This window comes from Coloeus monedula (assembly GCF_965178545.1).
Source record: "Coloeus monedula genome assembly, chromosome: 19".
NCBI lineage: Eukaryota > Metazoa > Chordata > Aves > Passeriformes > Corvidae > Coloeus > Coloeus monedula.
This window is the reverse complement of record NC_138799.1, coordinates 8,886,105-9,008,000: the sequence shown is the minus strand read 5'-3', so window position 1 is coordinate 9,008,000 and position 121,896 is coordinate 8,886,105. Positions and strand designations below refer to the sequence as shown.

General features: G+C 40.6%; 3 protein-coding genes across 14 annotated transcripts in view; all 3 read left to right on the top strand.

The window, feature by feature from the left end:
• The first annotated feature begins 1,078 nt into the window (after positions 1 to 1,078).
• Positions 1,079 to 85,631, top strand: PITPNC1 (phosphatidylinositol transfer protein cytoplasmic 1). Of its 2 annotated transcripts, XM_082294162.1 has the most exons (10): positions 1,079 to 1,795; positions 37,916 to 38,064; positions 41,689 to 41,777; positions 42,221 to 42,228; positions 51,339 to 51,410; positions 60,475 to 60,570; positions 74,212 to 74,367; positions 75,059 to 75,122; positions 78,422 to 78,540; positions 81,381 to 81,519. In XM_082294162.1, exons 1-10 carry the CDS (start codon positions 1,748 to 1,750, stop codon positions 81,384 to 81,386), a joined length of 807 nt encoding a protein of 268 aa, XP_082150288.1. In that variant the 5' UTR covers positions 1,079 to 1,747; the 3' UTR covers positions 81,387 to 81,519. The 2 variants fall into 2 exon arrangements, with proteins under 2 accessions (XP_082150288.1, XP_082150287.1); XM_082294161.1 differs by lacking the exon at positions 78,422 to 78,540 and having other exon boundaries at positions 1,080 to 1,795; positions 81,381 to 85,631.
• Positions 85,632 to 87,074: 1,443 nt separating this feature from the next.
• Positions 87,075 to 98,581, top strand: NOL11 (nucleolar protein 11). The gene is made up of 18 exons (XM_082293809.1): positions 87,075 to 87,328; positions 88,822 to 88,935; positions 89,637 to 89,693; positions 90,262 to 90,407; positions 90,663 to 90,720; positions 91,250 to 91,388; positions 91,815 to 92,009; positions 92,315 to 92,391; positions 93,097 to 93,220; positions 93,893 to 93,996; positions 94,248 to 94,325; positions 95,118 to 95,302; positions 95,551 to 95,676; positions 95,823 to 96,044; positions 96,537 to 96,615; positions 97,470 to 97,562; positions 97,875 to 97,982; positions 98,286 to 98,581. The coding sequence occupies exons 1-18, from the start codon at positions 87,191 to 87,193 to the stop codon at positions 98,397 to 98,399; spliced, it is 2,157 nt and encodes a 718-aa protein (XP_082149935.1). The 5' UTR covers positions 87,075 to 87,190; the 3' UTR covers positions 98,400 to 98,581.
• Positions 98,582 to 102,031: 3,450 nt separating this feature from the next.
• The window catches only part of BPTF (bromodomain PHD finger transcription factor), a 53,052-nt gene continuing 33,187 nt past the window's right edge, over positions 102,032 to 121,896 (top strand). For 4 of the 11 annotated variants that reach the window (XM_082294113.1, XM_082294109.1, XM_082294110.1 and 1 more), the window contains exons 1-3: positions 102,034 to 102,914; positions 114,347 to 115,169; positions 121,727 to 121,896. The exon at positions 121,727 to 121,896 is cut by the window's right edge and continues 54 nt beyond it. In XM_082294113.1, the coding sequence (XP_082150239.1) occupies positions 102,278 to 102,914; positions 114,347 to 115,169; positions 121,727 to 121,896 (1,630 nt within the window). In that variant the 5' untranslated portion in view covers positions 102,034 to 102,277. Of the gene's footprint in view, positions 102,915 to 114,346; positions 115,170 to 121,726 lie in introns of those variants that run through there. The other 7 variants (XM_082294111.1, XM_082294112.1, XM_082294104.1 and 4 more) reach the window with 4 other exon arrangements.

Below are 121,896 nucleotides of genomic sequence, written 5' to 3'. Positions count from 1 at the left end.
TTGCAAGGGGCTGGCAAACGGACGTTGGTGGCTCCAGGAGATGGCACTGTGTCCTCTGGGCTAAGAATTATACTCACAGCTCTGAAATGTACATCCAGAACCAATGAAATTCTGAGGGGCTTTTGCTCTTTCCTGTTATGAAACGCACATTTTATTGTAGACCTAAATTCCTCTTTAACTGTCCCAAATACGGTATTTCATCGCTTTTATTTTTTTGCAAATAAGGGGTATGTAAGTGCAGATGTATATTTTACCAGTATCTTTGCAGTGCCTTGTATTGTGCTCTTACAGAGCTTCTCTGCAATCCAGTGAATGTTTTATAGCCACTGGGAGCACAGGAGAAACAGCAGGATGAGCATTTTAAGCATGAAATGCTGAGGGTTCCCAAGTAGTTTCAGAATTGGGTTCCTGTGCATTTCAAGTTGTAACTTAATGATGGGAAAATTTCTCTGAAAAACGCAACCCCAAGCATATTAAAAATCGATTTCGCTAACAAATTGCTCACTAAAGGAGGGGGGGGAGACCTCCTAAAACGGTTCTGGCTTTATAGTTCAACTGGGAAGGAGGCGTTTTCTCACTGAACTTTCTGCGTGCCATTTGAAAGCAAAAAAACGATATGAAAAAAGGGGTTTATTTGTGCTGAAAAATGTGATGGCTGATAGCTGAGGGCTGACCAGAAGGGAAATGGGTGAGGCCTCCACATCCTGTGTATGTCCGCACCGAGCGCACGCTGTCTTTTCCTTTCCTTTTGTAGCGGGAGGTGGGTGCGAGCCCCCAGGCTCACCGGCTCGCTTCTCCTGCACCGGGGTGTAAATGCTCTGCAAGGTGCCTTGTCACACGTAGGGCAATAAACTTCAAAACCCGAGAAGTCTTCATGGCAGAATTAACTGAAATCGCGAATCCTTGGGGCTCAGCGTTGCCGGTGTCCCCTTGCTGGGAGGCGCCGGCGGGCGCTGCCCGGAGCCCCGCGGCCCGGCCCCGCTGAGCCCGCCCGAGCGGTGGCGACCGCTGCCCCCCTGCCGGCCCCCTCCCTCCTTCCTGCTGCCCCGCTGATGTCAGCCGAGCCCCGCCGGGGCCGCCGCCGCTGCAGCCGCTCCGCGCCCGCCCGTGAGCACCCGCGGCTGCGCCGGGGAATCCGCGGCCGCTCGCCCGAGCACCGCGCTGCCCCCCCGTTCCCGCCTCGAGCCCAGCGGGAGCCGCGGCGGCCGCAACCGCGTTGCGGCGGGGAGGTGGGAGCCGCGTTTGGCAGTCGGGAAGGCAACGGTATAAAAAGTCTTTGTCTTGGGAATCAGCATCGCATCTCTCCTGCCGCCCGACGTGCTGCCGGCGGGGGCGAAAGCCACATTTTCGGCTCGTTTGTTCTTTTCACCGCCCCAGGCATGTCTTGACACAGCCGCGAGAGAGCCCGGCGTTTCCATGCACTTCCGACGGATGTCTTCGGCTGGGGCGAGAGCGGGGGGGGGGGGGTTGAGACTTTGTAGCGTATCTCGGTGAGAGCGTCTGTGAGACACCCATGATCGCAGTGTGAAGGAGGAAGAACTGGGAGAAAGAAGCGGTTGTGGTGGTTTCTCTTCTTGCAGGGTCAGCCTTCCTGGATGGTTGCATTACTGTCTTGTGGACACATTGTCAAGGGCGCACAGAGAAAGAGGCTTGATTATTTTCCTCTGTGTTTGGTTTCCGTCGTGATCTCTGCGTAGAAATCACCACTTTTCTCCCAGTTCGCCGGTCCGCACTGAGCCGCAGGAATATGCTCATGAAGGAGTACCGGATCTGTATGCCTCTGACAGTTGAAGAGGTAAGATCCGCGCTCGTACCGGAGAGGCTGTTCATTATCGAGGCTTTTCTCTTGCAAGGCGAATTGAGGTTATATTTATTTTGGTGAATATTTTTTCTTCGTGTAAGGAACTTAGTCGGAGATGATTGGTTAGAGAGGAATGCTTTTATTGGGAAAATATAAGAATCCTGAAGGAATGAAGGTAACTTAAGTGTATCAAAAGCATTGTGTCGTCAAAATATTGATTATAAAGATTTTTCCAACCAAACTTTCAGAGGAATTTCATGCATGTTTGCAAGGGAATGCTTTGTGCTGGAATTTCTATCTGATAAGGCGTTTGTCCAAAACCCAGATTCTAAATATATTTCACCTTTGCTTAAAATAACCTCGCAGATGAACGTGGCCTGAAACTCCAACACAGGTAGGTAAGAGAGGTGATCATTTATTAGTAAAATTTTGTTGTCATTTAAAGAAATGATTGAAAGTCAAACAGCTCTTTGTCGGTGTTCTGAACTGTGTTAGGAACATTATGTTTTTATTTATCTGCAACATCCCACCTGCTCACTGTTTTAATTAAGACAGTAATACCTGCATGGAGTACACGTGCTCTGGAGTTATTGGTGCTCATGAAGTGTTTGTGGGTGCAATTAGGTGGCCAAAGGCCTGATGGCATTTGGAAAGGAGATGGTGCTTTATGGTTTAGTGTCCGGCAAGTACAGAAAAGCTCGGTGTTTTCTTATTTGGCCATTTCTACTCTGGATTTGGCGTCGCGGAGGGAACGAGCCCACTCTGAGCGCGCGTTTTGCGCCGAGCTGCGCGCAAAGTTCCGCTGGTCCCGCGAGCGGCGGCGGGGCCGCCAGGGGGCGCCCCGCCACGGCCCCGCCGGAGGGTCCCGGCCGAGGGTCCCGGGCGGAGCGCCCCAATTCGCTCGTTAATCCGATAATTAATGTACACATTTGTTCTTTGGGTCCATCCAGGCGAGCGTTTTGCCGCACAGTTTTATTTTTTGCAATATGTGTGGAGAAGTCCTCGCGGGTATGACAGAGTAGTCGTCTCAATGGTCTTTTTGTCCATATTTTCAGATTTGGCAAATTAACAGTTCTCTAAAACTCGGAATTGGAACTGCCAAATATTTACTTCAGGCTGCTCAGGAAATTCCTTCTGCTGGGAGCAGGAGCCAAAACCACCACATACATAAAGTTAAATAGGCATAGGTTTAATTCTAGTATGTTTCCATCCAAGTTATACTGTATGATGTGATATCGGATGGCATTTTTCTTTTAATACATCATTTTCTTTGTTTATTGCATTACCCTAATGTAGACAACATTTTATCCAAGCCAGTTCCTGATGCCCTTAGACTACCACACTTAGTTAATAACAGTTCATTACATTATCAGAAGGGAGCAGATCTAATTTATTTTGAAAAATTATTGTTAAACAAGATTTCCAGATGCAGAAAAGTTCAAAAAATCTTCCAAAACAGGAATGGTTGGTTCATGATGAGGCAGAAGGCAATGCTGGATGTTACTTGTTCTCTAGAATGTTAACAGAATTAGTAAAGATACTAGATTTTGTAGCTTCTCTCATGTTGAATCATCCATTATTTAATCAAAGCACTGAAGCTGAGATGCCTTAATGAGGAACCTAGAACATGTCTGATGTTTAGCATTAATTTAATTATTATTATAAAATGAATTAGGACAAAATTGTGAAATCAGCAAATACCTTATTTTTCTTACGGTATTTGCATACTAAAGAAGTCCCACACTGTATTTCTCATAGTGGTTCATCTTTGTGACATTTCTTATAGTCTTAGGAAGGTGGTGTTACCTTATTTTTACCCTCAGTTGCACATTAACTACCAACACTGTGTGATATTTTTTGCCATCTGTGTAGAACAAGGTGCTACATTGTGCAGTTGTCAGGAGAACATCATGAGGCAATGCTCACCCTTCAAAAGCCAAGAGCATTTTGGTTCTAAGAGGTCCAAACTGCCTTCTGCAGGGTGCAGAGTCACTCTGAAGTTCAATGGGCTTTGAGGGAAAGGCAGTTTCCAAAGGACCTGCAATTTCCCGCAGGTCTGGGATGCTGGGCTCTGATGTGCACTGGTACTAGGGTATGTGACTCTTATGGACACCACTGGCAATTAAGCACCCAAGGATTTTTGAAGTCCTGTCTCAAGAGGTGTGGGAAAAATGCAGTTCTTATGAAACAGCATGGATTCCATTTTTGTGCTGTTTTTCTTATGTAGACTTAATAAACCCTGTTTTTTCTATTGTTCAGACGTTCTGCCTTTCAGCCTGTGCACTTTATACATATATCCAAAAGCACTTCCTTGAGCAGTTTTCTTTTTTTAGCACTGCCATCCATAGAAGTCTCACAACATGAATGAGAAAGAACTATGTCCTTAATTTGTGGTGGTGGTGGTGGCACCAGCACCAGAGTCATTTCCATATCATTCCTGTAATGATAAAAATAATCTGGCACAGGCAGCAAAATGAAGTGTTAGCTCTGTCAGCCAAGCATCTGTATCCAATCTTCTGTAGTCAGATTTTATGTGTAATGTGAAAAAATGTGCAGTAAAGTGTTGTGTAATGTCCAGGCAAGTAACTGGAAGTCGTGACCTTGAATGTAAAATACCTGTGCATGCAGCAGTGTAGGAGTTAGTGCTGCTCTGGCTGTCTATTATGACCTAAATTTATCTCTGGAGAAGAGTAAAAAACTGATAGATGTCAGTGTAACAGCAGCACTGTCTCCAGGTTTAAAGAGTTTCTGGCATTGTTGTGGATAGGAAATTCCTTCATTAGCTACTGCAAATCCTGTTCCTGAGACATTCTTTCCTTGATGCCCTTATTAGATAAGATACCCAAATATTTATAGGAGGTTTGTTTATCTACCTGTCTGCTTGAAGGCCAAATGCTTTCTTGTAAAGAAAACATTTCCTAAGAAATGCTGTTTGCTATAGACTGAGCTGTTGTGGTTGTATTTTGAGCCAGGATACAGGAGTTGGAGATGTGTATTTGTTCCTTGTCCGTAAGCACCAGGAAAGATGGGCTGTTCCAAGAGTTCTTGCTGAGATGCAGTGGCACCACACTACAGTTCTCATTGAAGGCTGAGGCTTCCTCAGTAAATGGAATTTTTGACAGCTGTTTAGGTCTGTTACATGTGCATAGTCACAAGCTGCCTGATCAGATTTAAAATAATTTGAGAAAGGAAGCACTGTGTTAACTGCTAAGCAAAATAATAACTGCTGTAAGAACTTTGCAAATAAGGTCAGGATGGAACTGTTGGTTGACAAAACCAATATGATTGCCAATGGGAAGTCATTCTTTACTTCATTTGTGGTACTTCTGGCAAATTCAATCTTTCTGTTAACACCAAGTCCTTATAAATTAGAAAAAGCCAGTTCTTTGCATTAGTATATAAAGCAAATAAAATCTGTTCCAGTAGTTCCATAGGATGTTACCACTCTTCATTCCAGCTGCAATTAATAAATGAGCCTGCTGCTTGGTTATTTTTCCCCTGGCATTTTCATGTGTTAGTTCATTCTTACAAATAGCTTGTTACATCGTATGGGAGAATATTATAAGGGACTGCATTGTGGGTTTTAAATATCATCAGTTTAAAAAATACATTCCTAAGCAAGTGACAGGAACACCAAACAATTGAAAAGAGCAGAGATGCTAAAAAATTCTCAGGCTTAGAACTCATTGCAAATCAGAATTCCACAATTTTTCACAGGAAGGATTACATGGTTTTGTGCTTTTGAGATACCTTTATCTGAAAATGGAAACCAAATGTGATAGGTTAACGTGGTACTGAACTCTTCTAGAAAAGGCAAAGTATAGTGAAATTCCTGACTTGTGTGGAAAGTGATTATTCTTTAGGGAAATAGATGGAAAGATATTTTTGCTGGATCCTGTTGAAAATGGAGTTGTTACTGCTGTAAAATGCTATGAGTGATGTGAAGCTGGGTTGTGTAAATTTGAAAGCTGAACATCAAATAAACAATGGGAGTCATAGGGTTTTTTCCTTGAAAGTAGGGATGACCATTAAGGTTTCTATTAGTTCTGAACTGTACATGCATGGCCAGTACCTAAAGTCCTAACAGGTTTTTCTTTCCTTTGGTCTTTATTTCAACCAAGATTATCTCTGCTGAGGCTGGTGGAATTATTCCCACTCTGTGTTTTAAATAAAAGCCAGGTTGGATCTGTGGGGAGCTCTGCCTGCATGAGGTGTGGAGGAACAGCTGTATTATCATGAATACAAACAAGCAGAGACCTGCAAAATGTCTGTAAATGTAGATCATGGTTTTTCAACAAAAAGTCCTTTCAGCATTAATAAATTCTGATTTTAGAGGTGTTACCCTTGCTCCTTTATAAAAATGTCCATTGTTTAGTTCTTGTTTCAAACATTATGAATTCTCCCAGTGTGGATTATTTCCATAAAATTATTTCAACAATATCTGTGTAAACACTATTTAGATTCTCTGAATCTTGTGTACACTTCTTCTTTAAAAAATTTTGTAGTCTCCAGTTTTGTGTACAAAGAGTACATGTTTTATTCAGACAGATTTAAAGCTCATTGAAAGCATTTGAGAACATACTGTTACGGCCTGAGAGTCAGCAGGTGTTACAATATTTGTACATAACTATATGTATGTAGCACAGCAAAGCCTTTAGTAGGGCATAAAGTGTAAAATAATTTTTTTCTAAAGTACAGTGATCTGCTGCAGGGCAAACTACATCTACTCATCCTGCATTTAATACAGCTAGATTAAATAATGGTCAGCTATGGGCATTTCCTTCATTTCTCAACTGTAGCCACAGAACATATTTTCAGGAATATATAAATGTATGTAACACTTGTAAAAGCAGTATGTTGGTCATAAGCAAGAGGACTATAAACAAACTTAAGGTGAAGTCATCTTATCAAAATTAATTTATTTTAATTACTTGTAAATGAAATCATAGTTGGACCATGTCATGTCCATGACCTCTGCAGAAAATGTTTATCTGGCATTTTTGAGCTGAGGTTGTCCAGCAAAAACAGAGGCTTATTGTGCAATTTTAATTTGAGCTATCAACAGCCCTAACGCATCTTACACCAGTTCCTTTACAAGATAGTGAATTGCTCTGAAACATAAAGAGCCTTTTGCTGTGGTTAATCATTCTGTCAGGAGATGCCTTCTAAGAATGTCACCAGCCTCACCTGCCTTTTGCAGTTAATACAGTGGAGGCACTGACACGTTTGTCTGAGGAGGCTTCAGAGGTAATTATTGAGCTAGAAAGCCTCTTTACACTATTCTGAGTATCTTTACCCTTCAAAATAATTCCTTGTGTAAGTCTCTTGTCAGCAAAGGGATTGGATGTGGTCTTTGGTGGGTGGTCATATGTACTCTCCTCACAAGGCCTTTGCTACATGCAGTGTGACCTTAAAATCACCTTAAATCTTATGGCCTGGGAAGAATCATTGTAACAGATAAAACTCATGAGAGAAATCAACAGAAGTTAGCTATTAGTACCAAGGAAGAGTACCTATTGAATTTTCTTTTGCTGCGCAATCGAGTTGCAAGAAGGAACAGATGAAAGTGAGAGCTGGCTTTTAGCATGGGAAAAAATAAACACCTTGCTTTAGTTTGGCCTTCTTAAATTAGTTGTGGTCAGCTGTAAAAGTATGGCAGTGCAGAGCAGATGTCAAATCATCACTGATCTCCACTGCAAATAGAAATTCAAAAATATGCAATTTTCTCCCTTTCTCCTGTTTGCACATTTCAGTATAACTCTGTGAAAGAAACAAGACAATCTTTGTTCTGCAGACTTCAGTGTAAATCATTAAAAAAATCTTTCAGTGGAAAGGATTAGATATTACCCAAGGAACACCAGACTCTAACATACATCTCTCTTTATCTCTCTTGTTCTGTCTTTCCATGTCAACACTTATTTTCTCCAAGGGGTGTGTGTGTGTATGTATATATATATAGATGTATATATACATATAGCAAATAATGCCACACATTTGATTTGAGGGCTTTGTTAGCAAAATACGGGCCCAGTTTTCCATTTCCCATAAAAGAAAATGCAGCCTGTTGGTGGTTTAGGATATTTTCTAGCTAAAGCACTTTACAGAGCCTTGATGCTATCAAGAACTCCATGAGCTGTGTTTGTGTTTGAACATAATATAGGTTTGGAAACAAAAGAACAGGGAGAGAAAAACACAGAATGTCAATACTGGCTTTTAAAACAGAGCTTTCTGGTTTTTTTATTTTTGGGATGAACTTTGTCTTGCTGAGAACATGAAGTTCTTGTAAGAGTTGATGTTAATGTTGAATGATCAGCACTTTTGAAATTCTGACAACTTCCGTTGATGTACCTAATAATGAATGTAGATGTCTATATTGGCATCTTGAAGTTTGATAGCTCTGATATGTCAAATACATTTTACCGTAGTCCAGTCTGTTTAATTTCTTCATTCTTCATACTTTTAAGGTAAGAAATAATATAATGATACCAGTTTTCATGTGCTTGACTGCATATGTTATAAAAAAGTTAGATGATTTATAGCTTTTAAGTCTATAAAGCCCTTTAGATGAGAGAAAGCCAAAGGTTTCTGTAATAACTAGGAAAGGTTATAAATTATATTTTCCTTCATGAGTATTCACTTGAGTCTGATAGGCATTTGCATTGTTAAAATCTGTTAGAGATCATGTTCTTGGGTACAAAAGGCTGCCTAGTTAGATAATGGAAAACCCATAGTTTATAACAATGATTCATTCACTAAATTCTTCTGTGTGGCTAGTGAGCTGACAAATGTGTTCCCCAGGCTGTTCTTGTAGAAGCGAGTCAGTTGTGGATGTTAAATCCATGCAGGCTTTCCATCTTGGCTGTCCAACGTAACACACAAGCAATCATTACATACTCTGAGGATGGGGATGGATAATACACACATGCAAACCCTTGAAATATTCTCAGTCGTTGTGGGTAAGGAATAATCCTTTGTATCCTTATTCATGGAAAACTTACTTGGAATCTTTTTTTCTCCCAATAGTTATAATTTTCCTTATATTCTGTTTTATCTTCCATGGTTCATAGAGCATTTATCAGCAGCAGCAGTAGATTTTGTGAGACTTTATAACAAAATAAAGCAAAGAGTGACATTTCATGCAAATTTGCTCTGAAAGCCCTCCAGTGCAGCCTGAAGAACTCTGTGTAGGCATATTGTGCACATATTTAAGTGTAATTGCCAATGTCTGCAGGCATCTAAAATGCAAGGAGAAAGGTGGTCCCCAGGATTTTTGACTGTGTTTAAAAAGAAGTGAAGAAAAGCTAATTTAGATATCAAGCTGGGTTAACAGATGGATTTACAGTCTGTAGGTGGGAGAAACCAGACTTGAACTTCACCTGTGTTTATATATAATGCTTTTAGTCTAGGCTTAGTCTTGTTTATCTCCTTCTAAGTTCATCATTTCTTTCCAATTTTGGTTATAAGTGATCAGCCAATTTTGAATCCTTGGATATGTATCAAAATGCTATTTTTAATTTTCTAAAGTACAATGCAGGGTGCTAAATTGTAGGAATGACATTTTAATGGCTCTTCTTGGGAAAAAAAAATCTTCCATCTTTTGGATTTTTGTTTGTGGTTAGAAGATGCTGAAGCAGTTTTGGGTTCTATTAGTTTTGTACTTTTGCAGTTCCAAAGCTGGTTTTGCAGTGCACCCTCCAAGCTCCAGCACATCCATAACTTGCAGACACACTTAATTTAAAGCACCAGGAGTCATGTGAATCACACGCATGAATGTTTGTGGATTTAGGAAAAGACTTGTTCGTATGCTCTCCAGAAAAATCATGGTCTTTATTTGGGAGTTTTTACGTGTCTGTTCTAAGATTAGTCTTGCCCAAGTGATTTAGGAATACTTAGGCTCTGTGAGAATTGTTTTCTGTGAGCATGCTGAGAATGCCTTATTTTCCATTTCATCGCACTAAATGTCATCTTAGGTTTAATGTGTTGACCAATTAATGACTGTGTTCAGGGTTTTTTCTGTAAAAGTATTACTACAATGCATGACAAAATAATTGTGTGATGATGACACTCCAGTGTGACACACACAGCTGCTCAATTGCTTGATTAACAATCAGCCACTGATGACAAACACAACTAATTTTTTAATATATTTTCAGGTTTTTGCTCTCATTTTATATGAAAGTTATTGAAATAAGTGTTTGTGCTAGTGTCACCATCTTACTTGAAAGTCTCCCAAAATACAGAAGTCTACCATGAACCAAAAAATTGTATTTATCAGAAAGGTAAAGACAATGATAATTCTATTGAAGTTCTTACCCATGCCAAGCTTGAATCTCTCCTGGTCATACTGAGACAATTTTAAATAGTCTCACTTGTTAGGCCCATTGAAACCTTGGTCTTAGTATGTATAATCTTATCTTCTGAAAGATGTTTGACGAATTTATCCAGCTACTTCTCTGATTTTGTCAGGTTTTCTTTGAAAGTGCAAATTAGCAGACCTCTAACTCATATTTTCATTTAATAAATTAATTGTACAATGACTTGCAATAAACCAAATTAAGCGCATGAAATATACTTACAATTACAATCTTACATAACCTGCCTGCTTCTTTTATCCCATAGACTTGATATAAAATTGATTTAAATCTTCCGTCAGTGGGGCAGTTTTTGTTTTGCTTCACTCTGCATGAATGGAAAATCACTCCATGGAAATTAGTCCATAATAATACCAATGAGTACCATTGCTGTCACTGATATCAGAGAGGCCAAGATTTCACCAAATATGTGTGATAAAACACAACATATTTTTAGAACAGAAATGTTGAGAATTTAAATTCCATTTTAGTTGCATGGTGCAAATCTGAAATAATTCCACTGATCTCAGGAGATCCATTACAGATTTTTGTCAGTCTGATCAAAAGTGGACCTTAACCAATGGCTGTAAAAGAAAAGAAAATGTAAATTTCTCAGAGCTGTTGTTCACAACAAGAAAGAGACAAAGCTGATGTCTCTAAATCTTTATTATTCTTGCCTAACCTAAATGACATTTTCACATGTTTAGATTAAGGCACCAGATTTGTATCAAACCTCTGTATAATGTCTGTGAGCCTACATCAAATGAAATTCTTGCTGTCCTGACACCACAGACTTCTCTGTTACCTCTTTGCTCCCAATTTTCAGTCCTAGTTTTATAGAGCCTTTGATTTCCTTTCCTTTCTCCCGTTTTTGAGCCCTTGGTCACTGAAGTAAGGAAGCCTCTCCAACCCCAGCAGGCATGTGGCCAGCTGGCAAAAAGCTGCTGCTCTTGCTTGGCCTGGGCTTTGCAGGGAATAAGGAACTGCAGAGCAGACTTGAACAATTGATAATTCAGCTCCCTCCTGAATAGTCGGCTTGGGCTTGAATCCCTGTATTCCTGCAGTTACCATGGATCTTTCTCCCAGAATGAAGCTAAAGAGAGCACCAAGTTCCAGTATCTCTCCAATGTCTTAGAGGGTTGCTAAGTTTATTCGTATTTCTAAACTGTTTGCTACTCAGCCCAATTTTTTCGGTTTTTCTTTTTTTCTTTTTTCCTTTTTTCTCCTCAGGGATGATTCGGTATAAAAACATGTTTGTCTATATTAAGGGGACTTTGTTACACGTTTGGGATATGTTGGGATTTTTTTTCCCCATTAACTTTAGTGGAAACAGAATAAAGCCTAAATGGGGATTTTTTTGTTGTTGTTGTTGTTAATTTGTTCTCCACTCTTCTGCTATAGCTTATTTTCTCCCCTATCTCTGATTTTTTTCATGTCTGAACTTGAACTCACTTGGAGTCAAGTGATGCTGAACTTCGAAATCTGTTCTGAGGGAGTTTGAGATGAGGCAAACAGCATTTGAGTGGAAATGTTATGTCATAGTAACAAATGCCTATGGATTAGTTAGTTTATTTCCACGACCTCATGGGCTATATATTACTATTTATAATTTAACTTTCTCAAGCAGCCACGACTGTGTTTATGTTGCCATGGTGTTCCTTGCCATACTTGAGGGTGGATAGTAAATGCTATAATTGAAAATAGATACTCCCACTGAATTAAGGGTAACAGGTGGTTATGTTTTTATTTAACCATGCTGCAAGCATATTACAAGTTAAATGTAGATACCTCTACCCGTGCCTCTTTGCCAAGACATTTTCAGACATGCCAGTTTGTCTTCAGTGGCCAGGACTGCAGTAAACAACGAGTGATTTGTCTTGTGACAGGCCAAGGAATGTCAGTGGCCATCAATGACCGTCCTCCACTTCAGAAGCAAATGTTCTCATGCAGGAGAGCTGCTCTGATGTGTAGGGGGAGGTCTGTGTCTCATCCTTCCTCTGGGAACTGAAGTTGGGGTAAAGCTCTGATTCCTGACCAGCATTTGAGGAGCAGCGATTGCTGTTCGCTTGTGATTTCCACGTATCAGCCCTTTACCTCATCTCAACTCTGTATTTCCTTCAGTTTTCCACTGAAGTTTTCCAGATTTTCCATGTGGGCAAGATACATCCTACTAGCCTTTTACAACTATTCAAAGCATTCCCCTCTCAAGACCATAAGAGTAGCTTTTGATTAAATTTTGTCAACTCCAATAGAGTCAGTTAAATATTATATCTATAATATAGCATACATAAATCACATAATATATAAATATATGTTTTCCCATGTATATATTTTTTCCATACTTCAGAGTAAAAAGGCAGAAGGATGCAGATACTATCCTACATTATCCTTAACATTTAGGTTGGGGGAATAAAAGTGTTGTAGATTTTTCTCTCCAGAATATTCTAAGACGTGAAAATTAAATAATTCAAAATAATTTCACACTCTCTATTTACTGCAAAAAGCCATATGCCCAGGAGTATTAAGTAACCAGGTGCAAATACTTCAGTCAGGATATTGTGGTTATTATCAAAGGCATTTATAAAATACATGTTAATAGAACCATACTAAGGATGCCTAATTGGTGCAGTTGTGTGAGCAGTGAAGTGCAGAGTGGAGCTTGTGGCCTGAGTTCTGCACAGCAGTCTCCTGCTAAGGATTTTTGTACCTTTTTTAGAAGCAGCTGTCAGACTTCAGTCTTCACTAAGTTTGGCTAATTGGGTCCTCCAATTTTTCCTATAGCTATAGGATATAAAATGAATTTTCAGGAGCAGGAGATGTGTGCATACACAGAGTTTTCTCTTTAACTCAGTTCAGGGTTGTTTCTCAATTTTCCTTTCACATTTTACCATTTTGTAAAGTAAAGCCAAACAAAATAGCGTTTCATGGATGGTAAGATTTGTCATAATTTGGTTTTAAGCTGGTTTACATTGGCTGGAGATGTTCGTGTTGTTTAAACCAGTGTCACTTGCTTTATACACAAGACCAAGAGTCAGAGAATGTCTTAAAGCTTTGCAAGGAGGTCCTTAAGGCCTTTTACAAGCTCCCAGCAATTGCATTCCTTTCCACGGGTTGTTATACTTAACATCTTTGTTTGCAGGCCTTTTCCACAATTTTGGAAGTTAGACTTGCAAATTAAGTGAGCTACTTTAGTTCTCTAGGCTTATGTTATAGGTAGCACTTGATTGAGTTTATTGTTACAGGAAAGCTGAGGACATTCCCTAGGGCCACTCACAAACTTTCATGTAACAGTAAGTATGCAGTAAAGCATGAGGCTTTGAAGTATTCATGCATATTAAATGGTAAGGGAAGAAGAGAATTCAGCATTGTAGCCAATCCAATCCAAACCTTTGACAAGAACAGTGAGTTAAGGGAAAAAAATTGAGTTTGCAAGATGTTTTTGATCAAAGGAAATAAAGTGCTGAAGGTGATTAATGTAGATTAGTGTATCATGTGTATTAAGAACAATGTCATGGATTCACAGATCTAATGGAAATTCAGTCTCAAGCTTGGGTTTTTAATGGCCTTTCTGAGTTCTCCCTGCTCAGCTGTCCTTTCACCTGGCCTTTTTAGAGATGTAGGACCTCTGCTTTGTTTTGGTGCTGGTGGCAAGTCTGAAAGTCCCAGAGTCCTTGTGCAAACCTGTGGTGCCCTGGAGCTACCTAAATCTCATCTAAATAGATATTGACCTGGGAAATCACTAACTCACTCTTCTAGCGAGTGTGACCTGTGTGGGCACAAGAGCAAGAGTCCAGAGTCAAGCTGCTGCTTCAGCAAGGTCTTCATCAGCCACAAACTAGAATTTAGTCTTGAAGTTTATGAAAGCTTTACCACTCTGCTTTGCCAGGCTTCATTTCGTTGAGTTTATATCAGGTTATTCCACACTTTTCTTAAGCAGTTATCTATGAATATTCATTCTTAACAGTCACGATTCTCTGTGTGAAATTGTAGCATGAATTTTTATCTTAGTGTTGATGGGTGGTTCCTGATACTCCCCCCTCCTGCACTGGGTGTTCATTTCTCTGGTACCTTGCTTCTTAAATCCAGGTTACACTGCAGTGAAAATGACCCATGACTCTTGGTCTAAAACATTTTTACTCCTTTTGTCAATTTAAAGAAAACAAGTGAAAAGTAAGGGAACAAGGAAGGATACAGAAGGCATTTTTCCGAGAAAAGAATTGAAGAAGTAAAGGTTTATAGCAATAGAATTCACTTGCTCCATCAGGTGACATTTAAAAGGATTTTCCATTTTTTTGGAAACTGGAATTATAATGAAACCATGTAGGAAAAGAAATAGACTTGCTGATTAAATATTTTATAATGCAACCACTGACATAAAAATATGACAGAGCTGTTGAGGTACATTTTTGCCTGTCTTATCTTGCAAACCCTTCTTTTACTTTTGGACTTTGGACACCTTCCAGTTAAGAGTTTCAAAGAAAAAGGATTTTTAACTCCATCAACATTTCATCACCCCACTGATATATGTGTGCAAATTGTTTGCATGTGTCAGATTTAAACAAAAACTGTTTTGGAGGCACAGCAAACTTTGTAAGTTGACACATAAAGTTCACCTCAGTAAGTCAGCTGAAGATTTGGTCCCATGTGTCCTTTCTGTAGCAAATTAGTGCACTGCATCTGCTTATGATATTCTAGAAAACAGAGAAAGAAAAATTGTATTATCAAAGCCTAAAATGTGTAGAGCATCAGTAGACCTTTTTTTACTGTTTTGCATACCTGCATATTGATGCTAGTTTAAAACAGTTTCTTAGGCTTCAAAGCGATTCTTTCTTGATATTTTGCATTTATACTGGTGAAATAAAGAGTTACTGGGTTTGTTTCTGTTTAATCTTTAGCATTTTTTATAAATTCAAAAAATACACAAACTCTTCTGTGAAAGGTTTCTTGACAGAAGCCAGTGTTTCAGCGTATCTGTCTAATGAAGCTGCTCGGGGAATGGCTGTCATGAAAATGCAAAGACCTGTGGGTGACATAAAGCCATTCTGACATCCTGAGTATGGGATCCTTTTCAGGCAGACTCTGGACAACTGCACAAATTAATCATTACCTTAAGATAGGATGGCACTGGGATTTGCCTTGCATTTTCATAAGAACAAGAAATAACTTGCCCAGGATTGAAGGCTCATGTCCTGTATTCCCTATATTCTGCACTGCTGATAGGGGAGGTCTGGTTTCCTCTCAGCTGACCTTCTGAGATGTTTCTCTGTAATTCCACACCTTTCAGCCATGTGGCCCAGCTGTACCTCTCTGTGTTGCAGAGATAGAAGCAGTACCAGAGCTGTGTGACACAGTCTAACCAGCATGAAACAGGGGGCTCTTTGGTTCCTCTGTGTGTAGAAGACCATGGTGAAGCCTAAGTTTTCATCCCTGAACTCTTCCATCTGTAGTGCTGAGGTGACCCTGTGGTGAATTTGGGCTAAAGAATTTTAAGCTGGTGTCCCAGGTGTTCATTCCCACAAGGAGATAAAGTTACGGAGCTTTTCATCTAATCAAGAGCTGCTCTCTGAGCCTTGCAGGCTGCAAGTGATCGCTGTAACTGTATCCTCTGTGTTCTCTCCCTTTTTCTCTTTGTACTCTCTGTAATATGCCTCCCACTCCCTCTTTTTAATCCTTTTCGTAGGAGGCTAATTACAAAAATGTAGCTTTCCATCCTTGTTGGATTCAAGTTTTCTTAAGTTGCCACAACCATCGTTAATGACGTGTGGAACACTTTCAGACCCAGCACAAATTCCTCTGGGACTTAACTGTCCAGTGTTGCCCTCTCTCCAGTGTTAAAAATTATTTGTCTATTTATTTTACTTTTTTATTGCAACTTGTAAATGATTATTTGTCCATGCAAGGACTTTTCCTATGGCAGATTTGTTTCTTTCAGAACATGGGGCAATGTGCTCTCAGGTACATGATGTGACTCTTGGGGTTGTCCTGTGCAGGGCAAAGAGTTGGACTTGATGATCCTGATGGGTCCCTTCCAACTCAGCATATTCTGTGATTCTTTGGCCTTGGCAAAATGGGCTTTTGATATTAAATTGCCCCTATCAGGTGGGTCTGCTCTGGCTGTGTACCCGTTGACCACTTCAGACACAGATTAACATATGACTTCTCCTCACTAAAGCTATCTTATCTTTCACTCTGTATTTATGCATCCAAGCTGTGCTATTCACACACTTTTAAAAATTTTTCTTGAGTAATAGGAACCACTCTCATATGCTCTTTCTCAATTTTCTGTTCAATATTGAATAGATGGTAGCAAATGAGAAGCATATGAAAAGCAAATTAATACAAGTCCTGTCGTACTTGGTGGAAGTATAGAATTATAATTTAATGCCAACACAACATACTGAATTAATTGTAAATGCAATGATGCAATCTTTAGAATACCGAGTTTTTTTTTACCGTGGCTATCTGCTTTACTGCATGTAAGCACAAAACTTCAGGAGAGGATTTTTGATGATGGGTCTTTTAATTCTTATTCTTTTACATCATTGACTATTTGGGGACTGTTTCTTAAAGAGAATCACAGAGGTAGCAATAATGCTAGTAGTTAGGGTTTCAGGCAGTTTATTAATATTTTTTGCAAGTAATATTTGTCAGTGCACCAGTATTTGCATATTATATTAGAAGTCGTTTTGCCAAGTGCTGGTTGGCAGGATGTCATGTTCCCTGCTTTCCATTTGGAGCTGTGATTGTTTTATCTCTGAAAGGAGTTAACATTTGCTTTATTTTAGATCCTTGCTCTTGCAGGATGCACAGCATCTAAACTAACAGGGTCCTGTGCTCTAGGAGTGATTCCTCACTTTGTCACTGCCAGGAGCAAACACTGTTGTGCTGTTGTTTCATCACCACAGCCCTGGTTCATGCCTAACACACAGAGAACTGTCCATCTTGGAAACAGAGATGAATTTCCATGTCCGTGTTTAACTTTGATTTGTAGTTACATTTTCGCTCTGACCTCCTCCCACTGACTGTAAATCAGTAAGTGAAAAGCACACCATGTACACGATCTGCAGTCAAGGATTTGATACACTTGTAATTAATTTACAGCATTCCTATATATGCTGGTAAGAAAGATTAATGCCCTTCTCAGGTCCACTTCCACACAGCCAGTGGGAGTTTCTCTTCTTTTGCATTAAGAATGCAAAAATATGAACCTAAGAGAGAATTCATTGAATGAGGAGCTGTGTGTGACATGCAAGACAATTCTGTCCTGAACTGCACTCTGTAGAACTCTGCTGGCTTTAGGTAAAGTGCTTTGTTTTACTCTCCCACAAGTCATTTTTGCATATGACATTCACATTTATATGTCCTTTAACTGTGCTACCAGAGGACCAAATTATGTTAGAAAATTTAAACTGTTTCCTAGGGACTTCTAATAAAATTGTAAATCTGATGATTTGCTAAATGATATATAATATGGACAAAATGGCACAAGATGAAGCAAGGTTTTTCTGGTCAGTAGATATCTAGGAGGGATGAGCCTGGCTTTGTAAGCCAGTACATTTTTCTGTTCTGGCATTTGTTGCTTTGCTGCCTCATCTTCTTCAGCAAGTGAATTAATAGTCAAAATTCTTCATGTGGCCCGTGTTCTGGAACGACAAAATTACATTGTCCTCTGTTGATATCTGAAATCCTGTCCACCTTGGGAGAAAATGTGTTTTCCTCATCAGAAAATTAAAACATCCCATGACTACAAGTGAAAGAATCCTGGCAGTTGTGCTCCACATTCAATTAGGAATGACATCAGTAGATGTTGGGACCTTTTTGTTTTGCTGCTCATGCTCTCCTGTAGTGGCTGCATGCCTGGAATTGATGGCTCTTGGAAGGTTTTGCTGCGAGGAATGGGGGAAATATGCAAATATAATAATCTTCTGAATCATCTTGTAGAAGGCATTGCTGTAGTCTGAGGCAGAAATACAAGCCATCAAAACATGCAAATCACGTTTGTGTGAGTGACACAGTGAGGGTGTCCCTGTGCTTAAGTAGGGCATTACTCAAAATAGTACTATTCCAGCTTTCCATGGGAAAGTACTTTCTGTTCAGTGAGATGTTTTCTTTCTCTACCTAGTCATCAAAAACGTCATCAATCCCATTTCCAGTGAGGCAAGCTTCTGTGGAATGTGACATTTGTTATTTCCCTTACCTGATAAGAGCTGTAGACCTAGATTTATACAGAATGCAACACATACCTTTTTTTCTTTATTATTTATTTATGCTTGTGAAAGGGTTTGTTCAGAAGAACTCGGCCCCAAAAATTTGATTTTCTGGCTAGATGCAAGAGAGGTAAATTCACCCCTTCTGTAGTTTTCATGCACCTTAATGCAGAGAAGGAAATAAGAGTGAGTTTGTTGGAGTCATGATACAGAGTATATGGTTGGAAATAATTCAGAGGTAACCTCCTGCTGCTCTTTCTGTGTCTGTTGAAGAAAAGAACGTTGTTACAGCAGACAACTGTCAGATGAAGTTTCAGAATTGATATATTACAGAAATAAAATATACTGTGCACATTATGATCATGCTACGAAGTTAGTGAATGTTTTTGGTGGAAGTAACAACATAAATTAAAATCTACACAGGCTATAAGCGTGTTATTCACCCAACTGCCTTTGTGGACCTCCAGGCTTGATCTTCTTTCCTTTGCATGCATGGAATTTGTGCAGACATCAAGAATTTCATGCCAGTATATGAGGTGGCTGTCAAACAAGATCCAGTGAACAGAGGTGATGGCACTTTTCCCCCCTCAGTATCCAAAAGTGGAATTGCACACAAATATGTCATCGCTTATCAGGATATAAAGACAAGCTTTAAAATCTCATAGAACACAGGAACTAATGTGTCATTTTTATGTTACTTCACATGGCTTCAGTTTGTGACCTGTAAAGTAAAATATTCTGATCCTTGCCATTTATTTTTTCAGTTTCTATGAGCTTAACCATTTAGGATGATCCACCAGTTCAGTCTAAAGCACAGAATGGGGTGTATTCATGCAAGTATTAGTCCTGGTGTATGTATCCCTCTGAACATCAAATTAATAGTTTGAGTCATGGAAGTTAAAAGGAATTTCAAGTGCTGCTTTAATGAGGACAGACAGGAACATCTTTTGATACCTTGTACTGAATTTAAGCAGTTGCCTATCTGATATACTTCATAGTGGTGCCCGCTCCGCTTCCATAATTATGGGCCTGTCAGCATTTCCATTACTAACCCCTATATATATGAAAATATCACTCCAGGATGAAGTTTTGTACAAAGCCTTTCAGCTGTGAACGAAGAAGCTTTCAAAATTAATTTTGCTGCTTCTCCAATTTAAAAAATGAAGTTTTGCTGTTGCTTGCTCTACCCTGTATTAATGTCTTGTTTTCAGAAAAAAAACCCCACAGGGTCAAAATACTGATATTTGTTTCCTGTAGCGTGACTATAACACATTGAAAAGATAAGAACTGAAAGCGGAATGCTTTTTTTTAACCACAAAATAAAAGCACAAGCAGGAAAAAGTACATCTGCAAGCTGCCACTGAGCTCAGAGCCACCTCACTTCATTTTCACTTGTCTGCAAAGATGTCAGTAGCCTGTACCCTTTTGCATAGATTCCAGAACATCAGGGAATTATAATTTTGGTATCAACGTAGACAGATTTAAAAATCGTGATTTAAAAGTTGAAGGGCACTTAGAATTAGGAGGTGCCAAATTATTGTTGCCCATACAGTTTTGGTTTGCCTGCCTTTTGAATATATTTTCCATAAACTGGTTCCTGGAAAGGCTGGGTGAGGCTGGTGTGAACACCAGTTTTCATGATATAATTTTTTTGTCTTTTTCTCGGGTAACATACTACCCATCTCTGAAGCTGGAACCAGTGTCTACCATGGTTTTGAGTGATGCTTATCACTAAAATGTCTGAATGTTTACTAAATATTAATCAATTTATTTTCATTACATTTTTGTAAATGAACAAATTCTATAATTTTGCAGGTGACAAAAGTCTGTATTGAGACATAATAGTTGAAAATATTCACTTTTTCTTTGAGTATTTAACATTTGGAGCTTGGTTTTCCAGGGTGGAATTGGAAATACAGTTCTCATTGACTTTACCACTGGCAATCTGGTAATTATTTAGCATTTCTCTGAATCAGATCTTGTGTCGAGTGGGGTACCCAGATGACGAGGAACAAGGGAATAGCAATTGCTTGTGAAGAATTTGGGATTAAGTGATTTCCTTTGTGTTACCTACACTGCTTAAATTCCTCATCCTTCTGCATCATGACTGGGCCCTCGTACTGGTGATGCCCAAAGGACACGTGCTGATGAAGTCTTCACTTCACATGACCTTGAGCTGGCACTGTTTTCCCTTCCCAGAATGTTTTCCAGCACTTCAGCAAATGGAGCAGAAGCCCTATGTAAAATCATCCCCATTGGAATGCAACTGCCTCGAATAGGGAGAAAAAGTGGTATGTGATTATTTAATTGTGCCAGTGTTTAGGTACCCAAGTGCATTTATATCCAATCAGACGCGCATCCCTTTCCGTAGCTCCTGACTGCCTGGATTTACAAGCTGAGTAAGATTTCCTTAAGCATAGTTTTTGTTTGTAATTATTTTGGGAGATTTTGCAAACTTCAGTGAAAAAAAGAGCTTGACTATCATAGAATCATAGAATGGTTTGGGTTGGAAAGGACTTTTAAAGGTCATCTGGTCCCACCCCCTGCCATGGGCAGGGCCATCATGTGATGTGTGATCATCTGGCCTCATGTGAGCTGCTGGCTCTTATCACCATTGCTGGAACCTTGGGATGCACTGCACAGGCTGCTGCACTTGAGATAATGGAGACTAATGGATAAAATGAGCATTTAGAATGTACACAGTGCCATATGATAGAAGAGAATAAGCAATAGAAAAAAATCTGTGATAAAGAACATGAAAAACATATCCTAAATATAGTAGGATCTGTGAGAGTGTGCAGTAAGAAGAGAGTATTTTGATGATTCTTCTGGAAAGCCCTAAAAAGCTTCTTTGGGAATATGGAGCTGTATTTGCAAAGACTTAAATTTAAAGGTTTATATTTAGCCAAGGGATTTTCATGCATAAGTATTTATGCAAAGATTACATGTCTGTTGAATTTCAAGTCCCTTTTCTAGCTCCCTGTAGGCATAAGAGCCTTCCAAAGGAAAAAATTCTGACGTTTATTTCCAATACAATGAATCATTTTTATTTAATAATTGCTATTATTTTTACCAGCAACTGAAACTTTCCTGAGCCATTTTCATTGTATTTTTCTGAGCCTAAAGTAGACACAGTAAAACATCATGCAACTAAAATTCAGTGGAGCTTTTACCAGCAAGAGAACAATCTCTTGTAATGGTAGTTGTTAGCCAGTTAATGACTGGTCATCTGTTACTTTCTCTGCTCATACTTTAGATACAAATCTCTTCAATGTAAGTGGTTCATTTTCATATTACTGTTACTGATAGCATGAATTTTAAATACAATTCTGTTAACAGAAAAATGCCACTATGTATTTACACAATACACTGCCTATGTCAGTGTTAAAATAAATAGTTGATGGTAACATAAACTTGTGTTTTACTTAACTGGTAATGACCTGCTGCAGTATCAACATCATTGTTAACAATAACAGACAGCTAGTAAATACACAACACATGCACTAAAGTGCCTTCATTGGAATTATTTTCAGAGCAGGATTAAGTCAAACTACCAGCTGCTTTTGATATTTTAGGCCAGATTCATCAATACAGTGGCTGTCTTCAAGTCAGATACAGATCAGCAGGAGATGAGAGTGGTTATTTGGCTTCAGTTATAAGCTCCTTTATCTTTTGTTCCAAAAAAAATAGCAATAAAACTAAAGTTATAGTTAGCAGAAGCTAAGAGGGAGCTAAGAGAATAAGGACAGTCCTGAGGGTAGTATTGGATTGCTTATCTCCACCTGGATTACCTGCAAGGGCTGAGTGTTGGAAACAATCTCACCATGGAAGCACAGAGCAGTTCAGCCAAATGAGTCAGCCCACGCCGAGCTCACACTGAAGTCCGTATCCATTTTGTAAAGGTTGAGATATGAATCTCACCAATAGATAGGGTAGGATAGGGAAGGGAAAGGGAAAGGGAAAGGGAAAGGGAAAGGGAAAGGGAAAGGGAAAGGGAAAGGGAAAGGGAAAGGGAAAGGGAAAGGGAAAGGGAAAGGGAAAGGGAAAGGGAAAGGGAAAGGGAAAGGGAAAGGGAAAGGAAAGGAAAGGAAAGGAAAGGAAAGGAAAGGAAAGGAAAGGAAAGGAAAGGAAAGGAAAGGAAAGGAAAGGAAAGGAAAGGAAAGGAAAGGAAAGGAACTAAAAATGGAATGGCAAGGAATAGTTTAGTATTTCAGCCCTGCAGGACTGCCTTTATTAGTAAGTGGAAAACCAATGCTAATTTGATCTTCCTGTTGTAATGAAATTACTGAATTATGCTTTCATGTCCACAGATCAAAAAAAAAAAAAAAAAGAGAAACTTGATCGTTCATAGGCATTTATTCATATGAATGACCTTTAGCCATTCTGGCTGTCTGTGTCAGGGAAGTCAGTTGTTGAATAGTTGGGGCTGTCAGGGCTTTGTGGCACAGTCGAGGACTGGAATAACTATATAAATAGCCAGCCTCAAATTCAAACCTTCTGGCTGTAGAAGAGCATGTTGTGTCTCTGTAGCACACATCAGGGCTGAGAGGAAAAATGGAAGGTCTTTTTTTAGGAAAATTAAGGCAGCTACAGCAAGTTTTGGGTCTCCAGTTTGTGAGTTCAGGCACCAAAAACAAAGTGACTTTCAGGGTGACCTGCAGTCAGTGTGTTCTGTACCAGTCTTGTGCTCGGTGCTGCTCAAGCAATAACTTTTGTTAGGAGGCCACCAAGAGCCATCAGATCCATAATGCTGCATAGTGGTCCTTGTTCTCTCTACCCTATTTTGCCCATAAAAAAATAAATAGAGGAAGGTGGAAGACTGCCATGAGAGTTGTATCTGCTAGATTTGTACCTTTGGGGGGAACTGTGATGCATAATGCTACATGAGGAATTTCTGACTTTCATTAAGGCAGCATCGACAGGTAATACAGGAAATACCATATGAACCCAAGGCTAAAACTCACACTTCATTTTCTCTCTTCCATGTGCTGTAATTCAGGTGCTAGAATGCAAATCTTCTATTTGTTCTCTGTAACTCAGGAAGAACTGGGGAATGGGAATCCTCTGAGTTGTGAAAGAAGAGCCCTGACCTCTCACTAAATCCAATTGAATTAAACGCACAGTTTGCCTTTTTGGGAGGCCTGTATGTTTGTCAGAGCTAAGCTTTTGTATTCTCTGTTGATGGTCATGATGTGTTTGTGTGTTAGAAATTATTGGAAGAATGAGAAAATAAAGAAATAATCAGTCATGCTTGCCAGACTCTGTAGTTTTAATGTCACTAAGTGCCATGGGAAAATGACGTGAAAACACTTGTCATCCAGCAGCCCTGAATACAGCCTTCCATCTTTCCTTGCCCTAAAAGAACTTTGTTTACAACATTAACTTCTCTTCTGTGTTTAGGCCTCACTTTAAACATCTTAAATTTTTTTTTCAGTAGTAATTATTGATTTTGCAATTTGAATTTAAAGAAACAAGTTGGAATAAAAAGTTTCTTTGGATTTTTTCATTTCCCTCCCTTTTTGGCATAAAATATTATTTTTAAGACCACTGCATTATCTGTTCTTTTTTATTATATACCTGGGGTGCTTTTTCTTTTCTAAGATAACTTCATTTATGTGTGTTATTTGTTTATTTGGTGTGAGTTATTGGTGATCCAGATTATATCAGGTGGCTGTGAAGCTAACTCAGAGTCATGACAAGAGAATAGGCACACGACAGGTTTAGTATGGTCAACTAGAGTATACAGTGTATAAAGCATATAGTATATAGTAGAATATATTCAGTACATCAACCTTGTGTGCGTGGATGAATCCCCCTGGAAATGCCAGAACTCTTCCCACGTATTGCCCTACTTGTCAGCATTTGTGCTCACAGCAAGATGACCATTTGGCTTCAACAGAAGTAACATTGTGAGCTTCCCACAGAGCCAAACTGGTGGCTGCCTCTTAGTGACAGTTGTGACCAGCTGAGACAGCAAATTGCTCATTCCCATCCTTTCAATCAAAGAGTAGAATTAGATGCATTAATTTATTTTGGTTTAACTAATTGCCTGCAGCCTGGATAGGAGAAAATATTAAAGAAGCACTGCTTAGGCTGGCTGTCTGTGGTGGCTTTGCTAATCCAAGATTGGGAATTACATGTATCAGATGCTGCAGATCAAGGAAGGTGCAGCTGAGGAATACCCCTGCTCTGCTGCTCCACCGTGTAGCTTCAATTTGTGTGTCTGAGGTGCTGGAGACAGTTCAGCCATGGCAGTGAGGAAGTCAGAGTGCCCAGATGGTTATCTGCTTCTCAGGAGAATCCTGCAGTCCATACAGAGCACAAGGCAAAACAACCGCAAAAAAAAAAAGAGAAATAGAGAATTTAGGTTTCCAGGTTGGATAATTAACCATTAACATTCCTTGTATGTATTCATTCTGTGAATGAATGTGAGAGACAGAGGAATGAAATACTCTAAAGGTTAACAAGTGGCTGGAAAGTGACAGTGTGGATCTTGCAGGAACAGTTTGCCATGAGCTCCCACTAAAGCTGTTCCCTGAACTACTCAGATAAAATCTTCCTAGTCAAGCTCCCAGGCCCTGCATAAAATATGTTAGAGGTTTCTCTGTTTTGGGAACATGTATCAGGTAGTGTGACATCCCCTCCCTCCCTTCACACCCTAAAAGTTTTCAAATAAGGGAGAGAGATTTAAAACAAATCTGAGAAACTGTCCACAAGAGCACTTGGTTTGTTACTGAGGAAATTCTTCAAAAGGCATTTGCCCAGCCTTTGAGCTGGAGAAATCCCTGAGTACTCCCATTAAAGCATAGCATTATCTGGTTAACAACACTGAGAGTTCATAAAATTTTTAGAATAAAAAATTTTGTCATAAAAATGTTTCACTGTCACAAGCCTGTAGAAATAGTAGAAACTATCTAAATCACTATAAAAGCAATGTTTTAATTTAAAAGTAATGCAAATATGTACTGGTATATATGTTTGACTGAACCACATGCATTCAAAAGTATGTTAGACTAAAATTAGATTACTGACCAACCTGTGAGACCTGTTTGGGGATGGACATTTTTAGTGAGTTTCATTCATGCTTTAATATTTTCTTCCATCTTTTTCCTTAATTATACCTTTTTGTGTTTCCCAAGGAGTGATTTACAGGCACATGACATATGTCAAAGAATTCTCTAAGTTTGTCTGAATTCTTTACTTTTATGAAAAGTAATAAAGAAGGTCAAGCTGTGTTGCCACGCAACACATTTGTGGTCTTGCTGTCTGCTCTTTCTGCTTGCTATAAAAAAATCAAAAATATAGGAGATAAAGAGCGTTCATTGGGTTGCCATTGCTGCAGCAACCACTTCCTCTCTGAGTCTGAGCCAATGACAGGAGTGTTTGGGGAGTAGAAAGCCCTCGGTGGCAGGAAAGGAAGCAATGATCTCTTTGTAACTGTATTTTTAGACTCTGGTGAGGAGGGTTTTTTTGTTCAGCTTATGAGTGTGTGGTTTTTGTTTGGGGTTTTGTCAATTATTGAGCTCTACAGCAGAATGCTTTAGATTAATTCTCTGACTTTTTCCAAACCCAGCTTTTTACAGGGTGTGTGCATTTCAAGTCTTTGAGCTACATGTTTTCCATTTCAAACATGTGTCTTAGATAGCAAATTCCAGCCTGGAGTATGCACGTACATGGTGCTTGCATGACTGTCTCAGAGCACTGTGCTGTACAGAGGGACTGCAGGAAGAAAACAAAGTTGTCTATACAGAATTCTTATCTATTTATACATTTTGTTGTTACGGTTTTCAGCTCTATTCCCTGGTGCTACTGTACACCATGAACTCTTATACCCAAAGGATATGTTCCAAGTGACGCAGCTGGCTCTAACTAATGAGGAAGTGGTTAACTGGAGTAGGGAGTGCAGGAAAGCTGTTTGTTCACTTACGTACAAAGCTCTCCGGAGTCAACAGGAGAGGCTTTCCATTGGACTTAACAGGATCTGTTCCAGCTGAAGTGGCCTTTTGGAAACTTCTTTGTACTTGAAAGTTTTCCAAAAGGCCACAACACGAAACAAAATTCTCATGGTGGCAAGAAAGCTATTCCCACTTAGATGTATTGAGGAATTGATTTATCTGTTACTGGTGGTATACAAGCTACTTCAGAAGGATGCGCAGTCCAGCATAGAACTAGGAGCTGCTAATTTTTCTGCTGTTCCTGGTAGTCATTACTGCCGGTTTTGGTAACCAAAGGGGTAAGGCAAGGATATCTGTCCTAAAAGAGTTTTATAGTTTCCTGGTGCATGGTCAAGGCTCCACTAGTGCCACTGGATTCTCTGAGATGCTGATATCTGCACTGATAAATTGCCAGCTGTGAGTTACAGCCCCTCCATAGTCAGACTGTAGGTAGCTCTGCGGAATATAGCGATATGTATTTGTTGTATAAGCTTGAGAAGCTATATCCCATTTCACCCAAACATTATCACCCTCTCTAATCTTCCTAAGTATGATGAACCCACGTAATTCTTCTGCATTGGTTAAAATCTGCAGGTTGTAGTTTCCTGCACCTCCCTCTCCACTGTTTCCAGGTTCTGTCCCAGAGGAGATGCTGGTTGTGTTTGTGTAATGTTCTAGACTTCCCTTACAGAACACTAAAACCAGACAAGCACTGGTGGAATGCCTAACATTGGGACCCCGTCTCTCTAAAATATCCGGAGACCATATAGCTTCACATTCCTGGCTCATGATAAAATTGAATTAAGCCTATAGAGTCCCCGGTCAGGAATTCTTTGCCTTCATCCTCCCTTTAGTGTACATGTGGTATTGAAGGAATGTCAGCTCTGGAAGCTTTGTAGCCTGTCAGTCAGTCAGGAATGTGGTCCTTCCTGGAAATTTTGCTTATACTTACGCAAGAGCTTCTGTTCTGTGTAGTGCTGGAAGGCAGCAATTCTGCTCATCTGTACCTCGTCAAAGAACTTGCACCTTCAAGGTGGAGCAGTTTGAAATGAAAGGTGGTGTGCTCTAACTCTAGAGAAAGATATGAGCACCCTGACTCCTCCAGCGTGTGCACCCCCAGGTGTCACAGCTGCTTTTTGTTCTGCAGCAAAACCCAGATTTCCTGCCTGAGAGTTTATTTGGCTGCAGTTTTGATTTTCCATAAGTCAGGAACAGGCAAACAGATTTCTCCCGTAAATGTGCTCCCAACATTTATTACAGATTTGTGCATGTAAAAAATGTTCATGCATAGGTACAAAAGTAGTAAGTTCCTACGGTAGTGATTCATTTCAACATGGGGGGATTTTGTCACAGATGTATAGAATAGGTACTTAAATTGCAAACGTTTGTTCTAACTAAAATGGAAAAATTGTATCTTCTTTCAGTACTAGTTTTGAGACTTCAGTGTATCTCAAAAATCTCGGGAGGAAAGTATGTCTTCATTTCCTTCTTATGCAATTGCTCTAGTGTGCTTACTTCCATCAAATGACTTCAGATAACCTTAATATTTTCATTATCCTGATCCCTGGGTTAGATGCAGAGATGCAGGAGTGACCTCCACTATTTACAGACCCAGGATTCTTTATAACATTATTTTTATCTACAGGATGCAGGAATACAACAAGTGCATTTTAAAAATTAAATTGAAGTCAGTTTTATTTTAGAAGATCAGAAAGTCGGATGAAGTATTTGTGATAATCAAATGAAATATTCTGGACTGTGAATATATTTTTATTTCATTGTAAGTAGCAAACAAAATTTCACTTTCTTCTGAATAAATTTGCAGAAGGCAGACTGGATTTGTCTTGTTCAGCTTGTTACTGCTAAGTACTAAATTCTGATGCTGTTTTATTCATTGTAGATTGTGCATACTAAGATAGTTCTCATTTTTTCATATTTGTAAGCAGAATTATATTGCCTAAAACACGTTGTAAGGAACTTGCTTGCCAAAAAATGTAATTGCAGAATTATTCCCTGCTGTGGTTCTGACAAGGTTTATGGAATCCTTTGTAGTCTCTTTGGTGCTTCTAAACTCAAAGTTGACTCAAATTTTTTTCTGAAAGCATTGAATTCTCTGCACTTGAAAGTTGATGGTGTTGGTGTGAGAGAGATTTTCCTAAGTCATAAAAATGAGTAATTACTGAAGAAGAGTAATTAGAGAAAAAGGAGCCTGAGGGGAAAGAAGTTCTACTTAAGCATTAGGCAAATACCATTAGCCATGCAAAAAGAGAAAATAATTTCTAAAAGCATGAATAGATGCACGTGTGTTTGGTCCATTTATAGTTAAAGATAAACCTAACTCTCAAGTCTGTTTCTGCACTTCATTGAATTTTGAAAGGGTCAAAGGATGTATGAAACTCTGAATACTCCCAGCTTAAACTGAACTGAATTAAAATAACTAAATTTAAATTTTAAATTTTTAAATAACTGAATCCTGCACTTCACGGAAGTCAACCTTCCTGTTCAAAGCCAGCTTTTCAGCCCAGCCCTTTGACACATTGTGTGGCTGGCTGGCCACAGCACATCCCAGCTCTGGCCAACTAAAATGTGTTTAATATGCGTGGCACATGAGTTAGTTTCTTCTCTTCCTCCCCCTTCCCCACCTCCCCCCTCCCCCCAGTCCTGTTTGTTTTAATGGAAAAACAGGTAACAGATTTTGCTGTCAGGTTTAATAGAGCAAGCTTCTCCCTCATCATCACTGGTCCATGGAGAATGTTACATTTCACTGTGAGTGAAATAGAGTCTTGTGTCACCCCATGTGCAGGGCTTGTGCCTGCTGCTGGAAAGAGATTGGTGACAGGGATCAAGAAGAATGCCCACACTTTTCCATTTTGACTTTTCTTGGAATGTCTAAAATGGAAATAGTGTTTTCTTGGAATGTCAGGAAAAGAGTTCATGTCACTGAAAAGCCTTTAGGAACCTCTACAAATATTATGTTACAGTTTTAGTTCATTTTACTGCATTCTAAGTTAAAATTTAAAGATATTTACTGAACAGCTCCTTGAGCTTCAGGCTTTAAATTAACAACGATCTCATGAATGAATTGTGGCAAACAAATAAAATATGCTTTTGCCTTAGAAAAAGCTTCAATAATGTTGGATAGTTATCAAACTGATTGTGCACTGTAAAGCAGAGTGAACTGTGCATGAAAAGCAGGAAGCTGGAATCAAGGCAGGGCATGCTTGCAGACAATCAGAGCAGGTACTCAGAAACAGGGCTGAGAAGATGTGGAGAGTGGTCAGTGTGCAGTACTGACAGACTGCTCAAGAGACAGAGTAAGTTCTTTTAGCCGTTTTTTATGTGCACAGAGGACTTTTGAGACAGCCTTTGGAAATGTATCTGCATTCCTTGCAGGAAATACATGGATAAATCTACATAATAGAATATTATCGGTATTTATGTACAAAGCACATAGTGTACATGGTTGAAAAATGCAACCAGCTGACTCACTGTAAAATATTGTTAATAAAAACTGATTCTTAAAAATTGTATGAGCTTGTACACTCCAGATAAACAGCTGGCTTTTTTCAATAGCACAGCTGGTGTAGAAGAATAAAATGACTACAATTTGAACAGGACATGAGCTATGTTTGGCAAACCATTTGCATGAAAACAGAACATTTGCAACTTAATTTTCATTTATTTTAATTTTCATTGTACACCTATTAACCAGAGATCTGGACCTGCTCTTGTTGGTTTCAGTATCACTGGTTTAGTTGTAAGCCATTATGTGTCAGGGTATTGTAAATTTAGAGTAGGCCATGTTTCTTTAGCTGGAAATACCAGAGGAGGATACTGACTTTCAACATCCAGTGTGTCATTGCTGAACTGAAATTCACGGGAATTTAGGCAGATAAAATACCTTAAGGATGTAATTTCTTCCTTGAAAAGGCAAAGCAAACATGAAAGCAGTAAGAATGGCACTTCACAGCATGCAAAAGTCAACTGTTCCCACTGCAACTGTTTGTTTGTGAGGCTACAAAAGCATGTTCCCATGAATTTGGGCAACAGTAAAGAATACTGCTGATGCAAGTCAGCAGATGTGTAGTGCTTTGTGATTCACAGATGCATGCAGGAATTAGTTGAAAGAAAAATTTCAAGCTCAACTCTAAACTCTGACTGGTTGGATTCTTTATATATTACTGCAGGAAGCAACATTTATATCACCAAATAATTTGCATTATTTTCTGGGGCCTCAAATCACAACAGTGAATCATACTAACATTTAGATTTTAGGACCTAGATGTTTGGTGTTATTCCTTGATTGATCTTTTGTATCGATAAAAACAGATTTCCCTTTGAGGACAGTAATTTAGAAGTCTACCTTTGCTCCTGGAGCTACTTTCTCATATTTGTTCCTCGGGGACAGCCATTTCAAATACCAGTTCATAAGAACTTCTTTGCACTTAGGATGTTTCTGCATGACAAGGAGAATGCAGTGCAAAGGTACCTGGTTTGCTCTAAGCATCTTACCTTAGGAACAAGAAGTCAAACAGTATGTTAGTGCCCACTCCACACTGCTGTTTGGCCAGGCTAAAGGAGATTTAGGGTCAGGTCAGCAGGCTGGGGATCTCTGCATAGCACTCCTCTGGGCTGGAAGAACAACACCCCCGTTCTGCCTTCTCTGTTTACTTTTCATGCTTTCCTTGCAGAATTTCCCAAGCAGTCAAACCCAGCAGTCCTCTTTATACAGGATTCTAGCGTACAATGTCATTATTTTACCAGGAAAATCACTATTTTAGAAATATAAACCACTACTTTCACACTGGTAAGTTCTGCTACATAAGAGAGACTTCCAAGTTCAAACTTACAGTGAGTTTATTTTCCTCCTGCTTTCTTTCCTGCATTTCTAAGAAAAAAGAAGGATTATTTCAGTGGCAAGTTTTCTTACTCTGCAGTGGTTTCAAGTTTGACTGATCTCCCTCTATAGCAGTGTCCTTCAGTAAAACCTTGAGCTGGTGGTTATCAAGAGATACCCATTTCCATTGCTTGCAAAGTAGTGCCCCAAAAGAAACCAATTCAAACCAAATTCCTAATTCCAAAAGCAGGCAAGGAGGAGCCAATACAAACCCACCCATACACAAAAAATCAAATACCAGCACACTGCACATTCCTCTATTCTTGTTAAAACCAATCTAGGAATGTTAATAATAAAGAAAACTAATCACTTTGTCAGAACCTGGAACTTCTGTCATGGAAAAGATTTCCTTAAATTATTGTTAATAGCTATGAATCATCACCTGCAGTGGTTTGGGGATCAGAGGGCATAACCTCGGTGCTCCATCAGCCGGGGCTCTAATTGCCCACACGTGAAGGCTCTGCTCCCACATCCACACAAGTGTGAGGATGCATCAGGATTCACCCATTCCGGATGAAATGATGTCTAATAATACTAACATGAAGGATTTATGGTTAGTGGGGGAGATAAGAGAAAACACTTCTCTTTAAATAATTATCATTTAGAGTGAAAAAGAAATTACAGGTGTGTCTTGTGGTAACAGCACTGAACTGGAATCGCTAGACTGAGGCTAAATTCTGTGTTCTACCACAGACATCTTTTTTGAAGTTGATGTATTAATTTCTGTTTCAATTAGTCAAATATAAAATAAGGTTAATACTTTCTTTGCCTCTCTTCAGTGTGTAACTGTAAGCTTTTCGTATCTGTACCAGTGTAGGGCTTAAGTCTTGATCAAGACCTGAAAATAATGCCCTCAACATCAAAACAAACACAATAGGAAACCTCTGTGTATCCTCCTAAACAAAGATATTTAGTCAAGCAAGTACATTTCCAAACAATTTATTCCATATTGTAAAATATTGTCTTGATTTGAAAGACAGGTATCTGCTAAGGAAGGCAGAAGCCTCCCTTGGAATGGCAGATGCAACCCCTTCCCTCCGAGTTATTATAATTTTGAAATCAAGGGGCTTTTAGGCAAAGATGTGGGAAATAGGAATAACAGTTCTTTACTGTTATATATCTATATGTGTATAACCAGTCAAACAAACAACAATAACTATGGCAGTAACAGCAAACAATCACAAACCCAGTCCCAGCCTTCTCGGCTGTCGGGCCCTTTCCCCTCGGGTGCAGTTCCGCTCGCAGCCGGCAGGGGCGCTGGCGGCTCCCGGTGAGCAGGGCAGGTGCGATGGTTCCCCCGCGGCTGCAGGGGGCGCTCCGGAGCGAGCTCGGGGAGCACGCGGCACTGGTGGCCTGGGATCCCGGGAAGGGATGGAACAAAGGCTTCACAAACCCCTGGGCAGCCGATCCCGGACTCTCGGGAACAGCAGGCTGGAACGGCAGGCTGGAACGGCAGGCTGGAATGGCAGGGACGAGCACAAATCCCGGGTGGCAGACACGATGTATCCAAACAGGGAACCCCCCCGGAGGTCTGGGCAGGCAGGGAGAGCACGGCTACAGCGTAGCGAAGGCTCGATGCAACGGCGGGGCAGGGGGGCCACAGCCCGGCTCCTAGCGGGGCAGGGAAGGCAGGCTTGGGATCCCAGGGCTTCTCCAGCAGAAGGAAAAGCAGCTGAAGAAGGCAGACTCCTCTCTGTCCGAACGCACTCAGGTGAAAACAAAAGAGTAGCCACATGCGCCCCAATCTGTAGCCAGGTCTTTTGTTTTTCTTAAATACCCAGCCGTTTGCTCCCCTAGCAACATGTATGGGCAAAAATTCCTTTAACGGAAGAAAAACCAGGAGAGCTCCTAAAAGCCCAACAAATATCTCTGTTAAACTGCTGGGAAGAGATTGCTGGGAGTGACAGGCTGGGCATGTTTGGACAAGTAACTTAGCTGGGGATCACCATGTTTGTCTCATGGTGATCCTTTGAGGAATAATCAGAAATTGTTTTAAATAATTCGAAATGTAGACAAGTGATGAATAATGTTCCTATTAATCTTTTAATTAAAAAAATAAAATTAAGTCCTGGAACACATTCACAAGGAGCACACAGAGTATCTTGCAAAGACTAAGACTTGAAAATAGATCAGAAATGTATCAATCAATTTTAAGATTGTTTTATGTGGATGAGACAGCATTCTATAAATCAGAATTCCTTAATAAAATTGCTACTCTTTTGCCATAATCAATGCCCTTGGATTCAGTGTAGCTGGACCGATATAACTGATGATGAAGCTGATTCATTGTATTTTCTTGCTAGAAATAAATCTTAACTAAATTGAGGTCAATGACAAAACAACTATTGCCATCAGTGGAGGCAGAGTTGTACCCTTAGAGCTGCCTTTGTGCATAAGGACAGATCTGCTTCAGTTTAGTCGTTGCTGGTTTTCTTCTTTTTTTCTATTTTACCTTTGCAGTTTTCTGCGAACAGGACTAGACACCACTGGCATGTTTTAGCATGAACCTCTGTGAGCAATACTTTCCGGTGTTGAAATGCAGCTCACCAAACAATCATTACCTTGAGCAGGCACAAAAGACACTCATTGTCTTCTGGACTCCAGCTCCTCTCTGCAGGAAGGGATCTCCCTACTGATTTAGAACAAAAAATTGCACAAATTGAAATGGCAGCACTATCCCTGATGGTTTAGTCTAGTTACAGAAAAATAAAAGTAGATTAAAGGGTTCAACTATTCTTTTGAATATGAGAATTATGTGTAAGACAGAGCCAGTGATAAATCTGTTACATTTTCTGTGAGCATTCAGATAAGAACTTCAAGGAGTGGTATGAAAATTTCAGATACAAGATCATTTTGGCATAATTTCTCCTTTGATTGAGTTTTGTTTCTTATATTCCACCTGAAGTTTGAAAGTTTGTACTCTAAGACTTGTATTAAATCAAAACCTGAGCAATAGGCAGTCAGGCTGGAAAAAATTCAGACATGTTTGAACAAAGATTTCTTGTGCAGCTCTTGCTGGAGATGGTGGGAGCTCTGCATAAGAAAGATGGGTGGGGTGGACCCCATTTAAAATATTTTAATTTTTTCCTTTATTTATTTTTTCCCTCCTATCTGAGGGATAAAAATGCTTCTGGTCTCACTTACCATTTTAAACAAAATCAGCTTGACCATCCTTATGCTGTTGCTAACATGAACCTTGTTTCTTGTATGACTAAATCCCAACAGCAAACACCATCTGCCTGTTGAAGGAGCAGGCAAGTCACCACCGAGACAGTCTCACTCCTTAGGACTTGGGAAACATCAGAGCTACTACAAAAGCTAAACAGCAATACCCTTAGAAATGTCTAATTCCACATTCTGTGCATTTGTTTATTGAAGTTCTTCCTCTGATATTGAATAAATTTTCACCTATTAAACTGAAGCATTTACAAAGAGTTTTGCTCCAGATCCAAATTCACGTCAGGTGCCATTGTGTGAAATTTTACTGAATTCCTTCAAACAGTAGATGGTCTTGGAAAATCATCTTACAGCTAAGAACACAGAAATTCAGATTGTGATAGAGCAACATAAACAGTCATGGCACATCAGTTTACCCTTGCAGGAATAATGTGTATCAATTACTGTTGTTAAATGATTCTTAAGTGCTGTTTCTCCACAATATCCATAGGAACTAAGAAAAAGCTGTGACTTATTATTCAGGCATTTAAATTCCAGCAAGTTCTAAAAGACACATCTTTGCCTTGGATTTTTTTCATGTAAATAGAAACATACACTTGAAAAAATGCTATTTTATCTGAAATAATAGTTGTGCACTCTCTGATTTAGTAAAGTACTATTATTTTGGAAGTTAACATTTTCCATCCTGCTCTAGAATGATTTTAACATTTTGTACAGCAGCTAGAAGCAAATGAATAGTACACAAAAGAGCTAAGTTAGCTACTTTAAAGTACATGTACAAATATGTTTCCTTTGCAGAATACAGCTGCTTTCCAGCAGGACTGCCCAGCCACTTCAGTAGTTATGAAAGGTTGTAGAATGGTCAAGGTTGGAAGGAACCTCAAAGCTCATCTCATTCCAGCCCCGTGCCACGGGCAGGGATGTCACTCACTGGATCAGGCTGCTCAAGGCCCCATCCAAGCTGGCTTTGGAGGTGGTTATTTCTACTCGACTGGTGTCCGATCCATAGCTATGGAAAGTCATCGCCTGTGGAAGGCGAAGAGCAGTAGGATTCCTGCAGGAGAGCTGTCCAGCCATGGTGCCTTCTGTTTCCTTCAACATCTTCCAAATGGGAGGCACCATGCTGAGCTGCCTTGGATGCCTTTTGTGAGATCATGGCTTTGATTGGAATGTGTGTGATTTTGAGCCTCATCAGAGGAGAACCTTCCTTTAAGCACTGACTGTGCAGCATCTGGAAACCAGTTGCTGTTTGACAGCACTGACCCTCATCTGCAGAGGGCAGTGGGCAACAAGACTTAGCCCCCTTAAACTTCTGCTCAGATTAATTTACAGTCTTTGGGATTTGATATCTTGCAAGCATTTTATAGTGAGGTGGGTCCAGGAAAGAACAACAACCTCTGTTAATAAAACGTGGTGTTGCAAGGGTATCTCTGGTTCATGATGCTGGAGCAAATGAAGGCATCAGTACAACCCCACAGTTGGTTGTCAGGGTGAATGTACACTCATCTGGATGTTTCTGAGCCAGCATTTCCAGCAGAAACTGAGGTGTTTGACCATTAAAACTGAGAGCAAAACTGCAAAGGACTACATGGACATAGGAAATTGGTATGTGCAATTATGAAACACTTTCCAGAGGTGTCCATGGCAACTAAAATTCATAACTTTGTTGGATAACAAAAATCCCAACAGAGATCGTGATTGAAATATTGACTTTATGTCAAGATGTAATTCCTCTCTCTACTCATCTGACCTTTTCATATTTCACAGGATATAAATTACTGACCTCTTCCTTTCCATTAGAAGATAAGGACCTTATCACCTTTCCTCTTTTCTGCCATCCTTATCACTCCACAGGCAGTAAGTCTGTGCTCCCAGGTGGTGTAATTGATACTTATCTAATTAAAGGCAAAGCGTTTTTTCTCAACTTGTATTCAGCTTTGAAGTGTGTTGCTTTGATTTCAGACCTGAAGAACAGCTTTGTGTGCCTGAAAGTTACTCTTTTTTAAACTGTACTAATTGATCAAATCAAATGTGCTACCAACTTTGCCTTCCCTGTGCACCAATGCATTCATTTTTTTTAGAGAAAAAGAGAAGACAATTTGTTATGGATCTAGTTAAAAGCTATGTGTGAGGTTTGCAGCTCTTCAGAGCCTTTGAGATTAGAAACAAAATGAGATAAAGGATTCAGTAGAGACAAAGGTAGGTAAGTGGATTAGCAAGTAAAACAGTGTTAGGACTTTCTTAAATGAGCGTTCAAGATGCAAGTTCCAAATTTCTTACCTTCTTGTGGCCTGTTGCTGTAGGGGAATAAATTTGGATTATGTAGAATTGAGGAACTAGATATAGTATTCCTTATGATTTTGTTTAGTGAGACTGTCTTGTTGCCAGTTACTAATAAGGTTTGTGATGGTTTGGGGATTTTTTTCTGAGCTAATTGCTCTTTTGAGTTGGGCTTTTTAAAGTATGTGATAGGATTGCTGTTTATAATATGCAATAGCTGCAAGAATCTCATAGAGTTTTCTGAGGTCAGACTGTCACGATGCTTTTGTTTGCTTATGCTGAGCTAGTACTTGGCAGCTTGTGTGGTAGCTCAGCCACTCTCTAAATTAACAGGTTGTTCTTTGTATTTGAAGGGGGATCGATGTGGTTGAAGTGATTAGCATGTACATGCCTAAACAAATTGCTCTGGGGGAGAGAGAGATCCATTTGAGAAAACTGGATAGGTCCAAAGACTGTTGTAAGAACCCTAGTATGCTCAAGAGTGTGCAAAGGACTTGAGAATAAAATTTCAGACCAGAAAATGACTGGTAAAGTACAATTTTACTCTAAAATCTTTGTTAATGAAAGTTCAAGGATGTACTTTTTGTTAAATTTCTTTGGAGGCAAAAGCCCTGGTGTAGATACGAGACACAGTGAGAAAAAAAATCAAGTGCAACAATTTATTTTTCTGTGATAACAAAGTTAGGCCAATCCTCACAGTGTTTGGCTTCCTAAGTAACTTGGGAGTAAATGATCATTAAAGTGCTTAAATGCATTTTAATAATATTGCGAAGTCACTCAAACTTCTTTTTTCAAAGGACTTGGAGTCTACGTGGTTTTTTCTTAAGAACTGGAGCTCCTGTCTCTGTGGACCAGCAACAGTTACCCTGAATGTTTTTGCGGGGCCTCATTGTGTTGTCAGGGCAGGAGAATCCTGTGTTCCACAGAACTTTTAGAGTTCACCTGATGGTTAAAGTCCCTTTACATTTCAGCATGTGGAAGCACTAGATTAATTGTTTACTTATTCTTAACTGAAATACTTACAAATACAAAGTCTAATAATAGAGGACTGGCCTAATTCTTTACATTTGTATGCACACAGGTTTTGGTATTTTTTCCACAAATGATGCCATGGACTTAATAACATAATGGGAGGACCCCAAAAATACTGGTTTTCACCTTCAACTACCTTTTATTTACACACTGCAGTATATCATTGACTAAGACTGGCTTTTGAATACGTGTATAACATAAAACTAATATACTTTGTTCTTGGTTTTGCCTTGCAGTACAGAATTGGACAGCTGTACATGATCAGCAAGCACAGCCATGAGCAGAGTGACCGAGGGGAGGGTGTGGAAGTGGTGCAGAATGAACCCTATGAAGATCCCAACCATGGCAATGGTCAGCTAACAGAAAAACGTGTCTATCTCAACAGGCAAGTGCACTGAAACTGTTTCTCTCAGCATGGACTTAATAAAAATTTGCAAGGAATGCAGGCAACAGCCTTTCTGTTTCAAAAGAATATGTTCCCATGAATACATGCTGCTTCCTGGTAGCCATGGGGAGGTGGGGTAGATCAGTGGCTTGAAATAGAGGGATTAGTTGTTATTCCTTCTAGAGTGTCTTCTGCATGAGAAGGAATTATAACTTGAAGTTAAGGATATAATGAAAATCAGAGTTTTTGTTTTCTTTTACACTTAATTGTTTGTCATTTTGTTCTCCAAAATTGTTGGGGAGGGGGGGCCAAAAAACTAAACAACAAAGCCAGCAAAGTCCCACCCTCCAAAAAAACCAAAACCAAACCGTTAAAAGGCTTAATTTTTCTCACCTCATAGTCATGTCTCAAAGCCAGCTGTATTTTGCCTCAGCAAAGTTAATTGACATTATGAATGACCATTAGGCTTGTACATTTATTGTATGAATGACAGCCTTCTGGACCATTGGGCTTAAAGATATGGTAGAAAATTTGGGGGTTTTCTCCCTGAAGTTTTATCATTTCTTAGAGTGAAATGTTTGTCTTCTTATGCTGAAATGATGCTGCTGAGGATCGATGTCTCCACACTCACAGGCCAGAGATGTTTAGATATATATATATTTGTGCAATATGAGATATATTTCTCAATCTGTTCCCATTTTTACTACTGCTGATCTAATTGAATACCACTGCTTTTTCTGAAGTTCTTCTTTTCCCCTGGGCCTGTTTCATTTTATTAAACTTATGCTCTGCAGCATTTTGGAGTGTGCATACAAACACTACAGCTATTGCTTCCACATTGCAAGTTCCTCCTGCACTGCAAACCAGACATATCTAACCTTAATTCAGGCCAAATTGAATCACCAGTGATGTTACACACACACACAAGAGTTCAATAATATATATCTTGCCAACATTTAATATTATTTTTATTGTAAGTGTTCTCTCACAGGCTATATAGGACTTGGGAAAAAATCAATAAATATATTCCCATTGTAGAGCTCCCACAAGTTGTGGGGCTTTTTAAAATGTTTCTGGATATTTCTTTCCTGCATGTTAAAAATAAGGCTTTAAGCACCAAAGAGCATATTCAGAATTGCCACTTCAGGGCGATTCAGAATGACCACAAGAACCTAGAAGCTATGTACTAACCATACTTGGGAAGCACTTGATTCCTGATAGTGCAGGCAATGAAACACGGGATCTTTTAGCCAAAGATGGGTACAAACATTGACAAAGTAAATCTTTGTCCCTATAACAACTCAGAAGAGTTACCTAAAGCTATGGTGGATGTTTGAAGTCAGGTTCACTGAGTTTAATGATAATTCTGAATCCTCCATCACCAGATTTGCTGTTTGAATCTGGGTGTGGCGTCACAATGCCACCTGATATTGCAGCACTGTTGAAGCTTTGTGGAAAGGATGAGGAGGTTTTCTGGCCACTGTGGGTTTTGCTGGGAGGCTAGGATGTCTCTGGAAGATTTCACTGTAGGAGACATGCTTCCATACAAGATGTGCTGGAAACTTCTCCTCTGCCTGCCTTCCTGAGGAACAGGACTTCCACCAGCACTGTTCTCTCCCTCCGTTTTTTTCTTCTTGGGTCCACTGCCCTAAAAAAAACTTTGTTTTGCTCTATTTTGATCTGAACTTATATCTCTTAAAGAAATTTGAGACTGAGCTTCATCTGGACAGGGTAGAAATAAGGAAATAAGGAAAAAAGAAAAGATAATGTGACCCACAGATACCTGTGCTGCTGAAATAGAGATATTATCTTTTCGTTGAGTGGACCTTGGAAAAATTAATCTGTGTCTGTGACTGGGATTTGCTGGCAATTCTGAGTATAATCTGTATTTTGCTCATGAAGTTATTTTTTTCAGGATGTGCTGTACTGGTGAAGATAGGCAGACAGGCAAATATGCTAAAAACAACAATAACCAAAAAAAGTACAAAATGAGTGTATGTTTTCTAGTGTCAGTGTAACCTTAGTCATATTTAGAATTATTCACTGCCTCTTCTCTCCTGCTGGAGCAATGTTTTCAGAAGCTGAAAATCTGCATCCTCTGGTATTTATAATTTAGGCACCAGAGTAAAGTTTAGCAGGGGTAAGGGAGGCAGTCATAAAAACACTGACAGAGGCTGACAAAATAAACAGATCTGATACAGGGAAGTCTATTATGCAGGATGTAAAATGCTGCTTAAAAGTCTGTACACAAGAAAGGTTTATGTAAAGAAAAGAATCTGGTTTTGAGCAATGTCATCAAAGAGCAAAAGTCAATGCACTTGGCTTTCAATCTGTAGATAATGTACTAACGTCTGCATTTTGCCTCTGGACAAATAAAATATTTATATGTAGCTAGATAATGGTTAAATAAGCCTTAATGATCCAAAATGTATTTTCTTCAGAAATTTGCTAATATGGAAAGTTAATTTACTTTCTGCACACAGTTATCTAAACAGAACTATTTCAAACATTTACACTCGGGAAATAGAGATTTGGAAGCATCTCCTGCACTTCAGTACAGATTCAGTCTTGGCCTGGGTGATCTGCTCAATGCTTTGCCAGACCAACATCATTTGAACTGAGTCGCCCATGTACAGGGATATTTGTGGCATCCAAGGCCTGCTGTCCTTGGAATGACTAGTCCTGCATCTTTGTTCCTGGCAGCCTCAGTGCTTCTAACTGAAGTCATTAAGAGTGGGTTGAAAGATGAATTATAGGGAACTTGCCTTTTTAAATATTTGTTTGTTCATCAGTTTTTGGTACCCTCTGTGACCAGACTGCTGGAAATGAAACCCAAGAGCCATGGTAAAAAAATGCTCCCACTCTTCCATAGTATTATTCAATTACCCTTTAATGGTCCTTCCATATGGTGTATCCATGTCTTTGTTTTCTGATTCTGCTGCTGTTGTACCACTGCATTGGTGAGTTCTCTTGACAGAATGAGCTCTGAGCTGTAACATCAGTTCCATTAATTCTCTTCACTTTTGTTATTTACTTTTCCCATCAGCAAAATGGGACTAATGCTGCCTACCAGCCTCACGAGGTGTTTTGAGTGATCTGTTAATTTTAATATAAAAGCTTCCTACTCAGTATTGGTAATGTGGGAACAGCTGAGTACCAGGTGAGCTGAGCATGAGGGCTTCAGTGCTGGCAGAGAATATGGAGGAAGAAAAAAGAGTCTGTAAGAAGTAATGGATTCGGGATCGAAGTGGACTCAAAGCCCACATTTCCTCCTGACCTCTTGTTAGAGAGTGCCTCCCTGTGGCTGAGGACAAGGTGCCACAGTTACACCTTGTTTGGACTCACCTGTTGAGTTCAGCCCTGGCCAAAGGTTTGGGGCCATGAATTCTCAAAATGAGCAGCCTCAGCTCAGCCCACTCAGAGGTTGTTGCACTGGCACTGATCTGCTCCCTCTGCGAGGGCAGCACAGCTGAGGCAGAAAATGAAAATACTCTTGAGAAGTCTGGGTGTTGCTGTGTCCCCCAAACACCTCACAAATGATGAGCACATCTGGAAGTATCTTTATTTCTACAATACACATAAGTCATAATATATTCTAATTTTATATTTTCTTTTAACTTTCAGCAAACTGCCTAGCTGGGCTAGAGCAGTTGTTCCCAAAATATTTTACGTTACAGAGAAGGCCTGGAATTATTATCCTTATACAATCACAGGTAAGGAATGTAGCAGAAATTATTGCTGCTTTGTGGTGTGGGGGTAGTTTAGTTTATCTTCAGAAGCTCCAAGTTATACATTGAATTACAAGCACCAAGTCTCTTTAACATCTTCTGTTGAACTGCATATTTTTCACCTTATATGTACTGGTATCAGGAACTGAAGATTATAGACTAAGGATAGGTAAAAACTGGAATGCTGTATCTATGAAGTTTCTTGCTGGCAAAGAAAACATCAGGTGATTGGATTCTGTCTGACTTGTGTCCTTTATTGTCCCCTAGACTTAATTCAAGTAGAAATCAGCAGCCTATCTGACACAATAATTTTTATTATTAATGTGTGTTTACTGTAAGGATCTCGCATCATTGTTTTATTTCACATTTCTTTTTTTTTTCTTTTCCCTCTTATTTCGTTTTTTTACAAATGGACAATTGGAAATCAGAATACACAGTAAGTTTTTCTTCCTCTTTTTATTCTAAAATAGAAAAGTTATGTAAACTATAGTAGTGGAATCCAATCTGATTCCTTCTTAATATAAATAATTCATAATACATTCAATAGTGAAACTTTATTTTAGTTATTTGTTTAAGCAATTTAAAGGGAAATTTGACATAATTCTAAAGGGATCCTATAAATTCTTTTTTATCGCTTCAAAAAAATTTGATATGTTTTTACTTACTGACTGTAAGAAAGAGAAGGTTCTATAAAACAGGGTGAGGCTTTTAAGGTTCCAGTTATTACCTGGAGACATGAGAACAGATTTTATTTTATTTATTGTTTTATTAACTTATAAAATGCTCATCTCTGGTATGGTATCTGGGAAACTGTACAATCTGTAGACAAAATTAAACATAATCCGGGCATGGTGCCCAGAAAAATCAGCTATTCCCTCTTGCAGAGCTAAGGCAAAATATAGCACATAAATCATGAGAAAAATTGTTTTAAATGTGCTGGTCTCAATAATACACAATAAGTCTTCAGTCTTCAGTCTTGGAAGGTGAGGAGGGGATGGTGAGGAGGTTCCAGGTGAAGGAACCTTTCAGAAGCTCCTGCTTTGATTTAGTTTGAACTTCTGACTGCAGATAAAACATAATCCAGATGTTTCTCTTAATTCTGCAGTGCTCAAAATATTTGTGTAGATTTTTTAAAAACTCATAAAGCATAAAAAGAAAAAAAAAGATATTTCAGTGTGATAAAAAGAAAAAAATTAAGGGATTTAAAGTCTCATATTTGAAAACTGGAGACCAAGAGTTGAAACTGTGATGACCAGGTTTGAAAACCCAAAGCAACAAACTGTGCTTTTCAATATGTGCTATAGGTACTTAGAATATTCATTTGATTGTCAGAGAAAACCCAAATGTACCAAAATGGACAGTAGTGATGAGGGAGAGATTCTTAGCTGGTTTTGCCAGAAGACACTTTCAGTAGGATCTGTCACAGTTCACATTAATTAAGGTTTACCTTTGATACCACATTTAGTTTTAGGCTGGGAAGTTGACATTTGCTGTGTTGCACTGATATCTCCCCATGGTAAATTTTTTCTTTAACTGAAAGTAAATTTCAATCTTTTCATGTGATTTTTTTTTTCTTTAACTGAAAGAGACAAGTGGGGATGATGCAAAGGGTGGTGGCAGACAGAAATATGTATCTAAATTTGAAATGCGACACATTATTAAAACCAAACAGCAGTGCTGTACTCAGAGCATCTGAATCAGGAGGTGATCTCTGTCTGGTCTGTGAAACAACACCTGGTGCAGATCGGAGGAAGGTACAGCTACAGAAATGTTCAAGAGCATCAGCAGAAATGATTGCAGCATTGAAGAGACATGTAAAGAAAAATTAAATCAGTCCAGAAATGTAGAAGGTAGGCAAAGCAATCACTGAGTGACAGAGTAACTGCCTAGGGGAGCTGGGGACTAGTTACTCACCATGGTGCAAGGAAACAGAACTAGAAATACTGGGAGGAGATCAGGGAAACTGTACTTCAGACAAAAATCTAAAATATGCATTAATGGAGCTGATAGGCTGTGAATTTATCTTCATGGAAAACAGAGATAGTGCCTGTGCCTCAAACTATTGAATCTAGAACAAAAATGTTTAATATACCACTGGGAATAATTGCTATCCTTGTCTGGAATACTTCTCTAAATTTGATCTTCTATATTCATTAGAGAATTCTGAAAGAAAGAATAAGCCCACAGACATTGCCCAAAATATATAAGATAGCTTGGAAATCCTTTTCTTAAAGATCATAAATTCACTCTGAAGGGTCTGTGGGACATGGTGAGATTCAAATTGAGCCTCATTTCGAGGGAAACTGATTCTAAAGGCAGGCCAATAACTGGATAAATAAAGCATAATCTTATCAAGTACATACTGGTCTGTGGTATGTTCACACCTTATTAACCTTGTAAGCTCCACTCTAAATAAAGAGAAGGACCTTAAAGGCTCAGCATGTTATTTCAGTGTGTGTTAGTGATTTGGAAGAGGATGTGAACAGCAGACTGAACCTTACTGATAGTCTTAAGGTTTTTCAGTTGTAAAATACGAAGGCTGTTGAGAAATTGCATTCAAGCCTGTACTCTGACATTCAGAAATGCAGTATGGAATAATTTCATCAATCTGGTCCTCCTGTGAATATTATGGAATTCATAAACATGACTTCTTAAGGATCTGAAATTAGGACACCTAAGAAAAAATGCTCATCAGGCATTGAAAAATAATTTTCAGAATGTTGTTCTGTGCAATGGTTGTGTAAAAAGCCAAGAGTGATTGGATGCATGAAAACAGGAATGGAAATTATACTGTCATGATGTTAGTCCTCTGTAATCTGGATCCAGTTATGATGGCATCTGCTTTAAGCAATGGTATTTGTTACGCAGCAAACCCCTAAATTTGACAGCAAACAGCACATCTGCTACTGGGTATTGGCAACATTATTAACAGCATGTAAAGCAACTGACAGGCTCGAGATAATGAGTTTAACAGAACTATTGCACAAGAGATGCTTTTGTGGGGTGGTATATGTGCCATAGTGTCATGTCAGGAGAGCATTTGCGAATGTACCTTGTTAAAGCTGCCGTACAAAAGACTTCCTATCAGGAAGATGATACATGGGTGCTGCCCCTAGAAGTGCTGTATCAGAGCTGGAGCTAATCCTTGAAAGCTTCCTGCTGGCATTGAGAGGGAGGAGAAAGTCGAAAAAATACTTTCAAAGCTGAAGCCAAAGGAAGTAATCCAGATTTGGGGGTACTGTTTAGGGAATAAGATATTCCTGTAAAGTTTGAAGTTATAGTGGCTGGGGTGTTACTTCAGAACCATATGTGAGAAAGTCTCTTCAAGTTAGACAGGAGCTGCTTTGGTTTTGATCTTGTCATTAGAAACCTGACAAGATGTCTTGCTAAAATATTTGTTTGAGGTTTATATATAAATCCATTTAATATTGTGATTAGGTTGATGTTAAGATCATACATCTGGGGTACTGTATTTAGGATGCAGCAGAAAGGGAGCCCTACAGGGGTAACTCCAATGGATTCCACTCCATAAGCAATTTCAGGACTTGGTGTGGTCAAGTGCCTCCTGCCCAGCTACACCTGCTCCTGGGGAATGGGTGCTGCTAGCTGCTGGCTTTGGAAAGAATTCCTTTGCTGGACAAGGGCTGGGGCCTTTTTCACTTGGAGGATGAAGAAAAGATGCCTCTCAACAAAAGATGCAGCTCTCAACAACCCCTGTGTGCCAGCTTACCACAGCCTTTGCAAATACGTATCTTTAGTGGAAAATATTTATGCTATTCACGGTGGCAAGAACAACTGAACTTTCAGGAGGCTTTGTTATTTTTCTTTCTGAGGTTGCTCAGCCAGATTAGAAATAATTAACTAGAAAGCAAACTTGTGTCTATTGCAAACCAAATGAAAAAATAATTGCATAGAACTAGGTTTCTTTACCTGCATTGGGATACTGTTAGAAAATAAACAGCACAGAGCAAATATCCATTCGACCTACTCAAGTGACAGTGGAGATTCTGGACAAAAAAAGAGAGGAGCCTCAAGCAAACAAATACTCAGATCACGAATGTTTGGTGACTAAACCATGGTACAAAATCTTCATGTGATCGAAGTACACTGAAAATGAGCCACACAAAGTTTAGCCCTCAAGTTGGAGAACAAAGGGTTTAGGAAAAATACAAAGAGAATTTAAGCAAACTCTTCTGAATTTGAAGGTACAGTTCAAGTGTTTACCAGGGATCAGTTCAAATAGATTTGCCACCTGACCTGAACAACTTTGGTGTTGTTAGCAATATTTCAGGTCTGGGGCTGAAATTTGAAAACAGCTGGATAAATTTTTTGCGCCTAATTTATGGACAAATGTTAGTTTCACAATTATATAAACAAAACAAACATTAAAATGGCATTGTTTGCTCTGTGCAAAGGAGGAGGAGCATTCCTTCAACATGCCAGTGTCTCAAATTAACTTCTGAATACAATATAAATTCAGAATATTTATGGAAAACAGTTATGGAACAGAAAGCAGGAGACAACAATTCCTTTGATGATTTATCACAATGACATTTATTCTTCTACAGCAAATGACTGAGGAAAATAAAATTATGTCATCTGGTATGTGTCAAGGCCCCAGAGTGAGAGCTGCTAAATGGTCCATTGCTGACCTGCTGGTTTCTGATTACTTTTGAGAACAGGCATGTTTTGTGCTTCACTTAGCTGCTGGTTTATCCATGAAGTAAATTATCTGGAAGAAATGTTTTTGTATTGTTATTTTTATAATGAGATGACTTGAGAAGGAAAACAGTTGTTTCAGATGAACATTGCTGTAGAGATTTTCCTGTGTTCTCTTTATCTGATTACCAGCCCTTGAAATTTGGATGTAACCCCTCACTCTTCAGTGCAGAAACTTTTCTGCAGTTTGAGGATATGAAGAGTCTGCATCAAAAATGCAGCAGAATCTGTACCGCAGGATTAGAGCCTAATGCCAAGTTACTATCAGCATCCTCCCATCTTTCTCCCCGACTCAAAAAACAGGCTAACTGCTGCCATTGTCCTAGGAGAACACAGATTTTTTTTCCTTAGGGGTTCTAGCAAAAGGAAGGACCTCTGTAGAATTTATAAGAAGCAAATAATATATATTTTTAGAGAGCTGCAAACCTGTATTCTCATTTAATAGCTTGATCCCATTGAAATGAGTAACTCAAACTGCTTGAGAGAATTCCCTTTTTCCAGCACTGGCTTATTCCAAAGAAATCCATCCCCCTATCTGATGGATGGGACTGTCATTTCCACTTGTGCATGCTGCTTTTCACTTCCCTTCTTCCTCAATAAGCAGGTTACTGTTCCCATGTATCAAAGAAAGAGATCCTAAGGGAAGGCAAAGCCAGAGATAAGAGTTTTATAGTGGTTGGAGGCAACTTGTTAGTCATCGTTCCATCTTCAAGTTATTGTATGCAATACAAACAGTGGTTTTCTTTCTTGGCTTGTTTATGAGAGTTTTGCTCCTTTGTTTATTTTCAAGCCCTGTTTTTGCATTGTTCTTTTCCTTTCCACTCAACAGCACTTTTGTTTTGCTGTTTGCCACCTTCCTGTGCTTATCTTGCTTTCCAAATTTTCCTCCCTCTCACTGAGTCACATCTTCCAAATGCTGCCATGACCCTGCCCAGCCCTTTCCGTCTATTCTCTTCCAACCTTGTCACCCTGATTGATGCTGGTTTGTGCCATGGGTGACCTGATCACACAGCAGCTCTAGGAGCTCACATGCAGAGCTGTCTGGAGGAGTCTGAGGGGAGGCAGTAACATGGTAGCCATTTTCCAAAAACCATTGAATATTCCACCTTCCATCACCCCATAGTCCCACATCCCCTTTGTTTGTTACAGCAAAGTTGGGACTCCATTTCTCTTTCCCAGGTTCTTGATCTTCAATAAAGAAATTTTGTTGTTACCCCCTGAGTACCAAAATAGTGCCCAAAATTTTTGAATTTAAAGGATGTGATATCTGGAATTTACCCTACCAAAAAGATTTCATTTGCTTGAACACTCTCCCCTCATTGTAGTAGTCATGGTGTTCTTTGTCTGTAGGCTCCATGGAGATTGCTGTCTGAAGAATCTGGTTCCACCTGTGTTGTCAAAATAATGCATGTGTGACCATATGAAAAAAAAGTCATCAGTCTGAAAAGTGGTGGAAGATGAGAGGGAACATTTACATGAAATGTCTGCCTTGCTGGGCTTCTATGTTAAGATTTAGGGGAATATGCTTCTGCTGTTTAAAAAAAAAAAAAAAAAAAGGGATTAATTTTTACTCTACAGAAACAAGTGCCAAGGATTGTGGATTAATATTCACAAGGAGCAGGAGAGGTGAAGAGCAAGGCTGAAGTTTCTAGCAGGTCTTTGAACATTCTGCAGGCAGAAACCACATGGAAAATGAAACCAACTGCAACAGTATTGATGAACTGGCATCACTCGCACAAAGCAGGTTCCAGAGGGTGAAGAAACCTCTCTCAGACAAACATATTTGCTGAAAACTCCAGTAATTCCCACAGCCACCTCAGGTGTAATTACTGTGCAAAGGTTAATTTGACAGTCATGTCCATTAAACGATTGTCACACACCGTGTGTTTGACTGTCTCTTTAAGACTTTGGCAAGTGTTTTGGCACACTTCGGTTCTACCCTGTTCTTGTAAGTGTTGCTTATTGCTATGGCAACACTAATCAATCATCATGCTAAAAATAGGCCTTTCGTTTTTCAAGAGGTTATATGAAGGGAATTGCAAATGCAACTGCAGGCTGTACTTTCCATATGCTGCTTTCATTCCTTTCATTCTAACATGGAAATACTCCTGCTCACGGCTGGTAATTACTGTTACAGACTCCTGTTACTGCACTGGGTGCTCTCTTGAGCCTTAAACCTCTCCTGGTTCTTCCAAAATTGAGGTTCCAAATATAGAAAGTTTAGGAAAATAAACAAAAAACCTGGAATGTTTCCCTTTACTTGTTTTTTACAGGTGTGCTGGGGTATAACAATTTTTAAAGGAGTTTATAAGATGCCTAAAAAATCTGGAGGTGACAATACCTAAGATGCCTCCTTTGAGAGCTTTACACAAAGAAACCTTATCATTGAAGACACTGTGACTGAAGATTTTGTATTATTCTGTAGAACTTAAGTTTAATTTCAAGTTAAAGATTAAATTTGCCACTATTTTATTCCCAAGAGGAACCTTGCAAGCTGTAGAGGTAGTGAAATGGAGAGCCGGAAACAGTGCCCTGTGCATTCCTGTGTGTGCTTGGGATCGATCGCCTCCAGGTCAGTGACGGAAGAACACAGGCCCCAGAGGAGGCAGAGCAGAAAGGGAGTGGTGCTCAGAAGAAAAGAAGAATCAACTAAAAGGTTTATTACCTACTATTCACTCCCCAGTTTGATTCTGACTGTTACATAACAATTTTAATCCCCAGTTAAGTAAATTTGTGGCCACTTGAGGGGAAAAACACCCAACTTTTTGCATGATGAATAATAGTCTTTTGAATGATGCATAAACAGTTTTCTGGTTCTGCCAGAGCCCTCTGCCAGTTAGTCAGAGTGCAGCTGATGAATCATGAGACACATTCTGTGAAATGTTCGAAAATTTGGACCCTGCTAAGTGTTCCTGTAAGGCAGAGAGACCCCCCACAGCTGCTGGAGCAGTGGTTGCCAGTCAGTTGAGTTTCTGAGAGAGATTTTTGCGGTGGAGGACTTTCTGGTGAATTTGAATTTTCATTTGGGGTAAACCCATGTTACCATTTATAATCTCAAATTAGATTGTTACAGTTCTCTCCTTCATACTAAACACACAGGGAGGCTGACTGTGGGTGGCTTTACAGAAAGTGGCTCTCTAATAAGGTGGCTTGAGGTAAATGGCACTTACCATTCCTCTATGCTATTCTAAGGATCCTTGGTCTTTTCTTAATGCTTCTTTTTTGAAATACAAGGTTAAAGGGTCTCTTGTTTTAATTAGAGTTTAGATTCCGGATCACAAGAATCAACAACTAGATTCAAGCAGTGGCTTGCTGAGCTGCTACAGGCAGCCCAATGCAGCCTCATGTTCAATACATGGAACAGTGACATTTCGGTGTCATGACCTGACTCATTGCTGACAACCTCTAGACAGTGATTGAAAATAGCAGGCATTTCTTTAATACCAAGGTAAAAGGGAAATCTGGCATTTGGCTTTACTCATAATTTCCTCTGAAACTTCAGCTGTGCTTCAGATCAACAGTATGAAGGGGGTTTTGCCTTCCATGGCACCAGAACCTTATTTTGAGGAAACTCTCTCACTTGTTTTTTCAACAAGGATTGATTCTAGATGAGCTTATTGAATACTGGATATACTGTGACCAGAAGAAAACTGAACAATGACCTGTTGGGTGATATCCATTGAACGAGGAATGTATTTGCTGCAGTCTCCAACGAGTTGCGTTCTCATTTCAATTGTTGCACTACACCTGGCCTCCTAAATCCCTTCTTCCCTTACTCACCAGCCCCTCCCTTTGAAAAACTCTCCAAATGTTTTCAAGCCTGAACTTGGACCAACAGCAGTGTGAACAGTGAGGCATCCAAACATCCTCATTGTATATCCTGTATGTACAGCCCATGAAGGAGTAATTTGCCATAGGGGATTAGTGATGCATCATACAAGGAACTGGCAGTTAATGCAAGGAAAGGCTTGGTGACTAATAGGAAAGATGCTGAACTAGTGTCCTTTAGAGCTGGTTAGACAGCTGCTCTATCTGCCTGTCTGAAAACATGCTTTGAAAGAAGAACTGTGAAATGATAAATAAAATATATTTGAAATATTTATTCTGTTGGAATTATGTTGTGTACTATTACAAATTCTAGTCTTCATAAGCCAACTAAGCTAAGCAATGCTCAGAAAAATAAGTTTATTCCCATGTAAATACAGAATATTAATCTTTAACAGAAAAATATTCGTGCTTTTTTTTTTTTTTGGCATTATTATCTAAAGATTTGTTTGGATTTAGTATAAAGGAATTTTCACAGGGGCTCATAATCCATCTTAATTTCACTAATAGGAAATTGTGCTAAAATTCATTTCTCACTGAAAATTAAGGAAAGCCCTCACACATGAAAGCATTGCTGTCTGTTTGGTCAGGACCTGCATCTGGTGAAGTGTCATTGTGTTATTTTATATGAGGGATAGACTGGTCTATGATGAGGGATATCGAGTTGCTCTCAAGATCTTATTGAATTGAATTTCTAACAAGACATTCAGGACATTCATACTCCTGGGCATACTGAGCATGAAAACCATTGCATCTCATTACTCCAGAGTGCTTATACTGATTTATTTATACCTTCATTTTGTTTTCAGCTTTTAGATAGAATCTCTGCATCCCTCCAGAATCATCAAACCTTTCAGGTTTACATTCTGTGAACATTTACTCTTTTTCTTGAAGTAATCTGAAAAAAATAAGAAAGCTGATACCAAAACGGATGTACTGAATATGTCAGCTGATGAAGCAAGGCGTATTTTTTGTGTTAAACATACTTTTCTTTTGTTGCAGTGTTCATTTTTGCCTAAATTCTCCATTCATATAGAGACAAAATATGAGGACAACAAAGGAAGCAATGACAGTGTAAGTATGACACCTTGTGCAAAATTTGATTTAATCCTCTTTGTTAACCACAGTCTGTGTCTGGGGCCTCTAGGTCTCTCAGTTTGGGAAAAAGGCCCCATCAGACTTGTGCCTGTGCCCCTCCCTGGGTGTTCTGGCCTTGAGCAGCTGCAGAGGAGTTACCTCTGAACCACCAGGAGATGAAAGATCTGTGTACACACCTTCCTTTCTGCCTCTCCTATTCTATTTGTTCCTTCTCTAAACACAACATAATTTACATATGTGAATTTAGTCCTGATAAACATATATGGAAAGTAAAGAAAAGATGACTCTTTTTTTTTTTTTTTGGTGTAATTGTATTCCACTTTATGTGTTTTACATTATTATCTCTGAATAAAGGGGGTTGAAATCCAAGGAGGTGTCAGGAAGGACAAACGGGAAACTGAACAATGGTCAGAGTTGAGAGAAACAGCTTCAGGAACAATGGCTGTGCACTTAAGTGATGCTTTTGGCAGTCACTTACCTGAAGTTAAAAAGTTTTCAGAGTTAGAGCTTAGAGATGAGAGGGACAACTAACTATGTAAAATCCTCCCTAGTGGAAGGGCAGGAGTGAGTTGCCATCAGCTGCTGCTCAGAGAGGCTCAGGAGCAGAAGGCAGGAGGTCAGTCAGACTTTGCTGTCCAGACAGAGAGCAAAGCAGAGTCAAACACCTTGCAAAAAAAAAAAAAAAAAAAGAATAACTTTCAATAAAGCCCAGCACGTAAAGCTTGAACCTTTGGGTTCATATACTAATATGTTTCTCCCTCTTTCATTTTGGTATGCATTGGCTGCAGACTTATGGGAGGAAGTTTCTTTGTAGGCATGAAATAAAGTTTAACTGTCTGGAACTTTGATCTGTAATACAGAGACCCAATGAAGGGGTGTTTGAACTTATTCTTGAGAAGGAAAAGGCAGTAAAGCAGATTTTAAGGGGTCTGAGCACAGGCTTCCAGTGTCCTGGGGTGTCCCTCCAGCAGCCTTGGTAAGAGGAAGATGTTCTCTTTTCCAGGTGGGAGGTACATTTCCCTCAGCCTGCTGGGCCTGCCTGTTCATGAGGCTGACAGCTTTTGTGCTACTTATGGCAGAATAATTACATGTACAAGAACCAGGTGGAATTTGGAATAATGCTTTTGGCATGCATTTTCCCACTGGGAACATGACAGAGATCATCTATTAGCTACCGGATACCAACCACTCACAGTCACTGCTACTCTAAGCCAGATCAGTGAGTGAGTTAAAAAGAAGTTTATTACATTACCAGCTAGATGAACATTGTGTAATTAATGCACTTTTTAATGTTCACTCCTGCTTTTTTGGCAGCACTTTAATTCAGAACAAGCCCACACCTTAGGTTTTGGGAGGGTGCAGACATTTTCTGGTGCATTATAATGTCAGCAGTGAGCAGATATTATCTGGGCTGCTGTCTGACAGAGGAAGAACTGAAGCTATTTAAGCAGAGTGAATTCTTCCAGTGTGTCAGCTTGTGGCTAAAATACTGTGAATCAAGCCCTGAACAGTATCCAACCAGGGAATTTAAGATGGCACAGAGTGGGATACTCCAGTGATGTAAATCAAAGAAACTCTATTCTGCTTGAATCCAGCTCTTCCAATGTCATTTTTACCAGAGTGCCAGTGGGATAATATCATATTACCTTTCTCTTGCAGCACCTGAGTCACAGACTAAGCCAGTGTTTACCTAGATTAAGAGATTTCACTGACCCTTACTTGAACTGAGGAGGAGAAAGAGCAGCTGAATTAGAGGGCTGCACTCCAGTCCTAATTTCCCTGATCTTGTAATTCTGAGAGCTATGCTGTTCACTGGTGTGAACACAATAAACCAATGGAAGATCTACGTTTTTGTGCTCCCGTGACCTTGACATGGGACCACAGACATGACTGGAACAGCACTGAAATGCTGGAAGGTTCGTAAACATGAAAAGGCTTCTATTAGTCCAGACACCTTGGAACTAGGAGTCAACCTCATTTCCATTAGTCAGTGGGCAGGCTTAAACTTCCCTTAAGAACTGGCAAAGTGTGTTTCTCCTTTGTGTCAGATGAGTTTAGATTAAATGTCACTGTTTGTCTGCTTAGAAAACAACAGGAAGCATAGCATCCATTCCTATAGATTTCTATACATACACTTTATTTTCCTTCATTGCAACTATCAGCCTTGTCTGATGAAGAAATAATTAAACCAAAAAATACTTTGTAAATTTTGCAGTTGTAATGCAAAATAGACTGAATGAATGTTAATGTTACAGTAATGAGGGCGATAATACAAGTCTGATTTTAACCCAGCAATTTCTCAATAATTTTTTTTAGATCATACAGGTTTTCTGAAATCTTTGCACTCTGATCTATTCTTCGTTTCCATACTGTCTGATAAAGTAGATATTGATTGTGAAATATACTTAGATATAAGGATATTAAAACTAATTCCATGGAAGAAAGCAATATAAATCGTCTTGGGTTCCTGTCATTTGGTAGGCTGGTATGTTATTAGAATTATTTTATGTAACATGTTGCATTGTCTCATATAATTCTACCGAATTATTGCAATATATCTTGATGCAAAGTTCCTACTGATTTTTCTTCCCATTTGGCATGATAGAAGATACTAGTGATACTAATGAAAGACAGTATCTGCTCTGGAACCTGATTTTTCTATGTCTTAGACTTCATTATCATTTTAACCTATTTTAAATGTGTTGAAGCACTCTTGTTCCAATCTGTTAAAGTCTGCAGTTGATTTGCACAAACACTGACAGAAAGAACAACGGACAATAAATGCCCTTATTTAGGTAACCTTGCTTAGTAGTGCAGAGCCATAAATCCATTCAGCTGTGATTTCAGTGCTCAGCTGATTTTGATGTATCCCATGTAGATGTTCCATGGCAACTCTGTCCTTAGAAAAACAGAGCCAGTATTGGATGAACATGTTAGTACATCAAATATTGTCCCTGCTACCTTGCAGCTTTACAGTTTCATTAATGCTGTCAGAAACTGGACCAGTGAGTCAGTCCAGTCAGTGTTTCCTCTTGCAGGTCTTTTTTAAAAAGTCAGCTTCTTAAAGAGAAATTTTATTTTGATTTTACTTCTATTTTAAATTATGAAATGGAATTTCTAAAAATTAGAATGTTTTGTGAGATGTAAATGACACAGGAAGTGGCATTTGTAGAGTACATGAAAATATTGCTTCCCTTTGCATCCTGAGCTGCTTCCATTGGTCAGGGTCACAGTGGGCAGTGCTGGGCAGGGGGAAGTGCAGGTGCCTCCAGCCAACAACCTCGGTGAGCACAGACAAGTGTAAAAGAACACAGCAATCGCACGCTTCTCCCATAAGGAAAATTAGTACTTTAGGAATTTGAATATAGATATGCAAAGTCTGTATTCTGAATATTAAACACATAAGGTACATCCAAGAGAATTCTTACGGTTATCTATTGAATGAAATGGTAGAAATCCGGGCAGAAGGGTGTGAGTTACTTCTTGTGTGTCAATAAATGGGGTGTGTGCTTTCCATGAGAAGACTTCCTTAAGCTCTTTTTGTATTTGCACAGGTATTTTCTTTCAACAGTCCATTGAGTGGTCAGTATTTGTGTCACAAAGGGCTAATTTAGTCAAACTGTCATCCTGCTCTCATTTCTCTCCCATCTCTTCTTCTTACTATTTCAGTGTACATTACAGACACACACTTTGGGTTTTTTTCCTTTTAGTGGGGAATACACCAACTGTGCATTACAATCAACTGTTGATTTCAGAGGATCCACTGTATGGCTCCAGTGGCTGCTGTAATCAATGCCCAGCCATGTCACACACGGCAGCGCCGTGCTGTCCCTGCATGTCGCACTCTGATACGGGGGAAAATGTCTGCAAAGCAGCTGAAGGTACAGGAAAGGCAGAGTGCGGACAGACACTGCTCAAGTAAATCACTGAATCACAGATACATTCAATTTTCCTATTTGTTGCACAAGGACCATTATGTTTGACTGATTTCTGTTGGTTTGTTTTATTTTGGTTTTTAGTCACAGAATTAATTGCTGCTGATATTTGGGCAGTGATTTTTTGCCATCTGATGGTGACTGGGGAAAGCAAAACAAGTACAGCTTGTCAAATAGTTCAGAGGTTGTCAATAATGAAGATTCACTGTATGTAAAACTTCCAGTGCCTTACTCTTTGTAGCATAACATTTTTCTCTGGAAAACTCAGTGGCTAGATCTTGATTATGAAACTAAAGTCAAATAAATTTTAGGTATGGCAGCTAACAAGAAAATCCATTTCTAGTTTGGTTGAGTTTAGAGTGGTTTTTTTCTCTATTTTTGTCTCCTATCTTAGTAATGTGGAACTAGGTTGTAACAAAATTGAATATAGCACATGGAAATTAAATGTAAATTCACTATTTAAGGCAACTGCCTTGAAACACTGATTTCAGCTGAAAAGGATTCAGCTGTGCCCTGGTTTAGCCTCACTGCACCGCAGGATCTCATTCTGGAAACCATCAAAAGGATTGCTGGGCATCATTCAAAATACAGCAAAGTCAAAGCAAGGGACACTTTTAGGGTGATTTTATTTGCACCTGGACTTTTCCTGTGTGATGATATTGAGCATCCCACAATTTGCAATAAAAAATTCATGATTTTATGAAGCTTTTCCCCCTCTAAGAAGTCTCAAAAAATAAAGGCAAACAAGTGGAAAGGTTAGGCTGAAATTCCTCCTGAGTGAAGAGTTCTCTTTGTTGAACTGCAGATCATATGTCCCAAGAACATATGGCTATCGCAGAACATATGACAAGGCCCACACTGACAGACTGTGAACAAGTGATATGGTTGTGCCTCTACTTTTTGATTTTTCTAAATGAACTACTGAAGTTAGTCAGTAAATCTGGCACTTGAACTAGATGTGACTTAAAAAAACTAATCCCAGTAAATATTATAGTCTATTACAGTCTTGGAAGCATAACTTCTTTGACATTATTACATAAAAATCCATTTCTCTGTCCAGAAAGTACAAATCTTAATGAGATATTTTATAAGAGATGGAATAATAGGGAAGTCGTGACATGGAGATCAAAAGGAGCAGGGAGCAAGGCTGCAGATAAATGTGTAACTGCCTCTCCAACTCTGTGGCACACAGGGATATTCCCAGCCAGTTCAGGGAGCCAAATTCCCTGTTCTCAAAGAGAGATTCAATCTTTTTCCATAGAAAAATTGCTCCCAATTATGTGTGTCCACATAAATATTTTTATCCAGTGAACAGGTTTTAAATTGGTCAATTCCTGTAATCTCCGCCCAAATAAACCTCAAAAGGAAATTAAGGGAATTTGGAAGTAGCTGAGGTTGGAGCATGACTTACTGAAAAGTTACACACTGAATAAACTCCATTGATTGAATTCTGAGTCAGAGTTTTCCTTCAGAAAAATGAGAGCTGCAGTGGAGCAGGTGACACAACCTGCTCAAGGTGTGTGGCAACACACTGGGCAGTAGCCAGTGGTTCTGGCCGTGGCAGTCTGCAGAGATGAGAATTTCAAGGTGGAGAGTGCCTATTTTGTGCCTTTTTTTAATGGAAGAAAAGGATTATTCTTGCAATATTTACCACAATTACAACCCTACCATGAATTAGTTGTCTCTTTACAGCCTTCTGATCACAAACTCCTCATGTTTAGGCTAGGAAAAAAAAACCATTTTGTAATAATGACAGAGCCAAACACCTTCCAGCTGGTAATCCCTTGGATGGCTCCTTTGCTCTTGAAGACGGAAAAAAACATCACAAGAGAGAATAATGTATTATGAAATAAAGCCAAGCCAGAGGCACAGATGTGACCCTCGGCATCCTGGTTGTGCAGATGAGTGAGGAGTTTGCCAGTGTGGATGGAATCAATGCATTCAGCAGAAGCTGGCTTTATACTGTTTATATCCAGTCCAGGTTAGCTCTGGGGATTGGCCATAAAAGTTAAATTTTAGATAAATGACATTTGAATAAAATTGAAGCCAACAACTTAGCCTGAAAATAAAAGAAAATGGAAAAAAATAGAAAAAAAACGCTTATAGGAAAGAGGATATTAAATTTCCCGTCATCTCCTAACCTGACTTTCTGTTCTATTCCTGTAGCTACCAGGAAAAGGGAAGTCACTAGCAAAGGATGTGCCAGGACATGTCCTTGTAGGGCAGGAGGGAAACAAGGGAATGAAATTGAAGCTCACCAGGACTTAGTTTTCTGCAGCCTCCTGTATGAGCTGTCTTTCTTGAGGTTCTGGAATCACTTGCCTGGGGGGGAGGGGAGTTGTGTGCTTTTCTTTTGGTTGGTTGGTTGGTTGATTGGTTTGGGGGGGGTTGGTTGTTTTGGGGGTTTTGTTTGGTTTTTTGGCTTTTTTAATTTTCACCAGAACAAACCATTGACGGTCATAAAGAAGACCCAGTTGAAACTTTTCTCCCATTTTCTGTCATTCTGTGGGTGATGTAGTCTAAATCATGCTGAGTTTTCATCCCTCTTAGGAAGAGGAAGTAATAAATGTTTGTTGTAAAAAAGCTGTCATGTTAACCTCCCAAAAGTAAAACCAAAGCCCACAGCAAAAAGGCCACTTCAGTCTGAATGTTGCTCTTTGTTTTCCATTTGATTGTGTATTTTAATCTCAATTAATTACTTGGTTTCCAAATGTAAAGCCTGTCCAGTTCTTTCCAATATAATATTTAATAGTCTGTCTTTCTACATCATCTTCTTAAGGATACAGATTGTTCTCACCATTCAGTTTCCACACATTTGCAAATACAGTTGCACAGATTGGGAGCCTTATGCTTCTTTTTGTGGCCTTTAATCTTTTCCTTTAAAACTTTCAAGTTTCTCTAGTCTTTTTGATCCCAACCACAATAAACCCATCCTCCCTACAGGGTTTCAGACAATCCAAGATTCTGTGGCTAGGAGAGGAAACAAGAGAATTAGAGCTAAGAAAGAAATCAGTCTTGTTCTCTAATGACTTCTTATTTTCAACTGCTGATAGAATGAGAAGATTAAATCTCTAGCTGCAAATCTTGTGAGGACAATCTGAGAAAGGGAGAAGCATAAATGATTAGACTACAAGTTCTGCTGGCAAAGGGAAGTGAGAATGCCATACAGCAAACTTCTGGAATAGAGGAAATGGTCAGAGACAGCCTCGGCAGCAAATAAGGCATCGTTGAAATGGTTGAAAAATTCCTCCTGGTTTTGACATATTGGCAAAGGCATCTGTCATCCCCACTTCCATCACAGCATTTTAAAGAGAGAAAAGGAATTTAGAACTATTTTCACATGAGGTGAAATATGTGGATCAAGCCTGGGACAGACCACGGCACATTTCTTTGGATAAGATACTAGGTAATAATGTCCATTTAGGTCCTTGCAAATGGGCAGAGATTTGCATGTGCTTGAATTTATGGGGCTTGTACCTAAACCATGGACAGATTCAGAGCCTCAGCTGACCTGGTAAGGTCCATTTAAGAGCAATTTCCATTATTTTATAGAGATTATGGTGAAATACATCTTGTTCCAGAAATAGTTCAACTGATTTCATCAGGGGCTGCCCTGTATTTCTGAACTTGTTTAGGCAAAAAGCAAGTGAGGAAGCTTATAAAAGGTGACCTATATTATATATATAAACACAGAAGTGATTTACATCAACATACCCAATTCAGAGAAGGAGCACTACGGGGGAAGGGCTGCCCAGCACCAATTTGTTCAAATAATCAACATAATTTTTTTGCAAAACAACGACTGGAGAAGGATAATAATACAAATAAAACCAGGATGGAGTTTCTCTTTCTCAGTTCTTCTGCAGTGTCAGATGTGTGAACATGTTACATCCAGCTCAGTGAGCCTCCAGTGTTGCCTGTTTTATTCACTACCAAGACAAGTTAAAATTGTAGTCAAACTTCAGCTTTTCCTGTATTTGAAGGATGATTTCCTGAGCCGTGTTCTTCCTACCAGCTGGTTCCTGTGTTCACTGGAGTCCATTGCTCTTTTTGAATGCTTTAAATGGGCAACCCCAATGCTTTCAAAAGTAATGAAGTAGCATTTCCGTTACTAAAGAGTTGCTGGCATTTTGTATTTTTAACTGTTCCTCTAGAATTAAATTAAATCAACAGAACATTCACTGCATTTATTAAAAAAAAAAAAAAAAAAGAAAGAAAGAAAACAAAAATATTTTTGCTTCCTGGAAATTTCAGCTATAGAACATTGTGCCCCAAAGGAAAAAGCACATTGTGAGCTTGCTACTGATCCTGACAGTGGATGCACAACTTCCCTGAATTTCATGGCACTAATTCATGGTAGACTTTTAACTTGGTGCTGTTTCTAAGTCTCAGAATCATGAGGGAAATGTATTCCAGACGCAGTGTAAGTCACATGGGTCACTGAGATGCCTAAATAATTAAATTATGGACACAGGCACAGAAGGATACTGTGCTGCAGCTGCAAATGACCTGGATTTTCAAAATATCCCCATCGTTTGCCTTGCATAGAACAGGAGACTTGCTGTTCCAAACGAGGTCCTAAAGAATTGAAATATGTGTGCACAGATAGATGGGGGAAGCTTGCAGCTTCTGCTGAGGCAGTTCAACCAAAATTTTGATTCTCAATGTAAGAACAGCTTAGACTGAGTGTTCCCAGCAAATACCTGTACATTGCTGTAGTCCTTAGAGGGAAAAGGGTGAAAACACCCCGAGTCCAGAGAGTTGGGGTTTTTTCACAGTGACAGATTCTAGTACAAAGATTGGAGAATACAGTAAAACCAATCCAAATTGTTGACTTTACTGTTTGTAATCAAGGTCTCCATTTCAAAAAATCCAAGAAAGAACAGCAGTGGGAGCAGGAAGTGCTGAACACAATGTGTGCAGTAGGGTAGAGAATGTGACCATGTTCCTGCAAAAACTCAAGTATCTTACACAAAGCTGTTCAGGCACAAGCCTAAAATACATTCTGTTGCACAAGTCATTGAAACTGCTTGTAACAGTTATTCCAGGTGGATTTTGTGAGGGTGTTGTTCTGTAACAGCTTTGAATTTCTTTAACTCTTGCAGATTTTTGACAAAGAAGCTAAAGATCTGGAGCGAGAAGTCTGCTTTATTGATATTGCCAGTGATGAGATTCCCGAGCGCTATTACAAGGAATCAGAGGTAAGAGGCAACTTGGCTGTGAACTGGTGAGGAAGGGAAGGTAAGAGGCTTTAGAAGAGACTTGATAGGAATCAAAACCGTTTTATTTTTGTATAAAATCTTGCTGGTCAGTAATATTTCAAAAGTGTTTGGTCAGAGGAGAAGCAGACAGCAGGCTCTCTGTCTAGATTGCCTGACACTTTCTTTTGCAGATGATTCTTTGAAATGCTTTCCTATCCTTATCAGAACACATCCTGTACCAGACCTTTGATATTCAGCTGAATTATTCCAAACTAGAAAAGGCCTTTTCTTTGCATTATGAAGCTCAGTGAAGAGTTTGCAGATCTGAGCAGTTTTAAACATCTCTTACTTGCATCCCTCCCTGAACAGTAGGTCCTGCAAAGTGCCCAGGCCCAGCAAAGGACAGATGTGCTGCAGTGACAACAGGGCTGATGCACAATTGCTTGAGGGGAACAATGACACAAGACCAAGAGGGACTGAAGCACACTGCAGAGTGCAGCAGATCTGCCAAAAAGCATCAATGGCAGCAGGCACAGTCACTCTCCGAAAATTCCCTCAGAAATTGCTCCCATGTATATTTGATGGAGCACACCTTTGAAGAGCATGTTTCTTCGAGGTCAATGCAATTCACTGCTTGAAATCAGCAGCCACCATGCAAATGAGGATGAGGTCTCAATGTTTTAATCTCAGAGTTGAAAAATGATGGTTCACAACAAACAGCTAGAGAGGAATGATCAGATCTATGCTCACATTTAATTTTGGAGATACGATTTGCCTCTGGAGCCAAGTCTATATTCATAGCTGGCAGTGAGTATGGCAGCTGTTTAACTATCTAAAATGAGACTACATAATCATTTTTAGGATAGAAAGTGAAGACTTGCCAAGGAATATATTTCTATACTATAGGAGACATGATTTTCAGACTAGAAAAGTCAAGTACTTGTTATCTTCCGTTTATATAGATCCTACTTTGAATGTTATGTACGGGTCATAAACCAAAACTGAGTCTACAGCAGAATGAAAAGTAATTTTATTACTTTCCTTAGATAATGAAACCCATCTGTTTAGTACCAAAAATTATATAATACTCCTGAAACAGCTTTTTGGTCCCATCATCTTATCTGAACTCCACGGATTCTGGCTCCATTTAGGAATGAGCTGCTAATGGAATGGGTCAGCATTTGACTGTACTTTAAAGAAATCCTGTGAGATTTTTCATCCCAGTCTCTGCACTTCAGAAATTGTAAACACAAAGGTAACGTCCAGTTTTGCAACTTTCCTGCTCATTTTTAATATCCAACTATTAAGCATAATTTCCCTATTATTAATCTCCTGATACAGAAAACCAGGCTCATCTTAAAGGAGAAAAGCATTTCAGAGTCTTTGTGTTGCTATTTCAAGGACAAATCCAAAGACCTGATTCCAAGCAAAATGGAATTTTATAGGGGTTTAAACAACAAAAATAGCCCAGCATGATTTTTCTGTTGACTATCAAACTCTGTTTCAGAATTCATACAGAGCAGTAAGAACATGTTTAGCATTTAACTGTGCACATGCTGTAATTGATAGTGAATTAATAATAGTTGAAAACAGTGGATCTTCCACAGTTTACAAACTATGGGGGTTTTATGCTACCATATGATGAACATGAAGCCAAATTCCCATTTCTGATGAGGCCTCTTACATAATTTAGAGACTATAAAAATTTTTTAATGTTCGTAAATGTAAATTTCCGTCTGTTTTCAATCAGAACAGTAATTCTATGCAAATGATAAAGAGTTTGTGTTTCCCAAATAGCACCTTCAGAGATAGCTAAACCTGCTTAGTGTAAGCTTTTGAGAGGTATTTTAGTTGCACTAATAACAACAATTTGGCTGCTTTTAGATCATATAATCTGAACTGATACTAAGTTTAAAGATTAAAAGTGAAGTGCAATCCTCAGGATTTAACAATTAGATCCCACAGGATAAATGTCCTGACTCCCATCCAGAAAGACCAGTGAGAACAATTTTAACTTCAGGCATGTCAGTAATCTCTCCATTTCAGTGGCTCTTTCACAGGCTGAAAATAAAGCAAGTTCTTTATCAGGGTCAGCGTGTTTGGCAGCTTCTAGAAATGAGCTTTAATTTTCTTTACATCCTGATGAAAGCACATTCCTCTTCAATTAAAAATATACTTCAGATTTAACACCAAATGTCATTATTTAGCTGTAATATTTCATACTAGAGAGTGGCTTAAATAATTTAAACCCTTTGCACACTACTTCCACTGCTTGCTCAGTGCTGGTGCTTATGAGCCTGATGGTAGAGGGACAAAGCCAGTGCGTCCTGCCACCTATGATGTAAAAAGAAGTTTTTCAGTTGTCCTGACATGAATCATATAAATAGATTCCATTTTCATTTACATAATAGTGATTCCCACATAAAAAGACAAAATGTATAAACCATCCTTGTATATATAATATTCCATTTGAATTGAACAGCTCATTCTCACCGGTGCTGAGAGAGGAAATGTGTTCCATGAAAATGTCCTGGCTGAAGGGAAAAGGATTGAATTCAACTTCATGCATATTTGCTTTTCTCTCCTTCTAAATATTAACTAAAATTGAAAAGTGAAGCATCCAGTTAGCTGGAGGCTTAATGAGAGCTGTTGCTTCATGGCAGGACACTTTAAGGGAGCCTCTGCCAGTAATACTGAGGGATCTCTTGACAGAATCATCCAAGTGATTGGGATTCCCTTAAGGATGAAGGGCTTATCTGGAAGTGTGCACAGGAGGACTGAAAATCACCAAGTCAATAGTGAATCAGAAGACAGTTTTGTGAGCTGTTACAAACACTTACAGAGTCCAGTTCTGTCTTTTGTGGGGGTGAGCTGATGTCTGCCCTTGTAGAAGGCTGGAGGAGGTGGAACTGCAGCAATTCAGGTATCCCAAAGCAGGTGACCTCCCTTTAACTTCATGACCATCTACAAACTCCATCGTGAAGTAGCCACATCTTAAATATAGGGCTTTTTTACAAGCATGGGCCTAATCCTTTAAGTTTTAAGAAGTTTAAATGTGAGGTTTCAAATGGAGAAAGGTTGATTCTAGATCCCAGCTAACAGGTTTGCCTGTTTGTAAGGAGCCACGTGTTTCCAAATCTGGATGTACATATGGTGTCAAATACAGAATTTTGTATTTCTGTACAGAGAATGTACCAGCCAGGTAAGAGTAGTTGTACATTTTGTGAAGTCATTTCCTTGTGACTTTACCATCGATGAATATGTATCACCAGCTATATAGACAGATATATTTGTCTGAAATATAGAAAAGAACAAAGCTGAGCTATGCTGAGAAGTGAGGGCCTCCAGTGAATCATTCATGAAATGAAACATTTACCGTGGATATGAGCTACTGAGCAAAATGTTCTGTGCAAACATATTCAAGTTCTCAGAATTAACAATGTTTCATTTCCTGCTTATAACAAAGCAACAGAGAGCTGAACAAATGGAATAAACTTTTCAGGCTGCTTCTAAACAGATTCCATGCAGCTGCTGCAGTTTTCTTTTTCCATTGCTGGCTTTTCTCCTTTAGCACAGCTGCTCTGTGATAGGTCCACCTTACCTCTGTCCAGGTGCTTTCAGAGAAACAAAACCTCTGTCACATCACTAAACGATGGTAGCTGAAATAATCCAGCTGCCTCAGCCCCCCAGTGAGTGTGGGCACTTTGTCAGCACAGGAGTTCAGTGCAGGATATGCCAAAATTATGAACATTTCCTTTTCCTTACTCATTTAGTATGTGAGTTTACATAAAGGCTGGCTGGATTATCATATTTTAGCACCTCAGAACAGTCCCAATATTTACAGTTCTTAAGTATTTAGCTGGATCATCCAGAAAATACCATGTAATGGAAATTTTTTTTTAAGTCCTTAAAAAATGACTCCACATAAATGTTTATAGTAGCATCTTTACATCAAGAAATCTTTCCTGAGCCCTGGCTATAAGAGCTGAAATCCAAAACCTAGCAACTACTGCTAATGCTGAAATGCCAGATGACAGGTATTAAACCCGTGATTGGTTCTGAAATTCAAGATCAAACAAAATGGTCTTCAGCTTAAAGAGGGAAAAAATGATTGCACTTCAAAAGCACCATGATATTGCCATAGGAGTCAGAAAAAATTAATCCAGGCATTAAAAGGAAGGAAGGATCTGTTTCAGGGACATCTGGGTACTTCCAGGGAGAGAACAGGATGCGTGGCACAAGCAGGGTGCAGTTTCACCTCTGGGAGCAGGTTCAGCCTGGGGACCTTTGCCCATGCTGGAATGGCCACACAAGCAGCAAGGGGAAACAGAAGGATGGCAAGGCTGCCAAGGTGTCCCATGCAGGCTCCCAGCACACACAAGGAGGTGCTGCCAGCTCCAGGGTGGAGTGGCAGCTTCCAGCCAGGCCTGATACCATAGCAGAACTGAGGGCAAGTGTGCCATGCAGATTTGGAGATCTTCTGTAAACAACAAATGCATTTCATTATTTAACTCCAAGTACAAAGTAACAGCTCAGAATTAATTGTGAAAAGGCATTGCAACAACCCTGTGCTATGTTGGTGTTTGCTTACTGGAAAGGCTGTTACCATTCCATGTCTGATGCTCGTGACGTCCATGAGGAAAGTTAAGTGAATAAATGCTAAGTGATAAATAATATACTCCAACAATAACCATGTTGAGCCAGGACTCGTGGTCTAAGTAATAAACGCTGGGAGAGTGCTATGTTTGAAACCATATCCCATATGCAGGGGCTTTTATTTCATTGTAATTTTACATTTTATTCTCAACTAAGCCCAGCTCATGGGTTATTATGTTTCTGCTCTGTTGGCAGAAGTGCTATTTTAAAATCACTCTGCACCTGGCAATAATGTATTGCAAATACAGAGTAGGTTTTGCTCCTCTAGCAAAAGGATTTGCCAGATGGGCTTTCCTAATAAATTGTGTCTGATAAAAGGACGAGAAGGTTATTTAAACAAGAAGATTTTAGCTATGCCATTACATTTAAAAGATTGAGGATTTTACCAGTAGATAAATCAAGGGGAAAATAGTGCATAGACCCAGTATTCTTTGGATGATGCCTTCTCTAGGAAGAAAGGCATGGGTGTCTAAAAGCAAAAATAAGGAACACACAAAATTAATTATCTAAATAATAACATAAAAATGGGGTCAGAGCAAAGTTCAGCTTGCCCAGTTTCTAGTCATAGGAAGAAAAGCTTCAAGTATGTGTGCTGTGAGAGAAGCAGTGCTGGGTGCCACTGTAATTTCTAGTTGCTTTTAATGGAAAATTATCAGCCGTGCTTCATTTTTTGTTATAGAAGGACCTTATATGCCTAATTGCAGAAAGAATTCCAGGTTGTGAGTCTTAATCTGGCAATTTGAACCCACGAGTTAGGCACATAAAATCATTCTTGTCCAAGTTCTCATTAATTTCAATGGGCTTTGGAGCAGGCATTGAAGAGCAAAAGATGAGCAGTCCTGGTCCCACCAAAGTCCCTCTGGCAAAGCCTGCTGCCAATGGCTGTGGTAAATAACAGAGGCCAAGGAAAGGTGTAATTACATGCAAAATATAGAGGTGAATGTACAGGTTCTTCCCCTAAAGGCTTCCTTGTATGTACCATAGCACAAGTGCTGAGACAGGATTTGTTCTAAAACAGTCAAGATGTTGTTAAACACATAATTTTTTAGCAGCTGGGTTAAAGCCCAGGGATATTAGTTTTCCTTACAACAGCTCACCTCTGTCAAACACTTGTGCCCTTTGAATTGATGGCCCAGACATCGAATTCTCAAGTTGACTTTGCCCAATGTCACTGTGTGCCTTACATCCCCCTGCTTGACTCTTGTGCATCTTTGAGTCTCAGCTCCCTGAGCAAGCACTCAGTAAAGTCTTTAACACCTTGATCTTTCATACAGCAGGCTTGAAATCTGTTCCTCTGAGGTCTGGCTTCCATTCATCAGTCTGCAGTTTTATAGTACCAATATGTTAATGTTTTCAGAGAAGCAGGAATTTCCTAAGAGCTGTTTGATGTGAGTTGCCTGTACTGTTCGTCATCATCTGGCTCTTCCTGTGGAGCTGTCCAGACAATTTGTGACTAATCCTCATGTCCTTCAAGAAAAAGAGACAGGATTAAGGGATGCAGAGGTGCCATCCCTGGGTGCTGTTAAGGGAATTTGCACCTGGGAGTTATGTCATGGATGAGTTGCATTGCAGTTGGTGGGTGATTCAGGGACCAAGTTCAGAGTGATTCACTCTGTGTCCCCTTGTCTGATGGGTTAAACTCCCCAAACCAAACCAGACCCAACTCATAAAACTTGGGACCGAACAGTGATGCAAGGCCATTATTCATTATTTCATTTTTAGGAATTCTCAATATTTGATACTGATTCAAGTTGATTACATTAAATCCCTTTGGACTACACTGAAGTTATTCCATTATAGATCTGGTTATCTCTGAAGGGTGTTGGGAGCTCTCCTGGTTTTTTGGGGTTTTTTTGCTGTTAAAGGAATTTCTCCCCCCCCCCCCCCCCCCCCCCCCCCTACATGTTGCTAGGAGAACAAATACCTGGGTGCTTAAGAAAACCAAAAGAGCTGGCTGCTCCTTTTGTTTCACCTGGGTGTGTGGGCAGTTGGGTCTTTGGCGTTCGGACAGAGAGGAGTCTGCTTTCTTCAGCTGCTTTTCCTTGTGCTAGAAAGCCCCGGGATCCCAAAGCCGCCTTCCCTGCCCCGCTAGGAGCCGGGCTGTGGCCCCCCTGCCCCGCCGTTGCATCGAGCCTTCGCTACGCTGTAGCCGTGCTCTCCCTGCCTGCCCAGACCTCCGGGGGGGTTCCCCGTTTGGATACATCGTGTCTGCCACCCGGGATTTGTGCTCGTCCCTGCCATTCCAGCCTGCCGTTCCAGCCTGCCGTTCCAGCCTGCTGTTCCCGAGGGTCCGGTTGGACACCGGGATCGGCTGCCCAGGGGTTTGTGAAGCCTTTGTTCCATCCCTTCCCGGGATCCCAGGCCACCAGTGCCGCGTGCTCCCCGAGCTCGCTCCGGAGCGCCCCCTGCAGCCGCGGGGGAACCATCGCACCTGCCCTGCTCACCGGGAGCCGCCAGCGCCCCTGCCGGCTGCGAGCGGAACTGCACCCGAGGGGAAAGGGCCCGACAGCCGAGAAGGCTGGCACTGGGTTTGTGTTTGCTGTTACTGCCATAGTTATTGTTGTTTGTTTGACTGGTTATACACATATAGATATATAACAGTAAAGAACTGTTATTCCTATTTCCCACATCTTTGCCTAAAAGCCCCTTGATTTCAAAATTATAATAACTCGGAGGAAAAGGGGTTGCATCTGCCATTCCAAGGGAGGCTTCTGCCTTCCTTAGCAGATACCTGTCTTTCAAACCCAGGCAGATCTTGGTGCCCAATGTGGGGCCTGAAGGCATTAAGAGAGAGAGGTGAAAAAGGAATAACAGTTCCCGGATAACTGAATTTTGTGTGCTAGCTATTGGAACCTCGTTAGGCAGCACTATGTGGTCTAGTTTACCCTGGTTCGGGTGGCAGGTGGTCGTGACTATATTCTTCCCCTTTGCAGCTCCTTACCTAATACATGGGTCCTCTGACTAAGGCTACCATTGCTGTTATCCAGTTTGCACTATGGGTCGAGAAGGTGAGGAATTCATGGGCTTTTAACTTCCTCCGGAATGTGGGCACGTGGATAAATGGCTATCACACACTGAGCACATGTTTTTGGGGTTATGTTAAAAATGGTACCTTCTGTGATGAAATGACACCAGGGGAAGTTTTCTCCCAACCCCTCAACCAGTTCTTTGGGCCCACCCCACCAATTTTCAAAGGGTTTAGATACCCTCTGAGTACTAACCAACTGGTGCTGGTAGGCCTACTCTATTTAGGACTCAGGGATAAGTTGATATTGGCTTGGATAACTACCCAGACACCGGCCCAGAGACTAGAGATCCTACCCCAGAGCCTGATCCTGCCCCAGAACCTGACACAGCCCCAGACACTAGAGACCCTGCCCCACAGCCTGACCCTGCCCCACAGCCTGATACCGCCCAACAGCCCACCTCAGAAATGGACTACCCGAACTGGGTGGGGGTACTGGTGAAGGGGATCCAGGAGATGTGCCAGGAGATGGGCCAGGTACGACAGGAGATATGCCAAGTGCTAAGGGAATACACCTCCTCAGCTAGTGGAAAAACCCTCTCCCTGCCCCAAAGAGGGTGAGTCCAATGGTGTACCAGTGGAACCCACAGATGTTACAACCATCCAGGTGTCAGCTGAACCACAAGGACAACCACAGCCAGCAGCAGTCACCCCTGTGCAAAGGAGGAAGTGTAAGACCAAATCAGTACGACCAGTTAATGATGATGGGCAACCAAGGCCCTCACAACCAGCAGGAGAGCCAGAGCCAGAAATCATCACTGAGTCCCTGTCGTACGACAGTCTCCATAGTACGCGAAAAGACATTGTGCGGTGGGGGCGTGAGCCTTATACCACCTGGCTGCTTCGGGTTTGGGACCTTATGGGCACAGGTGTGCAACTGGATAGTGGTGAGGCAAGGTATTTGGGTTCCTTGACCCAAGACCCGGGTGTGGACCAGATATTTGTGAGGGAGCCAGGGCCCCTTTCTCTCTGGGAGCGGCTCTTAATGAGCGTGAGAGAAAGGTTCGTTCACAAAGACAGAATGCAGGAGTATCATCATAGAATGCAGTGGAAGACACTTGAGGAAGGGATCCAGCAGCTAAGAGAGGTGGCAGTATTAGAGATACTCTTTGGGAGGGATGGACAGCATGATAATGACCCCGATAAGGTCAGATGCACAGGACAGATGATGTGGAACCTGGGCAAAGCTAGGGCCACCGCAATACACCACCTTCATTGCAATGATTTCCACTGGGGCCCTGAACAGCAGCAAGCCTTCACCCAGATCAAGCAAGAAATCGCTCACACCGTAGCCGTTGGCCCAGTCAGGACAGGACCAGAGGTGAAGAACGTGCTCTACTCTGCAGCCGGGAACAATGGTCTGTCCTGGAGCCTTTGGCAGAAGCTGCCTGGTGAGACTCGGAGCCGACCACTGGGATTCTGGAGCCGAAGCTACAGAGGGTCCGAAGCCAACTATACTCCCACAGAGAAAGAGATCTTGGCAGCTTATGAAGGAGTCCAGGCTGTCTCAGAGGTAATCGGCACAGAGGCACAACTCCTCCTGGCACCCCGACTACCGGTGCTGGGGTGGATGTTCAAAGGAAAGGTTCCCTCCACGCATCACGCCACCGATGCTACTTGGAGCAAATGGATCGCCCTCATCACGCAGCGCGCCCGAATTAGAAACCCAAGTCACCCCGGGATCTTGGAAATAATTACAAACTGGCTGGAAGGTGAGACTTTTGGGTTATCTTCTGAAGAAGAAGAGGAGCAGGTGACATGTGCCGAAGAAGCCCCACCATATAACGAGCTACCCAAGAGTGAAAGACAATACGCCCTCTTCACTGATGGTTCCTGCCGAATTGTAGGCGCTAGCTGGAAATGGAAAGCCGCGGTATGGAGCCCCACACGACAAGTTGCACAGGCTACTGAAGGACAAGGTGGATCGAGCCAATTTGCCAAACTCAAAGCCATCCAATTAGCTCTAGACATAGCTGAAAGAGAGAAGTGGCCAAAGCTCTACCTCTACACTGATTCATGGATGGTAGCCAATGCTCTGTGGGGATGGCTGGAAAGGTGGAAGAAGGCCAACTGGCAGCAGAGAGGAAAACCAATCTGGGCTGCTGAAGAGTGGAAAGGCATTGCCACTTGGGTAGAGAAGCTATCCGTGAAGGTCCGTCATGTAGATGCTCACATCCCCAAGAGCCGGGCTAATGAAGAACATCGTAACAACAAACAGGTAGATCAGGCTGCAAAAATAGAGGTGTCCCAGATAGACTTAGATTGGCAACATAAAAGAGAGTTGTTCCTAGCTCGATGGGCCCATGATGCCTCAGGTCATCAGGACAGAGATGCCACCTATAAGTAGGCACGAGACCAAGGGGTGGATCTGACCATGGACAGTATCTCCCAGTGATCCATGATTGTGAGACATGCGCTGCGATCAAGCAGGCCAAGCGGGTGAAGCCCCTGTGGTATGGTGGGCGATGGTCCAAATACAAGTATGGGGAGGCCTGGCAGATTGATTACGTCACACTGCCTCAAACCCGCCAAGGTAAGCGCTGTGTGCTCACAATGGTAGAAGCCACCACTGGATGGCTGGAGACCTATCCTGTGCCTCACACTACAGCCCATAACACCATCCTGGGCCTGGAAAAGCAAGTCCTTTGGAGGCATGGCACCCCTGAGAGAATCTAGTCTAATAATGGGACTCATTTCAAGAACGGCCTTATAAACACCTGGGCTAGAGAACATGGCATAGAGGGGGTGTACCACATCCCTTACCATGCACCAGCAGCTGGGAAGGTTGAGCGGTGTAATGGATTGCTTAAAACCACCTTGAAGGCACTGGGTGGGGGGACTTTCAAAAACTGGGAGGTGCATTTAGCAAGAGCCACCTGGTTAGATAGCACCTGAGGCTCCACTAGCCGAGCAGGCCCTGCCCAATCTGAACCCCTACAAACAACAGACAGGGATAAGGTTCCAGTGGTGCACAAGAGGTATGCTTGGAAAAACTGTTTGGGTTAATTCTGCCTCGAGTAAAGACAAACCCATCTGTGGGGTTGTCTTTGCTCAGGGACCAGGTTGTACCTGGTGGGTGATGCAAAAGGCTGGAGAGACCCTATGCATACCTCAAGGGTGTTTTAGGGTGAACTACCCATGGCTCTGTACTTGTATCAGTATCAGCATGTATATATGTATATAATTCGGGCAATGCATGTATTCATATGGTTAAAAGGGTTAAGTTTCATGTAACATGTTAGTATGGGAAAAATTCGGGGTGGATAATGTTGGGGTTTTAGGAGCTCTCCTGGTTTTTTGGGGGCTTTTTTCCTGTTAAAGGAATTCCCCCCAGCCCCCCCCCCCCCCCCATACATGTTGCTAGGAGAACAAATACCTGGGTGCTTAAGAAAACCAAAAGAGCTGGCTGCTCCTTTTGTTTCACCTGGGTGTGTGGGCAGTTGGGTCTCTGGCATTCGGACAGAGAGGAGTCTGCTTTCTTCAGCTGCTTTTCCTTGTGCTAGAAAGCCCCGGGATCCCAAAGCCGCCTTCCCTGCCCCGCTAGGAGCCGGGCTGTGGCCCCCCTGCCCCGCCGTTGCATCGAGCCTTCGCTACGCTGTAGCCGTGCTCTCCCTGCCTGCCCAGACCTCCGGGGGGGTTCCCCGTTTGGATACACCTCGTCTGCCACCCAGGATTTGTGCTCGTCCCTGCCATTCCAGCCTGCCGTTCCAGCCTGCCGTTCCAGCCTGCTGTTCCCGAGGGTCCGGTTGGACACCGGGATCGGCTGCCCAGGGGTTTGTGAAGCCTTTGTTCCATCCCTTCCCGGGATCCCAGGCCACCAGTGCCGCGTGCTCCCCGAGCTCGCTCCGGAGCGCCCCCTGCAGCCGCGGGGGAACCATCGCACCTGCCCTGCTCACCGGGAGCCGCCAGCGCCCCTGCCGGCTGCGAGCGGAACTGCACCCGAGGGGAAAGGGCCCGACAGCCGAGAAGGCTGGCACTGGGTTTGTGATTGTTTGCTGTTACTGCCATAGTTGTTGTTTTGTTTGACTGGGTTTACATATATATATATATATATATATATATATATATATATATAACAGTAAAGAACTGTTATTCCTATTTCCCACATCTTTGCCTAAAAGCCCCTTGATTTCAAAATTATAATAACTCGGAGGAAAAGGGGTTGCATCTGCCATTCCAAGGGAGGCTTCTGCCTTCCTTAGCAGACACCTGTCTTTCAAACCAAGACAAAGGGTTATAAAGTACAACACTGAATTAAAGTGTGTATCTGAAATGCTGAATCAATGCAATGGCTCCATCACACCAGCACTGTATGTGAGTGTAAGAAAGAGCAGACCCTGACTTACAGGAAACTATTTTCCTTTTTAGAGATTCTTGTTTCACACAGGAATATTTTGCAGGTATATTTGAAATCATATTTTCTGCAATTATTTCTTTTTTCAAGGAACCTCCTACTAGAATGTTACACCTTTCTGAATATTATGCCTTCTTCCCTTTTTTCTTTTTATTAGTATTATTATTATATTGATTGCTCCAGGCAATGATCAATTATTAAACAACTCTTTCAACCAGAAAATGTGTAGCTCCATCTGTGGTTGAGCTTTGTTGGGTGAGAAGATTGGCAGCAGCCTGTGACCATGAGGTGTGCTGTACAGGGGGATGTTGCTCTGATAAATGATGTTGCTGAATTGTTTTTACGGTGATTTAACATTGAAACCTTATTATTCTGTGAGCTCAAAGTCTCCCCTTTGCAAAGCCTGTGTCAGCAATAAAAGCAGTGACTTTCACAGGGAGGAAAGACTATCACCTTATTAGAGCTTTGTAGAGAAGCTTTAATGGCAGAGCTTCAGTTTATGATAAAACCAGAAGTCAAGAGATAACTAAACAGTAGGAAACAGGAATGCTGGATGATGCATGAGCTCACACTGAATGAAACAAAATTATGATCAGAGTAGTTATCAAAATGTGTTAGTTTTTCTCCTGATTGTCATCCATTTAAGCACTGTTTGTTAAGTTATAACAAAGGATCTTCCCAGACCTCAGCACTGGGGAAAGAACACAGCTGAGTACTGGTGGTTACTTTTTAGGACAGATTTTAGAAGCTCCACTATGAATTTTCTGAAATGACAAAATTTTCAAGTTCTGACAATCAGTGCTTAACTGTAAATTATTTCTATTTACAAGGTATAATTAGCATGATTGGGCATAAAGGGAAATAGAATTATACCAATATGGAAAATAACACTTTCATAGATAAAACTCTATCTTGTACAGATGAAAGTAAACTTTAAAAAGATGAACTAATGCCTTTAATGGTTTTATGAAATTACATTGTAATTTCAATGTTGTCGTTTCTTTGATTTCCCAGTTTCTGAAAGAGAAATAGAGTTGGGATTACTCAGTGATTGCTCATAGCTCATATATAACCAGAGATGGCTGAACTGCAGGAGTTTCCTACCTAGCTTAGGATGTACAAGTTCATTTACAACTGAAAATGGCATTGTCAGGATCGGTGTTGAAGTGTCAAAGCTCCAACTGGACATGATTTCAGGAAGACAGGCATGGATAGAAAGTATGAGCAATTCACACCAAGGGACAGTGGAAAAGCAGGCCCTGAAGAAGCCACTTTTTTTTTTTTTTCCCCCCTACCAAAGGCGATAAATAACCCTTGGAGTGTGCTGCACTGTAATGACTTGTAATAACAGGTTTTCTTATAGCAGAATACATCCTGGATGATATGATTGTCAATGCATCTCCAAGAATATGCTGCCATCAATTCACTGCCAGTATTGGATTTTAGGATATCCTAGTGCATGTTAAAAATCAATTTCTTATTATTTTTTCATAATGTTTATTAGCATGTTTTAATATTTTATGTCTTATCAAAACTTTGACTTTAGCAAACTGACAAACACGACTTCCCCTCCTGCATGTCCCTGTATGTTTTCTTTGTTTTGCAGGATCCCAAATATTTCAAGTCACAGAAAACTGGGAGAGGCCAATTGAAAGAAGGCTGGAGAGAGACACATCAGCCAATTATGTGTTCCTACAAACTTGTGACTGTGAAATTTGAAGTCTGGGGACTTCAAACCAGAGTAGAGCAATTTGTACACAAGGTCAGTGAAACAGGACCTGTTTCTTATCCTTCACATAAGCAGAACTCAAGCACTCACAGGAATGTGACTATGGCTGTAGAGAAGCCTGGGAGCTCGAGCAAGTCTGTTCAGACCTCTCACGAGGTCTGAAAGATCTGAAGCAGAGCCCAGGACTTCAGTCTGGGTACAAACTTGACAAAGCCTGGAGCTGCTCAGGCCTAAGGTTGAGAGAAACTATCAATAACATTTTCAGTGCTGTGACCAATATATGAGCTGAAGTATTTCCCATACACATAGCAATGAGGTGCAGAATTCCTTAGAAACAGATAGTGGGAAAGCTTTCCAATCAGTCTACTAAAAAAATCAATTAATGAATAGCATAACTGCCAAGTGATAAAATTTTTCACAGTATTAACCTTCTACATGTTTGAAAAACTGAGAAAGGAATAGAAGAGATCCAGAATGTCTAATTGGCCAAAGAGTAGTGGATTCTGTACACATTCCCAAATGGATTCCCATGCTAGTCAAAGCCATGATTCAGTGTTGGCAACAGATCTACTTCCAGTGGGAAGCTGGACTAGGAGCCCTTGAGAGCCAGCATGTCTTTTTAGACACAAAACTGTCAGAGGGTTTCTCACTTTCCATCCTGTTGAAAGACATGGGTGAGATGTTTTGTTGCTGCTGAGGCCTTTAACTCTTTCCTTGTTTACAGGTGGTCAGAGACATCCTCCTGATCGGTCACCGGCAGGCATTTGCCTGGGTGGATGAGTGGTATGGTAAGTGTCCTCCAGAGTCAGCCCCTTTCAAAGGGGACAGTTAACAGCAGGTTTCCATTAACTTTCATGGATCATCAGGTCCCAGTGTGAGTTATTAATGGAGGAGGTGGAACCATATTAAAGATCATCTCCTTCCACCCTTCTGCCATGGGCAGGGACACCTTCCACTAGACCAGGTTGCTCCAAGCCCATCTGACCTGGCCTTGGACACTTCCAGGGATGCTGGATTTAGGCAGTAGGCAGCATCCAGGGATGCCTTTCCATCCCAGCATCTCGGTGTACCTGCACCAGTGCCCTCACCCTGCACTGCAGGCAGGCAGGAGTCATCTGTATGGAAAACCTCGTGCAGGTTTGAATAAAGCTTCTTCTTAAGGCTGCCTTAACTTGCAGTCATTTCCATGCTGCAAACTCCTAAGACCTCTGATCCAACACATTTCCAGCTTTTTAGGAAAGTTTTAAGCTATTGATATGGATTGCAACAAAGAAAAGATGGGGCTTTTCTGAAAAAGATGTACATAAGCATAAATCCTACGGGGTCTGATTCAGCAGCAGCTGCATGCAAAAAGTGTTGGGAATCCATGAGTCAGCTGTAGGGATATGGGCACTTCCAGTAGGACAAAGTAATCTGAATATCAAACCAGCCAATTACATTGTATAAAATGAGCTCACTGGGTTTGTTCCTTTTACATGTATTTTCTGTAAGACATATCCATATCACAGATACTGTTAAAACAGGTTCTGAGACAGTCCTGTAACATGTAATAGGAATTTGGCAATAGGAATTTGGCAATATATTTAGAATGTTTATCTAGACCCTCCTCGAGCTTCAGTAAACACCAATTTGGGCATTTCATGGGTGAGTGACACCCCTCTCATCAGAGCTCAGAACCACTGTGCATTGCTCAGGAACAGTCACTGCTGCAAACACATTTCAGAGGTGTCAGAGCCCTGCACTGGGATTTAACCACGAACTCAGTGGGCCCATTGTTTGGAAATAGAGAAAAAATTGCTTTTGAAATCACAGTGTTCTTATAAATTTAATACTGCATGAAAATCTTGTGCTGTAATGGTCATAAAAATACTGAAACTGCTAAAAATATCTATTCTTCTGGAATAGCTGTAAACTAGTAAGAGAATTTTATATCCAGTCAAAGAGAGATCTTCAGAGGTTTTTTTTTTTTTAATTTTAGATTTGTTTCTTTTTTTCCCTGAAATAGAACAATACGTTCTTTTTCATGTACCAAGTCGGGAAAACCGGTAGCTTTAAATGAAACATCCTGACTTCATGTAAAAATTGAGCCCATAAATTTGCTCCCAGTCTACCCAAAATATCTATACAGTGAGAGATGGAGAATGTTACTGAGGAGCAAAGTGTCAGCTGCAGTTTAGCAGATTCATTGATAATGATGACAAAGGAGTAGCCATGAAGTTAAACATACCAAACAGGTTTAGCCCAAAAACATTCCACAATAGGTTTTCTCCTCCTAAGTCTGAAATCACCCTGTCAAAAATACTCTTTCCACAAATGAAATATTGTGATACAGTTATCTTGTGGATTTTTCCTGTCAGAGTAAGAATTTTTTCTAACCAATATAGTGTACTTTTAAAAGCTCAATTTTCAGCCTAAGTACAAAACCTAAAAAATCTGGGCTTAATAAAATAGATATAAATAATGACTCAATATATAGCATCAAAAATATCCTTTTTAAGTGTCTACTAACACCTTTTAAAATGAAAGTTTGAGAGACCTGGAAATGATGGTAGTCAGCTAAACTGAATCAATCAGTGTAACAAAAAATGTGTTATGTTAATGACTGGTTGCTGTTACTGACCCTGTAAGTATGAATGTGTTTTGTCATTTAATTTACTAAACTGTATTTAGCTTTATTATTAAGAAATTCTATTTTCTCAGTGTTACTTACTAATAAAGAGCATGTTCTCTGCTTGGCAAAGTGCATCCCAGCATGTTACTGACACGGCTTCTGAGCTTATTTCTCATTCCAGATAACAGTGAAAGACTGAAAGAGTACGAGTTAGTGGTATTCCATGTGTCCTTTTGATCAAAATTTTAGACTGCGTTTCTTTTTACTGATGAATTACGACATTGTGCTGCCACTGACCAAAATTTTAGACTGCATTTCTTTTTACTAATAAATTACAACATTGTGCTGCCACTGTAACAGCTGAAGTATCTTGCCTTAAAAGCTGCCTTGTAAAATGCAGCAGGCATCTCATAGCACAGAACAAGGAGTGGTGTGATACAAGAATTCCCAAATCCCAGTGGCACATCATAAACTTGAGAACAATGGGAGTCTCAAGAGCAGATCACAGTGCATGATCAAAGGGGCACCCATTTGCAAGCAGACTGTGCTAATAAAATGCTCTTTAAGTGTTTTGAGTAAAAAGTTGATGGCTGTTTTTACAAGGCTCTGAAGTTCCCAAAGCATCATAAAGAACAGACCAAACTCTGACAACGCTCCCATTCTGACTCCTTACTCCCCAGTGGATTTATGGAAAGCATGGGAATACTCAGAAGAGTAAGGTCACAAGTCAATTGGATTCTTTATGTTGTTGCTGGAGCTGTGGTTGATGACAAATCCTGTTAAATGTGTAACCATTGCCTGGTGTTCCACAGCACCTTGCAGATTGTGCTGGGTGGCCACCCCCAGCCAGGCTGGGCAGTGCTCAGTGACCCTGCTGGTAGGATCAGCCTGATTTGTGGGATATTTCTAATTCTTATAATTAATTCAATTGCTTGAGGCTACACAACCATTAACATAGTCACTATTAATTTACTTATCAGTATAAGTTTTAGTTTCTGAATCTAAACTGGTGTGGGCTCTAACACTGAGAGTTTTGCTGGTTATGAGATGCGCAATGCAAAGTTAACAAAAACTCTTTTTACAAGCGCTGGAAAGGTAAGTAAATATTTATAATATTTCAGTATCTATTTTCTATTCCAAAGGATCTTCTAAAATCTCTTTAGAAGATCTTGGCCTTTGCCAAGGCCTGCATTTCAGTACTTCCTGCCTACCTTACATTACACGGATACTCCTAAACAATTTCCACTCCTTCCTGTTCTCTGACTCCCTTTGACTTAACCTCGCACCTTCCTTAGCTGACACAACTACCTTTATGAGGCAATTTTCATAAAGCTAGTTGCTCCTTGCTTTTTAAAAAATCCTTTGTTGGCTTCTGCTGAAAGATTTTGTGCTCCTAGAACCTTCTCCTTAGAAAAGAAAAAAATGAAGTTTGCACTGAATCAATGGAAAATGCCAACAATTTTGAACTTTTTACAGATATGACTATGGATGATGTTCGAGAATACGAGAAAAATATGCATGAAAAAACCAACATTAAAGTTTGCAACCAACATTCATCTACTGTGGATGAAATAGAGAGCCATGCCAAAGCAAGAGTATGTCAATTTTTAAAATGTATTGCCCATCCTCAGTCAATACATCTGCACAGACTAGAGAAGAGCAACCAATTGCTGATCAGTCAGTGGAATTTTGGGGAGGTTTTGCTTCAATAAGAACAGAATCTTTCTCCATGAAGTGTGATCTTGCCTTTCGTTTGCATTGTAAACCTGTCAGTTATGTAAGGGAGGGTGGGGTTGGGCTCATATACAGCTCCCTGGCTTCCAGAAAAACATAATGCTCAAATTTCAGTTGGATGCATAAAGAGGAAGTTAAAGAGGATTTTTACTTTCTATTCTTTGAATAGTTAAAAAATGCAGGAGTTCGCAGTGGTCCAGTCAAAAAGCCAAGAACATGGGGAGTGGAAAACTTCTATGGGACTCAGAAAATACTTTGTTTCACCAGGAAAAAAAAAATCTAATTAATTATTCACTCTTTTCAAGGTAACTTTAATGTCACCATCATCAGCTACCAACAAGGTGGAAGTATTTTCAGAAGTATGTAACAGTGGTTTGGAGAGAAGACCAGGTTTCTGTGTAGGTTCTTTGATTCAAAGTCTGGAGATTTCATAAAGTACTTAATTACCTAAGTTGGGCCCCACAAGTAGCGACCTAAAATTAGAGATTGATACTCTCTGCAAATAGAGAAGTTGCAGTGGCCTTTGCTCCTGAAATGTTCATTTCTGCTAATGGTGCTGTGGAACTTAGTGCTGGGTTTAGTCACGTAACCAGTGTGGGGCAAGGCCTGAACGGCTCCAAGTCTTTCCTTGGTTCTTGCTCAGTGTCAGTTGTCACCAGCCTGAGGAGGGCGTAGTCTCCAGGAAGGTAATTCCTGTGTTTGTAACACAGCAGCTTCACTGACATCAAGGTTATTCCTTAGTAGAGAATTAGTTCAGATTTTGGCTCTACACTTCAGGATTTGGTTCTGAATGAAGTCTGCCACCTGTAGTTTCCATGTGGAAAAATTGTCATTGAGGTCAGAACAGAAGTTGTTATTACCAAAAAAAAAAGTGAATCTGAGTCTTCCTAGTTCAGTGTAAGGACTGTTCTACTTGACTGTGTATCAGACCAGAAGGAAATTAGAGCAAATATAAGCTAAAAAGCAAAAATCAATTGAAGCATTTCATCTCTGAATTGAAAATGAAGAGTCTTGGAGGTTCCATTCAGCAAGACTTCACTTAAAAGGACAGTGCACTGAGAAACCTTCCTGTCCCCTTCATTTGTCCAAGGCAGCTTTTGGGTCACGTCATACAGAATTCCTCAATCAAAATCCCTGTCATTTCGGGGGGATTTGGGACCCTTTGAGTGCAGAAGCATTCATACACTGTTACATGGTGTGAAATGAAATGTAAACCAGCAAAACAGGTTCGAACCTCTCTCCAACACAAGTAGGTACAGTTCCTCTGGGACCATCTGTTTATTGCCAGCACTTCTGTCAGATCTGAAATAGGCAGCATTCTCACTCCTAATAACTGGCAGTGTGGGCTGGAAAGGTCCCTGGAATGTGGTGCAGGGGGGAGTGAAGGCAGCTGGCACCATGCTCGCTTTTGTTTATTTAATATGATGCTGGAACACAACATAAAGCTGCTTCAACAGCCAAGGTTGCACGTCTGCAGCTGTGTAGTGGTAAAAAGCATCAATGCCCTGGAAGGACAGGATTTTTTCACACACTTGGTAATCCCCACTGCCAGCCCTGTGCTTCAGACACTCAGATATGTGAGACTTCTTAATTGATTAAAAGACTACTGGTTTTATTTCTAGGTTTTTGAGCTTTCGTGTCTCAAAGAATTTATAAATGGTCTAATGAGATACTTCAAATTTATGAATTTAACTTGACATTCAGCAAAAATCTTAACATTGCTTTCAGTTGGCTCGGTGGGCGTCTTGCAGGCACTGCAGACATGGAGCAGCAGGTTCCAGAAGAGCCTTGCTGATTTTCTGCTCAACTTCCCAGTTTGTAGCAGATGTCTTTCCCTTGGGATTTTATCCGAAGTTTTGCTCGGCTCGGCTCCCGGCAGAGCCCGTCCATGCTGGGATCGCGCTGCCCTCTTGTGGGGTTCGGCAACACCGGGACGCCTCTGGCACCTCAGGACATGTCCTGGGCACCCGACTTTGCATTCTGAAGTGGCTTTAATCTCTCATCTCATTTTGCCTACATTTTGCAGGGAATTGAGCCGTGGATTTGTCACTTGCCCACCGATATTTAAGTGCAGTTTCTGGATGGAAAGTTGGGAAGCACGGCTTTGAAAGTTGTGCCTTTGTCGGGGGAGATGGAATTCTTTAGGCTTTATTAGTGAAAAAGCAAAACAGGCTCGGTCCTGTGCATGAAGCTGCAGCTACAAGTCAATGGAAGGAGAGAGAATTTTTCATCCCTTGATAATTACAGCAGATGAACAAACCATGACAACCCTTTGCCCATTTGGGCTCATAATCCAAATGAAAAATTTTAAATCCCTTTCAGTTATATTTTGTTTGAAGTTCCGAAAAATTCTACCTGCTGACCGTATATCCAAATGTACTCTTTACTTGCCTGTGGAATAGCTGGATTTTCCCAGCAATTAAAGAGGCAGCAATCTTTATTCAGCTCAGACCCAGGTAGAAGAACCACTAGTACGTGATTAATGTACTTAAAACTTTGTTTCCTTTACATTGTGCTTATTGTGCTCCATTCAGCTCGTTACAATGGGGAGGCATTCATGTGGAGAATCACTTAATGAGATGCATGATAAGCAATCATTCCCTGATTTAGGATTTGGATGGAAGTAGTTTAACTGAGTTAATGAAATTATTATTTGAAATTATTCTAACGTGCCTTTGTCTTTCATTCCTTCTCGTTGAAGACATGACAATGGATGAAGTCCGAGAGTTTGAACGAGCCACTCAGGAAGCTACCAACAAGAAGATTGGGATTTTCCCACCGGCAATATCTATCTCTAATATTTCCATGCCTTCCTCAACCCGCAGTGCTCCATCTAGTGCTCCATCAACTCCTCTCTCCACAGATGCTCCTGATTTCTTAACAGTTCCCAAAGATCGGCCTCGGAAAAAGTCTGCTCCAGAAACTCTCACTCTTCCAGATCCATCGAAAAAAAAATTTTAAATTAACCCTGCATGTTTCCTCCTGATAAGCCATGTCTGCCACAGCAAGAGTGACATAACTCAATTGCTACAAAGGTCATGGTGGTTTGTTGATTGTTTGGTTGTTTTGGGGTTTTTTTTGCTTCAAATGATCTTTCTGGTGTGGAAAGATGACTCCTTTCCTCAGACTTGATCCTTAAAACCTTCTGAAAAGTGCATGCAAGAGAAAGTAGTTTATATATTCCTAAAGTAGTGTTTCAAGCCATATGGTGCATCTTACTGACATCAATGGAACAGTCTGAGGGGATGCTATAAATGAAAATCAATCTTTCTGTAGCAGTATTCTGCCTGCAAACCCTCATCTAGGTCACAGCATTTATAATTAGGAGTAGGTATTAAGTAAATCTGCCAAGGACTTCTGAGGCAAATTAGTGCCAATTAGAATGCAGGGTTAACAGAAAAAAACCTCCCATTTTCTTCTTTTATAACCAATTTTAAAACCTTACCCACTCTCAGGCTTCTCCTGTGTGTTCATAAACCTTTGACCTGTAACTCATTGTACTTGAACACCAACAGATCCACATTTCGTTTAATACAACTCAGGATTTGGGGCCTAAAATATAAAACACAAATCTTTTCAAACCTAAAATATCACTGTATCAAAGCCCCAGCTGTAATTAACTATACTGACTTTGAGGTCATTGAACTATTTCTACCTTGCACAGAATTTGTAAAAGAAACCACCTATTTCATGTAGATAATGTATTTTACTAGCTCTTCCCCATCCTTTTGTGAACTCAGAGTGTTGGTGTTCATCAATGGTGTTCTGTGACATTGAAAAAAGGAGCTGAATTGTGTCAGTTAAGAAGCAAAAGCAATGAATTCTGTCTTTTCCTCGCTGGAAGAAGAGTGGTAGTCAGGCCGGGAGACCTTGAATGTAAAGGGAAGAAAACAAGACTCCTTTTGCTTTCCTGCCTCACATCTTTGCTAAACAGAACAATCTGCTGACAGACAGCTGAGTCCAGGCACTGCCTCGTCTGGAGAAGGGGGACAAAATCAGTCACTTTAAAAAGCAAACAAATCGTGGGTGATGTTGAGCAGCCAGAAGTGCTCTTCCTGGTCTGTGTGTGAAATCACTCTTAAATCTCAGGAATTAAACTGTAGACAAGGATGTTTCTCAGAGGGAAGCGTAGATTGTGGAAGAAGGAGAAAAATAGATGGCAGGAGTGGTCTCTTCCTTCCTTCCTGTTCAATGCATAAACTGAGCGAGACCCTTTTCCCGCTGCCCCCGCTTTGGGGCACTTTGCTCTCTTCCACACAAGTTACTATTTGAGGGCTGCTGCAGTTCCTGTCTCTTGGTGACATTCAATGGGCCACTGTTCAATTCCCAGGGAATGACAGCTCTTACCTGAATCATGATCCAAGTGGGTGATACTTTGTACCACCACTGACATGGTTCATGGATTGAGAAAAAAAGAGACTTCTCCAGAACTGAGCTATCACTGAATATTGAACACTCAGTTTGGGGGTGCCCAAACCTGGGGCACAGTGGCTGAAATGTACTGAGCTCCTCACTGGCTGCAGCTGCAGTACAAGTTTTGTGGAATGTGTGGTATTTAGCAGGAAGTTTTAGGGGCAGAAGTAATTCCACTGCCAACCTGCACTGAAACAAGTGTTCATTTGTCTGATAGTGAAAATCCTGCAGCCAGCAAAATCCAGGAGCTCTCTGTAGGTTTGCTGTGGTCTGACTTCCTGCATTCTCCCATGTCTTGTCTATGCTTGGCTTTGCTTTTCTTCCCAGAGCTGGTAATTCCAAGTGATTGGTGACTTGATGGGTGATGTTCTGTTTAAAAAGAAGTCGCTGTAATACTGAAAACAAAACTTTCCTACATTGGTTTATGATTTCAGCTTAACAAGGGTGCACATTATCGAATCATAGGATCATGTGTAATCTTTTTATTGTTAATATTGATTTAGTATCAAGATTGGAACATTAGCAGCAAAGGGAAGCCTTTGAAAACATAAAGCTTTGTTTGGTTGTTTTCTCATTGCCTGACTTTGGCCCATACAGAAATAGTTCAGGTCTGCTCCACCTGAACGTCTGTTTTAATGGATTTTTAATTTGTCCAATACAAATTTACTCAGCTCTATTCACAGTGTCCTTGTGCTCACACGTGGCTGTTTCTATTCACATTTTGGTATCTGGGTTTGACACAGATTATTAGATCACAGCAGTCCCACCTTTACTCATGTTTAACTGATTGATTTCCAATCCTGGGTGGATAATTGATTATGATATTAAGTAGGTTTGGGGATAAGACATTTGTGAAAATTATTAGCTTACTTGAACAGGACAGATTTGAGTATCTGCCTGGCAGAGATGTGCTCAGCTTTAGTGTCCCCACAGCTCGATTCACCACTGGCAGGGTCAGGAACAGCCACTCTGCCTCCATGCTGCTGCCTAATCAAGGCCAATTAAAAGATCTGTAATGTGTCCCTGCTTTGGATAAGAGTACCCCAGGCTTTCACTGTCTGTGGAAGTACCCAATGCTGAGTTCTGCCTTGCTCTCTCCACCAGTCACCACTCATTTGGTCAATACAATCTTTAAATGTCTTTTTCTGTTTGGTTGGTTGCTATTTAGGGTAAGATAGAATATTCCCAGCAAGTACACAAACCCACATGAAATGAAATGAGAAGGAAGGTCTGAGTATTTCAGTGTAACACCTTGAGGAGAAGGGGTTGTTTTCAGTACTGATTTTTCCCAGTGCTTTCTATTGTATTTTCAAACATGTTTATTGGGATTAAAATAGAGAGTTTGGCAGGTGTTCCTCACTTTGTTTGCAAAAATAAAAGCTGTGGTTATTTACTGGGTACAGCTTCAGAGCATGGTGCCCTGCAGCAGAGCCGAGCAGGCACCACAGTCGTGTTCCTCTTCTGTGCCACAGTGACAAGAATTTCGTGATGCAGCTCTGCTAGGACTTGGCAAGGAATTTTTTATCAAGGAGAATACAGTTTAGAGCAAAAAATGTGATGAGTTTGTTCAGGTTTCTATGAAAAGCTCCAAGCTTTGCTTGTACTTGTGTGTATTTTGGATAGAGCAATCATTACAAAACAACTGGCAATTCAGTGCAGCTTCAGAAGGGTCGACCTCCTAAAAACTCAAAAAGGGAGGGACCCATAAAAGTTGTAAGGAGCAGCACATTCCTGAAACACGTACTTAATGGGATTTCTTATGAATGTAATGGTTAATTTTGTAAAGGACTGGATAAATCCTATGGGAAGAAACGATTTGACCTTGTTCTTTGGCTTTTTTGATTATTCTGGAAGGTGATTTTGTGACATCTAGTAGCAAACTTGCATTAATTGCTGCTGTAGAGACTTTGAAACTGAAACATTTGTTCCTTGGATTTCAGTTTGTAACAAGACTGCTATACTTTGTTAAAACTGCTTTGAAGCTTGCTGCACTACAACTTCAAAATAATGTGTTATCCTTTGAAACAAGCCAGATGTATATGCTTTTTATGAATTAGTGAGTGCAGTAAGAGACAATTCAAGATCTTGTCAATAGGAGACTTTCTGTTGCCATCGTTTGGACTTGGTTTTCTATGTGTAAGTTAAAATTGCTAAATAAGTCTAACAATGTTTTGCTTTAAATGAACAGCATGGTCATTGAATTACTATCTCCTGTAGTTTTGTGGTGTCACTAAAACAGGTTTTATTGGTTCATTTCATTACTGTGATAATTCCACGTGATTCTGTATGTCCAGTAATTAATTTTTTTTATCTAGAGCACTGATGGCAACATCAGGCAATACATCACCACCATCAAAGAAGGACCAAGTCTTGATTTGCTCTGCACGTTAAATAATGCAAGGCTCAGCACGAGAATTTGACTGTCATTTTTCTCATATCACTTAGTTTCTGGGTTTTTTCCAAGTTATTTATTATTTTTAATATTGTATTTTTCCTTGCATTTTGTTGTAAATAAACTACCAACAACTATTCTTTACAATGGTGGCTGTTTTCTCTTCCTGGGTCTCCTGTAGGCAGGAGCCTCCTCATTAACATGTACCATTGACATTTCTACCCCAGCGCTGCAAGTCACTTCCTCAAAATTAAATAGAACGAAGAATTAGCTTTGTGAGGAAAATTTAAAGCACTTACAACTTCTCCTGGGTTCTGTTGTGCCTCAGCTCTGTAAAAGTTTTATCGGGGCAGGTGCCCCATTAGTCTGGCATTAGCCCATTCACTTGCAAATGTCAACCATTTGGTTGACAAGGAAGTTTTTCAGTGGGGAATCTAATTCTTTATGCAGGGTTTGGCAGCTCAGTGTTGTACCAAGTAACTGGAAAATACTGGAAAAGAGACCACTCGAATCCTCTCAGGCTTGTCTCCAAGTCAGTTAATTTTAGTCAACAGAAATTTCCCTTGTACAACGATTCTTCATAAGCTTTTACACAGAGACTTTCTCCATAGAAACGAAGCTTTCCCTGCTCCAGAGGAACGGCAGCACTCATTCAGGAGGGAAACGCTTCAGAGCAGCGTGGGACAGGGCAGAGGAAACAAAGAGGGGACTGGAAATGTTTTAGATTGGAAATCACACGGCGCAAAGGGGACAGAGCCCGCGTACGCCGGGGACATCTCGGCAGCCCTGCTGGGGTCACTGTGCGCGGCCCTGCCACCAGAGCCAGGCGTGGCTGAGCAGATGGGGCAGTGCCCAGTCCCAAAGTGACCCCCAGGGACCCGGCCTGCCCTGTTGCTGTTGGTTGTTGGTTTGATTTGATGTCTTTTACAGCTTGAGCTCCTATTCCTGGGTAGGGCTGCACTGAAATCTGCACACACTCAAAATCCTACACAAGAAAATACAAAGTGGTGAAATCCTGACGGGGACCCTCCGGCTGCGCGGTCGGCGGGGCCAGGCTGTGCTGCGGCAGAGGGGACAACCCCACCTTGTGCCTTACAGGGCACCTCGCACAGGGCGGGGCCGCATCCCGGCGCAGCCCTAAATCCAGCGGGGCTTGCGCGCACATTAAACCCCACAGAAGCCTTTACCTCCACTCCTCATGCAAATTAGCGTACACGTGACCTCTCATTAACATAGACGAGAGCCCTCTCATTGGCGTGCACGTGATCCATCATTAGCATAAATCTGACCTCTCATTAGCATACGCTCGGCACTGCGGGACCAACCGTGGGAATCGGTGCAGGAGCGATGGACAGAGTGCGCGAAATGCCCCGGCAACGCCTGAATAAGGGCAGTGCCCATGGATCCCTGACTGTCCCGCTTTCTGACGATGTTCTGAGGATAATAATCATCGTCTTTCCTTAGGTTTTGTATCTAACACATTCGGAACGCAGCGTCATCGCAGACCCTCTGCCGAAGCCCGCTGCAGAGCCGCCCTGCACGCTCGGGGGAAGGCGCAGGCCCGGCCGGGCAGGGCCGCACGACAGCAGCGCTCACTCCCTGTCGCGACAGCGCCGGCCCTGTCCCGACCCCGGCCGGCCCCGCCCCCGGGTCACGCTGGGGCGCGCGCGTCGCGCCAGCTCTCGCGAGAGCCCGGCGTGGCCAAGATGGCGGCGCTGTGCGAGAGCTTCACGCTGCGCGGGCCTGGCCCCGGCGGCGGCGGCCCCGGGTTGTGCCTGGAACCGGGCCCGGGCCGCGACCTCGTGCTGCTCACCGAGCGCGGCCGGGCCGCCACGCTCTTCAAGGTACCGCCCGCGCGTCCTCGGGGGCGGCACCGCCGCCCCGGGCAGCCCCGGCCTAGGTGGGGGTTCTCCCGGGCAGGGCCGGGGCCGCGGTGCCTCCCGTATTCCCTTTCACCCTGCCTGTCGGGACCAGACCTCGCTGTCTGTCCCCGGGCCCCGCTGTCTGTCCCCGGGCGCCCCCGCCTGCAGCCGCCATCCCCGGCGGGAGGCGGGGCGGGGAACGGCCCCGGCCCAGGAGCGGCTCCAGCCCGGCCCGGCCATGCTCTGCCCCCTGCGCTCCCCGCTGCCCCCGCTCCCTCTGCCCGGGAACATGGGGCGGCTCGGGCGCTTGTCCGAGTATTTTTCCTTTTGCTGATGTTCTCTGTCCATTCCCCGTCCCAAAAAACACTTCCGTCGCGAAGCCACAGGTACGTGTTACCTGCAGTTCAAGGTTCTGGGCTGTCAGCTCAGTGTCAGGTGCTGTCCTGCTGGCTGCAGTACGGAAGATTTTGGTTTGCAGCACCTGAAACGAAAAGTGTGTTGTGGTCTCTGTTATTCAGTAGACCATAATAAGAAACTTTAAGGCAAATATTTGAGTTTGTCTTTAGCTGACTATCACATCCATGCGGTTGGGGATTGTAGTGACAGGACAAGCAGGAATGGGCTTAAACTGAAAGAGAGTAGGTTTCGATTGGATATTGGGAAGAAATTCTTCCCTGTGGGGGTGGAGAGGCCCTGGCACAGGTTCCCAGAGAAGCTGTGGCTGCCCCATCCCTGGAAGTGTCCAAGGCCAGATTGGATGGGGCTTGGAGCAACCTGGGATAGTGGAAGGTGTCCCTGACCATGGCAGGGGGTGGGACTTGGTGATCTAAAGTCCCTTCCAACTCAGACCATTCCATGATCTTAGTGGGTTGATGATGCAACCTCCTTTGGGTTCCTTATTCCCACTGCCAAGACCATATGTGAGCACATAACTGTGTTATAAATATGCCCAGTGTACTCTGGAGTGAGGAGAGGGGGTTGAGTGCCCTCAGAGCAGTTGGGTGTGAATCAAACAGAACAGGAGTTCAGACAGCAAAATCCACTGCTCTTGGTCTCAATAACTCACCTTGAAATAGAAAGAGAAAAAGCACAGGTCCGTGTATGATTGTATTAGTGACTAAAAGCAAATTACACTAGCAATTAAAATTAGTATCTGCCCTTCGAAAAAGTGGTGCCTTGTATCTGTGCTTCATGGCATAAGCCCTTCAGACTGTTACAGGTCAAAGTTATTTCTTACATGAAAAGAAATCTAATTAATGTAGAGTTCTTTCCTGTTGTTCTGAAACTATTGGTGTTAAAGGTGGAAACAGGAATGCTCAAGAGGAATTTTTGAGTATAGCGGTTTCCATATTTTAATATTCTAATTCAGATCCGATGTGGCTGCCTTGCATTTCCTTTTTGTCATGAGAGAAGTCCCCAAAATGATCTTTCATATGTTGTATTTTAATTGCAGTGTCTTTGTTCTGACTCTGTAGATTTCGGATCAGAAGCCCCTGGGCTGTTGGTCAGTTAAACACGGGCAGATTCTCACCTGTCCTGTTGTGTGCAACTTTGAAACCCACGAGTACATCGCAGTTCATGACGACAAGGTGAGAGCCTTCATCCTTCTTTAGAGGAAAAAAGGATGTCGTGGGTTTTCCTGAGGGAATGTAAGTAGGGACAAAATCAGCAGTGTGACATTTCTGGTTGAACATGTGGGGGACCCTCAGCATGTTGGTGGCATGAGCATCTTCAGTCTGTTGGTCCTTTAAACACAGGAGATTCTCAGTGCCTCATGCACACACTCCCTAAGGATAAGTTATTTTTCCTGTTGCAACCTGGGTGACATTTACAACTGCATGGTCATGGTACTGGAGTGGTTACAGTAGTTCAGACCCCATCCTTGTTCTTCTGCTCTTGTTTCACAGTTAAAAGTTTCTGTGTGTATGTGTAGCATTTGCTTAGATCATGCTGGGTCTTTGGCTTTTCACTGTTGTTGATGAAATACCACTCCTAGCCTTGCATTGCTTGTGGAAATCAGGCCAACTCTATCTCACTGTCTCCATCACTCTGATCTACTTTCATTTACAGTTCTGCTGTGCCTTTTTCCTTACTCTTTCCTGTCCTTTCCAATTCAGGATTTCTGAGCTTGGTTTCAGTTCCTGCTGTCTCTGCCCCTCCTGGGCCAGTTCCCACTCAAGTCACTGTGAATACTCCCTGTGTGTTTCCCTCCTGTTGCAATTGCTGGTGTTTTGAGTGCTGACAAGTCTGTGTGTTACTGTTTTACCTAAAAATGATGCTTGTCTTAAAGGTTTTAAGAATATGGAAGAATGAAGACATTAACTTGGACAAAGCCTTTAAAGCAACAGTAAGTCTCCTTCATGTGTTCTCTTCTATGTGTTTTGGATCCCAGTGGAGGGAAGAAATGCTCTAATTTTCATAGTGTTGGCCATATTACATTTTAGCTTAACTTGTGCTTTGTGATGTTCTGGAGTATTGCAAGGAATCCACTTGCATTGACTTTATCATCAGAATATTTGTCTTAAAATGATTGGACTTTCTTTAAAGATGATGAATTGTGTTCAATTACAGATCTTTGTGTTCTGCTGCTTGATGTGTTAAACAACACTTTGTGTGTCGCTGTAGAGCGGTTGTGTGATCTCCTGACCCTGTTATGGTTTTTATGATGTGATTCAGGAATATGATGCTCATCAGGACATTTTCCTGGCTTTTTTTTTTTTTTTTTTTTTGGGTAGTGATTTGCATTATTTGTGGCATTTCAACAAATCAGCAGCTACTAGATCTATATTATTAAGGATCTTATAGGTTCATCATTCTTCTGTTAAATTTTATTGGAAAAAGTTATAATAATGAATAAAGCACTCACTTTTCAGGGTAATGTAGCAGAGAACAGAGATTTGTTTTTGTTCTTGCAGCTCTCAGCAGATGTGTACAGGATCCATTCCCTGCCCAATGGGGGGCCAGTGGTGCTGTTCAGGGGAGGTGGGGTTCGGACGCTGGATGTGCTTTTGGAAGCCCCACAACAGGAGATTGAAAACATTATCTCAGATGAAGTCATCAGGTAAGTGATGCCACTTTGTGATGACTCAGAGGAATTAACTGCGATGATGAAAGCTTTTCCCTTTTTTGAGGAGATGGGGGGAAATCAAAGACCAAGATCTTGGGGTTGGGTGTTTTGTTCCAACACATTGTTTTTAAAATGTTAGAATTATTTTTACAGATTTCCTAAAAATTGAAAGGTGCCTAAGGAATAGTGGTACGACTTTTTGTATAAACCTAGAGTTTGAAGGATGTTCATCCAGCTTTCTGGTTTTAGGTGGAGTGGAGCTTTTATGGAAGGCCAACAACCTGTCTTAATTTTCACTACTGAGAAAGTGAGTTAAATACTTTTTATTTTAAAATCATAGCAGGAGACCTGAATGGCTTTTTTCAAAATCCATCACCTGATTTATTTGATTTTAAGAGCTTTTAGTGGACTCATTATCCTGATTTAATCAATACAGCAGTTAAATGGAAGTTGTGTTGCTTTCAGGGCTGAGTAACAGGGCTCTTAGAACTGCAGAGAACAATTAATAAGATGAAATACAGTAGACATTGTGTGACTCTTCATTGCTCATTGAGAAGAACTGTTGAATAGGATGTATGTTTTTAAAAAAGGAATTATGCGTAAATCTGTCTTCATGCAAATGCTTCTTCCTGTGAGTCCATTTGTTGCATCAAATAAGAATATTCTTTACTTGTAGAGTCTCTGTGGATTCTCTGAATTAGGCTGATGCCCTATAGAAAACACAATTTCCTAATTTTGCACAACATCCAAAGTTAAGCAGTACTAATATCTGAATTTCTGTTATATTTTCTTTGTGTAAATTAAAGGAAAGCTTTATTTTCTTTTTTTTGTTTTAGGATGGGGATTTTTTTGTCTATGTACAGAAACCTAAGCTGAGTAGTCTACACAAATACAAGCTTGAACAACAGGAAGCATTCAAGCCACTGTGTTTCACAGCACATATAACAAACCAAACTGTCACACTTCTGTGTTTGTGTAAGTTATATTTTCTAATGGGATGGGATAATGAAGGAAAGAATTGTATGGAAGGACATAAAATGTTGATATTTATGCATTGCTGTTTAATATTTTTAGTTTTTTAAACTTCTTAAAACAGCTACAAGTAGTAATTAAACCTTCCTGATACTTTAATCGCTGCAAAGGTGAACTGTTCCTACCTGTGATCACTTGTACCCTGCAGCTCTCACTATACCCTTATTGCTATACCTTTATTTTGCTGCTTTGGATCATAGTGAGTGCTTTAAATATCCTGTATTAATTCTTCTTTCAGCATTCACTGGATTTTGTCTTTTTAGATGTTCTTTTGCTATATCATATCAAACAGGTTTTTTTTCCACAAAAACCAATTGTAAAAGAGTGATTTGATTTTTTTTTCTTTTTTCTTTTTTTTTTTCTTTACAGATTCCAATGACTCTGTGTACCAGGTTCTGATACCTCTGCAGCAAGATACTGAGGAAGAAGAAATTTTGTCCAAGTCACTACTACTAAACTTTTCAGTCCCGGGAACTGTTCTGAAAGGAACATCTTTAGTTGTCCTGGACAAAGACCACATTGCAGTGTTGGGCAGTCTGGCTGTACCTGGGAAAGAACCCAGAGGTAACTTGAAAAATCATATGAAGATGTTGTAAGGTCTAAAATTTCCTTGGGCAAAGCACTAGGCAGGAAAATTGTGCTGTCCCTCTTGTCCCAGCTTCTGGTTTAAAGCTCTTCATTGGAAAACCAACTCATCTTTAAATTGAGATGTAACCTGAGTGATGTAATTCCTGATGCTAAATACTGGCCGAGGTATTTTGAAACAGTTATTTCTGTTTCCCACAGCGTTTGTAACTGAAAGTAGTAAAGGCAAATGTAGCATTTATGTTACTGTTGGGATCATAACCTCTATCTCTTACTTCCCTTAGAGTGCCTGAGCATATGGAATACAAAATTTCAGACGTTGCAAACCTCAAAGGAACTGCCCCTGGGGACCAACGGCCAGGTAAAGCTCATGGGTTTGGGGTCCTTGAGCTTTATGCATTTGACAGCAGGGAAGGGAGTGTTGGGCTGCAGAGCTCTGCTGCTGCTGGAGGAGCAGTGAATGCAACATCTGAAGCAAAATTAATACTGACCAGTTGATGAGCAATTTCTGTCAGAATATTCATTGGGAGAATTGTGGCCTGTGGGGATTTCTCTGATAATTTAGTACTTTGTCACATCTCATGGTCTTGATTATTTGGTGTGAATAAAATCACTGAACACAAAACCCAGCAGTGTCTCTTCTGTTCAGGCAATTTGCAGTTGAAAGCCTAAATGATTCTAGATCTCCTGAACAGCATTTCAAGCTATTCAGGAGTCAAATAGGTAAAATAGCACCTAAGGAATAAATGCACTGGCGAACCAGAACACCTGACTGCTTTTGTCTTAAAATTGCACAAGAGGAAACTTGAAAAGGGACTTAATGCCTTGGAGGAACTGCTGTACTTAAGGACATCTCTGGAAAAATACTGAACAGAACACTTCTAATTTATGTATTTAAAATCAGCAGTTAGTGAAGGTCTGCTGACAAATGTTAAACCTACTGAAAATAATTGTAAATAATCTGATCACTGACTTCTAATTGAACTTTGTAGGAAGGAGTTACACATCAGTGCAGGAACTCACTTCTCTGCTCATCTTATTAATGACACATTTTAATATTTTGCAGTTGTGGTGTTATGAGGAAAATTTTTTTTTAATTCATGGGAAAGTGTTGACTGTAATTATGTACAAGTGTGAAACATCATCCTTGGCAGCTGCTGTGGGAAAGCTCAAGGACAGTCAAAACCCTGGTAAGAATTTTTTTTTTAATTACAGTGAAAAGAGCTTGTAAAAGGAAGACATCTGAAATCGTATAAAAGTTATTTTAACACAGTCTTATAAAATGAATTGAATCTCAACAGCTTGAAGCAAATCACACTGTACTGTGTTCCTGGCTGTTAAATTTACTGGTGCTGGGAACAACAAAACACACAGACATCTGAATTTATTGTGGCTTCATTTAACCTGGATTGTCATTCAGCTACTGGAATTACTAAAAACACTGGAATGCTGATGATGAATACTGAAAACAAAGTGAAGTGCTGTTTCCTAAAAAGTGTTTTCAAAGAGTTTGTGATTAGATAGGGCAATGTCAAACCTTAGTTTGTCAACTTCAGTTTAAAATTCTGCTGTCATAGTGGTTTAATCAAACATTGCATTGGTAAAATGTTGCAAGTAATGCTCAGGATAAATTGTGTAATAATTTACTTCTCTTGCTCCCAGAGGCAAAATGGAGAAACAGTATAAAGAAAGGTCATAAAATTACCTGCTGTTGAAATAAAACTGGCAGCTTTCTTGGCATAAAATCACTTGGATTATAGTTTAGAAAGTATCTATTAGCATGAGAAGTTGGTGCAATATTCATGCTTCAATAAATGTGCTGTAAGTGTTACCTTCATATAGTTTCATTTGTATGTTCACAGATGTGTCCTCATTTGTGAACTGGAATACCCTGGAAGATGAAGAGCTGGTGGTTTCCTTTCAGTCCCAGGAGTCTGTAGCTCTGAAAGCAGAGTCCAAAATGAATGTAAGTTAGAATTAGGGTCGTGTGAGGTTGTTGTTTGTCTTGTCTCTTCCCCATGCTGCTACTTTTAGGTGTTGCAGCAGAAAGAAATTTCACTTTATCTGTTACTGATTGTTTCTAACACTGTTTCTGGAATTGCAGTTAGTAATCATAGTCCAGACAGCAAGTTGACATGTGGAGTACCCAGTTATCTTGCTTGAAGTCCTTAAATATTTTGGAGCTGAATAACAACTCTGTGTTTTTCTTGACCACAGTTAAGATCAAGAAGGAGCACTGTTGCTAAAATACAACCAGAGACCTTATCAGTTGGGCAGCTCTTACTAAATCTCAAAGTAAGTAACCCAAATATCCTCAAGTAGTGTTTAGACACTCTCAGAATAGTATAGGTGTCTCTTAAGCTATTATCTCTTTCCATGTTCTCTTGCACATACCAGGTTGACCAAGCTGCCTTGAACAGGTGAGTTGAAGGATATTGTTCTTATCATTATTGTGTAAGAACAGAATTTGGGCATGATGAAACTAAGTTTTGTCACAGGAGCGTGTTTTGAGAGCTGTACAATACAGGGCTTATAACATCTGAGTTCTGGAAACTTGCACAAATTTGTTCATTGTTAATGATAGTGTCTTACAGTAAATAACAGAGGATATTTCATCTGAACTTTGCTTGTTTAGGTTCTTATTTATGGCTTTAATTTTGTTGAAGGCATTTTAGCTGTAAGAAGTTGGAGGAATTGTCAGGAATTCCACTGCAAGTACAGTAATAAGCTCTTCAGTTCCTTTCTAGAACTTGCTGTAAGTGTTATAATAGGTCATACAGGAAGGGAAACTATCTGCAGTTCACTTGTGGCTGGACACTTTGGTATTGTTACTGAAGTAACAGGTGATTAATCCATGAGCAGTTACTGAGAGCAGGTACTGCTTACCTGAGTTCAGAATGAGGAATTACCTCATTTAGCTCTTTCATGCTTGAGAGAAACTATTCTATCAAAACACAGAGTGGCGAGGGATTTTTGTAACTTGAATTCCAAAGTAGGTCTGCTTCTACTTGGTCTAATTAATGCCAGGGCAGTTGTCAAACCTGTGCCTTGTACTTCTGAGTTGCACAGTATTTTTTTCTTTTCCAGGATGCTTCTACTTATGTGTTGGAAACTGAATTAAGACAACTGATGTCAAAAGCACCAACCCCAGATCTGCAAGCCACCATTGGCTGTGTGGTCACTGCCCTTACAGACAGATGTAAAAGAAATCCAAAGTACTACCCTCAAAATTTCCTGCTGGAGATTGTTGAAACCCGGGACTTGTCCTACAGGTAGTGACTCTGCATTTTTTAGTGTAAGGAGTAGTCTTTAAAATCAATTTTAAAAAATAGAAATGAAGTTCTTTATAAGTTTCTTTTGAATTATCACAATTTAATACCAAAGGTGCTTATTTTCTGATGAAGCTGGTGTTTTACGTAAAAATCCATCTGGGGAGGAAGATAAGTACTATTACCTTAGTTGTCAGTGTAGTTCTCAGGGGGTGTGGACTGTGCAACCTATTAATTTCATATTTTTATAGTTTATGTCCAGATTTAATGGCTGTTGCTTTGGAGAAAAAAGATATGCATCTCTTACAAATCTGCCTAGAACGGTTTCCAGATATTCCTGAAGAAATTACTTATGCTTGCCTGAAAACATTTTTAAGGTAACTTGAAATGAGTATTTTTTTCTTCACCAAATTTTAGTCTATGTTTTTGCTTTTATAATAAGCTTCAGAGAGTTCATTATGTGTGTTGATGGCATTGCTGATTTTAAAGCTAATAATTCAAGGCATTAAATTTTCTTCCACAGCATTAGTGAAGCCCATCTTCAAAATATAGATGTGAATCTAGATTCTGTGATCTGTTACATTGATGTTGAATCCGACGATAAAGAAGTTAAGACTGAAATTGTAGAAAATGGTTTCAGTGCAGAGATGGACCAGGACATGTATGATACCAAAATCCCAAAGGAAGCCCAATCCAGGAGTGATGGTGAATCCTGCCCTGTTGGGCTTCAGAAGGCAGCATTATTGTATCCTCTGCATGGTGAAGGGAAGCCAGAGCATTGCATGTGCTGTGGATGTTTATATTTGGTATTGCCAAAAGGCACATCTTCTGTTATTGCTGAAAGTTTCTGAGCTCTCATAAGAGCAGTTCCTACTCAGTAGAAAAACTGTTTAGAATATAAATAGAAACGTTTAGCTTTTAGAATGTATCTACACCAATTTAAACTTAGTTTTATTACACTTTTGCAATAATCTTTCTCTACTTAAGAGAAAATGGTATCAGTGATTTGGATATTTGCCTGTTAAAACACATCAGGCACTTACACCCTTGCAGTGGATAGAACTGTTCAAGTTAACTGTATTGTGATGGTTCTATTGCTGTAGATATTTCATGATAGAAATAAGATTCAAATAGGACCTCTGTCAAAAACCTGGAGAAATATTCTATTTAGAATTCACTCTGGTTTGTACAAACTGGTATTTTCCTCCAGCGTTATTCCCTTAATAGCACTGCACAGAAATGCTGTTCTCCATTCAGCTTACACTGAAACGTTTCTTTTGCCTCACCTGAAAAACCTTCCAGCTCAAGAAGCTATTGTAAGTATTTTAACATTAAAAGGTTTTAAAACCCTTATTATTTTGTGGTGAGGGAAAGGGAAGAGAGTTTTTCAGTTGTATGTGAGAAATTCACCATTCTTTCAGGAGTCTGAATAACAAACTAATGCATGGAAATGAAATTAGGATGCCTAATAAGATTTAATATTAAGGAATATCGTGGTTTTCCACATACTTAAGGAAATCTTCCTAATTTTTGTAGTCCTTGCTTATTTTGGAACATGTAAGTAAGAAACCCTCTTTATGACCCAGTCTGACTGGAAAATGTTCATATTCTGTTAGCAAGTTACCTTTGCGCGATTTAGATGCTTTTTAGGAAAGGAAAAAGACACGGTAATTTAGTCAGTTCTATCAGAAACAGAAGTTCAGAAATTATGAGAAACAAACTCTGTTTAATCCCAAATGTAATACAAATCTAGATCCCCCTCAGATTAGGAAAAAACCCCACCAAACTCCCCCATTTCTCAAAAGCTGAAATATAACTTCAAGAATTGTGTGTACCTGAGCATATGTGTGATTTTTCCAGTGATTTCAAAAAAAACCCACACATCAGAGCAAAGCTGATTTCAGCTCTGACATGTCTCTTGGAACAGTGGTTACCCCTGAATGTAATTTACACTGAATATTGCTGAGAATTTTCAAACATCCAGCTATGGGTGATGTAAGAGAAGCATAAAACTTGGTTTTAATATGTAATATACAGGCATCTATGTTGCTTTCAAAAACAAAAAATAAATTTTAAAAAAAATCTTTATGAATATTCCATGTGCAGGACAAAATCCCTCTGTCTATTAAATGCTTGTCCTTTACAAATGTTCTGACTTTTCTACTTCCAGCTATTTCTCAGGTATTTATATTACCTGTATGTGAAATGCAGTGAAAAAGTTAACACCACTCTTCCTGGAATACGCTCCCCCACGATAAATCAGGTGAGCAGCTCATTCTAAGAACTGTACTTCCTTCCCTTTCTGTGGTGTGTAACTTGGTGAGTAGTTGGGAATATCTAAAATCGGTTGATGCCTACATTCATTCTACTAAGTATTGTCTGTTAATGTAACCTCTGTGAAGTCAGATGTAACACTTTAATAATCAAAACCCAAATATACCTTAAAATATGCTTTAAAATGTGAACCCATGTGTTTTGCATTAGAAGTTAATGTTTCAGAGTTCAGCTTTTAGAGCCAAATGTGTGTCATTTCCAGACTGGGAAGTGTAAGTGTACTTTTCTTGTTTGTCTTCAGATCATGGATTGGATGTGCCTGTTACTTGATGCTCACTTCACTGTCATGGTGATGCTGCCAGAAGCAAAGGAGTTGCTTTCAAACCTGCATAAGTTTGTGAGAGCCCAAGTAAGTTGCATCTTCTGGGATAATTATTTCATTTTCAGTTGGATTTGGAATATGGATGTTGAGAAAGAGGGGAGACAGACAACAACAAATTATTCAGTGAAACAAATAATGTGTGTCCTCCTCTGTATGCTCCTTCCTGAGCATGAATTGCAGTTGCCTCTGTCTCATTTGGCTTTCAAAAGCTGCTTTGTTTGTTTGGTTTAAATATCTTAAACTGTGCAGAACCACAGATAGTTCCGCAGTATGATGATGTATTAAAAGAATTAAAATGTATTTTACTATAAATGTCTCTGTTCTTTTCAGGTACGGTTTTACTCGGAACTCAACAAGATTGAAGGAAGTTTGCGGGAGTTACAAAGACTGAACCACCTGAGAGAATCTCAGACCTATTCTATTGAAGTGCTGGAAATTATTTGAATTTGAAATTCATTGTTAACACATTTCTTTTTTATTGATTCCTTTTATGACAAGGATGTATTAGCACTCCATATTGGGGCTGTCGAAAGTTGTTTTCTACATAGGAGGAGCCTGGTTACTCGGTAGTTACATGGGAGTTGTAAGTTTGAAACTTGTGTATTAAAAGCTCTCTTTTTGATTGATGAGAAGCTGGATGCTTGCTTATATTTTCATGTAGAATTCTGATATGTGATCATGAGAACATCCTAAAATACCGCACAATTCTTGGCTAAGCACAAGATGGTTATGGCAGAAATGCTGGGGGCATAACTTGCCCATCTTGGGCTGTGTAACTTGGAAAGAGCTGCACACACAGTTAAAAGGCTCAAGACACTTTGGAAGTTGACATATTTCAGTTTTATTCATACACTGTCAGTACCAAATGTATATAAAACTAAAATTCTAAAAACAAAACGCCGCTGCAGTGGCAGCTAAAGATTCATACAGAGGGTGACGACTTGGCACTGGTAGTAGTTGCTTTCAGTATTTTGAACAAGAAAACTGGAATTTAAAATAAGAATATTCTTACCTACATCAGTTTGTTTTCTCTAAGTACTTTTTCAACTATTGAACGCTTCAGCTTAGTTAATGTCATCTATACTGCTTGAATTCTAGCATTTCAAAGTATATCTTAGATTGGTTTTGATTCCCTTTGAAATACAAAGTGATGAACTAAAGTTTTATGTAAACAACATTTGTTGAAGATTTTACAGGTATCTGTTGAATTATTATTCTGATGAGGCATTCACTTACAGCTGACTTGTTACAAGATACTTGTGGGACTGTATTCATGTAAATGAAAGCTCATCTGGAGTAGGGGAAAATGGGACAGAAGCATAATGCTGGATTTCTTGGAGTCAAGTATAAGATGGATTGTTGGGGACAAGATACTCAGTACATTTTCAGAACAGCAAATACAATGTTATTTTTACTTATTTTTACTAATGATGTGATTGAATATTAGTAGAATTCAGCATATTGGTATATTGGTATACTTTGGTTTTCATCACACTAAATAAAATGGCAATTGGAAACATACTGAATTTCCTCAGCAAAAAAGTCATGTAAGCCCTTTGTTCCTACAACTGACTTCCAGTCTGCAGCTGAGCTCCAGTGGAACGTTACTCAGCAACACCTTTGGTATCTTAGAAAAATGTACATGGAACTGATTTGAGAGCTGAACACCTAAATGCAATTCCTAACACAAGTTATGAAATAGTTTGGAGTGAAGGACTGGACACAAGCATCTCAGTAATTTAAGCAAGAGCATATGCTCACTTGTTTGAATGCCATCCAGCTGTAGGTTAAGTTCTTTCCCTTATTCTTGGAGAAGGGAACCTACCCAGACAACAGCTTGGAACAACTGGGCTATTCATCTTCTCCAAAGTGCCTTGTGAAAGGAGTCTTTTTTTCCATCTGTCCTGAGGATGGAGGCAGGGTACGGCCTCCACCCAAAAATTCCTCTTCCTGCTGTATTCAATTCACTTATAAATATGCTCATTTAGCTCTACCACCAGACTCCAAATCAGAACTCCAAGTTCCAAATCAGTATGTTCTACTCTGAGTGGAATGGGCAGGCTTTTGGCATTGGGTTGATTTCTCTGTACTGAGGTGTGTGTTGGAAAGGACTAATTTATGTCCTGTCCCTGAGAGGTAACATACCTCTCTATGCACCCATTTCTCCATCTAAATAATTTTCATTTTAGAAGTCCTATTCAGTAAGCACTTCCACATCACCAACTGATATGGGATGGGATTAAGAGACAAGATATTCTGGTTCACAGTTCAAAAGCACATGATTCTCAGCACCTTTGATCTACCACAAATACGCAAATTCCTCAGTATTTCAGAGGTGTTAATGCTCTCACGATGCTACAGGCTGCGTCATTGGTGCAGTAGGTGTGCTAGGTACCTTTGCTAGATTGTCAGTGTATAGATGACAGAATGCACAGGTGTTTTTCCCAAGATACCAGAAGAAGATAATGGAATAACCTCCCTGAAAATGTGTGTCTGTGTATTCATGTATTTAAAGAGTTACCACAATCCTTTGCAACCTTGTAAGAGGTAGCAAAAATCAGCCTGACATAAGGTAACTTTGAAAGGTTCAGAATACAAATTGAGTAGAAAGGCATGTATAGGGTTGGGCAGTGTTGGCTGCTGCTGTGTGTATCATCCTAAACACTTAGACCAGGGCTCTGAGCCTGTGCAGCTGCAACACTGAATATAAAAGAGCTGCAGATAAAAAGCTGGATATACGAGTGCAAATTGGGCTAAACCCTACTGCCATTGTTGTGTGCTTGATGCTGTGGCAGGTTTGTGGGTTTAATGAGGTGCTCAGCCTGAGCAACAAGTTAATGAACAAAAGGGGTTCAAAAATTACTATAGAAGAATGCAAATTAAATGACACATTGGACATGTTGCTGCCATGCTTGTGGCATGACCAGTGTTGGGTTTTACCTTGCTCAGAAATATAAACAAGGGACTGAGATAAATGAACATGTAAACAGACTGATTCTCTAATGATAAGACTTCTGGCTCTCTGAAATCCCGAAGCTGTCTCAATCTAGCAATGAAAAGGAAGGGTGGTTGTAAGAAATACCAGATGTTTTTGTGCCTTGGGCTGGGCTTTCAGTTTGTACTGCTTTTGCTTATGAAACTGATACCCTGAATTCAAGTGGTGGCATTGGAAACCCAACTGTGCAACTGGTTTTTGTTGATTTTTAGATCTTTGTGGGTTCTGGCAAATGAGACAACCAGAGGGAATACAAAATAGACGGAGCCCATCTCTTTCCTAGTGCTCCAGGGAACTGCGGAAACAGCAGAATAGAGGAAGTGGATGGACAAAAACGGTGATGGTGGGTCCCTATGTGATCTCAGTGTTTGCTTTACACAGGCGCTGGCTGTGTAAGGGCGAGCTGTAAGAGGGGTTTAATGGGTGAGGAGTCAAAGCACGGCCAGAGATGAGTGTCAGTGGTCAGGAGAGCTGCTTAGTGCCGATGCAGGGGGGAAGCCTCTCCCGAGGGGACACCCTCGGGCGGGGGATGAAGACCCCCGTGGGGAGCCCCTGCCTGGGAGCCGGCGCGCACCCGACGGGCCTGGGGGCTCCCCCGGGGCGCGGGTCGAGCTCCGGGAGAGACCCCGGCCACGGACCCAGCGACTCTGGTGTGGGGAGAGGGTGAGTACGGGGGCAGGGCCGGCTGAGCGAGCGGCGGTGTCGGGACCGTCAGCTGGGGCAGGGGGCGCGCCGGGTGCCGGCGGAGGGGAAAGCGGAGCGTAAGGGGGCAAGGGGCGGTGCCGGTACCTGGGGTCGGTGCCGGGTTCGCGGTCAGTGGTGGGAGTCGCTGCCGGGTTCCGGTTGGGGGTCGGTGCCGTTGTCGGTGCCTGGGGTCGATGTCAGTGCCGGTGTCGGATCCGGGGCCGGTGCTCGGTGCCGGGTTCGGGTTCGGTCCGGGCTTTGTGTCCGTGTCGGGCTGCGTGCTGCGTCCGGGGGTCGCGGGGCCGCCCCGTCGCGGCGGCTCCCTCACGGCCGTGGCGGGCGCGCCCCCTGGCGGCGGCGGCGGGCGCGGCGGTCACGTGAGGCGCTCGGGGCCTGGTGCCGCTTCCCCCAGTCAGCGCGGAGCGGCCGAGGCGCAGGCGGGGAACAAGATGGCGGCCGGCGGCGATCCGGAGCGGGGCGCCGGCGATTCGCGTTGAGCCGCGGCCCGCTCGGTCCGGCCCCCCCCCGCCCCGGCCCCGCGCCCTCCGCGGGGCGCGGAGCTTGCCCGTAGCCGCCTGTCCGGACTCCGAGCGCCCTCCCGAGCCGCCCTTCCCCTCCCTTCCCCCTCGGCCAGCGCCCAGCGATGCGGGGCCGGCGCGGCAGGCCGCCCAAACAGCAGCAGCCGGCGGCGGCCGCCGCTCCAGCGAGCGCCCCGGCTCCAGCGGGCCCCATCGGTGGGCTGCGCTCCCGGCAGCGCGGCAGCAGCCGCGGCAGGTGGGCGGCCGCGGCCCAGGCGGAGACGGCGGGGCCCAAGCAGAAGGGAGCCGGCGCTGCCCAGGCCTCGTCGCCCGCCGCCGCCGCCTCGCCCAGGGGGGGCGGCAAGAGGAAGGCGGGCGGCGGCGGCAGCAGCACCCCCGGTGGGGGAGGCAGCGGCGGTAAGGGCAGGGGCAGGGCCGGGGCGGCAGGAGCAGGGGGAGGAGGAGGCGCAGGAGGCAGCTGCAACAGCCCAGGCAGGGCTGCCTCGTCCAGGAGGAGCATCAGCAAAGTGGTGTACGACGATCATGAGAGCGAGGAGGAGGAGGAGAGCATGGTGTCCGAGGAGGAGGAGGAGGGAGACCCCGAGGATAACCAGGACTCCGAGGAGGAAGAGGAGGAGGAGATAATGGAGGAGGAGGAGGACGACGACTCTGACTACCCCGAAGAGATGGAGGATGAAGATGATGCCAGTTATTGCACTGAGAGCAGCTTCAGGAGCCACAGCACCTACAGCAGCACCCCAGGTAGAGAGTCCATGGGCGAACTCATACAAGTCGAGGGCACCCCCCATGTTCCCTCTAGGTTGGCAGATACGGTCCGCACTCCTATGCGAGGATGTGAGGGATGTCCGCAAGCACTCCCAGGGAGAGGGGTATGCAAATAACCACTGGCAACCCCGGGGACGTTGGGAGCATTGGAAGATGCTCACAAACGCATGCACGGAGAGGAGCAGGGAGGGCGGGCGGCACTTGCTGGAAGAAGGGGATGCTTTGCAAATGTTCATGAGGAACCTGGTGGCCGCAGAAATGCGCGACCCACCAGGACGTGTTGCAGACAATGTCAAAAGTGTGTGGAGCATTCACTTTAAATTTAAAAACAAGGGAAACGAGAGGCATGCCTTGCAAAGAGGTCCTTTCAGTTAAATACAGGAAAGGCTGGCTTGTGCTTGCAAATATAGCTTGATGTTGAAAGGAAAGGAAGCACATGTAAGTTGAAGTGACTTTAAAAAGCCAAAAAACCGTAAACACCGAGGATTTTCAGGCTCTTGAGATCAGAGCTATAACTGGATCCAGCATTTACTGGCTTTAAGACAAAAGTAGCTTTCCAAGGAGGGAAATGAGGTGCATTGTTCAAAATGGAGATTGCATTGTTATAGTTTGGGGAAAAGTGCACAGGGCCTCATTGCAAGGATGTAAACCTAGTTTTAGTTCAACACAAAGATTAAAAGATGGAGATTGAGTCAGAGGTCTTGCATTTAAATACTGTGTTTATCTTAAAATATAGCAACCTTTAAAACTCATATTGGGGTTAAAATTCATTCAACATAATAGTGATGGTTTGTTTTTTTTTTTTAATTCTAGTGGAAAATTTGGGAAATTTTTAAGGCCTGCATTTCTGTTTGTCCTTAATTGGTTCATTCACCAAGGTTCAAAAATTCTTTTATTTAAACTTAAGCACTTTGGATTTATTTGAACTCATTCCAGAATGGCGTTCAAGCTTAGAATTTTTTTTTTTTTTTATGTGTCTGAACCAGGAGAGTAGTTCAACTTAGAGGTAACCTGGTATGATTTGGGCTACAGGATGGCAGACACTGCTGTTGTACGAGTATTTGGCCAGTTTGGAAGAGGGGAGGAACAGGTTGTTGGTGTGAATGCATTGCATCCTAATTAAAAAAGGAGTGTAGATCCGAGTAGTTAGCTGAGGACTTTTAAAAAGGGGGAAGTACTGGCTGCTAGATTTGTCTTTATTTGCGTGAGTTAATGATATCGGCTTATTCTGTGACTTCATAATAGTACTTTAAAAAACTCTGTGTGTTTGTCTGTATGTATATTTTAAACTTATATCCATATGCTCAAGAACCTAAATGAATCAAAATGAGTACATACATTACTAAATCTGTTTAGAGATAATTTTTTAAAGATGTTAGTTTACCTGTTGCAGGAATGTCCTGCAATCAGATTGAAATTTTTTGAATATTTATTACTCAAAGATTGAGATCTGGCTTCATGGAAGAAAAAAGCTCCAAAATACTCTCTTGACTTTTAACTCTCCATTTTCTGCTTAGTTGTGATAACTTAATTTCTATTACTTTTTTTGGGAATGCTTATGTCAGGGAAATAATATTTTTATGATTTTAGCTGACTAGGTCAGGATAATATTTTTTACATGAGCATCCAGGTTTAAAATGAGTTCTGCAGAGAATGGGTGTATGCCATTTTTCAAATGTGCTAAGTGTTTTGGAAAATCAGAAGATAGGTCTGTGTGCATTGTTGTACAAGCATAGACAGGTTTTATGTGGTATTTAGATGTATCAGAAACCATTTTGATAATTCATATGTTTATTTCTCACTTGGTCAGAATGACTTCAGTTAACTTTTTTGAGAGACGTGTCAGTGTAAGGATTTTTATCTGTAGGTGATTTTGCTCTGTATTGAGTTTTTGAGAGTTAAAATGTTTGTGTTGTTATTTTGGCAATTTACTGGTGGTTCTCATTAGTTCTGTGTTTGCCTAAAGGTCGCACTCCCTCCTTCCCTATCTCCCAGACACTCCCATGTCCTTTTACGAAAAAAGTACAAACTTTCCATTCAGGCAGCTCAGTCCATGTCTCATCCTGGACAAACACTTGCTTTGGGACCGTGGCTCTGCAGGGGTGGCACTGATGGAAATCTCAGTCTTGTCATAGTCCAGCAAGAGTTGCTGGACACCAGAGCAGCATTGATAGGCAAGGAAGTGCTTTATTTCTCATCAGTATTTTTGTGTCTGATGGGGGCCAGTGCAGAGAGGAGGTAAGAGCAGGGCAGGGGTCCAGAGCTGTGTCTCCAGTGTTCCTGCAGGGGCTCCAGAGCTGTTTGACTGGCGTGCACTCCAAGCCAGAGTTGGTCCTCAGCTGTGTTTAGATACAGGGGGGATTATTTCATATCCTTGTCTTCAAGCCAGTCAGATTGTAACACAGTGGCAGAGTTCCCATGCTGAGCTGGAGGGCTTGAAGGAGTGTCTCCTCCCTTGGCTTAAACTGCCTCCTGACAGAATTGTGCAGAGATGATGAACAATCCTTCTCCTCTTCTCTCAGTCAGTGCAACCTGAGTTACAACCACTTTCAGGATGTAGTCTTAGGGGCTGAAGACTGTTTTTGAGAGCAGGGTATTGAATAATTGCCATCTCAGTCAAACTTCTGCCAACTAAGCTTTTACACGTTCCACTTAAGTGGGGGACAGTTTTTTTTAACTTAGTTAAACAATGAATTAAAGGATCGCAGAGCAATGTGTCTGGCCAAGAAAGCCTCAGGTTTTGTGCTCTGACTGGGAGCTTATGCTTTATCTTGAACTTAGATGTAGAAGTACTTTCTACTATAATATGATAGTGAAATTAATATTGTTATAATATAAAATAATATTATTAAACTATTTAAAGAAGCAAAATCTTAGAAAAGATAAAATGTCTTTAATATACCACTTAGTCATGGTACAGTAAAAACATACTGTGTGAATAACAGTTACTTCTTTTTCTTCTGCTGGATGTACTTTTGGTAGAGGGATTTTGTGTGTTTGTAATGTCCCTTCCCTCTCACCCCTTTGTATCCCCAGAAGGTGGATGAACTGTTAGGACAGGTATCCTCTATATCTTGTATCAGTAAACATTTTTGCCGTTCCCTGTCCACTGTAAATTCTACTTGAGGCTTGTCACCGTTGCATTACAGTTACTAAGTATTTTTCATATGTTGAATGATTTTAAGAGAAGGGTTTAATCAAGGTTCCTAGAAGTCCTTCATCTTTTGTTTCTTGATTTTTCTTCATCAAAAACCGGGAAAACTAGTTTTAGGAAGAGCTATACATCTAGATTTCAGCTGAGATCATCATCAGTGTGTCAAACAAGCAAATGCACAACACTGGAGTTGGGAGCCAAAATATTTATCTTAAAATACATTAAATAATATTTTTAGATGGATTTTGCTAGTCTGAGCATTTGCAGGGATTGACCATTGCTTCTATTAACCAGTTACTTCACAGTGTGCTTTTATCTTCAGAGTGAAGGAATTTAGCAGGAAACCAGGTGCTGCATTTGATGTGTCTGTAGTAATTTTTTATCTGAACACGTTTTCATGCTCTTGAAGAATTGTCTAAGTGGAGCCACTGAGATACAACATTAAGATATGCAGCCTCTTTTGTCTGCCATGTGAGAAGGTTTACCAGCCTCCCAAACATCTTACCTGGGGTACCCTCTTCTCTAAATTAAACCTGGCATGCTCTTCGTTTACCATTTAGTGATCTGCACTTTGATTTGTGCTCTAGAGGGAACGATCAGTAGTTCATCATGCCAGTCATGAAAAATGTAGAAGAAGAGTTTTAACAAAGAAATTGTGTAGAAGGCCAGAGGACTAAATTTGGGCTGATCCTGCTGTATTGACTTGTAAATTGGCAGCTTATCTGAAGAGAGCTTTGTCACTTCAGTCATCTCAGAAGCTCTAAGCAGCAAATATCTCACCTGTATACAAGTATGTGTGTTGTAAAAGAGTAATTTCATGTGCTGCAGATGACTTTATTGTGCAAACTTTTTTTGTAGATCTGCAGTAAAATTCTGTAAGTGCTCATTGTGTTGCATGGAACAGGTGTAAGGTGAATAAACGTGGATTTTAGTAGGTTGGGGCTGGCTCTCAGCGCTCACTAACTTCTGAAATTACTTACAGCTTATCCTGAGTGTGTCCCAAGAAATTGTTTAACTCTTTCTGAGAATCATTCTGTTAGTGCTATCTGTGGTTTTGGTTGGATTTTTTTCTTTGCCTGGGTTCTAGGCACAAAAGGGTTGTGCCTCCAAGTCCTTCTCGGAGTGATCTCATCTGCTGCTTGTCTTGCATTAGTTATCCGAATGTTAAAATGATGCTATTGAATATAGGAGGCTTTGTATTCCTGGCTCCTGAGGGAGTGCTGATGGCCATAATGTTGAGAAATTAAATTCTTCATGTCAAATCAGTCGAGAACCCTAGTTTGGTTTAAAAGTGTACTGCTGACAGGTGTGCAAACTGAAAAAAGAAGCAGGCAAAAGATTTACTGTTTTAAAAGAACATAAGGACATACTTTTGTACAAGGCAAGGTAGGAGTCGAACTTTACTTAGGAACGCGTGTGAGAATTTGTGTGATGTGAGTGCACTCAGGATCTAGCCTAATAACCAGTTATTTTTTCATTTGTGTTTCAACTTCCAAAGCTTTTGTGGTGATTAGAATGCCTCATTTTTAATGTTGGCTTAGTTTTTTAAGTTTAATCTTATTTATTCTGTTCTCCAGACAAAATAAATAAATTTGGGTTAAGTGTGATTACTGCAGAGCAATATTCAAATTGGATCTGCATCTACAAGTAGTTACAAATGCATCTTATTCTTTCAGAAAGTTTTTCTGGAGAGACTGTTTGACTTGTGATTATTAGAAACATGATTATCATGTTGTCATTTTTAAAAGGGATAAAAGTGTTTTGTAATGTTTGACTTGTGATTATTAGAAACATGATTATCATGTTGTCATTTTTAAAAGGGAAAAAAGTGTTTTGTAAAACTCAAAGCCTTTAATTTCAGCCCATCCCAAGAAAAAGATTTAGATTTTTCTATTTGGGCACTGCTTTTCATAATATATTCTTACTTTATGTTAAACTCATCCATTTTACTGCTTTTTTTTCTTTGGTGGAAGCTGAGCCAATGTTCTCCCAAAAGGTTGACTTTTAATCAAAGAACCAGTTTGGATATTGCTGTGGCAAACACGCAGCTCTATCCAGTTTCTGCATTCTGCTGTGAAAGGAAAGAAAAAAATACAAAAAAGGTTCTCTTACACATTATCATCAACTGTTTCCAGTTTTCTCAGTGATATCTAACAAAAACTTCTGTGTTGCTATGCACTCCCATTTGAAATATTCCTGGTACAAAGCAATAATATGGGACAGCAAGTGTGTGTTTATTAAAACCAAACCAAAATAGGAGGGTCTCAGGGAGTTTGAGGGCAGTCAAAAGGCAAAGTTTCCAGGAGGAAGGAAAATGTCGGAGAGGGCGTCTTCTCTAAGGAGTGCTCATGCTTCCAGAACATCATATATAACTGCCAGCTGGTCTTTATGTTGAAAAGTTTTTGCAGTGACTCACGATCTGGAAAACAAAACCAGCCCAGTTCTACTTTACTAAAGATGAACTTTCGTGTAAGTGTAGTGTGGTTTGACTTGGCTCATGGAACTTGAAGCCAAAATTTAAATCTTTTTTTTGGGAAAATTGAAAGTCTTTTCTGGGGTCGATTAGTGGAGTGTGACTGGAGGGGTGGGGGTTTGTTCTGTATTTTCCCCCCTCCTGTGACAGGTTGCTGAAGTATCTGAAACTCCTAGGTATCTTTTCTCTCCCCAATGCTTCTACCAAGTTTATCTTCTCCATGGCAGCTGTCATCAGGAACTCTGAGCTGGAGAGCCCAAGTGCTGAGAAATTATGAGGAAGGGAAAGTTCTTAGAGAAGAGAAATTAGACCAGCTGTGAACTTTCAAATCAAGAGAGGCTGGAACCAGTGTTTATTTTTCAGGTCAGATTAATGCAGCCACCACTCTGTCCCTGTTTAAACAAGACAGTGGTCTGAAGGACCTCCATCCACCAGTCCAATATTTGAAATATGTTGGGTTGAAAGCCTGTGTTTTCTGGAGGGGAGGGATGTGTAATGTCAGTGAGACAAGGCAAAACTGGATTTTGGTGATTTTTGTTAGCCTACATGTGTATGGTGATTGAATACAACTAAAGCTGAGGAGCATGAAAGTGATTTAGTTGTGATACAATCTTTTTGTATTCTGGACAGTGATGTCTATAGTTAATTCAGATACTCTGTTTACATAAACCAGCAGATGTGTTAAAGATGGTTAAAGTAGTTTTAAATTCTGTATTCTCCTGAGGTAAAGAGTAGATATGACTTTCCCTTTTCTTCTTTCAGTCTGTGAATGAAAAGAGAGGCAAGGGGTTTGGTCCTTTTAAACTCTGTTTCATTTCTAAATTCTGAAAGGTTGAATTGATGGAAGTGAAAAAAAATAAAGCAGTGGTTTGGGGTTTTTAAGTAAATTCTGGTTTTGGGCGTTCAGACTGTTACTTGAGTAACTTTGTTTTATTTCAAATATCATTAGTGTGTTGGCTTAAATATTTGTAATATAAATTATTTTAGTAGATTATCCTAACTGTAGACTATAATTATCAGTATCTATAATTAAATGTGCCATGGGAATAGAATTGTTTACCCTTTAATCTTAATTACAGGCAGCTCTTAACTAGGGACGGGTAACCACTGCAGACTGCTTCAGCACTTGGGAGATGACCAGTGAAGGATTTGCCATTTAAAAGAACCTTGTGCTAGATAGAAATGTAGTGCTGAGACACTCGAGGGGATCCAGATCCTGTCAGTAGTCCAGCTGTGGCAGCAGGAGGCTGTTGGCAAATCTATTTTTTTCCTCCAAATAGAGCTATGGAATTTGAGTGGTGTAGAAGTGGACATTTTCTGCCTTTGTATTGCCTCAAATGTAGAGGTAAAATTTGATTCAGACTTAGTTAATATGCAGAAACTATCTCAGAAGTATTCAATTTGCATGTAATAAAACTTGAGTACGTTTTGGGAAACTTCAGTGTGGGTAAATTGAGAGTAGATTTCTTGAATTGAGAGTAGTTACATGAAGCTTCAGTTTAAAGTGTGGTCAGTCAAGTGGTGGTGCTTAAAGGAGAGGGAAGCTGCCAGTGCACCTGCTCTGCAATCCTCTTCATGGTTTTGGGGTTAAACAAAATAGTACATACTGCAATTTCTATTTAAAACAAAAATTCCCTGTCGGGGCCCAAATACTTGACAAATGACAACAAATTAAAAAAAAAAAAAAAAGTTGTCAAATCCTAGTATCTCTAAAATAATTTAAACCAAAATAAAGTGTTTGAAGTGGCCAGAGTTCTTTGTTGGGCTGTGGGTTTTTTGTGTCTGCCAGTGAATGTCAAATTTAAATATTGGTCCACTTGCCTCATGAAAAAGAAGATTGTCTTTGAAAGTGAAGAGCTTGAAAAATTGGTTATGTTTATGGTAGGAAGACATTTTTCAACGTTTGAGGGATTTTGTGTTTATGAGGCACAGTTGGGTAAAAATGGACTGTGATCTTCAGAAACCTTCACACAGGAGGTGGAACTGCTCTGAAGCAGGGTGAGCTCTGTGGGTTGTCGGCACACTGAAAAATCAGCAGTGAAGAAAGGTTGTCCACCCAACCAGTAAAATACCAACATTTCAGCTCAAAAAGAGACATGTAGCACTTTGACATCATTATATCATATTCCACTGACCTGCACTTTTAATTTCAGTTCAGCAGCCACTTACAGTGCTTCAGGATTTATGAGCAGAGAGTGTCCATCCTTTTCACTGGAGATTATTAGACTACTTGGGTTTGTTGGTTTGGGCTTTTGAGGTTTTTTTAAAAGGTGTCTGAGTGTTTCTTGAGATCACAGTTGATGTATTGGTCAGTAATACATTTAAGCACAAATTGCTTGGAATTTCTGAATTCCCAAATCACACTTTGTGATTCTCTTCTCAACTTCTGATTCTCTTCAACCCAGTACAGAGAATATTAATAACAAATTGAAAGTGAAATTGGAAAGAAAAAAAGCCAGCATAAAAAGATTTGAAATACTGTGCCATCAAGTCATTCAAGAAAAATAGTTTCTTTCTAAATATTCTGCATCTTTGAATACTTGCCTTTTTTAGGTCTGGAAACCAGTTTGTATTTAGTCTAGAATTGTTCAGAGCAGTTCAGTGTCCAGAAAGAAATTATTTGAGCTCTTGAGCTGTGGTGTGTGGTTTCCAGTGTGGATGGGGAGTGTTGAGGTGCGCAATATCATAATGTGCTGCAACTGTGTGGCCTAACACAAATGAAGCACACATTTTATAATGCAGTGTTCTTTTCCTGTTGTCGGTTTTACTATTGCTTTTGAAATTTCTGTTCTTTATACCAAAGAAAACATGAAAATACATAAATTGATTTAAGTGACTAATGCAGCCATAGGGTTGCGTTGTGCTTGCACCAAAGTACAGTTCTTTATTATGCTATTGTGACATATTTGTATCCCAATAACACATTTCTTCTAGATCTCTAATTGTACCAATGTGCTTCCTTTGTAAGAGGAAGTGTTAGAGACTAACTTCTTCAGAACAAATTAAGAATGCCTTGTTTTAAGGTTCTTTTTTTATTCCCCTATTAATTTCACGTGGCAAATATGCGAATGGCCTCCTTGCACCAGGAGAGGTTTGGATTATATATTAGGAAACTTTGTTTCGCTGAAAGGGTTGTAAAGCACTGAACCAGGCTGCTCAGGAAACTGGTGTAAGTCATCACCCCTGGAGGTGTTCAAAAATGTGTGGATATGGCACTTGAGGACATGGTGGTGAGGCTGGACTGATGGTTGGGCTTGATCTTGAAGGTGTTTCCCAACCTTAATAATTCTGTGTTTCCATACCATGGTTATCTCATGTGAAAGAGACATCAGCAAAATTGGTATACTGGGAGTCCATTTGTTTCAGCAGTATTCCTTTACTCTGGTTTATCTTTGTCTAAAATTCCGGGGGGGGATTTGTCACTTCTGATTAATTCAGGTAAAGCAGGGTTAACACCCTTGCTGCTCCCTTTCTTGAAGGGCTGTTTTACGGCTTTACTGCATGACAGACACGTTTTTTCTGCTACAGTTGCAAACACTGGAAAGAATCCTGGTTGATAGCTTTGCTGGTTTTTGTGATATTTGGACTCTGTGAGGGCCATCAGTGATTTCAGAATATCTGTTCGGTGGTGGTGGTGTTGTCTTGCATGGCCAACTAGGACTGCAATGTTGAAGGAAGCTTCAGGACCCTGAAGTAGTTTATTGTGGGAATGTGTCTTTTTTTTGCTTTGGGGTCTTTTAGTTAAACCAGCTGTGCCTTATGCATATATGATTTTGGATCATGGTGATAGAAAAGTTGAGTTTAATCTAGAGAACACTTGCTTTGTGCATGGCTGTGAAACTCCTTTGTCTTTGTGTGTTCGCCATGATTAAACATTTTCCACTGATTTGTGCAGAGGCATGCATCCTTTCATTTTCCACAGTCAGAACTCAAACTCCACTAAACTTGGAAAGTTATTTTTATCCACAGATGATGTTGACCTATTACTTTTGTAATGGAAACATCTTGCAGTTCATCTTCTGTATTGTTTGGGTGTGTAATTTGTTGCATAAGATTTCATTCTTTAACGTTGGAAAGGGAGAGCTGTATCTGGTGCCCTCTTGCCATACCAGCCTAAGGGTTGATTTATTTCTCTGGAATCATTTGTTGTGCATCAGGATGTTCTTAGAGTAGCTTTTCTTTCTGGTAACTATTTTTTTCCCCCTTTTCAATGCTTTAAAGTTTTAATGATGGTGTTTCAGGTTCAGCAGGATCTGCCTTAGCAGATCTTCTCCCATATTAGATTTATTTTCTGTATTTCTGGGAGTATCGAAGGGAGTAGGGTGGGTTGAAAAGTGCTACAGAGAACCATTTCCTCTTAACGGTAACATCCAAGCTGAGATAAAGTTCACTTTATCTCTCAATTTCCTTGAACCTATTTTTGGAGAGGTCTGTTATTTGCAGAATTTGGTCAAGAAGTTATGATTGTGAATCTTAAAATTCCACACTACTGGTTGTGTCACTCTTCAGTCTCAGAACACACAAAGTTTAATACATGTCGCATTTTAATGAAGTGTGTGTGCGCTATGGACAACTGCAGTTTTCCTTTGGATTATCTCTGTGAATGCAATGCATCCTGCTGACACTTCCCTATGGACAACGGATAATTTTGAAATTTAATTGTTGACCAGAATCTTAGTATGCTTAGTAAGAGGACCTAAAACCAGCTTTCATCTCAGTTCTTAGATTAAACTTAGATTATGGTTTATGAGATTTTCTCAACTTGCTTTTTTTCTATAAAGGGAAATAAGTTTAATGAATGCATCTAAAACTTTTAACTGATAGCTGAGAAATAGTTGCATGTAGCTGGTTATTTTGATAGAAGATTAAAATATTTCATCTGTCGGGTAGTGTCACAAAAATTTTCCTCTTTTATTTTTCCTTCTGCTTGGCATCAAGGATAGTGGAATTAAAGGGAAGGAAGTGTAGCATCTTATCTGAATTAGCATCTGAGACTGAATTGATTATGCTCAGTGTCTTTTCTTTTAGGTAATAAAACAGCTCTTTAGATTAGCTTTTTTTGGTAAGCTTGTCCTTGAATAATTTTGCTTCCTCATTCTGTGGATATGGTTCCTGTTTTAATGAAGCATGAGGGTGGGTTGGGGTGGTTTTTTTGTTTGTTTGTTTTGAAAAACTGAGAATTTTTGAAATATTTTCATAAAACATCACATTTACCTTCTGGTTTTGGTTTGTAGGTAGCCAGGAGAAATATTCTAGTTAGAAAGCAGTGGGCAATGCACTTCAGGTTCTCTTTTGTATTTTAATCTGATTGAAGTTGATGTTCTAAGACATGTGCCTGAAATGAGATTTCCTGGATGCTGTTGCTGGATAGGAGAATAACTTGCAATAATTTAATACAAAATATCTGTTTGGAGCTTTATGTTTGGAGTTTAAACTAGTCATGCTGAATAAAATTGAGAAAAAATTAATATTTTGGCTGCAGGAAATGTCTTTCTTTTTAAGTAGTTTAAACAATTACATTTCTAGATTTCATTTTAAAGATTCAGTAGATGTATATTGTATGGGAAATGCAATTCCTGTATGTGTCTGAAGCAAAACTTCAGGTATCTTGTGTTTTGTTTTCATACTATTAGTTAAAGTATAAGATGGTTAGGTGAGTTAACACATTCATGTAACTGTGAAGCTTGTGAAGCCTTAATTTGCATTAGTTCAGAATGTTAGCGCAGTGACTGATGATAGATGTTTAAACAGCAAAATTCTTACTGTTTTTTTTTATTCCAGGTAGGAGAAGACAAAGAGCACATCGTCCTCGTTCTCCAATATTGGAAGAAAAAGATATCCCACCCTTGGAGTTTCCTAAATCCTCAGAGGACTTAATGGTGCCTAGTGAGCATATAATGAATGTTATTGCCATCTATGAGGTACTGAGGAACTTTGGCACTGTTTTGCGCCTCTCTCCTTTTCGTTTTGAGGACTTCTGTGCTGCTCTGGTAAGTCAAGAGCAGTGCACACTTATGGCAGAGATGCATATAGTGCTGTTAAAAGCAGTTTTACGTGAAGAAGACACTTCAAATACTACCTTTGGACCTGCTGACCTCAAAGATAGCGTTAATTCCACTTTGTATTTCATAGATGGAATGACGTGGCCAGAGGTTCTGCGGGTATATTGTGAGAGTGACAAGGAATACCATCATGTTCTTCCTTACCAAGAGACAGAGGACTATCCTTATGGACCAGTAGAGAGTAAAATCAAAGTTCTGCAGTTCTTAGTGGATCAGTTTCTTACCACAAACATTGCACGTGAGGAGTTAATGTCAGAAGGTGTTATTCAGTATGATGATCATTGTAGGGTTTGTCACAAACTTGGGGATTTGCTTTGCTGTGAGACTTGCTCAGCTGTGTACCACTTGGAGTGCGTGAAACCCCCTCTGGAGGAGGTGCCAGAAGACGAGTGGCAGTGCGAGGTCTGCGTGGCACATAAGGTGCCTGGAGTGACTGACTGTGTGGCTGAAATCCAAAAAAACAAACCATACATCCGACACGAACCTATTGGATATGACAGGCATAGGCGGAAATACTGGTTCCTGAACAGGAGAATCATCATGTAAGTCAACTAATTGCATAATTTCTGAACAATATTGTGTTTTTAATACATCATGTAAATTGCTGTTGCCATCTTAAAATTGTTCTTTCTTTAGATAAGGCTGTTGCTTGCTGTTTTGTAAGGAGATTACTAAAGAATATGGAAATAATCCATATTTATCCAAAATTAATATTCTCATAATCTATACATTAAAAGGAAATCTAAAAAGGGCCTCAGGCTTAATATTAATGTGCTAAAACACATGAATGTGAGGAAAAGAAAGGGAATTTTAATGAGAACTCCCCAGTTTCTTGTAAAAGTTACTGAAGAGAACTTTGATTCTTTCTATGATCGCATCGTGTGTAGGACAGACACTACTTGTGGTCTGTCACCTGCTTAAGCAGTGTTTGGCTGCCAGGTTCTGGTACCAGTTTGATGCTCTGCCTTTGAAGCTGAAACTTTCAGAGATGCTCAAAGGGATTCACTGTTACTAGAAATGCAGAAAATGTTGTGTTGAACATTTCTGTTGTGCAGAGAAAGTCAAGAAGACATGCCTGTCTTCGAGGGAGGTACTGTGTGTGCTTCACACAATTTCCTGTTACTGGTTAGTCTCAAGATACAAATTTACCTCAAAATACTAATAGTAATCAAACCCTTGCTAGTGAGGGCATTGCGCCCTGGATTTTACCTGAAAAGTTGAATCTGAAATTATAAAAACACTTCCTACGTTTTTCACAGGAAGATAGCTAAACATTGGTTTTCTCATAAAAGACGGTTCTTATCTAATTGTTCTCATAATGGAGGAGAAATAATATTTAAGTGAAATCAGTGCTATTGTTAAATTAGGAGAAATAGAGATTTTACCAGAGCTCTGTAAACAGTTTTCCATTCAGTGTTACGGAGGAAATAAACCACAGCTGGGTACCTCACAGAATTTCATACAAAGCAGGTTATAGTGAAATGTTAAGATAGTAGCTAGTGTGTTTAAAAGGGACTGTGAGGTCTGATGATGATGTTACATCTTGCAAAGAAGACACTTCTAAGGACTCATGGTATTCCTTTAAAATGTGGGGCTGTTTCTCTGGGGTATTGTCAGCTGATGGTTTAAGTATTAATTATCTCTGCTCTGTTTCCTCTGTTCTTCTTTCATATTTGTAAAAAAAGAGTCCATGTTTGATCTTTTTTAGTTTCTCTGGGTTATAAATGTCACAGTGGTGTCAAGAAACCTTTCAAAGAATGCAGGGAATCTTTTATACTCTCCTCTTTTTTTTGCTATATATACGCTCCGTGTTTATACTCAGCCACATGCTCCACAGTAAGGGGTGGATCATTCAGGTGGTTCACCAGATGTGATGGGCACCTGAAGCTGTGGGTATTCAAATTCGTCCATTGCCTCATGCAGAATTTCCTACCTTTTGTTTTCAGAAAATGTGTTGAAATTTGGATTTTCACAAAAAGCCTGATTGTGAAGGACATGTAACTGGGATTCTTTTTGCTCTAGTTACTTATGCTTTAATAACTTATGCTTACCTCTGCATGGTTTTTGTGTATTTCCACTCGAACTCTTGAGAAAAAGGCTGTTCTAAAGATGGGTTTGTCTTCAGTGCTCTACTGTACTGGCAGAGATCTGGGAATTAATGTAAAAAAATCCAGATCGCTCAGGAGCTGATTTTGAGATAAATAGGCAGACTTTGTTTCCTCCCTGTATGTGGACAGATAGGTAATTATTTTTAACCAAACTTGGTCTGTGAAACAGTGTTTTTTCCCACTGGAGTATCTGATGTTCAGAAGGTTTTGATACAGGCAGTACTTCAACATATTTCAAACTAAAATGAATCATGCAGGTGCTTCATGATCCTTTGACATCTGCACATGTGTTCTTTCTAGCACATTGGTAATAATTTTAACTGCACTAGAAGAGATATCTTCAAAAGTTAAATGTATTGAGTTTTTGAAAACCCAATATTTTGCATTCCTTTGAGGTGTTATGTGGGCAAATTATTTCATAAGGGGGCACAAGTACTACACAACTTAATTCCAGGGAAATGCAACTGTAATAACTCACATAGACATTAAACTCTGTACTTCCAGTTTTTAAATTCAGTAAGCATGCTGTATTGCAAACCCAACTGCTTTGCATATATATATATATATATATATTTATCTCTCTCTCTCTCTCTCTATATATATATCTGTATATCTACACACTGAACAAGATCAAACCACACCTGATATCTTGGATAACTGAAGGGTAACTTGAAGGATAACTGCCAAATGCTAAAACCTGAGATTCATGAAATTATATTATCATATCAACTTTATTAAAATGAATGAAGTGTATTCCCCAATGCCATGTGATCAAATGTATCAGAGGAAACTAGTAGATCTAAAAATAATCTGCACAAATACTGATTTGAAATCCTGCCCAGGAGGATTACAGACCTGAAATCCTAAATTCTTGGTGGTTTTGTTTCTCAAAAGGGTTTTTAGGGCTTTTTACTTCTTCTCCCCTCTCCCCCTTTAAATGTCATAAATTCAACCTGCTGCTGATTTTCCTACCTTTTAAAGGATTTTGTAGACTTGTTCCCTGATACTTTTATTTCCATCATTTGCCTTGTTTAAGCCCATCATTGTGGGTTTGTTTCTCTTTCCACCTCTTCTGTTTTACAAAGATGGAAACGTGGACACTGAAGGGGTCTCCTCATGAACAAATATCAACAAGATTAAAACAAAAAACAGGCCAAGAACAAATTAATTCCCAAGGTTTTTGTTTCAAGCTGTTTACAAATTAAGGATGATGCCTCTGGGTCAATTGCATTTGTTTCACTTGTGAAGATCATTTCTGCAAGTTAATAACTCAGGAAATTTGGGACTTTGACTTGCGTTGTCCTAGTAAGCTGCTGCAGTGTTTTAACAAGTTTATCTTTATAGAAATACTGAGATGCTTTGGATTTACCAACTATCTGTGAAAGAACATAATGAAACACTGTTTGGCTTTCATTTTGATAGCAGAAATAGGACACACATTGTTATTCCTGAGTTGTATGGATCTTCCTCGACAGTCAAAAGCAGTTTCAGCTTTTCTTCTGTAAGATTTGTAATGCTGTTTATGTTCTTGGGGGGGGGGGGGGGGGGGGGTCCTCCTCTATTTTCTACAATTAATTAACAAGGGTTTGGGTCTTCATTTGAATAGATTGCTTTAAACAATTTCCTGAATTCTTCAGTTTCCAACTGTATCATCATGTAATGCAGGAAATACCTGCTACTACTAGTACTAAATATTTTGTTATCACCTTGCTTGAGAGTTTGTAGCATCTTCTATGTTGCTTTTATCAGTCTTTGAACTTGTCTCTGCAGCCTGCCAGTGAATAGTTCCTGGCAGCCAGGGAGGCTGAAAGAGGTAGGAAATAGTCATGTGATTCTTTTCTCCCTCCTTGGCCTCACACATTGTCTGTGACTCAGCTGAGTCCTCTGGAGACTCAGCAGACCTGTCCAGCACCAAGCTGGCAAATCTGTCTGGCTTGTCTGAGAAAAACGTTGGGAACTGGTCCTTGTGCAGCTTTGCATCTTTCCATCTTTTTATGACAGCCCCTCTGATTTCTTCAGAGGGTAAAAGTCGTGTCCCTTTAGTAAACACAAAAAGACATTAAGGGAAAGTTAGCTGGAATCATATAATTGTTCATGTAGGTCTTACCTAAGTTGGCCAAAATAGAGTGCATGCATTGATTTCTGCTGTGTGCTCCAAGTCTTCCCCTGGCACAATCCGAATCTTGGAAAGAAGTTTGGGTGGAGATGAGTTTGGTGTAAGCACACAGACCAACCAGTTTGTGCCATTTGATTTTCTGCCTGTGCTTTTTCAATGGAAAACTCTTAATTCCTGAAATTCTCTTGCTGACGTCGTGATAGCCTTCAGTTCAAAACAAACTCTATGCTCAAACCCTGGTATAAATGAAGTAGAAGGGTATTAAAATACTCTTGGATAACCTCATTGTCTGTATCCAGAATATTATCTGAGCAGTTCTTTAGTGGGCAGGACTCCAATCACGCATGGAAGGATTAGCTCCAGGTGCTTTCTTCAGAATACTCTCAGTAGTATGATGTCTCTCTCAGCTCTGTGCACTGAGCCTCAGGGTTTACTGGCCTGCAATACAGCAAACCTTTACTGGTGCAGAAGGCTTTTTCTTGAGTTATCCAGGGAAATTGAAAACAGCAGTTAATTGCTTTTCAGTCCAATGAAACCTTGCGAACCTAGAATAGAAAGGGCTGATGGGAAGGGGAAAGCCAGATGCTGCTTGGGGTGTTCAGGTGACACACGTACCCTGGCTCCATTAGTGCAGCTAGAGCAATCTCAGATTTGCTGAATGGGGGGAGAAACATGAAAATAAGAAAACACTTGGTTGATCACCATCAAAATTGAAGCAATGTGTACAGGCTGCTTGTCTGGCAGATGGATGCAGGCATGGCCTTCTCTCATGGAGAGATAAGAATATATTGGACTTGATCTCAAAGGTCTTTTCCATCCAAAGTGACTCTTTGATTCTATATAAAGCGTTCATATCTAGGTCATGTAAGAGGATGTATAAATGGCATTATCTCTCTAGCAATAATCCTGTAACAGCTACACTAGAGGGGTTCAAAATGAAAGGTTCAAGTTCCCTTTTTGGTCAGTTAAGAAATAAAATAAAAACAGCATTCATATTCTGCAGTTAACGTTTGTCAGGAGCAGAGCAGCCTTACAACTGCTGCTTTGCCAGGGTCTTGCACTTGCCACTTCCCTTGGAAACTTGCCAGGGAAAGCTCAGAAGGCACCCATTCCCTGTCCTTTTGAGTTAAGCATTTTGTTTCACCCTTTTATTTCCTCTCACTGTGTAAAGCCCTATTCTTGCATTCTCATCTCCCTTTCCATCTTGGTTTTTGGGTGTTTGCCTCTATCTTCCTCTTCTGTGGCTTTAGTTCACCACTGGTAATGAAAGTGCTGTTGTTCCTATTGTTGTTAGTAAATAACTCTTGGTTTAGAGGAAACATAGTCTAAACAGTAATTTTTTTTCAACATGGGAGTTAACAGGCCTAGAATATTCCATAGAGTCAAATGATTGTCAGTGTTCAGCTGTTACATTTTGGTGTGTTGTATGTGACAGTCTTGCTGAAATGAACTGTTTTCTGAGAAAACTTGTCAAACTTAACAGGTTGGTGTGGGTAAAACTAATGGAATGTTGGCAGTTTAGAGGAACAAATGGGTAAAGCAGAATTAGTTGCTTTTCATGAGTAAAGCCCTTTATGGGAGAGATGCAAGTTTATTTGCAATACACCAGGTTTTATCATCAAAACCAAAAGCCAGTTTTGTAATAATGGTTTTGACAAGTTAGTAGTTGAATTTTGAGTAATATTGGCATTATTAACTTCATAACCACCTTATTTCAGTAGTGTTCTGTTTGAGTTGCAAATATTAATTGTTTCACAAACACAGTGTAGGAGGCAGTAGACCAACAGCGATCAAGTTGCCTTAAGGTTGTTTGTCTTTTTGAATCCCTGAGGCCAATTTGTGCCATTTTTAATGTATAAGCCATGGGAAGGCAACCAGTAGAGAGGAACCTGCAACAAACCCTACAAGGGCAGATCTTTGAGACTTAGTCAGCTTCCCATTGCTGTCAGCGGTCTGGATTAGGATCCTCAGTAGCCACAGGCCTGCAGTGCTGTAACGGGGTGCAAGTGCAGCAGTAGTTTAGTTCCTTTGCCCAGGTGAAGGCCAGACTGGTCAATCAGTGTCACCCACAAGGTGTGGGGAGCACTGGGATGTGCTGTGGAAATAGTGCTTGGGTTCATGCCAGCCTGGATCTGGCTGCTGCTGCTCAACAGGATGGAACAAGCCAAGCTGAAATCCAGCAGCTGCAGAACCACTTGGAGCATCCTGCCTGTGCTCTGCAGCCTCCAGGAGAGCCTGTTAACTGAGGTATTTATGGAGCTCCCTTGGGTCCGTGGCCCTGCTGAGGTGATGTTGGCACCAGTAATTCTGGGCTCGTGGGGTCATGGAGTACTGTGGAAAAAATGTGGAAATCCCCATATCTTTTCAAATGGGTTGTGTTATGACTCATCCCTTACTGGTGCTCTCAGAGGTGGATGCTGTAGGATGCCAATATAAAATATTTTATGAATGTGATGTTCTATACTTGGAATTCCCTAACTGTGCTCTTCCCTGAATACGCTGTCAGAAACTACCATTATGGATTCTGGACTTTCAAATTATTTCAGGCTTAGTAGTAAATTACTGGTTACAGTAATAATAAATATAATGAGAATAAACCTTGTTGTCAGATTGGACAAACCAGTTTTAAGGAGACTTCAAAGCTTTCCTGAGGAAGTTGTTGTGAGAACTGAGGGGGTGAAGAAAGGGAAGGAAACAAGAAACGAATATTGATAATTGAATATTGATATTAGACTGGGTGTATATGAGCAATGTGATTTGTTTATTCACACTCAGGTATTGACATTTAATCATGCTCTGCAGAAAACAGACTGATAGTAATTTTTGTCATTTATCCAGGTATTTTAAAATCAATATTTTTTAAATACTCCTACAGAGAGGAAGATTCAGAAAGTGAGAAGGATAAGAAAATCTGGTACTACAGCACAAAGATCCAGCTGGCAGAGTTAATTGAATGCCTGGACAAGGATTACTGGGAAGCTGACCTATGCAAAACCCTGGACGAGATGCGTGAAGAAGTTTATCGGCACATGGATGTGACAGAAG

Coding starts and splice junctions, on each gene's coding strand:
- PITPNC1 (XM_082294161.1), top strand. CDS start 1,748: ATGCTCATGAAGGAGTACCGGATCTGTATGCCTCTGACAGTTGAAGAG. Junction 1,796..37,915: donor TGCCTCTGACAGTTGAAGAG/GTAAGATCCGCG, acceptor TTTGCCTTGCAG/TACAGAATTGGACAGCTGTA. Junction 74,368..75,058: donor TAGAGCAATTTGTACACAAG/GTCAGTGAAACA, acceptor CCTTGTTTACAG/GTGGTCAGAGACATCCTCCT.
- NOL11 (XM_082293809.1), top strand. CDS start 87,191: ATGGCGGCGCTGTGCGAGAGCTTCACGCTGCGCGGGCCTGGCCCCGGC. Junction 87,329..88,821: donor GGGCCGCCACGCTCTTCAAG/GTACCGCCCGCG, acceptor CTGACTCTGTAG/ATTTCGGATCAGAAGCCCCT. Junction 94,326..95,117: donor AGCTCTTACTAAATCTCAAA/GTAAGTAACCCA, acceptor TTTCTTTTCCAG/GATGCTTCTACTTATGTGTT.